The following is a 114,956-nucleotide window of genomic DNA, read 5'->3' as shown; positions in this document are numbered from 1 at the left end:
TGTGGGTTAAGAGGAACAGTGGCTACTGTCTATAGCTGGGAAGATTCTCCATCCATCGTATGTCCAGTGCCTTGGTGAGAGTGTGCTTGCATTTTGATACAGGCATTCATCACAGGTGAGTTTGTGCTTGCTATGAGGAAAACCAGACTCTAATTTGTAGAAGTGCAAATGGGCTAACAGGATAGAAGGCACTTGAACTAAATGAATAATGGGCAGACTTAGCCCTGCTGAAGGGTGAATTACTTGTAAGCCTTTTGATTATCCTCTCTGGTGTACGACTGCAAACATTTTCTCAGGAAAGCTGCTTCAAGCCTTTCAAATGTGGAATGTGAAATATCAGTATTATCTATGAAATATTTAAAAATACATTCAAATGAGATTAAGTGACGCATTTATAACTTCATTGACGTACTGTAATCCTTGAAATGTTGCGTAACTATATGTGTGCATTTCGTGAATCATGTTTTTATTGCTTACTGGTTTTTCAGATGTAGTTATTTAATAGCATTTATGACACGGCTCCGATGCCAGGAACAATTCTAAGTACTTTACCTGTATTAATTGCTTTAATCTACCCAAAAGACCTCAAAAGCAAGTCATACTATTATTACCATCTCACAGGGGTGGATGCTGTGAGGTCCAGTAATTTTCCCTGCGGCTACTATGGAGCGAGGATTTGGACCTCTTGATTTGGCTGTCAGTATTCCTTCTACCTGCTAGCTTGATGGTCTGAGATACTCCCACACTATAGAAATGCTTTTTCTTTTTGCTACTTTAATGAAACAGCTTCCTTTTTCACAGGATCTGCACCATCCTGTGAGTGACAGAAAGAACCTTTACTCATAAAGTAAATATTTTCCTGCAATAAGTTGGCCTTTCACCTACTTGGACTACCCTCATAAGAACATAGTTCAGAACAACTTGCTAAAAATCTAATTTTACATTTATTATCATGACCTTATACCACATGGAAGACGTTTTGGCAGTGTATTTTCAGGCACATTTGTGGGAGATTGGGATCATGAATTCTGCTTCAAGCATTTGCAGTGTAGTGTGTGAATTCACTTTTCACCTGGTGATCACTTAGGTTCCTCTTACACCTCAATCACCAAGCTGGATGTTAATAAATGCGAGATTTTGGAATGGATCCATTGAACAGACCTAACAACCAGAATGATTCCCATTAGAATAATGTATTCTAAAGACAAAAATAGGAAGACACTGCTGGATTTAATGTAGGTCTCACTCTGCTCATTTTTGTTTTGTTTTTTGTTTATTTATTCTTTTTTTTAATATGAAATTTATTGTCAAATTGGTTTCCATACAACACCCAGTGCTCATCCCAACAGGTGCCCTCCTCAATACCCATCACCCACCCTCCCCCCACTCCCTCCCACCCCCCATCAACCCTCAGTTTGTTCTCAGTTTTAAGAGTCTCTTATGTTTTGGCTCCCTCCCTCTCTAACCTTTTTTTTTCCCTTCCCCTCCCCCATGGTCTTCTGTTAAGTTTCTCAGGATCCACGTAAGAGTGAAAACATATGGTATCTGCCTTTCTCTGGAGGACTTATTTCACTTAGCATAACATTTTTGAACACAGAAAGTACCACTGGACGTGATACGGATAGGAGGTGCTCATGTGCCCTCCATGTTCACCTTGGAATGTTCTTTGGATTTCCTGAGACTAAGATCAAGCAGTTTCAGCAGCGTAAAAAGATCTGGACTCTTCAAATACAAAAATATCTTTTTAATAGCATCAGCAGTATCATTTACTTGTCATATATAGATTTTTCCTATATCTTTACTGTCTCAGCTTTTATCATTTGGAATGTTTTTGGAATAAATATTTCTGAGCCATAAAACAATTACAGTGGAGAATAAAAAGTATTTATCTGAAAGTAGTATCACATGAGAAATACAGGAAAAGAAATACCAGTTCAGTTGTAGCCTAAATAATTGTGCTTATAATTGTACTAATTAATATATTAAATAAGAAGGCCTGAAGTGGACCTTGAAGTGAATATATGAAGGTAGAAATGAAAAGAAACAGTTTCACTTTGATTACATATATCGTTACGAATTACCATTAGGAAATGTTCAAGCAACAACAAAGAGAAACGTTTAAATAATTGGTGTAATACATCTATCTTTTGAATAATTGTTTACAATAAAGAAATTGATATATTTTGTTTATTTTTTGTTTTTATTTCTTTTTACATTAAAATTATGATGTATACGTAGGGGTGCCTGGGTGGCTCAGTTGATTAAGTGTTGACTTCAGCTCAGGTCATGATCCCATGGTTCTTGAGTCTGAACCCCGCATCCAGCTCTGTGCTGACAGCTCAGAGCCTGGAGCCTGCTTCGGATTCTGTGTCTCCCTCCGTCTCTGCGCCTTTCCTGCTTGCGCTCTGCCTCTTTGTCTCTCAAAAATAAACATTTTAAAAAAATAAATAAAATAAAATAATTATGCATAAGTAAATTAAGCCATTTTTATTTGATTGTTCATGACAATAAAATCCATAATCAATGGATTGGTTTTGCTAGTGAACAGGTATTTAGATGACTCCCTGAATTTTTCTGCTAATTTTTTCTTGGATCCAAATTAATGGGAAAAAGTAATCTATTAATATTTTATTCTGAATATGAAAAAATAGTAGCATTATAAAATTAAGAACACACTTTTCAAATTCTTTCATATTTCTTTACTTTCTTTACCTCTCCTCTGAGCCTGAGGTAATCATAGAATCCTCATCAATATTGATGTAAGGACCCATTCCATCAAGAACTGAAAATTCCTTCAACTAATGTCATAATCATTTTAATTCCTCCCTTTCTCCTTTTTTGCTTCCTTCCATTTTTTGGGGGGGTGGGAAATCTTAAGATTCAGTAAAGATTTAGATAATCATATTTAATTGCTGTGTTATTATTAAAATATATACTTATAAGTGTTTAAAAATTGAAGTAGAATTACAGAAAATTGGTATTTATCCTAGGCATGCAAGGTTGATTTATCATTTGAAAATAAGTCAATGAGTGACACCTGGGTGGCTCAGTTGGTTGAGCTCCTGATTTGGGCTCAGGTCATGATCTCTTAGTTTGTGAGTTCAAGCTCCACATTGAACCCACTGCTGTCAGCACAGAGCCAGCTTCGGATCCTCTGCCCCCCTTGCTCTCTGCCCCTCCCCCTGCTCATTCTGTCTCTCTCTCCCAAAATATTTAAAAAAATCAATGTAAGTAACCATATACACATAACAAAGAAGAAAAATTATATAATTATTTTAATAGGTGAAGAAAAGTATCTGACAAAATTTAACACTCATTCATGATAAAAACTCAGCAAACTGGGAATAAGAAATTTTATCCTGATAAACAGCATTTACAAAAAAGCCTTCAGTTCATATAACTAATGATGAAAGACTAATATTGAGATGCTTGCCCTCACCACTTTTCTTAAACATTGTACTCTAAGTCCTAGCCATTGGAATATGTCAAGAAAAAGAAAAAGGAAGAAAAGGCATACAAATTGGAAAGGAAAAGTAAAATGTCCATTGTTGTTCATACAATTGTTAATGTAGAAAACTTTAATGAATCTACCAAACAGCTACTAGAACTAGTAAGTAAAGTTAAGAAGGTCACAGATTACAAAGCTGAAATTAGTGAAATTGAAATTAAACATATTAATAGTTCGCTATTGGTGACAACATACACAAATATCTAAATGGATGGAAAGGAGTATCCATAAATAGACCCATCTATGTGATTTTTTTTTTATGTGATTGATTTTTGACAAAGCTGTCAAGGCTATAGAAAGGAGACAGGAAAGTCTTCTAAACGGCATTGAAAATACTGCAAGTTGTTGTGGGGTTTTTTGTTGCTGTTGTTTATTTTTGAGAGAGAGAAAGACAGAGTGTGACAGGGGCAGAGACAGGAGAAGACACAGAATCCAAAGCAGACTCCAGGCTCTGAGCCATCAGCACAGAGCCCTACATGGGGCTCGAACCCACAAACTGCGAGATCATGACCTGAGCCAAAGTCAGACTCTTAACTGAGCCACCCAGGCACCCCTACTGCAAGTTTTATATGTGAAAAAAAATTAGCATCAATTCTTATCTCTCACAGTGTGTAATTAACATGAAATGTACACTATACCTAAATGTAAAACGAAACTAAAATTTCTAGCAGAAAACACAGTCTCTTTGCAACACTTTGCAAACTTTGTGTTTAGTACACAAAGAACACAAACCATAAAAGGAAAAAAAATTGATGATTGAACATTAAAATTCAAATATTGTGCTCTTTGAAAGACACCACTAAACAAATTTTAAAAAGCAACCTACAGAATGGGTGAAAATATTCACATGTATAGGATTTGTATTCAGAATATATAAAGAACTTTTAAAACAACGAGAAGGCAAACTAATAAACATATGGACAAAAATGTTCAGAGAGTCACTTCTTAAAACAAGATAGACAAATTACAAATACACATATGAAAAGATTCCTCATCAGTTGCCTATCAGGGGAATGCCGATGAAAACCACTAAGAAATAAATACCAAACACCCACTAAAACAGCTAAAATACAAACACCGGCCTTATTGAGCATGTGGAGAAACAAAATCATGTGCTAAAGGCAAGAATGCAAAAATGGTACCAGCACTTTGGAAACCAGGCTGTTTCTTTAAAAGTTAAATATACACCTGCCATATGACCTAGCTGTTCCATTCTTTGTTTTTTGTTTTTGTTTTACCCAAGAGAAACAACAGCTTCTGTCCACAAGAAATGTGTATCTGAATTTTCATGACACCTTTGGTTGTGATAGCCAAGAACTAAACACAAATGTCCATTAACAGGTGATACAGGGGCGCCTGGGTGGCGCAGTCGGTTAAGCGTCCGACTTCAGCCAGGTCACGATCTCGCGGTCTGTGAGTTCGAGCCCCGCGTCAGGCTCTGGGCTGATGGCTCAGAGCCTGGAGCCTGTTTCCAATTCTGTGTCTCCCTCTCTCTCTGCCCCTCCCCCGTTCATGCTGTCTCTCTCTGTCCCAAAAATAATAAATAAACGTTGAAAAAAAAATTTTTAAACAGGTGATACAAAACATAGTACATCCATACTTTGGAAGAGAACTTGACAATAAAAAGAAAGCATAAATATATACAACAGTGGATAAACTTCAAATCATTATACTTAGTGAAAGAATCTAGAGGAAAAAAAGAGGACATACTATGTGATCCCATAGTGAAAGAGAGCAAATCAGTATTTGCCTGGGGAAGGGAGTAGAGGGAAAGTGCGAATAGCAATACAGAGAAATATATGGGGGTAGTAGAAATATCCAGTGTGTAGATAATGCTTATGTTTTCATGGGTATCTTCCATGCCCAGAACCAATATATTGTACAATTTAAATATTAATTTCGACAAAGTAATAAAAAATTTTAAGTTAATGCTACATTATTCTATACCTACTCAATCAGGTTCTCGTGTAGGAGTCGTTCATTTCTTCTTTCAACAAATATATATTGATGCCTTCTATTTGCCAGGCACTGTTCTAGATGCCAGGGCTATGGCAGTGGGGAAAGAGGAGGGTGTGAATGTGTCAGAGAAGAAAGAAAAAGGAAAAAATCTGTACCTTAATGTAAATATATTCTAGTGACAAAAAAAAAAAAAACAGATAATAAAGTCAGAGATGTCCCATGGACTGTGAATAAAAATAAAGCCGAACACAGGGATCAGGAATTACTAGGGGTGAAAGGCTGTGGTTACACTTTTAAACTGGGTGATAATTTAAATGTAGTAACCATGGGGGCGCCCCTGGGTGGCTCAGTGGGTTGGGCATCCGAGTTTGGCTCAGGTCATGATCTTACAGCTTGTGAGTTCAAGCCCCACATGGGGCTCTGTGCTGACCGCTCAGAGCCTGGAGCCTGCTTCGGATTCTGTGTCTCCCTCTCTCTCTGCCCCAACCCACTCGCATTCTGTCTCTGTCTCTGTCTCTCTCAAAAATAAACATTTTAAAAAATTAAAAATAAAATAAATAAATGTAGTAACCATGGATTGGTAATTTAAATAGGATAGTAATTTTAAATAAGGCCTCCCTCTTTAAAGATAACATTTAAGCAAAGATAGGAAGAAGGCTAGGAAAGTGACCCGAAAAAGGTATTTGGTGGAAGAAGCGTCTGGGAAGGGGCAAGCCAGGTGCACTAGCTCCAGAGGACAGGCAGACCAGGTGTGTCCCAGAATAGCTGGGACATCAGTGCAGCTGGACTGGCAGGTCAAGAGTGAGTCCTAACATTGTCTCAATCGTTTTCCATGCAATATAGTCTTTCATGTTTCCTTTGTATAAATCATTCCTTTTATTTGAAAAGTAAATTATCCTTCTAGTTCTTTGAATTCTGAGCAGTGGTAAACTAACAGTTTTTAGGAATCTGTATCTTAATTCTTGGTTGTGTTTTCCTAACATACTGAGAAAACCCATGTTTTCTGGAAGGCGCAGTGAAGGGAAAATTGCTCTTGAGAGGTTCAGTTGAGTGGTCTTATTTTGACTTTACACTCTGCCTAGAGGAACTCATGAAGAACTGCTTTTGGAAGTCAGGGGAGGAGAAGAGTGTCCATGAAGCCAGATGATGCGTGTTCACAATCCAATATGCTAACTAGCATGACTCCAAATCATCTTTCTGTTTCATTATTTTTCATCAGTGAATGAGTCATGACACAAATTTCTCTGGAGGATCAAGCACACAGATTGAAGTTGTTGGCTATTAACCTTGCTGCTGCTTTAATTTTTTAAATTTATTTATTTTGAGGGAGAGAAAGAGAGAGAAAGCCCAAGCAGGCCCCACGCTGTCAGTACAGAGTCCAACGCGGGGCTCAAACTCGCGAACCGTGAGATCGTGACCTGAAAGAAAACCAAGAGTCAGACATCTAACCAACTGAGCCACCCAGGTGCCCCTATGATATAGCCTTCGTCAAATTGTAATTGTTCTTGGTATAAAGAGCACTGAATAATCCAAACACCTTACATACAGGCTCTAAAAGGTTTTCCCTTTCCGCATTAAAGACATTGAAGGTCAAAGATGGTCTTCCCCCACCCCACCCCCAATACGGAGCATGCTATAACTAAAAATCCTATAAAGCCATTAGGGAAAGCAAGTTCCTAATGACTTGTCATGAATTATTTAAGACGAACCCAGGGGTGAAAGATTCTGCCTATGTGAAACAGCATTACTGCTACCAGGGAGTAAAGTTGAAAGAACAGTGCCAAGGATTTATTTTGCTTGCAGTGGGAAAGTTGTTTATCTCTAAATTAAAAACTCATCATTATCTTGGCAAAGACTGACTAAGTAACATATGGAATGAGAGCAACTCTGGGAACAAGGCAGCCTTTGCAAATGAACATTTAAAAGGAAGCTCTTTGGTTGTGGTCTTGAATTGGTCCTTTCACCAGTCTGGGACTAAGGAAGTCATTACCTCCTGCCTCAGCATTTTATTATGGGGAAGAAAAAGGTTGTAATAGTCGAGGTGCTTACGTACCATGGAATACTTCAACACGTTAACTGCTAATTTCACACATGTATAATTCAAAATTATTAGAAAATTTCCTTTGCAAAGCCCAGTCTTTAAACAAATCGTAAGTGAAAAAGTTTAGAGAGATGGATAAAAATCACTTGGATAAATCCAAATCACTTCTTTTTTCCTAGTTCCCAATGGATACCATTTCAAATATGATACAAGTTCCATGTTGATACTGATTTACTGTTCTTCATGCACCACACATTCAGCTGCAACACAGAAATAAGTTTGCTTTGAGTACACAAGATTACTGATAAAAATGCATTTTTATTTGAAAAAATGTGCAGAAACAATCACTGAATACAGTTCTCCACCATAGTATTCAAACCCAGACACCACAAAATCATTGGATGCTATGATTTCTGAAGCCACTAGAACTTTGATACAACAAAATTATGATCTAACAGTGTTTGTCAGGCACCACAGTCTACTCAGGGGTGCATAAAGTAAAAACACCGTGTTTAAGGTTTTCATTTACATTCATAGCACTAGACAAAACAGTGGTCTGTGTAGATGACAGACAAAACAATCAAAAGTGCTTAGCCTAACAATGAGAATAATATCACTTAAAGGTAGACTGTCGGAATACAGTGAAGCACTTCAGTGTTATGTTGAACATTATCTATTTTTAATACATTGAGCAAGATAACTTATTTCTCTTAGATAATTTCAGATGCAGTCAGTACCTTTTGCAAGGCTATGGACACAAAAGCCCTATTTGTACAAGGAGGATCTGACCAAGTTGTAATATACTATCTAGAATGTAATTGGACTCCTTGAAAGAAATACAAGATGACATACAAAATGAAATAGAGCTCATAGTTTTTTCAAGAACTTGAGATATATTAAACATTTCCAATCAAATACAATGACTTCAAGTTGCTAACATTTTATGCCTTCCAATACCCACTACTAAAATTGGTGTTTTGTCCCTGCTATGACACTTCTTTTCACAAGTGGTTTAAATTATTACTGTAATTTTTATTACTCTTAGCTTATGATAATAGTGCCTGTTTACGAAAGGGAACATAATTTACAAACCAATTTCTTAGATGTAGTTTCCTTTGATACTGACATGAACTCTATGAGGGACACAGGGTTTATAAGTTCCATATGAGGAGAAGCCACTAAGATATTTAATGGCACACTCATGAGCCCCAAATTGTTCTTTCTGACGAGTCTCCTTTCTACAATACTAGGTTTCCTCTCAAAGAGGATTTAAAAAAATAACCTGGAGAACAGAAAATTATAAGAATACATTTACTAGGGACAGACACTATTTTGATATTCCAACAGATATAAGGACAAGAGCCTTTGGTTAAATAAGGGATCCATTAGGTTAAGGACAGACATGCCCACTTCTACAAAATTTGCTAATGATTCTTAAAGACTAAGTTGAGGGAAATTAGCCATGATTTCCGTGACCTGTTGGAAAGAAAAGGAGCCATTAAACAAGTTTGATCGACTCAAAGATGATTTCTTTGTAAGTCAGCTTCAAAAGCTGACACCCTTTTAAATAACCCCACTATTTTGTTACTGATGTTTTTTGCTTGTTTTTTGTTCTATCTATATATGAAGCTAGAAAATATCTCAACCATACACTGCTGGTAAAAGGAGATGTGCAGAGAAGCATCTTTTTGATTCTACTCCTTGAAAAATTAACCAAAATGCAACTTATGAGAAAATTAAGTTCGCATAGAGCAAACAAAATGTTTCAAAGTTCCCACATTTTGATGCCACTAATGAAACATTTGGCGTTTGAATGTATTTATTAGCTTAGTTCTAAAGGCATAAACTACTTGGTAGATAAAAATGATGGTTAAATATTTGCCATGGATCTAGTTACAAAAACTCTACCTGTTACTAATTCTCCTTTTGTTTTCTACCTAAAAATCAAACTCAAAGTATGGCCTTCTGTGTGTTCCGCAATATTTAAGAACACTATTCAGACATTTAACTCTAACCTCCCTTTACAGCTTTTCCCCAACAATGTCATCACGTTTGGGTCTCCACCTAAGAATTCTAAGGCAACAAATTTATAAAACTCCTTAGATTTCTAACAATGATTTTATCAGTTCTACTTTGAGACAAATATCGTCATGAGTTTATAAAGCATTGAGACAACATTCATCTCAGATAATACTCTATTTCTGCTTTCCATGTCTAAGAGCTCAGCACTCTCCCCGGAAACAAGTTTATATCATATTGGTCGAAGATCAAGAAGAAAATATACTGTTTGGTGAATTCTCTGACAACTTTCTCAAGCATCTTGGCATCTTTAAAGATAACAAAGCTTTCCCTAAAATATTCACAGGCACCAGCCTTCTTTCAATGTTTTAAAGCTTGGTGGTACAGGGTGAAAGACAACTTTTCCATCCCTTTGGCTCACACCAGCTCTCAGATCTCTCTTTTAAAGAGTTCATTCTCTTAGGAAACCAGAAATTTCAATATTATCTCTTTACAGTTTGAGTTGGAGATGATAACCCCAAAATTCTTCATGGATGAGAATTTTCCTTCAGTGTTTTAGTATAATAGACACTGAAGAAAGCATATGTAACCTTTTTAAAAGTGAGCAGAGATACAGAGCAGTGAATAATTTTGTGTCATGGACATAGGTTCCAGGTTCCTACTATACCTAGCTATTCACTATTACACATATTGCTTCTCTTTCTGGCTGATGAGTATGTAGATGAGCTTCATCAAACTTATTGATTTCCACTAGATTCAATTAACACTTTATAGGATATTTTGGCTGTTATTAAATTATTCTTAATGTCGTCATGTAATTCCCTATGGTCAAACTTCTCCCTCTTACAGTGGAGACAAGAAAGATCAGATTAAAACTCTTACCCAGTTCATTTTATTTTATGTGTGCAGGTTGGCAGAGAATAATTTACGCTAGAAGCATAACAAAGACATCCGCTGATACATGGACCGGACTGGCCCATCTGGTTAAGAACAACAGATGAAATGTTTACTTTGCTTTAGAAAATGCTGGTTTTGAATTTTTTTTGCAGTGTATAGCTGATAATATGGAAATGATAGCAAATCACTAGAGCGGTTTCAAGAATTCTAAAACTTACGTAGAGACCCACAAGCTCAATTCCTAGCGTTTCGCATTTTCTCTGCCAATTTATGACTTGTGACACCCGTCATACCAAGACGACATGTTTTCTCAGCTATTTTTTGACACAGTTTTCAAAGGATTTTTCTTTTTGTGTATTAGAAGGTAACCTTGTACCCACTCACAGTTGAATCTCAAGCAATGCCCTTTCCGTGAGAAGCTTAGGAGAAAGAGATGGTGGTAATCATCTCCAGATTCCAGTAACATCCTGTATGCTTTGCTGAAGATACCAGGATATCTTTCACTGTATTAGTGTCTCTGTGAGGCCCTCTTCTTTTATGACATCATAGGAAATGTGAGCTATGTGGTTGGAGACAAATTTGGTCACAGAAGTATTCGAGGCACTGTGTTAGAGCAATGTAAACATCAAACTAGTGTAAGCACTCCAGAAGTGATTTCTATATCAGAAAGAAGTTTCATCTACATTTTAAATATTTCCCCAAAATACAGTATGGGGGTTTACCAAAGCATTTGGGAGATAACAATAACAGGATACATCTGGGCTAAAAATACATGCTGTTTTGGGTTAAAGGAGGTATGCAATTCTTTAAAGCAGTCTGTATACTAACAAGCAATTTCAAACCAATATGAAATTATAAAACAGATTATACATAATTATTAATTCTGAAATAATCAAGTGAAGGAATTTCCAGTAATGGTGACATAGAATTTGGGATCAGATGTCAAACTTGTCAGAGAAAATATTTTTTTAGATCAAGTACTTATTCATAAGTAGGATGCTATTTTAGTTTCCTTGTCTTCTTTAGATTTCCTTCCTCTTGAGAATGCTACCCAATAATTGTTATTTTTATAGGCATAGTTCTATAATTATGGGCATCATCGCCCTCTGCTTCATGCTACGTCTATCAAATAATGATCTTAAAATAGACTCCGAAGAAATTCTTGTGAAATAACTGACAATGACAGAATCTTGGCAAAAATAAGTCAATCATATAACTGGAAAAAGAATAGAAACCAAAAACAAACAGCAAACAAAAACAAAAACAAAAAACCAAATCCAAAATAGAATACCTTTAGGATTTTATAAAGGCTAAACATTCCCTATTACGGAGATGCAGGGGACATCACAGTTCGAATCCAAAGAAGAGTTGATAAAATGACCATAGCAAGTTTGCCAAATTTTGCCACAGCAATGATTATATTGCTTCTTCTCACTTTACTCTCAGTTAAAACATCTTTGAGCTTGGCTAATAGCTTCCTATCCCCATGGCTCAGGCACTGAGGTCACGAAGAGCATCGTAGAGAAAAACACCATTGGAAGGAACACCCAAGCAGGATGGATCTTAGAAGCTGGTCTTATGCTGCAGAAGTCAGAGGAACTGAGCAATTAACACTGAGAATTTTGCAAGAACATCTTAGACAATCCTTTGGATCTGTGTTCCTAAAACTGAGTCAATACCAGATGTAGACCTTAGAGAGAGGCTCAAGGGGAGAATGGGGGACTTGGATTTAGGGTTCCTAATGTTTGTAATTTAAAAATATACAGAGTATGGCAAAATGAAATTTAATTAGCAAATTTTATAGGAAGAGGAACCATCCTATCAAAATTATATACTCAGGATAAAAAGAGAAAACTTGAAGCGTGATGCCTTTGTTATAGGTAAAACTGACAAGTATTTAAATAATCGTTTAATAGGAGTTCCTTAGGCTTACCATAAAGATAAAAAAAAACAATGTAATATCAGTTTAGACACAATACTAAGAATAGGACAATGGAAAATATGTTTGTGATGATTTTTTTTTAAAAAGGCAGTTTTATGTGAAAAAATAAAATGATTAACCAACTTTTTAGAGATAAGATATAGCTCCACTCTTTCCCTACCCCCAAATATACCTCAAAGGTGGGTATTTTGCCTGAGGCAAAATGAAAACAAATGTTAAGTATATTGTTTTATGGCATGAGGTATCATCAATTTTTATGTGATGAATGACATGAAAATTCAGAGCGAGCATAAAACCATCCACCATTCTGACGTTGTTGCTGTACAAAGTGATACACCTGTATTTTTACAACTGATTCAAAGCCAGGGGTGGCTGTGGAGGGTAGAAAAGTGATTCCAAGTTTCCATTGTTTTTGTAAATTAAAAAGAAACGCACAACTATTAGTCACTTTTTGTTTTCATATTGCTGACATATTTTATCTAAAAAAAACAAGTAAGGCTAAATAGTTTTTCTTGACTGCATTTCTAAAGAAATAAAGAAATTTGGCAACCTTTAATTTCTCCTCATGACCATTTGCTAAGAAAAATGAAACGTGAGGCTGAACAATGAACTGATTTCCAAAATTTTGTTTGAAAGGGAAACCTCTGGAGATTCTCTTAATCCCAAGTGATAATGTCAACTTCTAATTGGCTTGGGTGAAATTTGGCTAAATGACTCTTCCAGACATCTGTAACAGACACATTTAATTTCACTTGTCCAAATGCCATGTTATCATATGTTCATTTTTCTTCCAGGGCATTTCTTTTGTACTTTGTCATTCACAGTCCTGTTCTTGTCTATTTGCCATTTATTAAGAATATAAAAAGGACATTAATATACAATCTCCCATATTTTAGCAGAAGTCTGACTTTCACACTCTCATCAACTTATCAGCAATTAAGCCATCCTAGGACAGCTTATTGGGTGTACATAGCCATGTCATTCTTAACGATCGATTTAGATTTCTTTATTGGGTACCCATTTTTAGCTAAATATGTCCCCCCAATGCAAAACTGAAAGGACAAATCTAATTCTATATGAGAAGTAAATCCAATCTTTAAGAAAAAAAATTGCCTTTCTATATTTTCCCTTTACTGGCCTATCCCTTTCCCCCATGTGACATGGTAATTTTTGTTCTGGTTTAAAACTCACAGATAATCATCTTGAATACTTTCTAATCTACTCATCTTCTTTATAAACACACACACACACACACACACACACACACAAATTGAGCATCCCTCATAGTGAGACCACATTAGGAAATCTCTGATCTTGTCTGGAGGGGCCTCAGAGACAACTGGTCAATCCTTTTAACACTGTTGACTATTCTGGTTTCTTAAAATAGATTTTTCAGGCAGAAAAGCAAGATATGCCAGTATGCATGGTCTACTCAACAACAATTTTGTGGTTTGCCGCTGTTTTGGGAAGTAATATTTGAGTGGGGTTTTTGATGATCAGTTCCTATGCAGGGACTAGCAGCCACATTTCTTCTCTGCTGGTTTCTCCCCATCTAGCTTTCCCGAGTTTCCACCGTTGACGGTGTCAGGGACTTGTGTCTTCTCTACACACTGTTCCATTCGCTTCATTATTAAGTCCAGAAGGGTTTCCACGGCTTTCTCCACATTCTGGCCAGTTGCTGCACTTGTTTCAAAATATGGTATGCTTGAATAGAAGAGATGACAAATATTTTTGAGAGGAAGAAATCAGAAAAGACACAACAAGATGTACAAATGAGTCACACATGCAAAAGCATGGCTGGCTGAGAGACTGTGAAATAATCAAGATTTTGCCGGCTGAGTTGGAAAGCATCCTTGTTTTTTCTCAGTGAGTAAAAGCTGGTGGGCTGCTTTTTCCTATGGATATCACCAATTTTATGGACAAGGAAATGGATACAGGAGGTACTCAGGAATTTGAAGCTAATGCATTACCACTGTTTCAAAAAAAAAAAAGAGGGTAGAAATACCTAAACTAGTGGTAAATATTACCATTAAAATATCATTTCCCTTTTAATCAATTATCTGGAAATAGGACTTAGAAATTAAGCGGGCACTGAATAGGATATACATGTAAATAAGTAAGTCTATATTTATTCGGAATCAAAAGTTTCAAGAAGACATATTTTCAAAGCCCTCAAGGAGAATTAATTCTTCAGTAAAAAATTGGCAGAGAAGATGAAACTGTTTTAAATTTGAAGTCTGTGGTGGAACTCAATTTATAATCACAGGGGGGTATTTAACATTTTTGTAATCTGCCATTTAAGCTCAGCTTCAATGAGGATTACATTACGTCCATGTTAGGTATTATTTCTTAGAGTTTTACAACTATTAGTTGAAAGGCAGTAGAATATAGTGTTGAAGATCATGACCTCTGATCTCAGACTGCCTGAGTTGAATTCAAACTCTGCTACTTAGCAGCTACCGGACCGTCCATTGGTTACTTAATCTTTCCATGCCTCAATTCTTTGTATCTAAAATGGGATGACTCCTGATCTCCTACATATGGTAATGAAGGGTTAAATGAGTTAAAGTCTAGGGACAGTTGTTAGCACATAATAATTACCCAGCAAATGTTAGCTGCTATTACTATTAAGTAATTGGTTTGAAAGATCCCATACATTCCCCTGAAAGATCTTTTTCATTCATGTGCCAGTATTGATTCAAGGGGCGTCCTCCTAGTATCAGCCTCATATCCCTGCTCCATTACTAAGCAGCAGTGTGCAAGATTAGATGACATCTCCACGTAAGTGACTCACCCGTATTTGTCAGCCAGGTCCCGGGCTTGCCTTTCATTGACTTCCCTCTGGTCTGGCAGGTCTGCCTTGTTGCCAATTAATACTATATCTGGATTTTCACAATAAGCATTTGCTTGCAGTTGGCCTTAGGAAGAAAGCAGATGGACCCAGCACGTTAGTTATAAACAAGTGATGTCTAATGACTGCTCATACTTCAAATTCCTTTTTTTTTTCATACTTCAAATTCCTAAACTAATTGTTCACCTCCAGCTTGGCTGCCTACTGGTTATATTAGCCAAGTTACTCAACGCTTCTCAACTGCAGCTTCCTCGTTGGTAAAATGAATGAAGATAACGTCTCACAAATCGCAGATTGTGATCATTAATAATAATTTATATGAAGCAACTATATGATCACGTATCAGTGCTCTTCTACATCTGGGGAAATGGACATACCACTTCATACTATTTGTTCCTCAAGTAAAAGTAGAGATAACAGAACAGGATTTTTTTAAGTTTATTTATTTATTTTGAGGGGGGTGGTGGGGAGGGACAGAAAGAGAGGGAGAAAGATAATCCCAAGCAGGCTCCATGCTGACAGTGCAGAACCTGACATGGGGCTCACGCTCACAAACAGAGAGATTATGGCCTGAGCCCAGATGAAGAGTTGGACACTCAGTTGACTGAACCACTCAGGTAAACAGGATTTTTAAATGTGTAAGTTTACTCTTTCCTTTAAGAGACTGCTACATTTCTATCTCCTGAAGTCCAAGGTGATGATCTATAAGAATAGAATGTTTCTGAACCACCACAAGTTCAAGTTCATGGAGAAATAATTTTAAGACAGGTTTTTCTCTTTTCTCTTTTCTCTGTTCAAAAGAGAGAAGAAGAGAAGGAGGGAAGGAAAAAAGGATGGACTGGAGGGTTGGGGGAGGAAGGGAGGGAACAAGGAAGAAAGAAGGAAGGAAATAAGAAATCTATCAACCTATGTTTTTAAAATTACAGGGATTACTTTAATTTCTATCTCAAGAGATGCTGTATGAAACTTTGCCAAGGAAGAAGACAAGGCTTATCCTGTAACACTAATTATTTGGGTGTTAAAAATTAAAGTGTTATGAGACATGCCAATTAATTATCTTAAATCCCAACAGTATCCTTCAGGAATTTTTTTTTTTAAATAAGGAAGAATTTTATCTGCCTTGAAAAGGGATGAATAAGTCATTCTCTGAAAAAAAATCTAATAATCTTATTGTTTATCTCCTCAGAATCTAATAATACCACGAAAATTTGGATAAAGAAATACAATAATAAACAGAAACAGAGACAGATTCTAAGATAAACACTCAACTGGAAAAGCAATTAACGAAGTCAGAATTTGTTGGTATTTTCCCCCATGGTAGCAAGTGCATTATTGAATTTGCATTTAAAGCAGTTACATATATTAATTATAAATCATATATAATAAGAATAAATAGATATTTTTTGAGCATCTATTCTGTACCAAACACTATTCTGGGTTTTGGACTACTGCAATGGAACAGAGCAGACGAAGCACTTTTATAGAGCTCCCATTCTAGTTGAAGAGAGTCAAAATGACAAGTAAAGAAATATATAATATAATGTCAGGTGGTAGAAGTGACAAAAGAAAATAAAATGTACATTGGGGAGATACAAAGTAAGGAGGAGTACTAGTGTAGACGGTGGTCAGGGAAGGCTTCCTCCAAGAGATAAATTAGGTTTGAACAAAACCTTGAAGGTGATGAGAGAGCTAGCACACTCCATAAACAGGAGATGAGAAATCAAGGCAGAAAAAAATCAGAAAGTTAAAAAGCCACAGGTAGGAATGTGCCTTTTGTCCCTGTCAGCAAGAGAGACTTTTGGCTGGAGGCCAATGAGCTGGGGGAGAATGAGAGTAAATTACACAGGAATCCAAGGCCTGATATCCATGGCCTTGCAGGTGAGTGAAGGAGTCTGGATTTTATTCTAAGTGATTTGGGAGGTCCCAGAAAAACTTTGAGCAGGGAAATAACATGATCCAATTTTTTAAAAAATATCACTCTGGCCATAGACGGCCCCGACAAATCTAGAAATGATAAGACTATCACTAGTCCCATAGGACAACATATATATATATATATATATATATAATATATATATACACACACACACACACACATACACACACACACATTAGGATCAAAATTCATGTTTGTAATAAAAATGCAAATGAAATATTCTCTTTAGTGCTATATCAATTTTTAAAAAAGGAAATCAAATGCTATTTTCCTGGGCTGACATATATCAATCTGTCTTTAATAACTGATTAGGCTACTTTTAACTTAATGTTATACCTAACTTTCTATTTTTCTATTCAAAGCTTCCTTACATTTGAACATTTTTTCCAAAAATGTAAAATTCCCATGTGAGATGATTGACACACTGTATCTTATCTTCACATGGCTGGTCTGCTCTGGAGCAGTTTCTCACCAAATTCATCCATTGGTTAATTAATCCATTAGTTAACCCATGCACAAGGGCACACATTTTTAGGTGTCAGTGAACCCTCTCAGAAAACACGGCTGTTTTTCCCTGTCTCCTTTCCAGGTTAGATGTGGTAGCTTACATAGTTGTAAGAAGTCTTTTAAGACTCATTGGATAAGTGGAATTAATAGCCTTTCAATTGCAACTATAATGACCTTGAATATAGGTGGTGATAGAGCTACATAGGCTTCTTCTAAGATACAATTCCAAGTCACCTTAGGTGAGCCACATTAAGGCCATCACTTTGAAGGTAAGACAGGAAATGCTAAACTCATGAATTCTCAAAGTTAATCTGTGGAACCCAATCTGGTTTCATGTCGCGAAGCAAAGAAGCTGGGGCCCAAAGTGGCCAATGCAAGTTAGTTGATCCCACTTACTCATCCAGTTTCTGACATTCAAGAAGCTCTGTTGACTGGTGAGGTCAAACATTAATAAGAATCCCATGGCATCTCTGAAAAATGCAGTTGTGAGGCTCCGGAATCTGCCAAGAAAACACAGTGGATAGTTCTGGAAGTTAGCCCACAAACATATTACGATGACAATACACACAACACTATTTTCCTTTGAAATGTGAAATCTCCATGGCATCCCTTATGGATTCTCCTACAGAAGGAGAAAGTGGGTAGAAAGAATGTTAAAGGGTCAGGGGAAGGCATCTGGTTGTAGACATTTTTTTAGGACCACATCCTGGCTTTATGGTCTAGAACACTTATATACACTGAGTTTGTAACATTCAATCACATACTGACTTACACAGCCCCTTGGACTTGTTGGGCCCCTTGTTGGCTCATGGATATCTTATGGTCCACAGGTAAAATAGAAGCCACTCTCAAATGGGGACTTTAACTTAAACTTTTCAATCTCCCTTGTCTGCGCCTAGAAGAAAGTTTGGCACTCGGTAACCTAAAAATGAATGCCCATGATTACATGCAGGAAACCACAACTTGTTAGCAGCCGGAGATGAGGTTCTTTTGCAGGGAAAAAACAATGTTGGTGAGAAAACTCTTTTAGAAGCATTCTGGGGGCAGAGCTGATTTTGAGTCTGACATCCATGTCTCAGGAAGAAGAGGGAAAAACCACTGAAGGAAGGAGAAAGAGAAAGATGATTAGGGGAAGAAAGGCAAGGTCAGAGGGACATAGTAGGTGGAGACAGAAAGCAAGAACACTCATCTCTAGTAGAGGATTTTGAAGAATATACTCTGTCACGTACAGTATAAAGACTTTTTGCCTCGGCTCCTACCTCCTCCACCCAAAGCCTTCAGTGAAATTGAAGGTGTGCTGAGATACGCTTCAATGTTAAAAATGGGCAAAACCAGAGACCACACAGACGGGGCAGAGAAGGTTTGGGCTATATTGATACAGAATTGAATTTGGAAATAGGGTTTTAGAAAGGCACATAACTTTGAAATACAGAATACCACTTCCTATCCTAAATGTCCTCCTAATTTTTGGACTCCTATGTTAGCCTATTTTTAGATTCTTTGGTTTCCCTGGAGTTCCACTCTCAACCCCTTCCCGCTCTACATACACTCACTGAGTAATCTCATCCATTTCCCTGGCTCAATTACCACCTATGTGTTGAACCCCAAATGAACAGGTCTAGATTTGTCCTGCCCTTCATGCTGCATGCCCAATTACCTGTTGTATGTTTCCAGTTGGAGGAAACTGAGGCAACTCTAACTTCACATGTCTAAACCCAAACTGGCCCCTCCTCCTGATTTCTTCGTCTGTCAATGCATCATGATCCTCGGTGATGCCACAGCTGTTCTTTCTCCTTCACCCACTGTATACAATCACTAAGCATCTCCTGACCTTCTCATTTCTGTCCACCTGCCCTAGTTTTGAACCTATTATCTTTCCCCTGAATAACTTCAACAGCCTTCTTAACAGGCTTCCTGTCTCCAGTTTTGTTTGAGACCCTCCCCTTCACTGATTCCTTCCCCCTGGTTATATAAATCCTCTGCTGAAAACATCTAAACAATGATGCAATGCTCTTAAGATAATGACTGAACTCTTTCATAAGCTGTCAGGCTCTGCATGAACTGATCCTCGCTCATCTACCCTGCTTCATCTCCTGACTACCCACAGGCATACCATCTTCTTTTAGTCGTTAGAAAGTTCACTCTCTCCCCTGGGCTCCCACACACGCTGTTCTTCCTGTGGGTAACCTTGCCTTAATGCTTCCTCGATCTCCCACCTCTTTAACCTGTTAAGACTCCCTCATACATACATTATGTATGAGTGTGTGTATGTGTGTGTGTGTGTGTGTGTGTGTGTATGTATATGCGTGTGTATGTATATATATCTATATATCTATATTTGTATATCTATATATCCATATATATATCAGAAGACGTATCCCTTTTCCAAGCAGCCTTCCTAACACCCACATCTGGCTAATGGGTTTCTCCTGGTGCACCTGCTTATCACCCTTTGTTTTCCTGACACTGCCCTAAGGCTATATTGCAATTGCTCCTTATCTATTCAAATGCTACCCTAGCCTTGTAAGCCCCAACAGGAAAGAAGTTGTATTTCTAACTTGTTATCCATTACATTTTCATGGTCTTGAACATAGTATTTGCTCATGAAATGTTTGTCAAATTAAGAGAAAAGTAAGTAAATAAAGAGAATAGTAAAGGATATAAAATTATTAACGATTTCAATGACTTCAATAGACAACAATCCTTTTAATACCAAAGCAAGGAGAATAGGTATTTTAATGACTTTATTCCCAAATTTGATTTCTTTAGTAAGGCATTAATCATGATAACTATGAAATACCAAAAATTTTACTCAATTTTTTTTCTTGTGGAATTGCTCCTACCAGTTGCTGGAAGCTCAGAGATTATAGAGCTTTTATAAAAGTTTTCTTTCTCTTTGGTGACTAGCTGTATTCATAAAATTGTCTCCTACTCAACCACAATAGTGTGGCTAAGACAACTGCTTTCTGTTCTCTTTGAGAGAGAGAAAGAGAGAGAGAAAGAGTTGTGTATGTGTGTCTCATTTAAGGACAAGACTGTGCCATATCCCCCTCTCATTGCCCATAGCACATGACAAAGTTAATTTTAAAACATGTTTGCTGTACAGATTTCATTGGGACAAACATTTCTGCATCCACAGCAACATGGACAGGACACTGTTATTCTGCCACAGGCTCATATCCTGGACCATTCTGCCCAGCACCGTTGTTATCCACCGCCCCCCCCCCCCCCATTCTTCCCAGGGTTACTCCAGGGGAAAGGTAATTGACTTCCAGTTTTATTCACCAATCTCATTTTGTCCAGTGAGTCAGTAGGGTGGGGAAAGCTAGACCCACATAAAAAAACAAACAAAAGAAACCGATCCCAGAGTCACATTATTACTCTCTCCCTCACTGGGAACTAAGGCTGTGTCCTGTATCCTTGAGGTTTACATAAGGGGTATGATATTTTCCCTTGTTCCCAGGATACCACTTTTATCAATAAGCATTATCTTATATTATACTGCCAGATGTTTTTAGGCACAGGGTTGAGGTGTGAGACACTGTTTATCTTGTTGCGTAGCTACACCTTATATATATACAGAATGCAACATTCAAGGGATGAAAAACCCCAGTGCTACTAAGACTATCCCTGGTATTCCTCCCTTCCCTCATAGAGCAGCTGTCTTAAGGGGGCAGAGGAGAGAAGCCTACCATCATGCGAGGCTGACATATCATGTGTGAGGACATATGGGAACCACATTTTCTCATATTACTTCTTCAAAAATGAATTAAATTGGTCTATAAAACATACATCTTTGTGACAACAAAACTGACATATGAACAGAGATTCTTGTGAGGAACGACTTCAGAAGAACTAGCAGTGTTGAAGAATGTGTGTAAATGGAATTCACAGTCAAAAGAGCTAACAGAGAGGGCCCAGCACCTCTCCTGGCGTTTACACCCACGGAAAGCGAGAACACTTTGGACGCATTTCAAAAACGAAAGTGTTTACAAGCATAAACATTCTAAGACATGTGATGCCGGATTTGGAGGTATGTGCCTTCTAAATATCTTCTCTGACAATCCACAGCCATTTTTTATTTAATCTGATATTGAAAAGCTTCATTAGCTTGTGGTCTTTACCACGTGGAAACCTTGGGTCCCAAAGAAATATATTTTCATCAAATAACGGAACAGTACCTTCAGCTCTAACTAAACAACACTCCTGTCTACTGAGCTTCTCTTGTCTTGGACATTGTACCAGAGAAGATGCTAGAAAACCAAGCATGGTCTCTGCCCCGGTAATGCTGACAATTTTGTTGGGGTAAGAAGGCCACAGGTGAATCAATAAAAGATTTACCTTACTACAAGGTGGTGTATAATTAATTAACTTAATGGACAAAAGGATCAGTGTCATAGGAGTTCATAACAAGAGGGGATTTGTTTCAAGTGAGTGTTTAGAAAGGCTCCCACAAAGGAGGTGGTACATGAGACAGTCCTGGTGAAAAGAGAGGATCAGGGAAGGTGGGAAGGGAGGAAAATATTCTAGCTAGAGAGCAATGGTGTGACCCAAATTTTAGAAAACTAAGCCAGTCAAGTGGTACAGGACAGAGGAGCTGTGCCGAAGAATGGAAAGAAATGAGAAAGGTCTTACCCCCCCTTTCCTTAATTCCCTCTTTAGGTTGCACTTATAATAATGTCAATTGCCCACCTTAATTTAATTAAATGCTAAAGAAGATTTTTTTTCCTATTAGAAAGTACAAAGACAACACAAGGATCTTCAGAGATTTTTGAAGATCTGATTTTTGAAATCATACCAAATACACAATGCTAGCTATGGCCAAGTAACTATAAACAATTTATTCTCATTTCGTGATATAAATGTCTATTTTGAAACCAGGAGAAGAGTTGTAGATCATCTGACTTTCAAGATCACGTATGGCATTCACTTTAAAGTAAGTTTTCTAAGCTGTTTGTAGCTAGAAACAAAGTAATTTACTATTACCGTTCTTGTCCTGCAGTGTCCCACAGCTGAAGATGCACCTTAAATGCTTTCCCTGATGATCCATTGGGTCCCTGTGCATTATAAACCTAAAAGATACAATTTTCATCAGTTGATATTACTTTGGATTTTGTCAACATTCAAATTCTCTGGGTTCACGCAGTATGTTTTTTCTCAATTACTATAATCAAAGTTCAGAGTGCAGAATAAATATTTGCTCTGTTTTTTTCCAGAAGTATCACATAGACTCTCACTTTTAAATGTCAAGTACAAGTATGATTTTCAACACAATTTAGGCATACTGCAAACTTAAATTAGACACCTTCTGTCACTTCCTCATGGAGGCAGCAAACATTAGATTGAGGACCCAAGTTCTAGGTTCAAGTATCAACTCTTCATTTCACTTCTTTGAATCTTATTGTCTTAGGGCAAATTGAGACCCACAATCTCTTCCTACTTTACAGAGTTCCTGCAAACCTAAATAGCAGATGTGAATGCACTTCTAAAACAGTGAAATGCTTTACAAATACCTGAATATCTTTTACTGTGATGTGGACTTTCAAAATGACCTACCCACAAAATAGGCACAGAATTTCTTATTAAGTTTACACAAGATATTTCAAGTCTTCCTTTAGTAGCCATTTTTCCCAAGGCCCTTTTTATTAATGTTTAAATTTTCAAAATTATGGCCTTTTGACTTCTTATTTCAGCAAAGCATAACAACTTTAACACCTAATCAGCTCTCCTAAGTATGTGTTAGTAAAAATGTTTAAAGGGAAAACTTTGTAAGGACTTCTACCTAGATCAGTGGAGGCATTTGGGAGGGGTGAAGCCACAGGAAGGGAGGGGTTAGAAGCAAGGTTAGAAGCCAAGACTACACTAAAATGTATTGACTTTCAGATCAGGCACAAGATTTATAAGGAACCATGAATTTAACTTCTCAACCACTATTTCCTTCCCCCCACCCCAGTTCTCAAAGAAAAGAGTAGACTTGTGACATCAATTGGAAGCCGCAGCCATGTTGGCAATCACAAATACCTTGGGTGGCAGTAAATCTGGCTAAGCTTATGTGTCTATGCTACATGTCTCACATGTCACAATATCTTTATTCCTGTCATTAGTGTCTAGCATAGGAGCAGAAAGCAGTTGTAATTCTCACTTAAACTCCCTTATCTTGTAAAATAGCATGGACTGGTCTCACATTCTGTTCATAATAAGCTAGTGATTGATAGCTGAGTCTACACATAAATACAAATGCAGCAAGAACTTACAAAGCTCATATTCCAGCTATTTGCCAATCATCCTTTTATTAACTTCTCTCTTAAGAGTGGATAAATGAACACCACTGGTTCTTATTGAGAAACGTAACTCAGATCAAGAGTGAATGCTTTGGCAACCTGGATAGTTCGGGTTTTGAAAGATTCCTAGAGAATTCATAGAATTCATATAGACCCATAAAATATTTATTTGTCCTATATACTTTTGGAGACAAGTGATAGTGTCACTCAACATTTTTCTTAGCAAAAATGTGATTTATGGTTGACAAAATTAAAAATATTCTAAATTGAATTAAAGTGACAGGTTATGAATTTCCTGCAAAAAAAGACAGACTCCTTGCAATGCAGTAACCATAGCTCCTTAATTCTATTTAATCTGAGAAGGATCAACAACAAGGTTAACATAACAGTATGGGTCAAGACTCACCACACGTTTTTCCCGGAAGTCTATCCCTACAGTGGTGATAAACTTGGGATTGAATTTATTGTCTGTGTATCGATAAAGAAATGTCGTCTTCCCCACCCCCGAATCTCCAAGGGCCAGGAGTTTGATCAGATAGTCATAGTCCCCATCGGTCATAGTGATGGACTCGGCAGGCCTGCATAGAAGAGGAAAAACAGTAGGTTATGGGAAAAATTGATTCCCCTTTGCCTTCCTTCAAAACACAACATAAATTTACATTGCAAGCTTAAAATAGTTGATTACTTCCATTCTGCCAATTCTGAATGAGCTTGCACAGAGCAGCTTCAGGAGTAAAAGCACACCTACTGCTATCTCACTCAGTGCAAAGCTTTTTACGTCATGTCAGCTAATATGGAACAAAAGGCTATATGATTATGTGACACCCACAGTAGCCACTGCCCCAGTGATAGTACAACTTAAAGAGCCACAGCCCTTGTTTTAAAGCCAGTGCCCTTTGGGACCAGGAGTATGGTGTTAGGAAGAGAAGAAGGTCACAGGAAACAGAAAAGCCTGCCCAAAATGATGCAGGTAGGCTAGGAAGAGATTGAAATTATATATGGGTAGTGGAAGAGAAACGCCTAGGGGAACATTTTGCATCTAATCATGCATAATGAGCTTTCTATTATGTGCATGCAAAATATTCCTTTTTAATTTAAAAAATTTAACAACTGAGATGACAACCTTTAAAAACATTGATTTGAAATCATTTCAAAAGCAGCATCTAACAATCTTCTGTTTTGAAATACCAAAGCCTCTGTTCTCCAATGGCAAATCTGTTGTATTTGGCAAATCTGCTGAATGTTTTCCAGACTTTGAAAAAGGAGAAAATCTAGGAAGAAGAATAGCTGTGGTAATTCTGCTAGTATCTCACATACCTGAAGGAATGTCATTTGCCATTTTTTTCTGTTGCCCTAACCTCCTTTGCCTCAGTCTTAATTTCTTCTGTTACAATGGCTATGGGTGATGCCATGAGTAAATGCCAAGAACACCCGTGCTGGTAATACCTTTGAATTACACTACTACCTACCACATACTTACCGACATTTCCACTCCTGAGGTCAGCAAAACGATTTGGCATTTGGTAAAACTCTGATTCATGAGTTGCAGAAGGGGTTTATTATAGCCCATGTAAAGGAAGGCCTATAAAGATATTCCTAGAAAAGTATCTCTCCTATTATATGAGACAGAAGAATATTTTCCCACCTTTACAGATCCAGAAAACATACTCTTCAGTTATGGGGTGATTAAAATTAACTTCCAACAACAGGTTACCCCATAGACATATCTGAAAATTGCTAGATAATTCTAATCATTTCCTACCTGTAAGAAAATAGTGCACATGTTCATCGATTCAAACAAAACTTTATTTTTTGATGGTGTCACTTTAGTTAGTCATCAAAACTAAAAGGTTTCATGTCTTTGGATAAATAATGATAAAGATGATAATTAGGTACTTAGCAAATCAGTATCGTTACATCATTTGGAAGATCGGCAAATTTTTTACATTAGAATTTTCTAAAATTTGAACCTTACTCCTGCAAAATCCTGCTAAATTTATTATTGATGGATGTTTCTTTAACAAACTGTTTTTGAGTTAAAGTGTTTTGAGAACTGCCAGTACCTACTTCTATGCTAAAGCTCTCCTCCTCTATAATATGCTTTCTTCACTGAATAGGACTCTCACGGTGAATGTTGGCTGATGGTAAATGTTCTCTCTTTTTTGTTGTTGCTTTTGTTTAGTATATATACAAAGTATAATCATGGCTCTGGAAGAAATGCTTAGCTTCCATCAACAGCCAGCCTTCCTTAATAAAAGGATACGGGCATCTCAAGTATTGACATGAAATTCTTCATGGGAAAATGTTTTCAGTGACGGTCTATAAAGCAGGCGTTAGTTCTGAGTTTTGATGGTCCTGAATGTCTTACCAGGACTTTACAGTTGAAGATGTTGCTGTTCCTAGTCTGAGCCAAATGGGTTGCTAGAGGAGATTGCTGCCAGAGTAGTATAATTTCCCCCTATTTGGGAATATCAACGCCACCATCTCTCTGCGTTCTTCTCTTTCTCTCCCAAACTTGCTCATGTGAAACTCCTCTGAAGGATTAAAAAGTCTATCATTTCACCAGTATTACTGGGTGAAACGGTTAATTCTCTTGGGAAAGGTTAAATTTATTCTGAGATATAAGTGACCAATGCTAAATTCTTCCCCGAGCACAAGTCTTGATCAGGGGGAACAAGTTAGAGCTACTGGCTGCCTAAATGCAAGATAAAGTTGGGGGATACTGCAGCTCCTGGAGAAATGAAAATAATAGAGTCAAGAAGATTTAGCAGCATACTTTAAAATTTTGCTTAAAGTTAGCTATGTTTTTTTATAATATTTTCTGTGACACTGTTAGGACAAGCTTCATCTTGAGCAAATCTATCTAAATATATTCAATATACAGTATCAGGCCCAAAGATGAAAACTTCTTCAATGTAATTTATCATCTAGTTTCTGATAAGGCACGTGTATACTTAAAACTTAAAGAAGAAACTACAACATAATTTTACAAGATGGGGAACATGCTTCATTGATAAATGAGTCAAATAGTTGTGCTTTTAGTTCACACAAAATGGTAATCTTCATGGATTGCAGTGGTCTGCAAAGATTTTGTAGAGGAAGATGAACTTGTACTTAATCTTATAACAACGGGAGGACCTAGATATAAGGAAGAAGATACCGGAGCACTGCATGGGAGATGCCTTTCCACCTGTAGAATGGGGCTATCATCAGTAGCCAGCTACATGACCTACCACATATTCCTGATATGCAGTCAATTTGTCTCTGTTGTTGGTACATAAACTCACTTGGGGCAATACTGGAGTTGCCTCTCAGCCAGGTTCTAGTCCAGAGTGAACTGGCTAACCATGGATCAATTTCACTGTGGCCTACACTGGCTGTTTTCTATAAGTGAAGGGTTGTGCATATTTTGTGGCATTTAACAAAAATTCCACCCAAAATGAGTGCAAAGCTTGGCACTATGGAAAACCTTTATTTCGTGTCTCCAGCAGACCAGTTAAAGAAACTGACAAAGTAAACTCGGCATGAGATAGTTTGCCTCTTAAGGTTCTTTCGAAAATGAATTTTATTTCTCGTTTTTATATCACTACTCATATATAGTTTGGTTCCTCTTTTATTACCATGTGATTTTCTGAGTCTTAAAATCATATGACCTCAATATTCTATCCTTGGCATGGCAAATATGACACCACAAAGAAAAATTAAAGCCTTGGCAAGGTTTCCTTTTCCAAGAACTGAGCTAAAAAAACATGATCTGGAAAGGATCAAAAAGCTGACAAGTTTAGCAGTATTTATTCCTGCACAATGATTGATGGTCTTGTCAGTTTTTGGTTCTATGGATCTAAAAGGAAAGAAAAAGCCAGAAGATTGCTGTGCTTCAGGAAACATGTGGACTCTCTACCATTATCACTACATCCCAAGCTATACCACAAGAACCAGGAGGTCTTTTCAGATATAGGAACTGAGGCATCATCCTCAGAGCCCTTCGTGGGATGGTAAGGGGCTGGGAAGAGTAGGAAAAAGAATTCAAAACATTTGTGAGGCTCTGCTTAATGAAGAGTCTCAAAGGAAGAGGGAAACCTACCTAAGTAATCCTGTGGTCTAGTCCTCAGTTTACAGATGAGAAGTCACATGCACAGAAGTTAGATGATTTGTGGGATGACAGTTTCTAAAAAGGAAACCCAAGACTGTTTTTTGTTATAATTTGAAATGAAAAGTGAGTTATATAGGTAGAAAGTAGAAATATTTTCATCCTATGGGGGAAGGGAATTTTCTCTGGTTATTGACAGGAACATGATTTTCAGATTTAGACTATCTCAAATGAGGCTGCCCCTAGTTTCTTTCTCTCTTTCTTCCCCTCCATCCCCCAATATGCATCATTCTTGTTCAACATAAATTCCATTTGCTCAGGAACTTAATATTCTTTGTCCACTACTGGAGCCACAGGGTCCAGTACCATGGTCGGCATGTATTAGGAGCTCAATACATATGTGTTGAGTATCAGAGCCATGCAAATGCCATAATTAATGTAATTAATCTTTGAGCAGTTGGTGGACGTGGTGTCCCTCCAAGTTCAGGACATATTCTCCCTGCTTCCTCAACTGTGAGGTGAATATTTAGATTAAATAATAACTATGGTACCTTCCAGGTCTCACTTCCTGAGCTCATTTTTCTATTTTAACTTGCACAAGAATATAAAAACTTTATCAAAATAGAATATTTATATCTTCAAAGAAGCAGTTTCAAAGAACCCAGGAAAACAGAAAATACACAGGGACTGTAATTTTTGGAAGTGAGATTTGTATTGGCAGAGAACGTCTAAACTTGTCAGTTGAAGACGTCACAGCTCAGAACTAGGCTTCTCTGTGAATGCATCCATTCACCCATCTGACACACTCCCATTGGCACCTCTTATTTTGCATGATAGTCTATGTGGCTCTGAGGGTATACTCTCTTTTCTCTAGAGGGAAGTTTACCAAATTCTACAGAGATGTATGGATGACTATCACACAGACAGACTTACCCATGCAAACTTTGATGTTCTCTGCATGTGTACTGTTCTCTGTACTTCTCCATGTAACAATCTTAAAAATGCCATGACAACCTATGACCCTGTGATTTGAACTTACTAATGAAAACCAACTTAATAGTCTTAAGACACTTTGGAAAGCTTAAAATAGTAGACAAAGTATCAGTGATATCACTTTGTAGGTGCTTTAAATAAAATAATGCTGTCAAACATAAAATGGACAGATGTTTAATATTTCCTCATTCATCTTTATTTGACTGGCTTATATTGGGCTCCAGAAGGAACATCTTGAGATCTGGAATTCTCATAGCAAAAATTTCATTGTGTGAGTGATAGCCCATGGGTGGTTCTCATTGACTGACCTTGAAATTCTGCTTTTCATAACCACACTCCTGTCCTACAGGTTAAATTATAGACGATACTCAAGGACCTATGTATAGCATCTATGCATCAGTAAAACAGAACACATTTTCTGGAGGAAAGAAAGGTAGGGGTAATTTAAAACAAACAAACAAACAGAAAGTTTTCTTTAGTGTATTCTTTAGCATTTTGTTCTTTTAGGAAGGTTTTAATTTTCATTTTGATTCTTCTTAATGACTATTTATAATTAATGGATGTGAGCCTATATGGAAAATTCAAACCCAATTATAAATATAAGTCAATATCAACTTGATCAAACTGCCTTTACTTAAGCTGACAATGTGTTTTTTGGAGCAATCACATTTATTTTAAAAGATAAAAGTATCCATTTTTATGATTAAGGGATTCAGTGAAATAGAGATAAACCAAGAAGCTATTGAACTCTGAAGTTCAGTTTACTTACCCTGAAAATAAGGGATAAAAATTCTAACATAAGTCAGCTTTAACTTGATTTGTCTCTATTGATATATTATTCTCACATTCTTTATTATTCTCATATATTAAACCCACTTCTGAGGCAATAAATATTTTATTTGTCTAAATGGTTTTTTTTTTCTCAAAAGTCACATTTTTTGCCTGTTAGCTTCATTTTGTGGGAACTTTTGAAACTGTGTGGGGTTTTTTTTTTCCTTTTATTTTCTTTACTTCTTATTACAAGAAATTTCAAACATATATACAATTTGAGGGAATAGTAGTATACCCCCATTTATTGATCAGCCAGCTTATAAATTACCAATATTCTTAGGTCTATACCCAAAAGAAATGCAAACAGATATCCACACAAAAACTTGTACACAAATGCTCATAATAGTCCCAAACTGGAAACAACCCAAATGTCCATTAATGGGTGACTACATAAACAAAATGTGGCATGGCCACACAGTGGAATATCACTGAGTCACAGAAAGGATGAAGTATGAACACATGCTATGACATGGATGAACCTTGACAATATGCTAGATAGAAGAAACCAGATGTAAAAGGTCACATAATCCGCGATTCAATACATATGTAATGTCCAGAATAGGCAAACTCATGGAGACAGAATTTCAGTTAGTGTTTGCCAGGGGATAGAGAGGAAGGATGGAGAGTGACTGCTGATGGGAAAGGGATAATGAAAATGTTCTGGATTTAGATAATAGTGGTAGCATATCTTTGTGAATGTGCTAGAAACCACTGAATTGTATATGTTAAAAGGGTAGATTTTATGGTATATGAATTATACTCAGTGGAGTTGTTTTGAAAGCCCAACAAAGTAAGAATGTCGTATTTTAATTTACAAATCTTATTTTAAATTGGGGCGCCTGGGTGGCTCTATTGGTTGAGCATCTGACTCTTGATTTTGGCTCAAGTCGTGATCCCAGGATCTTGGGATCAAGTCCTGCACTGGGCTCTTCCCTGAGCGTGGAGCCTGCTTGCTCTCTCTCTCTCTCTCTCTCTCTCTCTCTCTCTCTCCCCCTCTGCCCCTATACCCTACTTGCGTGCTCTCTCTCAAAAAAAAAATTAAAAAGATTAATTTATTTTAAAATCTATTTATTTATTTACATAACACTTATTTAATTTATTTTTAAAATAATTTTTTTAGCCGAGCTCCACTAGCTGGGTGTTAATTAATCCTTGTTTACAATAAAGTCACTTACTAGTAAGAATCATGTGTATTTGGATAATAACATCCTTCTGAATGGAAAGGGCCTGATATGCACTCTATGAGCCTAATTCTCACGTTTATATTAATTTCTTATTTATAAAAATCTTCCTTATTTGACAGGGTCCTGCTAGCCAATCTACTGAGCAAATGTGCTCACAAATCAGGAATGAGTAATCGAGAATCCCTGGGACACAGCAGGGCAGACTGGTTGTCAGGAGCCTGTGAAACAGCACCGCAACAGAAGTTGGGTGTGCAGAAAACCCAGTGGGTCCCAATGCTGGCTGAGCAACAATATTCCCTGGGGTGTTTACAAGTACAAACTCTTAAGGACTCTCCAGAAAGGCTCAATCGGAATCTCTGTAGGCAGGTCCTGGAACTCAGAATTTACATAATCCATTTCCGTATGACGAGCAGCCAGATTTGGAAACTGTTTTTCTCCCTCTTTTTTCACCTCGAGGTACACCTACAGGAAACTATTCCAGAAGTCTGAGACTCTTAACCTCCTTCAGCAACTCAGTCTAGAGTAGAAAAACCCATTGGTCAAGAAAAGAGTCCCTTTATCTAATTTGATCTTGTTACAGTTGAGAGCAATTTCCTCTTATTGATTGCCATCTGTAAAGCTTGGCACATAGCTAGCGGATTCCTTCTTCTGCTGATACACACTATTACATGCCCTTACCATGCTTTTCTAGCTACATGTCATTTTGTTCCCTCACACACTGTACAAACTGCTCCCCTGACAATTAGGAGGAGTCCTCAAAACATTATTTACTCACTCAAAACACATATACTACATGCACTGAAGACAATGCATAAATGTTTGAATTAAGTAAATTAAGCTTTACAAATGTTTTGGAAGATTTAGTATTTGACCTGAAAAGGTTTTATGTTTGTCTTCATAAGGGAGCCATAGGGCTTACTTTTTATTAGAGAGTCCTACTTTAAAAAAAAATGCTTTTGTGGGTCCTTTCACCCAGGACTTTAGGGGGAAAAAATGTAAATTTCTTAAAATTCAGCAAAGACATTTCATAGAAAGAATCTTTGACCTATATCTCTTCCAGGACTGAGAAAAACCTTCAAGGCAATACAGCACATTAGGAAGTGTACAAACAGAGGTTGACATCTTCCCTGAAGCCATTCAGTGAGACCCAAAAATGGGTTTTCCCAACTTAATGGTTCTCAAACTTGGCTGCCTTTAAAACTCCATGATGACCACACCCTATTTCACGTAAATCTGACTTCTGATGGTGAGACAAAAGCATTAGTATTTTTTTAATGCTCTCCAGATGATTCCAATGTACAGTCAAGTTTGAGAACCACCACACCATCTGTTAGCACTGAGACTCCTCACTGCCAGTGAATGATTCCTAATTTGAACAGCGCGTGTAACCCCTAGTTTCACACTGTAGCTAACAGGAGAGCAGAGTGGACCCCATTCATGAAGACATATCATCTCCTGAGACAGTGGCTGGTTGGGAAGATGGTTCCTTTCCCACCATAGGTGCCTGCCTCAGTGGACCCACCAGCTGCAGCCACGGGACAGTTGCTTTCCCTTATTACAAAAAGGGCACACCATCCTCTATGACAGTAGTCAATCTATCTTTTTTCTTTGTAAAGTTATGTGACATATGGAAAACGTTGAGTGTATATATGTAAATTGAAGCTTCAACCCTTAATGTCTCCACATGGAAAAAAGATATGGGTTTAAGCTAAAGAGATGAGCATTTAATAAGATGTTTTCCTAAGTTTTCAGACACTGGCCTAATAATCTTGCAAAATTGTGATCATTTTCCAGCTGGCTGCTGATTTGATGAAGTCTTGCCAAACTTGTACTGCTTTGCTTCATTATCTGAGAAAGGGCATACTAATCAAAATATCTACCCACAAATTCTGCATCTCTGAAATGTGAGGAAGCCAAGTTAGATAGCATCTATGGGCTCACATATCTATAAAAAAAGAATGAGTTTCATATTAACACAATTTTCTCACTTAAAATCTAATGCTAGGTAACTCAGAACCATGTAGTTCCAAAAGTAAAAAAAAAAAAAAAAGATTAAAAAATCCAAGGCTTCTTTAGGAAAAGAATGTTGGCTGGTTGTTGTTTTAAATTATATTTAACAGGAAGCATTTTTATGAGCTTAATAAATGCTGAAAAAGATTATATCTACAAAGAATGGAATTAGTCCAAAGAAAGTGCTTATTTATGTCAAACGTTCTTTCTGTATTACGTACCTGGTTATGTTAATTGAAATTTCTAGATTAGAATTTTATTTCTGCAATGTGTATAAAACTTCCATGTGTATAAAGCTTCAATGTGTATAAAGTAGAAAATACAGAATGCTATTACATGTGGTTCTTAACCCTTATGTGGTTGGAAAGAAAACAAATCACTTGTAAGTCTTTATATCTGATAAGTTATTTGAAATGAGCTCTACAATAGAAAATCTACGGCTCTAAATTTAAAAGGTATTCAGGGGAGAGTGAAAAGCTCAGATAGCCCCCAAAATAAATAATCCAGTTAAAAATGGGCGAAGGCATGAATAGACATTTTTCCAAAGACATACAGATGTCCAGCAGACACATGAAAAGATGCTCATCATCACTCATCATCAGGGAAATGCAACTGAAAACTACAATGAGATGTCACCTGACACCTGTCAGACTGGCTAAAATTAACACAGGAAACAACAGGTATTGGCAAGGATACAGAGAAAGAGGAACCCTCTTACACTGTTGTTGGGAATGAAAACTGGTGCAGCCATTCTGGAAAACAGTATGCAGTTTCCTCAAAAAGTTAAAAATAGAACCACCCTATGACCCAGAAATTGCATAACTAGGTATTTACCCAGTGGATACAAACATACCAATTCGAAGGGATACATGCACCTCGATTTCTATAGCAGCACTATCTCTGAGAGCCCAGTTATGGAAAAAGCCCAAATGTCCATCGACTGAAGAATGGATAAAGAAGATGTGGTGTGTGTGTGTGTGTGTGTGTGTGTGTGTGTGTGTGTGAATGTGTGTGTGTGTATATATATATATATTATATAATATATATATATTATATAAATTATATCTATAATATATATTACATATATTATATATATTATATATATTATATATATGTAATATATATTATATATATTGTATATATAATATATATTACATATATATTATATATATATTATATATTATATATATTATATGTAATATATTATATATATATTTTATAATATATATATACATATATACCAAGCCATCAGAAAGAATGAAATCTTAACCATTTGCAAAGACACGGATGGAGCTCGAGAGTATTATGCTAAGCAAAATAAGTCAGAGAAAGACAAATACCATACGATTTCACTCATATCTGGAATTTAAGAAACAAAGCAAATAAACAGAGGGGGTGAAAAAGAGGCAAATCAAGAAACAGACTCTTAAGTATAGAGAACAAATGAGGGTTACTAAAGGGGAGGTAGGTGGGGGGATGGGTGAAATAAGTGATGGAGATTAAGGAGGGCATTTGTTGTAATGAGCACTGGGTGCTGTAAGTGATGCACCACTAAATTCCACACCCAAAGCTAATATTATACTCTATGTTAACTGACTGGAATTTAAATAAAAATTTGGAGGAAAAAAAAAGAAAAATTCATAAAGAGATGCAGGAGTGGGGACAGAAATAACCAGGAGGGCTTCGTGGAGGAGAGGAGATGTGGGCTGGACTCTGATGTGGGAAGGGAAGAGACAAAGACTGGGATGAGCAGGGTGCTCACGTCCTGCAGGCAGCAAGTTTACCCCATGCCACTGAATACAGCAAACGTGGCTTAGGTGGAAGCAGAAGAAGCATTCTGGGGGCCTTGGCTGATCAAGTTGGACCCGCAGATCAAGTGTTGACCGTGATGGGATGTAGGACACAGCTGTTGGAGTCCACAGCCCTGTGTTTCGAAGTTCAGTTTCAGCCATTTAGCCACCATGTGGCCGTGAGCAAATTACTTAACCCTGGATTGTTAGGGTCTGTACCTGCAGTTGGTTAAGTATGTAAAAATACCTGGCTTAACGCAGTCAGTCATCACAAATTCCCCTTCTACTCTTGCCAAGAACTAGAGAACCACAAAAAGAAAAAAAGTGCTCTGACCAATGACACAGTATAACACAACCACAACGTAATTCATCAATTCATGTAGGTTACTTTGTAACTTAAAATGAAGTCCCCAAATTTCTCAGAACAAAGGTGGTGTAGAAATCTCAGGAAAAAGGCACAGCTACATTTTAAAGAGCTGGTTTTACTTTTACTTGACAAAGCACAAGATTATTTCAGCTACTTTATCCCCTGCTGGAGCTCTGATTAAAAATACAATATGTCAACAATGACTAATTACGGCTTTAATAAGCCTATTGTTTACTTCTTGGCAGTAGCCTAATCAATTGACCACTGTTTTAAACCCACCTAGCATTTTCCGATATAAAACATTTATAATTTTGTCTTTGACAACTTTCACCCCCAGCTGCTCCCAGTGAGAAAAGTCATCATTAGCACAAAGATGTTTACAGCTATGCCCCCCCCCCCCCCCCCCGTCCCTGCTATCTGCTATTTAGGTGAATATTCAGGCCTCGTCAGAGCAGAGTAACAGGCAACTTAGTGCCTTGATCAGAGCCCAGCAGGACAGAGTAGTTCTCCCTTCGATAATCCTCTTTAACTTTAGGGTTGGTGAACATTTTTTGGATAATAACAATTTGGGGCTGAAAAAAGTCATGAAATATTCAACAGTGTGAGTGGTTTACCAAAATTATACTTATAAAAAGATTGCTACTCAGAATTCTGCATTCTGCGTTTGCCCATTTTTTTTAACCGAGAAAGGGACTTTCATGTGGGAATATCCTCTCTCGCCTGTTCATATCCATAGTGACTGTTCTCACTGAGAAAGAATCATGACCTCAGCAAAGAAATGCCATGAGTTGGAGTTTTTTTTTATAAACTAAGAATTGTTATAAGACAGTTCTTATGAAATTAGCTTTGCCTAAGTTTCCCAGATTTGTTCTAAGATGAGAGGAAACCATGCAGCAAGCTGCAGGAACACAGATTGGGTTATGTGGTCTCTGCAAAATCACCACCCTGGGTGCCCCCCTCCCACCCGCCCCTGCCCAAGGAAAAACATGATCACATTTTCCATTACAGATTGACATTTTACTTTCTGGTATTTTTTAACGAAAGGACAAATATCATAATTCACTACATTAAGTCAAAATACGGAAAGGAAAATGTTAACATTTTAGTGGGAAAAATAATCACAGTAAGCTATCTGTCACCAAGAATACATTTGCTATATCTGACACTTTCCAGTTTATGGAAGGTCTGTGTGTGTCTCAAAGAAATTTGGGGAAATCAATCTACTTCCATAACGTCAAAGAATGCTCCTCCTCTAACATTTCTACCAAATTTTAAAAAGGAAAATCCAAATATCTTTCTTTACTGTCTTGTTTCCTGAGGTTCCAGTAACAAGCAAAGGCTTTCTTTTAGCCAGCTATATTATTACGGCTAAAGTGAAAGTTTTCCTGCTGAACTCTGAGCCTATATGGGTAGGTATTATTATTATTACAATAAGGGAAAAATTATGAAAGCTAAGTGCTTTGCATATTAAATTTCAGAAAGCTTCCAGTTACACTTAATAACAAAATAGAGAAGTTTCAGATTTGTTCTATCTCTATATTTCTGTTGACTTCATTAAGGTGAATATACCACTATATATGACTATTAGGGGGTTTATATTTCAGCATAAAGCTGGCTCTGCTCTTCTCGGATAATGTGACGCAGCAGCTAATCTTCTCACTCATATTTACACAATGACAAACACAGACTAGCATTAAGTCCATTGTCTTTCCCCTAATTAAGCCAAAGGTGGGACTAGAATATTATTCACCTTAAAATCCTTCAACATCATGTGAAAGAGTAGACTTTTCCTAGGGTCTAAAACAGAAACTAGTTTCATAAATCCAACTATAGGTAAGGTTTACTTATTGAAGAATCACAAAGATTAGCAAAAATATACTATATCTCATAGCAGATAGGTTTACATTGTCTTAAGCAAAACAAATGAGTAGGATAAAATACGAGGAATAAGTATAAGAATGTAGGCTGGAACATTTTTCTCCAGCATAACAACACTGACTGGGTTGCATCCGTTATTAATTATAAAGGATCAGCAGGGTCATAATGAGCACAAATGTATGCATGCACACATGCACACGCTTGTGCACGCACGCACGCGCGCACACACACAGAGGCACACAAGCTCATCAAGCGTGAAAAGATCATGAGGCCTGTGCATACCACTCCCTAAAAGTCAGTCTTATATTTAACCTGATCTCGTCAGAAGATACGTCTGCTTTGAATGTTTATGGAGTAAGCCAGAAATATGTACAATTTACAATACAGATTACATAAAATCACATATTTGCATTTTTCAATACCCATAATTCAAAGCAGGAGAGTGAAGTCATCTTTTTTGTTGAGAGTTTGGTGCAATTTATCCAACATGAAAATCTCCTCTGTCTGTAAAGAGCATGCTGAATACTTTGGAAAGGATTCCTAGGTCTCCTCACCTGGAAGTAAGGTGGTACTGATTCCTGGAAGGACAGAAGAGGACAGAGGAGGGAGATCTTTGCACAAGGAGCCAGTGGAATATTAAGGCACAGCCTGTCATCAGTCTTGTTAAATCAACCCTGACAGATTCCCCAGGTGAGGGCTTCATGAGCGCAGGCATTAAATGTGACCCAGGGCGCTTCAAAGAAAAGATCAAAAAATTGCCTGGGGACCTGACATGTCAATGGCCTCTCTGATTCCTGCCTTTGATAAAAACTGGGACAGCAAACACATTTACAGAACCTCTGTATGGAGAACACTAAACCCAGAAGAAAGAAGGAAATAAAGGAAGAAAATGGAAATATATATGAGATGATTTAGATACACTGAAAAAGCAACACTGAGGCATGAGGTGAAAATTTGAGAAAAGAATATGGGTTTTATAGTAAAAAATTGGCTTCACCATATATTTGAAGCACAGCTCCATTTATAAAGCAAGGATACTCATCTCCCCCAGGTGCATGCATTCACTCGCCCAACAAACATTTATTGGGCACCTATCATGTGCTGGGCACACAGAGTTTATTGCAGGAATTAAACGAAACGGCATAAAGGCTCTGCTATGTTACCAAGACAACTATAACGGATCAAGCCACCCCATGTTCTCACCATAGGCCCAGTTGCCACTCCTATTCTGTTAACAGTGGCCCCCTTCACTCTTGAAAGGGTCTCCATTTGAATCAACCGCATGGTCACTACAGCTAATAAGAGTCTCCTAACTTGTCTTCACGCCTCCAGCTTTGCCTTTCCCCCATCCTTCTCCATATAACAAGCAAAATTTCCCTCAAAATTATAGTCAGACAACATCATTTTCCTGCTTCACATTTTCCAATGGGATTCATCAAACTGAAAATAAAACCCAGAGTTCTTTTTCCTGCCTTACAATGCTGTATGACCTGGATGACTGTTCTCTATTCTCTCTTCTTTCAAGGAGCCACATTTCATCCTGTCTTAGGGTCTTTGCACTGGCTGTTTCCTCTGCCTATACCCTTCCCCACCCCTGTCTCACAAACCGATTTCTTACTATCATTCGGTTCTCAGTTTAAATGCTGCTTCTTCAGAGGGATCTTGTAGGGCCCCCAAAACTAAACAAGGCTCCCATTCACTTTCTGTGGCATCACTCTATTTTAATTTTTTTTTCTAGCCCTTCTTCCCAGCTGGTATCTGTCTTCTTGTTTATTATCACTCACTTTCCCATCTAGATTGCAAGCTCTGCGTGGGGAGAATCTGTGCATGCTTTGTTCACTTTGGAGCCTGGCTAAAAATAGGTGTTCAACAAATGTATGCTGGAGACACGAATAAATGCCCTGTTAGATCTAATTTGTGTGGTTCTGTAATAAAGACAGCTGGTCTTGGAGAACTTTGGGTTGTGCAATAAAAACCCTGAACACTCTGTATAAGAAACAGTGTCTTTACCATCAGAGTTACCTTACATGTTGAATCAAAGAAGAAACAAATCTAAAACTCCTAAGTACAAAGCTATAAAATTAAAGAACCCTGTGGGTGAATATATAGTTTCCAACTCTACTAATAGTGATTTTTAAGATAGCAAAGGCCTTAATACCTACCTCTGCTTCCTTGGTTTCAGACCCTGTCCAGTTAAAATACATAAGATTTTGAAGAGATGATAGAAAGGGCTTTATTTAAGTGCTTTAGGGTAAGATTACTGAAGAGGGAACCTCTTTGGGGATCCTGGACCAAGTCCAACATGTGTGTGTGTGTGTGTGTGTGTGTGTGTGTGTGTGTGTGTGTGTGTAGGTTTCCCCATACCAACAAGCAATTCTCTGACACCAGTAGGGTATCTGAGAATTCAACTCGATTCTGACATTATACCTAGATTCCACAGGTAAAGAGCTCAGCCCCACTAGATAGTCCTCTACTTCCAACACCAACTGAAAGCCAAGGTTACCTGTGCTTCTAACTGCCCAGCTACAAACTAGAGGTTCCAATGACCACCCCCTCCCCAGTACAGATGCCAATTGCAAGCTCTCATTGTTACCTGTAGTTCCAGCCAAGTGGCTATAACCCACAATGCCTTCCTTAAGTTTTATTAATTTGCTCAAACAACTCGGAAACTTGTTTACTCACTAGATTACTGATTTATTGCAAAGATTATTGAAGGTTACACATCAATAGTAGGATGAAGAGATACATAGGGCACAGCAGCAAGCAAAGAAGCTTCTGTCCTCATGGAGTTGGGGCCTGACATGGTGGCATGTGGAAATGTTCTGGCTCCCCAACCTGGAAATCCTCTGAACCCCCTCCTTTTTGGGTTTTTATGAAGGCTTCATTACTTAGGCATATTGATTAACTCATTGGCCAGTGGTGATTGATTCAGCCTCCAGCTCTTCTCCCCTACCCTGAAATCAGTAGGGGAGACTGAAAGTTCCAACCTTCTATCTATGGTTTGATCCCCTGGCAATAAACCCTCATCCCTTGACACTTTCCAAAAGTCACTTCATTAACATATACCCAGTTGTAATGGAAGGGAGTTTGTTATGAATACCAAGACCCCCATGTCACCTTGATGGCTCTGAAACTAGGACAGGAACTGAGAAGTAGAGACCAAATATTATGCCAAAAGATGCTCCATTGCTCTTATCCCTCAGGAAAGTCCAAGGGGTTTGGGAGCTGTGAGCTAGGAACTGCAGAGGAAGACCAAATATATCTGAGAAATATATTTTGGTCATCTGAATGATCAGATATATATATTTCTTACAAATCACAATATCACAGAATCTCATGCAAGAAAATTTGGGCTCAGATCCTCATTTCTACAATCTCATATGTAAAGGTTTTTTGTTTGCTTGCTTGCTTGTTTTGAGAGAGAGGCAGAGAGAGAGCGAAAAAGAGATCATGCACACGGGGAGAGGGGCAGAAGAAGAGAGAAAATCTTAAGCAGGCCCCACACCCAGCACTGAGCCAGACTCACAGGGCTCAATCCTACAGACCATGAGATCATTACCTGAGCTCAAATCAAAAGTCAGGGGTTAAGCCACTGAGCCACCACTCACGAGCCCCTGATCTGTAAAGTTCTTAATGATGTAACACATTATTTAAGATCTCACACGTTCATGATACACAATAAAAAATCTGTACTTCAAGAGAAAAAAATCATATTTTAAATCTAAAAAAAAATGGCTACTATTTCAAGAAGCCTGAAGAAAACATCACCATAGAATGCAAATACCTTACACTACATGTCACCTGAAGGAGGAAGTTTGCTACGGAGTAACTGTTTGCTACTGTTTTTACCGTGGACTTGATTCTTAGAGGATATAAACTAATTGCTCAGTAAGAAACTGGAATCTGGAGGCAGGTCTGCCTGTGAACAAATTTCAGCTGTGTTGAATTCTCAGAACCTATATTATAAAGATTTTTAAGGAGGATTACAAAGTCTTTTACTCAATTCACCGGCTTTATTTTTCTGCCTCTACATTTTTTTTTAAAGGTTATGGTTAATCTTCCCTTCTGTGGTACAAAGGCAAACTTCCAGAAAACCTCTTATGTTTTCCCATATATATTTTGTGACAGTTGTTCTGTAACAGTAGCATCTGTAGACAGTGTTTTTGAGGTGTACTGAAAGGCCTTCCTGAACCCCACATCTGCCCAGCCATGAAATCCAGCCCTCATGAAATCCTTAGGAAACAGATACTCCAAAGGATCTAGTGGAAGGATTTAACAACTGTATTAGAGCAAGAAATCACCAAGGAGGTAATATATTAACTAGTTCACTCATTAGTGTTCATTAGGTCGACTCACTAAACTCACTACCTCCCACAGTCACCTAAACTAAGTCTTCCAAGGCATGATTCCCCCCGGCCCCTGCAAAGGCAAGTTTTGATTAGTAGAGGACCTGGTAAAAAGAGACACAGCATATTGTGTTGAATGACTAATGAAAAGGAGGTGAAGGCAGAATAAGGCATATTTGTATTAATGAAATTCCTGAATGGGAAAACAGAGAAGAAATTTAGCAAAATAAGGTCAATGGGCTGATGGCAAGTGGGCAGGGCTGGGGTATAAAGCCATGCTCCTCTCTCTCCTCAGAATCTTATTTCCAGCTGGCCCTAAACATGTCAAACCATTCTAAATATCTATATTGTAACGGTTGAGCTCTTTGGATTCTAAAAGCTATTATAAATAATTAACTTAAGAAAACCACTCTGCCCTTTACCAGTGGCATTTAATTGAACCAATGATAATCTGTACTTTTGCTAATACATTAAGTCTGAAACTACGTATTGAAACAAGAGGCAATAAAATGGTGAGGAGTAAGGGGAAATTCCAAATTATTCAGCCAGAATTTATAATGACACACTTGTATTACTGGATTCTAGATGTAAAAGAAGCAACAGGCAAAAGGCTACCAAAAAATTCAAATGAATGTCTGAAGAAAGATAAAGGGAGGTGAAAACATTAGAATGAGATAATAAAAGAGCTGGGCTGGACAAAGGGGAATTGTAGAAACTCCAACAAGAGTTGTATGTCATTCTGAGGTTATAAAGCTAGTCCTTCAGGGGCGCCTGAGTGGCTCAGTCAGTTAAGCATCAGACTCTTGGTTTCGGCTCAGCTCACATTCTCTTGGTTAGTGAGTTTGAGCCCTGCATTAGGGTCTGTGCTGACAGCATGGAGCCTGCTTGGGATTCTCTCTCTCTCCCTCTCTCTACCCCTCCCCCCACTCATGCTGTCTCTGTCTCCCTCAAAATAAATAAATAAACTTAAAAAAAAAAAAACAAGTAAGTAGGAGCACCTGTGTGGCTCAGTCGGTTGAGCGTCCGACTTTGGCTCAGGTCATGATTTCACAGCTCGTGAGTTCAAGCCCCACATCAGGCTCTGTGCTGACAGCTCAGAGCCTGGAGCCTGCTTCAGATTCTGTGCCTCCCTCTCTCTTCCCCAACCCACTCGCATTCTGTCTCTGTCTCTCTCAAAAAAAATAAACATTAAAAAATTTTTTTTAAAAAACAAGTAAGTAAAGGCTAGTCTGTCCACCTAGAGCAGGCGCATTACCAGTAATGCACAGGAAGGGAACCCACTATGTAGCAAAGGACACATGATCATCATGCTTCTAAAAAAGACAAAATCAAGATATTTCAGATCAATTCATAAAGTTACCAAAATACTAAGAGAATTAATAAGACATTAAAAAGTTGACCTGGTTTCTATTTTCTTCCCTTCTTTTATAGTCTTTGTAGAAAACTTATAATTTCTTTGTTGCTGTCACAGCATTATTCTTTGGATGCTGGGCCAAAACCCAATTCCAAACTACTGGAATCACTCAAATTATGGTTTCATGGATTTCTTCTTCTTCTTCTTCTTCTTCTTCTCCTTCTCCTTCTCCTTCTCCTTCTCCTTCTTCTTCTTCTCCTTCTCCTTCTTCTTCTTCTCCTTCTTCTTCTCCTTCTTCTTCTTCTTCTTCTTCTTCTTCTTCTCCTTCTTCTTCTCCTTCTTCTTCTTCTTTTTCCTCCTCCTCTTCCTCTTCTTCTTCTTGTTCCTCTCCTCCTCCTCCTCCTCCTCCTCCTTCTTCTTTCTCTTCTGTTTTTTTAAGCATTCGCACTTGCCCCGGACTGTCAGGCAGCAAGTGCCCTCTGAACTTCACTGAATCTTAAGGAATTCTCTCTCATCTACTTTTTGCTAAATGTCAAGATTTCAAAGTTGGTTGGTCTTCTAAAGATGCTTCTGGATGAGTTGAAATGATCAAAATTCAGAGAACTTAATACCTCAGTGCAGCTCTGTAGTCTTGGAGTCCATGATAATTGTGCTTGGGTCCAGCTGCACTGATTTCCCTGCACTGCCCAACTACCCAGAACACAGTATATGCTCAGGTGTTTTGTTTTGTTTTTTGATGTTTGTTTATTTATTTTGAGAGACAGAGAGTGCTAGTGGAGGAGAGGGGAAGAGAGAGAAAGAGAATCCCAAGCAGGATGCATGCTCAGCGTGGAGCCTGATGTGGGGCTCGATTCCACAACCCTGGGATCATGAGCAGAAATCAACAAGTGTCTGACACTTAAAGGACAGAGCCACTCAGGGACACCAGCATACACTCAGGTTTAAATTTTTTAAGTTTATTTATTGAGAGAGAGAGAGAGAGAGAGAACACACAAGCAGGGGAGGGGCAGTGAGAAGGAGAGACAGAATCCCAAGCAGCCTCCATCAGCACAGAGCTGGATGCGGGGCTCAAACTCACAAACTGTCAAATCTTGACCTGAACTGAAATCAAGAGTCTGACACTTAACCGACCGTGCCACCCAGGTGCCCCCATGTTCAGTTTTAAAAGAGAATGTCAGGACAGCACAGCAAACATTTGCTGAACGTCAACTACATGCAAGAGACTTTTCTAAGTGCTGTAAACACAGAGACACACACGAGTAGCTAAGCTGGGAACAGAATTTGGTTTCATCTCTCCTCCCTGGATCTGTCCCTCAGAAGATATCATTATCAGGAAAAGATCTTGAAACAGATACTCACATTGTGTCCTCTGTGACAGTAACTAGAATGGTTTTGTGGTCTGTCTCTACATCATGCATTCCATAAAACACATCTACAAAGGGGGAGAAAGAAAATATTTGGGATATGCGGGAGTAGACATCCACCCCTCGTTTTAATTCTAATTCAGTCCTTTCATTTACACATGAAGACATGGGTATGATATACACACACTTCAAGCAGAATAAGATTTCTTAGCAAGAAACACTGCTTCCTTTCCCCCTAAGTCACATAATTATGTCTCTTCAAGTCTTTTTCATAAGCCCTTCATGCTCAGGTGACTCAAGGCAGATGAACCAACAAGCGCAAAATCCAGAACTACCTTGTAAAGGATTCACAGAGATGAAAGAAACTTGAACCCCAAGGAATTTTACCTGTTCAGTTTCTCTCAGCTGGTTCTCTCTAGCAGCCATTTTAGCGGAGATGGTTGTCCGCAGAGAAACAGAAACAGCTGTTCTGAATTGGTTTCCAAATTAAAAATTGGCATTTCTGAATAGTGTTAAGAAAAGTGGAATCTCAAAGTTAGGTCAGATTGAGATGTGACCCTAACAAGACTTTGGGGTCAGACATGGCTCAAATTCCTTTCCTCTAATTACCAGCTGTGTAGTTTGAATAATTATTTAACCTGGCTCTCACATCCCTCCTGTGGAAATGGGGTCATACAGTATGTGTAAAGCACCTGGTTAGCCAATGGGGAGACACTGAGTAGGTGAAAATGATCTCGGTATAAAGCACTATCAGCAACAATTTCTTTGGAATCTTTGCATTTCTTTGTAATTACTGTGGCAATTGCAAACAATAATATTTCTCATTTTGTGACTGCGGTAAAGGACTCTGGAATGCCTTGGGCCCTATGAAAAAGTGAAAATATAGCATAAAATGTAATGTTCTAAAGAGTTTACCATTTAAGAACTGCTTTGTGAATGATCACCAAAATATATTAGGTAAAGACACGTGTATGCAGTATGTATTTATCAAAACTCATTGAACTGTATACTTGAAATGGGTGCATTTTTCACTGTGGGGTAAATTATCCCTCAGTCGAAGACAATCACTGGGGGGGGGGGGGGGGGGGGGGAAGGTGCTGTTGCCTGAGTACAATCCTGAATGATGTTGATGAACTATTCTGGAGTGTGTGATTTGGGGGCAGAGACTTCTAAAACCATCTCAGAGGGTTCTAATGTGAGAAAAAATAAATAAAAAATAAAAAGACAAATAAGCTGCTAAACAGCATGACGAGTAAAGACCGTGCCAGAGTTAGCAAATACAATTCAGGACACTCAGTTAAATTGGAATTTGGAATTAAAAAATAATGTTTTAGTAGTGTAAGTGCATCACAAATACTGTACATTTAACTGGATGTCATGTGTCTCATCCGGCAACTGAACAGTATGATAAATTTGGTGCAAAAAAAAAGGAGAAAGAAGAAAATATGTATCCAAGTGTTTAATTAGACATGTATAAAATGGATTTTGAAGTTTTGCTTCTGGGAGGGGGAACTAGATAGGAGGCAAGGAAGGGAAGGATACTTTTCACTGTACACTTTTTGTGCCTTTTAAATTCTGAACCATATGAAAGTATTACATATTCTTAAAACAAATAGAATTATAAAAATTAAAAATAATTTCTAAGGGGAGCGAAGAATCAATATAGGGAGGCATAACCAATACATATGATACACTTAGAAAACAAAAGTGATAGGAATCTGTCAAAACACTTTATTCTATCAGACTCTGGTTTTTCAGTGTAGGCATAAATAGAATTCATAGTAACAATCACTTGTTGAGTTGCCAGATTATAATTGGAATTAATATTAGCAGCCTCCTGTTGAGTTGCTGTTACGCTAAGCACTTTACATACTTTGGCTAATTTAATCCTCAGAATAACCCTCGGGGGCTTTGCAAAGGAAAAGGCTGAAACTCAGAAAGGTTAATTAATTTGCCCAAATCACACAACGAATGATTGGCAGCCCTGGGGTTTGAATCCAGGTCGGTCAGAATCCACAGCTTGTTGCTTTTAAACACAAGACAATTACTGTACTGTCTTCCAGTGTTGATTCCCAAAGTCAGGAAATTTGCAGTTGGACATGAAAATCAATGCAAAAAGGAAGAGCAATGAATGCACACTTCATATATCAGCGTGAGGCACCAAGCTATGAAACACAACACCCTGGGAACTATTTCCTTTTTTAGGTAAATACACGGTTACACCTCACTTCAGGCAATGCTTGTGGTCCTGGACGGTCGTTTATAAATGAGATTTATGCAAATGCAATCGTATTTAGAGTAAAACTGGAAGTCTGCTTTTTAAACAAAGTGTGTAAAATATGACTGGACTCAATTCCGTTGTTTTGGGGCAGGGCACAAAATCGGATAGCCTAAGAGTTTGCTAATCGTCCTTCAGAGTTGTGGTATTAATATAAAACATGACTGACAGTTTACGTGTGGAGAGGCTACTTCGCTGAATTACAAAGGATTTAGTCAGTTAAATTAACTTTCTAACTTGAGGCTACCGTTAGCTAATTTAGTGTTCAGAAAGCATGAGTATGGGGCGCCTGGGTGGCTCAGTTGGTTGAGCATCCGACTTCAGCTCAGGCCACGACCTCACGGTTCACAAGATCAAGCCCTGTGTCAGGCTCTGTGCTGACGGCTCAGGGCCTAGAGCCTGATTCGGATTCTGAGTCTCCCTCTCTCTCTTTGCCCCTCCCCCACTTGTACTCTATCTCTTTCTCAAAAATAAATAAAAACATTAAAAATTTTTTTTAAAAAATCATGAGTATTTATTATGGAGAAGCAGAACGCCACTTAACTTATCAAACTAGTACTTTTATCATAGCTTATCAGAGACAAGAATATGCTAGAGGACTATTTAGTTTTCTATTGTGAATTGTTTTTACGAAATTTCCCCCAAATCTATTCTGTACACATCTTACGCGTGCCCATGATCTGCCTTGTTTAGATGGCAATGTGTAGGAAGTGGGGGAGGAAAGGGTTTATCTGTTAGAATTGATGATCAAAGGCAAATTAATATTTCAAGAGTCTTTAAAATTAGTAATTTTATAAACAGTTGACCAAAAGCTATCCTTCTTAAGATGAGAGCCACAGACTTGCCAGGATTTCTGTCAGAGGTTGGGATGGGTGTGGTGTAAGGCAGGTAACTGTCCCCTCTAGCCCAAGGGCAACCAGAGCATCGCCCTGAGGTTAAGGCAACAGTTGACTTCCCCATGTTCAAACTTTGTGCTTTCCATATTACATCAACTCTTCTGAGCACCCAGTATTATGATTCTTAATTCAGAAAAAATCAACTCAGGAATGATCATTCAAAGCCGTATCCAGAGATGTTGTTGGCCAGGCAATAACTCCATTTGTCAATGTTGGTTGCCATCTCGGTAGAGCAGTATTTGTGCCATCATCTAATATTCTATTTTCCTCTTTATTCCCTATAAATGGGAGCACTTTCTTTGAAAGAACAAAATGAAAGAATGTGCATAAAATGCTAGATCTACACCATCAACGATTTTATCTAAATAGCTATGAGTAATTGAAGATTTTATATTACTTTCAGTTCCCTGGAAACAGACAGCTTTCCACCTCCTCAACCCTCACCATCCCATACCATACCGTGAAATTTATTTATTTTTTACATTTATACATATTTGATTCAGTACATCTTTTCCAGAATGCATTATATTCTGGTAAGGGACTGCCAGTACTTAATCCGCATAAAACTCGTGTTATTTCCCATAAATCAAATTGTTTCCCCATTTGATTATATTTGTTATATGTAATTGAATCAATGAGTTTTTTTTTTTGTTTACTCTTCTTCATTTTAAAAATAGGGAAATTGAATTGTTTACATCATTTATAAACTATGATGGTTAAAAAAATGTTTTCCTTCAGTTTTCCAAACCTCTTGTTTTTCCCCCCTGTAAGTCAACAGCCTATTCTAACCTAAATGTGTCCTTACCTAGAGTCTGGGGAAACACATGTACGTTTATTTATAAATAAGTTTTATTTTAACATTTCTTTACTCACTATTTGAGCCTATACCTTATAACTCTCTCCAAATTTTATCAGAAAAGTCTTAGCACCAGTGGTAAGATGAATTAGTAAGTAAAAGTGAGCACCGATATTTAAAAAAAGACAGGCTTACAAGGCCAGTTTCAGGTATATATAACCTCGTAATCAACGTGATATTTCTTATTAACATCGTGTTCTTAGCTGGAGTAGTCTAGGATGGGTTGGAGGCCATAGCCTTCAACATTTCCATGTTGACTCTCTAATCCACAGGTAAATAAATACATATTGTTCTCTTTCTACAGTGATTTTAGAAGCACAAAAACAACATCCTGCTCAAACATACCTCTTCCTCCAATTTACTAGGAAACTGGGTAATTCTGCCACTACAATAATTTTATCTGAACTTCTTAAAAAATGTAAATGTCAGCAAAACATGTGTGATAGTACCACATCCCAGTAACACACAGAACTTTAGATCCCCAGGGAAATCCTTCAGAGAACGAGATAGGATTAGTGTCTCAGACTTTTATTGCCAGTATAAAAGCAATCATATAAAATCTATTTCTACATTATTTACAAAACTACAACTAAAAACATTATCCATAATGGGCTTTGTGCAGTAAAGTTACTATTAGAACAATGATAGAAAAAGACATGTGTCTCTCCCAATAAACTGATACACTTTCTTTAATCCAATAAGAAAAGCTATGGTACTCATTATTTGTGTTGGTTTCTGTTACCTCGAAGATCAGAATTCAGTTTTTTTTCCTTAATGTTTAAATGATCAAAGGTGCCCTGCTTAAACTACCTTACCTCTCTCTACTTGTCAACTACAGAACTCTGTTCTTGTCTTTTCTATTCCTTTAGCTACTGCACTAAACTTTACTGCAGTAAACTGTTCCTTTAGTGCACTAAACTATTGCACTCCTTCTGTGGGAGGAAGTAAACCCAGCTGATTCTCGCACTTCATGGTAGTTTTATTCTATAAAGTCACCGTAAATACTGATTTAGTGAACACTGAGCCATTTTTCCCAGGGGAAACACAGGATAAACTTCCTGTGAGCCTCCGGTCCCAATATTTCATCACCTGATCAATTTAAACCTCATTTTATGTGTATTTCTGTTAAGGACGCCTTACTTAATATTACTGTTGATTCATAAACATTGAACTCAGGACCAATAGCACTATAACTCATGCCTGGGTGAAGCTTATCTGATGCATATATTTTCTTCATAAGGCACATTACAGCCTCCCTGCACTTAAGAGCACTAATCACTTCAGTAATATGCTCGGGGCACATTTTAAACAGAAAAACTACTACCTAAAAGCACAAAAATGGGGAAAATATGGCACTAAATAAACTGTGAAAAGGACACTTGTCTACAGTATGAGAAACTGAAAGGTAGGAAACTGAAACAAGAAAGTAGAGTGTCCACTTGTTTGACCTCAGCTGGGAACAAGCACATCAGGAGGCTCAAAATTTTCCCCATGTCTATGCATGCTTGTGAACGACTACAAAAAACACTGGGAGTATTGACATCTTGGAGTTAAAAATAAATTTCAGCCAGCGGGAAAATGCACAGACAACTGGCAAATTGTGAGGATTGGTTATACGACTTCCCCAAATTAACACTATTATATTTTGGCCAATTAGCGCATTAGATACCATTAGAATATCAGATTATGGAGTAGAAAGGAGGGGCCTGAGCGAATGGGGACCAGGGACAGGTACACTTTGATTATCTTGTGGGAATGAGAGAAAGGTTAGAGCAAAGGCAGGAGGAGCAGATCCCAGGGGAGCAGCCAGGGAGCCCCACGAGGGACTCAGGTCCCTGAGACAAGGATAGGAAAAGTATGGTGAGCCTGAAATGAACATAGCATTAACCTATTTCACAACTGTACTTTTTTCCTATCGCAGTGACCCTTTTATTATACCCATAATTGCTTAGCCAGGGGAAGTCATGGGGACTTCTTTTCTCCTCCAATAGATTCCTACCCCAAACTTAGAAAAATGTGTCAGGCCATATGACCAAGTATTGTAACGTGAATATATCTGAGGGAAAAGAGGCGTAATACATAATGTGCTGATTTGGGCCAAATTGTTAGTTAAAGTTGTAATACCTGGTTCTCAGGGGGAGACTCCTCTTTCTAGTTGATATTAAACTCAGAACAGCCACTCCCATCTTCCCCAATGATACCAGTATAAAGACACACACACACATACACACACACTAGGTAAAAACTGGTAGAAAGGCAGGTTGGGAAAGTTCCTTGTGAATTTTGTAGGACTAGCAATAAAGCATATCAGTCTGTCCAATTAGGATGCTGCACACAGTAGGCCCTCCAGGGATCAACTATGTTAGAAGTATCTCTAAATTAAAACTAATTAGCTCACGAAGTGAAAATTCAGTCTGGTTTTCCATCTCTACTTGGCTTATCACCAACAGTAATAAACCCTCTTGGATCTTTCATTCACTGAAAAAATTACTGGGAATATTTGCACCAGCCAGCCCTGTAGATATTTCAACTGCAGCCATCTGTCATGGTTTATGACTAAGTCAGTGTCTTTTTCTATAAGGTTATTTCTTGTGCAAAATATTGATATATATTAAACCTATATTTGTACCTGGGTTTTATTCATGAACTTGGCTTTGTTCTTGCAGTCACACCCTTGTTATTTCAGACCCAGCCCTGATTATTATGACACTGCAGCCATCGCCCAGCTTTCCTTCTAGTTCTGTGGCACTTGCACTTCCTGTCCTTCATTTGGACTGTGGCCCTAAACCTATTTGGATGGGCAATTTACATACAGATTCCAGCATATGAGGGATGGTTGCTCTAATAGTCACAGTTTTAAAAACTATTTTAATCTTGATTATCTGAAAAGGAAGAAACGTGGATAGCTCCAGTTTGGTCAACGTTTATAGACTTTGAAGAAACATTTCAAGGAAGACTTCATCATTTACAACATTTACATTTCAGAAGAACAGAAATAATAGAAATGGAAATAATAGACATGTCGTTACCGTACGGTATTTTAACATGTTGGAATCAAGTACACTGAGCTGAAGCTTAGGATGCGTCTGATTTCCAAATAAGCCATTTTTTTCTGCTTTTTTGCAAGGTAGTTTAACATTGGTCCCCTGGCTCTGCTGATATGTAGCAGGCACACCACTGTGGCTTCAATGTTCCTATTATTCTTCCTGGTCAGCAGGTGTCATGCTAGCTGTTCAATGTGTTCAGCATTATACCTAGTCCCTGGGGAACCAGGAGAGGACACAAGAGAGTGAGTATGACTACATCCCTGATGCTATTTTTAAAACTACTTCACGTGCAAGTCCTCTTATCAGAAGCACATTTTTAATATAAGGTAGCTTAGAGGCACGTGGGTGGCTCAGTCAGTTAATCGTCCTACTCTTAATTTTGACTCAGGTCATGATCTCATGGTTCCTTGAGTTCAAGTCCCGTGTCTTGATATTCTCTCTCTTTCCCTCTCTCTCTTCCTCTCCTCTGCTCACTCTCTCTCTCTCTCAAAAATAAATAAGTAAACTTAAAAAAAATTTAATTAAGGTAATTTAGCACTACTAAAACAAATTTCCTTAAAAAACTAAAATTATAGGTATACTATTACCACAAAGCTTTAATAAATATGAAATACAAAATATTTAAATATATTAAATACTAAATAGGAATATTAAAATATAAAATATTTAAACACTGTACATGGTGCTAATTTATTTTAGTGCCTTTCTGAACCTCAATCACCAGAAAAACCTGTAGCACAAATTCTGGGCAGATTAAGCTACTTGCTGACATAATCCCCAGGGACAAATGGTGTAAGTAAATCTGAGGGACAGTGATTGACTTTATAGAGGTTTACAGTTTCTGTTCATTAAAATATAATACAAAAGCATGAATTGAAGATACTTAACAACAAATATTTTTGCCTGAAACTAGCAAATCTAAGGTAAAATTGTTGCAGCAAACCTCCCAGACTAAGAATATATTTTAAATAGGCATTTTTCTCTTAAAAGCAAAAGATAAAACCTAACAGCGATAAATATCTTAAACTAAAAAAAAAAAAAAATCTTAAACTATATTGTGATCAGTGGTTGGATTTCGGCTTGGACCCATACCATAGGAAAAAGAATTTCTACCTATCCTATTTCTATGTTCCCAATGGTTATTTTCTTTGTCTTTATTGGTATTATCATCTAAGCTTAGATGGATTTGGACTGTCCTCATAAATCACATTATACCTAAAAATTAGTTGAAAGTAGCTATCTAAATTTCCATTCAAACATAAAGTTTTATAGACCTATTTTTCTGAAAAATAGTTCAAAAACTCATGTCATTAAGAAGAGACTGGAAACGAATTCAGTGCACTTGATAAAGTGTTCTAGTAGCTCTGCCAAAAAAAAAAAAAATCCCATAAAATCCTTCTAAAAATTCCTGTAGTTATCTGACCTAGGTTTTTCTTATGGCGGAATAAATAGAAGACTGCTGGCATAATCCTTTCTACGACAAGTGGGTCAACAACTTCCATGTCAGTTTTCTAAATTTCACTGACTTGAAATTATTATTTGGAGATAAGCCAAGTACGGATAGAACACCAGGTCCAAATTTTCCCACGATGAACTAATTAGTTTACTTTAAGGCTATTTCTTATATAGCTGCCTTTTGCTACCAGGCATCTGACCTATCTTGTTGCTTGACCACATTTCCAAATGTGTTAATGTGGCAAATAAGGGACGCTGTTTTGCTTCCTATAATCAATAGGTGTATTTTTATCTCTAAGGAAAGTCAAACTGTTATCTTTGTGGTTCCTGTGAATTGTTTAAATCTTCAATTCTGAACCATTTTATTTTATGTAATAAGTCTGTTTTTCTAGACTGACAGGTTAGAAATTGGACTGAATAGTATACTGGCATCTATTTCTGTGGATAACAACTCAGAGGGCAGTAATGGTTTTAACGGTCACTCTAAAATTACCAAGATGCAATCAACCAAGAGATCTTTGGTATTATGTATCTAAAACGTTGGCCATTTAGTTTGCAGTTGTGGGCCTGGACCCGTTTAGAGATTGTACAGCCGTTCACAAGCCTATCTCTTACACTAGCAGCTGGCTAAGTTTGGCTCATAAAAATGCTATCATTCCTGACAGAAAAATGCTTAGGCTGGTTAATCAATTACAATGACTTTAGTCTGCAGACTAACCACGGTGTCTGCCAGCTTACCACCTGAGTCTACTTACATATATTTGTAATGTTTACCCATGAGACAGGAAACCAAGAACTTACTGTCAAGAATACACAATCGGAGTGTGCAGTCAGTTCAGCATCCGACTCCTAAGCATCTTGGCTCAGGTCATATTCTCAGCTCAGATCGTGATCTCACAGTCAGTCAGTTCAAGCCCTGCATCAGGCTCTGCGATGATGGTGCAGAGCCTGATTGGGATTCTGTCTCTCCTTCTCTCTGTCCTCCCCAACTTGTGCTCTCTCTTTCTCTCAAAAATAAATAAATAAACAAATTTTTAAAGAATACACACTCAAGTGTTATGGTCAGCAATGGTGAGCAGGCTTCAAACTCTATGAAAAGAGTTCCCTTCCTGAGGATTGACTTAGGAGACTCTGTAGAAGGACACCAATGACCATTTCTACAAAAGGACGTTGACTATGTTTTCAGAACTGCCGATCTGAACACTTATCTAACCCAGGGTCTGCCCTTAATAATGGAAGATTCTAGGGGCACTTGGGTGGCTCAGTTGGTTAAGTGTCCAACTTCAGCTCAGGTCATGATATTACGGTTCGTGAGTTCGAGCCCCACATCAGGCTCTGTGCTGACAGCTCAGAGCCTGGAGGCTGCTTTAAATTCTGTGTCTCCCTCTCTCTCTGCCTCTCTCTCTTTCTCCCTTAAAAATACATAAACATTTAAAAAAATGGTAGCTGCTCCAGGATTTCTAGGCCATAGCATCACCATCCACTTGGGCCACATTAGTTTTTATTTATAAAGTTCTTTTTTGCCCCAAATCATTCTCCTACAATACTATTCTTAAGCCTGCAACTTCTAACATTAGGTTTGCCTTTGGATTTTTGCTACATAAAGTAAATATGCTCACTGGGCAGAGTAATTCATTAGCTGTTTTCGGTCATACCTACATTAACAAAAATTCATTCATCAGAAAGACTGGTCAACAAGCCATTAATTTCCCATCTTGGAAGCAACAAACTATCAAAACAGAGAAAAATGGACTCTGAGATAAAGTTCTGACAAGGAATAATTTTCCCTTGACTTGTACTAAAAAGAAAGTTCTTTGCTCCACTTTCAATGAGTGTCAAAGCAAAAAAGACTCAAGCAGACAATTTTACCTCTATGACAAAATAGACTATGTAATAAAATTTTTTGTCCAGATAGGAGTTTAGGGGCCATAGGGAAAACCTGGCTTTATAAAAAGCTTCCTTATTTCCAATTATATAGGAGAAGCTGAGAATATATCATTTCTCTAAAATGTCTGCAAAAAAGAATCTTTCATTTCTTTCTTAATAAAGCTTCAGGACAAAAGCAACTATTCTTAAGAATGTTATGGATTTACCTTAGACACCTTGCTATAGTGTAAATGTACTTCTGGCAACTCAACACTGGAATGATTATGATAAAAATATTTACTCTCCTTTTTAGTTCTAGCCCCAATTCATTTCAGATACAGTTAAACAGGGTAATTTTAAAGTAACAGGAATAAAGTGGTATTTGCCGCTTAAAAAAAAAAAAGATATGGAAGCAACCTCATGTTCATCATAGATGAATGACTAAAGAAGATGAACTGTGTATATATAACAAAATATTACCCCATCATTAAAAAGGATGAAATCTTGCCATTTGAGACAACATGAATGGGCCTGGAGGGTACAATACTAAGTAAAAGAAAGAAGTCAGTCAGAGAAAGACAAATACCATATAATTTCACTCAGATGTGGAATTTAAGAAAAAAAAAAAAACTAATGAACAAAGAAAAAGAAGAGACAAAGAAAACAGATTCTTTTTTTTTTATTTTTTTTTTTAATTTTTTTTTTCAACGTTTATTTATTTTTGGGACAGAGAGAGACAGAGCATGAACGGGGGAGGGGCAGAGAGAGAGGGAGACACAGAATCGGAAACAGGCTCCAGGCTCTGAGCCATCAGCCCAGAGCCCGACGCGGGGGCTCGAACTCACAGACTGCGAGATCATGACCTGGCTGAAGTCGGACGCTTAACCGACTGCACCACCCAGGCGCCCCGAAAACAGATTCTTAAATACGGAGACCGACTAAACTGACAGTTGCTGAGCGGAGGCGGGTGGGGGGGAATGGGTGAAATAGATAAAGGGGATAAAGAATATACTTACCTTGATGAGCTCTGAGTAATGTATAGAACTGTGGGGTCATTATATGATACACCTGAAACTAACAGAACACTGTATATTAAATATATTTGAATAAAAATAAAATTAAAATTGAAAAAAGGTATTATTCAAGAGCCAGTCTACTCTGTAGACTTTTCTTCATGAGTGCTGGATTTGATATATGTTCTTAGCATCTGGGAGCACGAGAGAGTACATCAGGCCAGGAGAAAAACCCTTAATAGATAAAAAAAAAATTCACTTCTGCCTTTATAATACCCTTTTCCATGGCACCCTGTGGTTTGGAGACCTCACTGTCACCCACATCGAGTTCAATTTTGTCTCTAAATCGTTCATTCCTTGGGCTAATTTTGGCAATTGTGTTAAAAGGAACCAGACTCATAAAGATTATGGCTAGGATGGGAGACATGTTCGTTTACTTTAACCTTCTTTTGTCTTTTTCATATCTTGGCATCTATACTGTCTAAATGCCTGAAATCTTCACAGGACATATGTAAAACAATTATCCCAAGCAGAAAGCAGTAGTAAGAAAAAAGTAGAATTTGCAAAACTGTGCCCATTAAAATGAAAATGATCAAGCTTTTGATATTCTTACACAGTGACCCAGATTTGAAAACTGGTGCATTCAATGAAGGCATTCCTTAGATGGTAATATTTCAAACTGAAAATGATGGTGGTTGTTGTCAGTCTTTAATCAAGGACTCATTATCAACGCAATTTTTCACCCTCGACGACGGTATCAGAGTTATAATTGATAGTGATCTGCAAAGTGATCTTCATTGTGAGTTACAGCTTTTACGAAAAACACATTTTTCCAGAACTTGGTGTCGGAAATGATTTATCTGTAACAAAGAACGCTTTACATACCTGAAATCCAGAAGGTATGGAGATAACACCTCAACTGGACAAGGGAGCATGAAGAATGCTGTCATACTGATTGCTTAATACTCAGAAATACTTGAAATGGAGAGAGGCAGTCATACGGTAGTACAAAGAATGTTTTTAAATGTAATAAAAATATTCCCAGACTTTTTCAAACAGTGAACCGGAAACCCTATTATCATGAGGTTGGAGATGGATGGGAAAAGGGAGGTAGGAGAGAAAGAATAACTCTCCCTAAAACTTGGTCAATCATTTGCCATGTATTTACATTTGACAATATTTTGCATACTGTTGCAAATTGCAAGAGTAATCCTAACTAGAGAATTATTCTTTTACAACATCAGGATGCATTTTATGTTTTGGTAGGTAGATCTCGAGATTAAATGTGTCATAAGTTCAGTCACAGCCGAGCTAAAAGAAAGCTACCGAAAAAAATGAAGAAATGGGAAACAATTTGTTTTAAAATTGCTATTGGCTGGCTATCAGTTATTACAGCATGATGTTAATGAGCCAAAATCAATAGATTCAATCCCTTTAGAGATCTGTTAAGTCTTCCATTCTCTCTACTAGAACACATTCCTAACGAGACAGGAGTCATTTTTCACAAGGTGGGGCCGGGAGAGAATACAGAACGGAATTACAGAAAAAGGAAGTGTTACTTGAAGCGATTGCCTGACAAAAAGGGATAATGATGCCATCTTCATAAACTAATAGCTAAAGGCAAATTTAATATATTCTTCTGGTTTAACAATGATAAAAATGATGATAAATATATATAATTAGATGAAATCTTACATTTCCCTTAAGTCTTTTCAGAACACACATACCTTTATTAGTCAAAGCTGATGAGTGCTTATGGAAACAGAAGAAAATCATGCGTCCTATGTTATAGCTACTACTTCTCCCTGAGGGACCAGGGCACCTGGTCCTGTGGATTAGCAACATTTTCCAGCCGCTGTCAGCAGCCTGACCTCTCCCAGGAGGTTCAGATTCTGGAAGCCATTTCCTTGAACATATCAAACTGAACGACCACAGCTACCCCAAGTGTAGTATGTCTTTCTCCCCCAACCTGCTTCATCTTTTTTATACTTAATTTCAGTTTGGGGGACCACTATTCATTCTTCTCTTACCTCAAAACCAGAATTGAGACTTTATAAAAATTTCTCTTCTCTCTCAATGTCTGGTCAGTGCGACTCTTGTTAATTACTTCTCTAACCTGACGTCTCTTCTCCAACCTTACAATTACTGAGCGAACTTCAGTCTTTATTTCCCACTTCTAACTGATCTCTCTACGGTTTTAACCCTCTTAAATTTACCTTCCTATTTATTATCACAATATTGCATTGAAACCACTAGCTTAAACCTTACCTGGCTACACTAAACTTGTCGTTCATGAATCTCTCTAACATACTAGATTCTAAGTCCTTCAAGAATAGGAATTATCTTATTCATCTTTTACAACCAAAATACCAAATATGCTGCTGACACATAATAGCTACTTTGTGACTTCTTTCAATAAAAAAATTCAGATATATAAAAATTATGCCAGAGATTAAATTGTTATTATCAGTTTTAACATGGTGAGCAGATCTTTTATTGAAACAAATACCACTGTCAACTTTGACTTAACTAATGGCATTTTCTCCAAAGTTTATGCTATCCAGGTACAGAACGTCAATAAGTCTTCGTGTTCTCATTTCCATCTTCTGGATCAAGTTATCATGCACAATAACATGTTTACTCTAAAATAATAACAGTAATAATAAAATAAAAAATAAAAAAGACTAATTAGAAAGGAGTTCTCAACTATTTCTTTAATCCTTCTATTCCAATTTCTACACTTTTAAAAAACATAGTTCCTGAAAAATAAGACAGATAAAAATGCTTCTGCTCGTTATAAAATATTATGATGCAAACATGGCTTCTTGCTTTAAGGATATAGTCAATATTTATGAATTCAAATTGTTTCTTTTCTCTTTTGTATTAGTTCTCCATCCTTAAGATGCCAAGACTATCCTTGTGTGTGGATATTTACTATACTGATTTTAAGAATCAACATTCTTAAATGTTGATACAACTTTAGACTGATTACAGCAGACTTCAAGGTTTTAGTCACTAAAATCATCCTAATTCAACACTTTCCAAGAACTGATAGGAAACTAGCTTCTGGTTTCCTGGGCCTCATGCATGTGTTTATTTTAAATGTCAAAGTGTACTTTGAAAGAGTGAAAAACCATAAGGAGTGAGAACCATGAAGACCACACTTGGTTAGAAACACTGCTGCGAATTAGAAAGGAGAACATTATGATTCAAGGAAATTCATCTTTGCACCAACTCAGTTATTATCATATAGTTGTTTTACAGGAAAAAAACACAACACAGAATTCAAAGAATTCCTCCCAGTTTGCACAGGAAACAGATGCACACCAGGCCCTCTCCAAGTCTTGAGAGGAGACCAAGTCCAGGGGTTGGTATAGTTTTCCCCATCAGAGGACAACACACAGGTCCTTATCCTCCATTTTTCATCTCACCCTCACTTTTATCTAGGGATGCTCTCATCCCCCAGAAAAAGGTATTAGATATGGGGCGCCTGGGTGGTTCAGTTGGTTAAGCGTCCGACTCTTAGCTTCATCTCAGGTCATGATATCATGGTTCATGGGTTTGAGCACTGCATAGGGCTCCCTCTCTCTCAAAATAATAAATAAACTAGAAAAAGGGATTAAATAAAGGATAAGATACAAGGGGTAATAAATGTCATTTGGCTCAACTTCCCAGTATAGGCCATCTCTGCAACAAATAATTCTTAAAGTGGCACATTCTCTGGTCTTCTTTGGTTTTATCCAGTCTCTGCAATGACTTCCCAAGTGGTCTCTCCAGCCTCACCTTGTGCCCCTCTCCACCCCCTGCCTTCCATTTAAACCCTCTATCAGCTTACTGAATGCACCAAACTCTTACCCAGGTCAAGAACTCAGCAGGTGCTTTTGCTCTATCTGGATTGTTCTCTCTTAACTGTCCATCTGACTGGCATCCAGACATCCTTCAGTTTCAACTGAAACACAATTTCTTCAAACCAGTTTTCTTGACCAATCCCAGCATTATTCTCTCCCATTTAAAGAAGTTACTTGTGATCACAATAACTTCTCGACACCCTTTGACTTTAACTCTCTTTTGGTGTTGTCAATTCCTTCCCATTTTGGAACACTATTTTCTTTTATGTAGAAAGAAGAGGGAAGCACAATAGAAACTGAGTGATTCTACTTTCACTCACATCCACTAACTTCCTTATTCACTGCTTTGCTCTAAATTACGCTAGAATCTTTGGCTCTCCTCAGCGTTTTCCCAGGCTTCAGCCCACTCTGTTTTTATTCTTCTTCTTACTATGTTTACAGCTCATGCAACACCTTTGTGAGCATTTCTAATTATATGTTCCTTTGTTCATCTGTTCTATGAGCCAGTTTTCAAAATTGATTTGGCTAGAGACTCATAAGTTTCCCTAGTGGTCTCTCTTTAGGGATTAAGTGAAATGCTCTTTCCAGCATTTGTTAAAGTTAGTTTATACGAATGTCTTATTTTTAAGAACTCTGTCTTTTGTCAAAGTTACCAGTGATTCCAAATTGCCACAGGCAATTATCACTCTCTGCTCCTCATCACAACCTGCATTTTAGCAACATCTGACACAAGTGACCATTCCCTTTTTTTGGAAACACTTCCTGGTTTGGGTTCCATGATGATACTCTTTTCTGGGGGAGGAGGGAGTTTGTTACTGGCTCCTTCAAGATCCCTCAGTGTGAGAATGAGCCAGAGCACAGCCCTTAGGTGATATGCTCAAGACCAGGGCTCTAACCAGCATCCAAAGATTCTTTGTTGCCAAATGTCTATGTTCAGCTGTGACTTCCTCCAAGTGCTCCAAATTCTATGTCCAAAAGCCCAATCTGACATTGCCACATGGGTGCCTCAAACATACCTCAAAAGGCTAAAAAGGAATTCTGCATTTCCCTTCGGGTTTTGTTATTTCACTTAGTATTATCCACCTTAGGAAACATCCTCACCATCTCTCCAGTGTCTGGTGATCATTTTGGTCCTTCCTTTTCTTCATCCCATCCCTTATCCAATTTGTCAGCAAGGCCTGTTAGCTCTGCGTTCAAACAGTTCCTGAATCTATTTCTCTCCAGGACCACTGTTCCAACTCTGATCTATGCCACTGTCATCTGCTGGAATAGCCTCCTGGCTGGTCTCTCTTCTCCTCTGCTGGCCCTACAGTGTCTTCTCTTCAAGGAGGCCAGGGCGATCTTTTAGAAAGATGGCCTCCTGTGAGGTGCTTCCTTTGAATCGTACAGCATTCTCCTACCCCTCCAGGTCATTCTCATTATTTGATACTAAAATTTTTTAAACAGTACTGAAAGTTGTATAATTGATAATTTGTATATTGACTTACATGTCTGTCTCTCTAAGCAAGAATGTAATTTCCATGATATTAACCTCTATTATCCACCGACTTAGAAGAATATACTAAGGCTCAGAGTATGCTAAGTATCTGTTGAATGCATTTTCAATAGACAATGTCTAAATCATGGTGTCTTCTCACCTCATCCAGAATACAAATCAAAACTTAACATGTCTCTTAGGACTCTCAAAGCCCTCTGTGACCTGGCCCTGTGATCGCCGCTCCCCCATCTCTTGCTACCCGCCCCCCTCCTCCAGGTGTGCAGGCTTCTTTGGTTCCTGGAAGATGCCACACAAACCCCTGCTAGTTATCCTTTCTGTCTGGAGAACTCTTCCTGCTCACAACCACATGGCTCACCTGCTGACTGCCTTCAGGCCAATATTCAAAGATCATCTTCTCAGGAAGGCTGTCCCTGGGCATCTGATCTAAAGTTTCGACGCTCACTGGGCCATGCCACTGACACTTTCTGCATGCCTCCTCTGCTTTATATATTTTCTCCTAGCACTTATCTCTAATAGATTATCTCCTAGCACTATCTCTAATAGCACTTATCTCTAATAGAGTCAACATAGTATTCGATATAATATACTATATCTTATATTACAGGTGTGTATCGTGTTTACTCTCTATTTCCCCAGTGAAAGGCAAGCTCTGTGGGGCCAAAGATGCTTTTGTCTGCTTTGTCCAACCCCGTCCACACAGAGCCCAGACTAGTGCTAGACATCAAGAAATATGTGTTGAATAAATGAATAAGAAACTTCCATCCCTTTTCTTAAAACACTGAGCAGTTTTTTTAGTTAGAAAAGACAACTAATTAAAGATTTGCTTGATTATGTGTTAAACAGAGCTTTAATCTCATTATTGGTAACCTAGACAAGTTTCCTTCATTCTATGAGAGAAGGTTAATATTTGGAGAACATGAATAATGATTGTGTGAAACAAATTAAGTAATACTCTCAACTCCATTTATGAGTTTTACAATAGGCTTTTATTATGCTTAGTAATGTGGCTACTTCCTACTACCATATAATGAACTTCATCTCTAGCTACACCTAATAATGAGTAAAAAATCATTCTTCTTTAGGGGCGCCTGAGTGGCTCAGTCAGGTAAGCATCGGACATCAGCTCAGGTCATGATCTCATGGTTTTTGGGTTTGAGCCCCGCATCCGGCTCTGTGCCCACAGCTCAGAGCCTGGAGCCTGCTTTAGATTCTGTGTCTCCCTCTCCCTCTGCCCCTCCCCTGCTTGCGTTCTGTCTCTCTCTCTCTCAAAAATAAATAAACATTAATTTTTTTTTTTAAAAAAAAGCATTCTCCTTTAGCCACGAACTCTACAAAGTGACATTCTCTTCATGGGAAACACCTGGTTTGTCCTGTCTACTGTAATCGTTTTCCTTCATCTCGATATTACAATTACTTGCTTAACAGCTGAATAATTGGTTAACCGACCCTGATGAATCAACTCAAGAAGCTGGATTGATTGTGAGCTGAGCTTTATGTGAAAAGTTGGTCTATGTTTCATTCTATACTACTAATTTGAAAGACCAAAAACCTAACATGAAACTTCCCAGAGTCAGGAGGGTGGGAAAAGAGCAGATTTCTGCTCTAAACCACCTGGAGTTTGGCATAAATTCCACTTTTCCAGAAAAAAAAAAAAAACAGTTAAATAAATGAAAAGCAATTCAGAAACCAGCAGATCATGTTAGAATAAAGCCCGTGCGCCAAGGAGCTGAGACCAATTTACGAGGGTTACCTTCCCTATCAGGTCAAATATGCCTATTCCAGAAATGGTCGGTGAGAGTTGTCATTTGCTTACATTTGACAGATTCCCTTTATCCCTTCTTGGCAACTATCAGAACAGGCTCATCCAGTTTCATCTGAAATGTTTTGTCTTCCTTTCGAAAGTACTGATGGTAACATTTTATGGCAGGCCATAGTCAGTTCTTAAGCAGAAAAGTCTTATTAATATTAAGCTACCTGTCAAGATCACTCTTTTTTGGTCATCCATAAGAATCTCCTCTTGCCGTAAAGAAGGGCTGATCCCATCCGGGTAGAGGATTGTGCTGAGAAACTATGAAAAATAACTATTTAGGCGGAACGGCACAAGCCAAGCATGACTCTCACTTCATACTACAATGTAGACTTTATAATAACTTGAGAATTCACCAGGCTATAATGCTGAAGTCCATCTTTTCTGTTAACTTCTCAAATTCAGCACTATACAGCCATGCATATAAATATATCTACTTATTTATAATATCACTGAATATGCACGACTGTAACTATTAAGAACGGCACACATTTAAAAAAATAGAACTAAATAAAAATTCATAGCTACTGTTACCTTAGATAATAATTTTGTTGCTAATGACCTTGGAACGACATTTATTAATTTGGGCTTAATTTAATAATGTATCATTTAAATCACCTGGAACCTTATACTCTTAATTTTAGCTCTTGAAATAAAAAGCCAGTAAACATGTTCCAGGTGTGGTGACTTTAACCAAACACAGCTTTTCCCCAGGAATGCAGCCTCCAGCTTTCGCTAGTCACCTGCTCCAACAGCTTTCGAACGATCAAATAATGTTGTGTTGGGTGGGAAACTCTTGGAAGCCAAGGTCCTGTGACCACTTGAACAAGCACACACGCCCTAGTAGCTGCCACGCTTGGATCAGGTTTGGAAATAAGTGAGCCAAAACCTGGAAGACAGAAATTGCTTTTGATTTCTCTGCGGCCACCTACACCTGAGGAAGTGCAAGGAAATGTCCTATCACTTACCTGGCTTGCCTCACTAAATGACTTCCCCTTCAATGAAACTCTAAGCATATTATGGTTATGATTACGATTACGATTATGATTATGCTGGCTGGTTTCGAGCTACAAATGGAAAGAAAATGGCATTGCTGTGCCCGGGGTTTTTTTGCGGAGGGGATGCTGTTTGTTCACTCCTAGCCAGCTGTCGGATACGGGAACAGCCAGGGTCAGCCCGCTCGAGTGTCCCCGAGACCCCGGGTCCCCGCGGCGGCCGCAGACCCGCGCGCTGGCGCCCGGCCCCGGCGCGCGCAGGGCGCATACCCTGCAGGCTCGGCTCGCCCCTCTCGGGGCCTGCCGCCTCCCGTCCACGTCTCACTTCCTTTTCCCCGGCCCGCCGCCGCCGAGAACAGCCGGACTGGGTGGGATCGCATTCCTGCAAGAACAGCACGGCTCGCCCAACTCACCAGCCGGCGAAGTTTCCTCGCGAAGAGGGCCGGGTGTCGGGTTTCAGAAATCTCCTTGCCCTTCCCCAAGCCCGTGAGCCCCGGGGCTTGTCCACGCCAGCGGCCGCTCGGGATCCGCTCTACCGGGCGCCACTCATGGGGACGGCTCCCCGCTTTCCAGCCTGTGGCTCGGGATGGGTCCCCGGCCCCTGCCCGTCGGGACTGCCGGTGGCAGGACTGGTAGCACCACCCCTGGGTCGGCCGAGCCGCGGGGATCTGCAAGGTCTGGGCGAGAAGAAGGCGTGTCTCCCGGTCCTAACGCGGATGTGCCGGGAGCTCACCTAGGGCAGATCTTGCCGGTGACTCAAAGGCGCTGGGCTTCTGGATACGTTCCCCACACTGCCAGGCTGGAGGCCCTCGCAGCGAGCTCATTTTTATTCCTCTGCGTTCCCGTGTTTTCTCTGATAATCTCTCATTCAAAGCGCCCAGGGCACTGTGAGAACTGCTTCCAACGCATCGCATTTTCTCCTCCCGGGGGAAGTCTCATGAGCTGCGGGGAGAGCACGGAATTGCGGGTGGAGAACAGAGAAGGGCCCCGGGAAATAAAAGGGGACTTAATGAAATCAGTGTTTTAAAAGCTAGAACCTGTTCATGTGAAGGCATTAATCAGTACGCACCATCCTCCTAACGTCACTTCAGAGATCAGGAGGGTAGTAAATTATAGAGGTCATGTCTATGAGGTCAAAGGAAATCAAGAGCATACCCATTCACTGAACCAATATGGGTTAAGTACCTACTCTGTGGCAGACCCTGCTCTAGAGACTTCCAGCTCCTTCTGTCCACAACAAAGTTCCTGGCTGGCTCTCCTGAGGTCACATTTGAGGCAGACTCCGACATCCCTAGGTAACCCACTGGTGGTAAGAGGGAGAAACCAAGGTTGTATACATATCATAGCAGCTCAGTTAATCCTCTGTGAAGAAACCAAGGTTGTATACATATAATAGCACCTCAATTAGTCCTCTGTGAAGAAAATTTCAAAGTTCCGAACCATTGTTCGTAAACAATGAGATGCTATTTAAATTTTAATTGTTTGACCCAGTTCTGGCAGGGTGCTTTAAGGGACGGTGTGGGAGGCACAGCCATTACCAGCTGGGGAGCATCTTGCTGAGAAGTACTGTGGGTGGAGGTGAAGGAAGAGGCCAAACCAAAACCAAATGCAAGTCCAGACTCTTTTTATTTTTTTAATATTTATTTATTTTGAGAGAGCACAAGCAGGGGAGGGACAGAGAGAGGGAGAGAGGAGGAGAGAGAGAGAGAATCCCAAGCAGGCTCCACACTGTCAGCCCGGAACCCGATGCAGGGCACGAACTCAGAGAACCTGAGCCGAAACCAAGAGTCAGACACTTAACCGACTGAGCCACACAGGCGCCCCAGAGTCAGACTCTTGATCTGGGCTCAGGTCATGGCCTCACAGTTTGGTTGGTAAGATTGAGCCCCCATATTGAGCTCACTGATAGCTCAGAGGCTGCTTGGGATCCTCTCTTTTCCCTTCCTGTGCACACATGTGTATGTGGTCTCTGTCTCGCTCTCAAAATAAATAAACTGAAAAAAAAGAGAGAGAGAGGACAATGGGAGAAATTAGAGGGTCGCACAAGATTCTATCTATTCAATTAGGAAAACGTGGAAGTCCTATTTCCTGTGCCTCAATGTTCTTATCCTGAAAATGGGGATAATAAAATGCCTGACTAGTGTTATTGTGAGTAAATGAGATCATATCAGCAAAGCACATACAATAGTGTCTGGCAAGATAAATTTTATATACATGTTGTCCGTACGTGCTATTTTGTAGCACTCATTTACTCCATTCTCCCAAAGGCCTGATTAATAAAAATTATTCTGATCTACTAAGAGGAAGTATAGGAGGTTTGGGTTGTACATTTTCAAAATATGTATGCTGGGAATATTTATGGGAAATCTGTTTTCCATCCATCAGCAATCTGAGTATATAACAAGTATGTGTCCCTGGGCCTGGAGAGAGATAAAAGAAAGAACTTTACTCTGAATTTATTCCGTTGTATGCAGCATATTAATTTAAAGTGATTCTAAATAAATAAATAATTCTCTGTACTAATCAGTGAAAAATATGAATTCTTCACCCAGTTTATGTATTCACTTACATTAATCCTAATAGTTATTATTTCCCATATGGAGTTTATAAAAGCCTTGCCCAGAGATTATCTCATTTGACTTGCACAACACTGCTTTGTTGCTTTCACAACACAACATGTATTATTTTTATTTTTCCCATGTTAAAAAGGAAGAAAATGAGGGCTGAGAAAGTCCCAACAATGTGCCCAGAATCATGAAGATCCATAAAGGTAGGACTCAGGTTTGCTGGGGTGCCTGGGTGGCTCAGTCGGTTAAGTGTCCAACTTTGGTTCAGGTCATGATCTCCCGGTTCGTGAGTTCAAGCCCCACATCAGGCTGTCTGCGGACAGCATAGAGCCTCCTTCGGATCCTCTGTCCTTCTCTCTCTCTGCACCTCCCCCGCTCTCAAAAAATAAATAAACATTAAAAAAATAAGAAGAAGAAAGAACTCAGGTTTGCAGATCCCAAAGGCAGGGTTCACGGTGGTCACCACACAGTGCTGCCTCCCTAGTATTTCTAGAAAAAGTTCCTGCTGTGAGAAAGTCTAATAGACATTTATCCTCTGCTTTTCTTGTCACCCTTCCCCAGATAAGCGTGCCAGCTGCCTGATGGGTCCACTTTTGCAGGGACAGCCCTCCTGGAGTAGCTTGCCGCTTAAGTCCTGTCTTTGGGCTCTGAGGCTCAGAGGCATTAGTGTTAACGTAGTGATTCTACTCAGCCACTTGAGAGTGGTGGAACTTTTCCTTTCCTGTGGGAAGACAGGTTCCAAGGAGGAGACGGTGGTGGGAAAACAAAAGAAATGATTCTGGACCATCTCATGAAGGCCACTTTGACTAGAGGTAGAGCAGAATAAAAGACCGTGCAAAACCAGTGAAAACAAAGTGACAGCATTATGTGTCATAATCAAAAATAACTGCCGGGGTGGGTGGGTGGCTCAGTCGGTTAAGCATCTCACTTCAGCTCAGGTCATGATCTTGCAGTTAATGAACTCGAGCCCCATATCCAGCTCTGTGCTGTCAGTTCAGAGCCTGGAGCCTGCTTCAGATTCTGGGTCTCCCTCTCTCTCTGCCCCTTCATCTCTCCCTCTGTCTCAAAAATAAATAAACATTTAAAAAAAATAATTGCCTTCCTGTACCTTGAGTTTATGTACCACAAATTAAATAGACATAAATTGTCAATAGGTTTATCAATCAATAAATACAGCCCTAAGGCAAACAGATACATAATGTACATGTACATTTCTAGTTAGAAATGGCAGGGGTGCCTGGGTTGCTCATTCGGTTAAGCATCCAACTCTGGATTTCTGTTCAGGTCATGATGTCACAGGTCATGAATTCAAGCCCTGCATCGGGCTCTGTGCTGACAGTGCAGAGCCCGCTTGGGATCCCCTCTCTCTCTGCCCCTCCCCCTGCTTGCTCGCATGTGGTCTGTCTCTCTAAATAAATAAATAAACTAAAAAAAAATTTTTTTTTAATTACAAACGGAGGGCATCTGGATGGCTTAGTCAGTTAAGGGTCTGACTCTTGATTTCCATCCAGGTCCTGATCTACAGTTGTAAGATCGAGCCCCACATTGAGCTCCACATTGTGGAGCCTGCTTGGGATTATCTCACTCCCTCTACCGCACGTGCTCTCTCTCCTGCTCTCTAAAAAATAAAAAATAAAATTTTTTTAATGGCAAATTGATCACATGTGTTTCATCCCGTCTTCCCCAAACTCCTCTAACATGAGAATAAATGGATTTTTAAATGTTATGGAGTCATAAAGACAAATACAAGGGAGAGAAGACCTCAAAAGACAAAATAAACTGCAGTAGATGGTTGAAAGAACCTAAATCAGATGCAGACTCGTAACTGACCTGGAAGAGAAGAGTTTACACACTGCTTGCCTGGAGGAGAGATTATGGATAAGAAACAAGACAATTTTCTGTGCGTTAGCCTGGGCGACTCAGGCCTAAGAGGCAGAAATACCACCATAGAGGGAGGCCAGGTGGTAGGGTGAACACAGGGGTTTGCTTAGACGTCTGTATACCGAATGCTTGGACCCAAAGCTTCCTTCCCCACTGCCGTGCAATCAACCAACCATAAGTTCCTCCATCTGTTCAACCCAGCCTCCAGGAGATGAGAAGTTTGTTTTCTGGAGAAAGTAAACCAGAGTAATTTGTGGTTTATCAGATGAACACGTATTTTCACTCTGCTCCTATAGAAGATGAATTAAAAAGAAATTTACATGCAAGACAGGAAAAAACTCTCAAAATTGAAAATACACTCAAAAAGTTTTTGAATTTGACAGACAGGTTATAAGATTATGTTGAAAAATCTTCAGGAAAACAGAACAAAAAGCCTAGGGAAATAGAACAATTGGAGAAAGGGGAAATTTTTCTGACTAATGGGAATCCCAGAGAGTTCCAGAAAAGAGTTCTTTGTACCCAGAAAGAGTATTTGAAACATTGTTGATAAATGTGTGTGCAGTGGAGACTGGAAGTGTTCATCTGATTCCTTGTCCTCTTTTTGCTGAGCACCCAACTAGATTTCACTTCCTAGCCCTTTTCAGGGAGAGAGGCATGTAATTGAGTTCTAGCCAATGGTATGCGGGCAGCTGTGATGTATGCTACTTCTAGGCCATTCCCAGGATTGGCCTATGAGACCCTCCATGCCTTCCCTTTTTCCTTATTAGTATCCAGACACAACGCTCAGTAAAGAACTCTGCAGCCTTAGAAGACAGAGCCCTGAGGGGCGCCTGGGTGGCGCAGTCGGTTAAGCGTCCGACTTCAGCCAGGTCACGATCTCGTGGTCCGTGAGTTCGAGCCCCGCGTTGGGCTCTGGGCTGATGGCTCAGAGCCTGGAGCCTGTTTCCGATTCTGTGTCTCCCTCTCTTTCTGCCCCTCCCCCGTTCATGCTCTGTCTCTCTCTGTCCCAAAAATAAATAAACGTTGAAAAAAAAAAAAAAAGAAGACAGAGCCCTGAGATGTAAGGAAAGTATGGCTCTGAATGATCCATACTGTGCCATCCCTGATGGCACAGAAGCCCCAGCCAGCTACCACACACATTGGACGTGACAGGGGCGAGAAATACACTTACACCATATAAAGCCACTGAGATTTTTGGACTTATTTGCAACAACAGTTAGACTATTCTGACTGTTACTGTTTGAAAGACCATTCGTGAATAACTTAAAATAGATACAAAGTTTACAAAACAGATTGGAAAAAGAATATAACTAACTCCAGGGGGAGAAACGGCTCTGAGAGGAAAGATACATAATGATAATATACCACTTTGTCCCAACTTAGATATGATCAGAATCATGGGAACAGTGACAAGAGAGTAACCATGAACCACAATGTGAATAATAATTAACAATTAAATTTTGGGGTGCCTGGGTGGCTCAGTTGGTTAAACATCTGACTTCAGCTCAGGTCATGATCTCATGGTTCATTTGTGCCCCATATTGGGCTCTGCATTGAGTGTGGAGCCTGCTTGGGATTCCCTCTCCCCCCCCCACACCACCCTTTCCCCACTTGTTCTCTCTCTCTCAAAATAAATATAGAAACTTTAGAAAAGAAACGTTAAATCTTTCTTGAATTTCTTTGCCTGCCTTTTAACCAATTATCAGGTAATTTTCCAAGCATCCAAACTAACATTGATTGATGTAAATTCAGGTAAATAATGTCTTTTCTCCCAAAATATGTGTACAAAGTGGAGATAAGGAAAGGCGGTCTATGTACATGTGTAAGGCAATTAAATCCTCAACTATGATAATGGTCAATAAATAGTGTGCAAAATTGCTAAGGAAAGAAATAGAATAAGCAAACCATTTAGAAATATATAAGTACAATGAAAATTAATAAAAGTCAAATTTTTACTATGGGGATTGAGACCGGGACTTAGGAGGAGATCTGTGCTAGTTTATAAGGATTTTAACACCACTTTTTAGAAACTATGAGATGTATTACCTCAATAAAAATAAAATTAGTATTAAAGTAGTCTTAAAATATAGAGAGGGAAACAATATTTTAATAGAGAAAACATTACAATTTAGTGAAGTGTTTGTATATATTTTTGCACAATAACCCAGTAGTAGTGGAGAGAGTGAATTTGGGGTGCAGCCTGGTAATGGAGGTGAGAGGCCTGCTCACTTATTTATTCATTCAGCAAACATTTATTCCATAAGGTATGCCTGGTACTGTGCCAGGCAGGGGGGATAAAGTGGAGTCCACAAAAGAAAAAGATAAGGTGCTCTATGAGAAAATGGTTTTAAAGCTGTAAACACCAAACATATGTGGTTTCATCTCTCTTATCCTTGGTGACATGAGCCACTGATTTAACTTTCTGGGCAACAGACTGCCTCCCCATCCTTCCAAACACTCTTACAAATTGCCATGTTGTCTATCAACTTGAACCTCACACTGATGAGATCAGAGGTTTCCTAACTCACCCTTCTCCCGGCACGACAGGGAAGGCTTTGCCAAGGAGTCATGCACGGGTCTGCCTTCAACCTCCGCTGATGTTTTAGTTCGTTTAAGTCTGTCTAATCACAAATAAAAATCAACCCCTCCCCAGTTTGAGGAAATTCCGCAGCATGACTAAAAGTCACAAGACTGGACACCCAGGTCATGCCAGTTTTTCCAACTACTTTTAAACATGTAAGTTCGAGAAATATATATGCTTAAGTGACTTTCTACTCACAAAATACTCTAAACATGTAACACGTCAAGACCCATTTTAGGCATCAAAGTGGACTTGTTCACATAATTGTGCATAGAGCATCTGCTCTTTATGGTGTTTTCTTTTTTTATTTTTATTTTTTACATTTATTTACTTTTGAGAGACACAGAGAGACAGCGCAAGCAAGGGAGGGGCAGAGAGAGAAGGAGACACAGAATCAGAGGCAGGCTCCAGGCTCTGAGCCGTCAGCACAGAGCCCGATGCGGGGCTTAAACCCACGAGCCGTGAGCTCATGACCTGAGCCGAAGTCGGACGCCCAACCGACTGAGCCACCCAGGTGCCCCTCTTTATGGTGTGTTCTTAACCTCTGACTTCTAACTTCATTTTGCATCAATTTCTTAGAATGTGAAATGAACATACACTGGGACCTTATGTGGAAATTACTGTAACTCCATCTAATTCTTTCTTTCTATGCTAAAGGAATATTTTATGGGAAAAGACCAAATGGTTTCATGTGTAATGTTTTCATCTAGCCTTTATGCAAGCCCTGACTTGCACAGAAGCCACAGTAGGCTGAGTAAGCCACGTTTCTATATATAAATAGTATTGAACCCCTTTATAAACAAAAAAAAAATGTTGTAAGTATAATTATGAACATAATTACAAAATTTAATTTAATTCGTTTAATTCGTTTATCAAATTAAGGACAAATAAATCAATTTTAATAAAACTAAACAGATAGGAAAGAATATAACAACACATATCCATGCGCATAAATATAGTCATATATCAACACGTGCAATCGTGCAAATGTAAGTATAGTCTTATACAAGCACATGTAAAGTATATACATATATTTGCTTAATGCTAGCTTTATAATGAGCCACAAAATAAAATGCTATATGTGCCTACTATGTAAGTGTAAACAAAGATGTGCTTATTTCTTCATTTTCCCAGAACATGTTACCAAAAAACAGTGTTCTTGTTCACAACTTCTGCTGCTTTTTACCTGCAAACACTTCAAATTGTGATCCCGTACACTCAGGAGTAATTAATTATTTCTTAAATTTTTTTAACCAATGTTCAGGTAATTTTCCCAAGCTTCTAGACTAACATTGATTGATGTAATTTCAGGCAAATACGTGTTTCCTCCTAAAAGGCTTTTTTGAGCAAAGTACTTTCCTAAATGTTCCATTAAAAGAGACCTATAATGACACCAATGTAAGATAAACATATGTTTTCCAAGGCATAATTTGGGAAATGATGTTCCCTTATGCTTGATCATATATATTAAAAGATAATTCCCCAAAAACAACAATTAGTAAATGAAGATTTGGTCTTTGCAAAGAATCCCCTGCTAAGTGATTACTTTTCAAAAGTATGTTTTCAAGACTATCTTAAGAGGGGCGCCTGGGTGGCACAGTCGGTTAAGCGTCCGACTTCAGCCAGGTCACGATCTCGCGGTCCGTGAGTTCGAGCCCCGCGTCGGGCTCTGGGCTGATGGCTCAGAGCCTGGAGCCTGTTTCCGATTCTGTGTCTCCCTCTCTCTCTGCCCCTCCCCCGTTCATGCTCTGTCTCTCTCTGTCCCAAAAATAAATAAACGTTGAAAAAAAAAAATTAAAAAAAAAAAAAAGACTATCTTAAGAAATAATCTTACATTATAATTAAATGAAACATGATCTATTTTTATCAATATGGTAAAGTTTCTAAGACCATAACAAATTTTTATTATATTCATAATATATATTTAAATGTTCTATTTCCAAAATGACTTGAAAATGCTAAGTACCACAGCTATACAATACCTCCTGAAATATGCATCACTGCCACAAACACTAAGTTGTTCCAGTTCTGTGGAATTTTGAGCTACGAATTTCTTTTTTTAATTTTTTTAATGTTTATTTATTTTTGACACATAGAGAGAGACAGGGCATGAGTGGAGGAAGAGTAGAGAGAGAGGGAGACACAGAACCCGAAGCAGGCTCCAGGTTCTGAGCTGCCAGCACAGAGCCCGATGTGGAGCTCGAACTCACGGACCACTAGATCATGACCCGAGCTGAAGTCAGATGCTTAACCGACTGAGCCACCCAGGTGCCCCTTGAGCTAAGGATTTCATTACTACTGCAGATTGAGAGAATGGAAGAAACTCTGTGTATACTTCATATAAAATACAGGCTTTGTTAGAAATATTTAGCCTATCTTAAATAAACTATACACAATTATTTTTACAGTCATGTATTTGGTATGTCTTGAGAGATAAGATGTTTTAAAGGAACCGATAGGGGGCACCTGGGTGGCTCAGTCGGTTAAGCGTCTACAACTCTTGATTTCCGCTCAGGTCAGATCTCACAATTTGTGGGTTCGAGCCCTGCATCTGGCAATGTGCTGGCAGTGCAGAGCCTGCTTGAGATTCTCTCTCTCCTTGTTTCTCTGTCCCTCACCTACTCTCCCTTTCTTTCTCAAAAATAAATAAATAAACATTAAAAAAAATAAAGGAACCAATAAATAAATAAATACACAATCAGAATGAAGATACAAAATTAATAAGAACTCATTTTCTTGCATTTCTCCACTTATAAATGGTGGAAATATTTAGTCAACTTCTTGATAGAAGGCATTCAAACCAGTGCATGTCTTGGTGAGAGTCCAAAAAAGTCAAAGGGGTCAGATACTCATGACAGGATATAGGGTCTGTGTGCAACAGCCTAGAGTGGTTCTAATGGTAACATTCTAATCACATGACTGAATGTGGATAGGCTGGTAACTCTAGTCCTAAACCAGCTTGCCCTACAGTGGGCAACAAAATATCAAACCGAAGAAAAGCAATCTTACAAGTAAAAGAAATGGGGAACTTGCTAATTTATAGAAGCAAAAAACTGAGAAAATATGTATAGGAATGGACTCTAAGGGTGATGGCACCACAGAAGAAGCAGCACAATTTTAGAACAGGATAAATCGATGAATATGAATGCCCAGGATAAAATGTAGTAATTTGATTGAGAGGGCTTATAATTGTTTTCTCAGTTTGATGAAATTCAAACCTAGAGTAAGCCCTATCTTAATTCAAAGAACCACCCTTGCTCGCTAGGAAGGAAACTGCAACATTACGAATACGTTCAGAAATGGTTTTTTCCTACATTTTCCCAAAAGATCAGGTAGTTATTTTCCATGATAATTGGCACTGGGGAATAGGAACCTTTCTGGAATAGAGCATTGACTCTGAGGTGTCACTAATGACTGAAAAACAAAAAGTCAGTGCATGTCAAAGATTAGAGTCCAGGTATGGCTTAATCACATTCTACTTCACAGTAGGCTCAATAGGAATCTCAAATCCGTCCTGTGTTTATTTTGCCAATTTTCCCTTAACCTCTAGATTAAAGGTCAATGTGATGAAAGGTTAATTTCTGAATTCCTGATGCTGAAACTGCACAACACAAACCTAGAGAATACATCCAAAGAGATAGTTGTTCTTGGAACAAATTGCAGATATTAGTGTCACTTTGCTATTATGGATTTGAATGATGTAAATAAAGAAGATAATTCGTATCGCATTTCCACCTGATTCTCTACATTGACCTATGTAGAGGGTAAATGGATCTTCTATAATGACAATGAACATGTATACGCTTAATCAGATGGTGACCTCCATTTTGCTTAATGCAACTGATCAAAGGGGTACAGACTCTAATATACTCGGTATACTTGGCAGGTGGCTCTAAGTCATTTATATACTGAATTGCCTGCAAGGATCCCCATTTGATTCAGTTTTAGACAAAGTGCTTCTGCTTCTTGTCCTGTCTGCCCAGTGGATTTATATGGTAAAAGATTTATCTGGAGAAGAATAGGGTGCTCTTAGACTCTTTGGCATTTCTGAGCACAGGGATCATTTTGGAAGTCTCTATGTATAAAATTATACAAGTGGGGCTTTCCCCATGTTCTGGATAGAGTAAGATGAGCAAGAATTCTAAATCAAAAGGCTTAGGTTTTACTTCAAGATCTGCCAAAAGACATTTGTAATGGAGGTGTGTTGGATCTTACATGTTGAATACACAGCGTCTTAAAATAATTTCTTTTGCGTATGACAATTTCACACATCTGATATCCCTATAGGTGTCCAAAGAATGAATGTTTGCTGAATGTGTCAATAAATAAAGGAATCTGTTCACTCCCTTGACATCCTTAGCAAGGAACTTTTCAATGAAAGGGATAGGAGTCTCTTATCCATTCTGTGCTGTATACTTCAGCAAATCCGATTTTTCATAATTGAAATGTTAAAAGTTGGAAAAAAAATATTTGTGAAAATGACTCAAAGCACTATATACCAGATTCTCAAAGTAAATGTGCTTTGCAATAAAATTGCCAGTAGCAAATTATGGAAACTCCTTGAGGCATAATGCTATACATGTGTGTATTTTTCCTCAACGAAAATTACAATGAGAAACTTTGACTCTCTCACGGTAGTTACTATAACCTTATGTCACAATTCAAGGTAAACATATTGGCAACTCTCTCTCCTACTATTAAACGAAATAAATAATGCACAGAAATGCCTTGTCTATTGCGGAGCACCCTCAGCCTTGCCTCAACTCATGAGTGGCAACACCGGATTTGTAACAATCAGAAAATACACTGCCCAAACTTGCACGTAGGGATCTAAGATCTTTTAATAACAAGCAGATGGGATATAGAAAGGAGTAAAGAAAAGCCTTCCAAGGCCATTCTCATCACAGAGACAGACAAGGGCCACAGAGGCTTAGAGGAAGGAGCCACCACTGACAGCAACATGAGAACGAGGTATTAGCATATTCCTATGCCATGACATCTGGTTTCTTCTCCGAATTATGCCAATTAAAGGCATAATTGCAGAGAATGACAGAGGACCTAGACTTCTTTACTCATTCTATTCCCCATGCTGAGACTTAGAATTATCATTTGCAGCAAGAAGATGGTAAATAAATATGTCATATTTTTTAGTTGTATTTGCCATTATTTCATATGAGTTTATTGTGTGTATGTATATATGTATACATATCTGTATGGATGTATATGCAACTTTCCCTTATACCAAAGGTTAAACTCTTCTTTGTTTTATTTTTAAACCACTAGAAATAAGAAAGTTAATAACAAAAGTAATTCCTAAAATGTCTTTGTCACTTAATTCAGAATCACAGAAACTCAAATTTTAAAAGCAGTCATCTAGGTCAGAATTTCCCAAACTCTCTTCCAAGGAACACTACATCTAGAGATATTAACTATGTGTGCATAAGAAAGGTTCCATGGTCAGACTACTTTGGGACATGTTGCTTCTGATACCACCTCTTAAAATTCACAATGAGTGAGGCCCCTGGATGGTTTACCTGGTGAACCATGCAACTCTTGATCTCAGAGTCATGAGTTTAAGCCCCACGTTAGGTATGGAGCCTACTTAAAAAAAAAAAAAAAAAAAAAAAAAAAAAGTTCACAAAGTGAGTGCTAACATACTGAAGTCTCTGTAGTAATGCAACTTCTTCAGTCTAATTTAGCCTGTCTTATCCAAAGTAATTTGGCAATAAAATTTCTTTACTCATAAAACTCCTATTGAACATCTCATAGAAGTATTATTGCCAGAACATCTGCAAGTTTTCAACTAGTTTAATTCACTCATTCTGTAGATGAGGAAATGTAATTGAGTATGACAAAACAGTGAACTCCACAACTCCTATCTTCAATTTGTTTCTGTTTGCCAACCATTGATCAAAATGTTATCCTAGATCCCAAAGTCCTGTAGAGTACATGTTTACTTCCTCTTCATCCCAAATCTCAAAAACACAGCAATGAAGGAATTAGAATGGCATTAATTCGTAAAGACAACAGCAAGACAAAGGTACAGCAGTTATTCTGACATTGACAAACAGATGGAAATGTGCCTTAGCAGGGTGGAGGAAACACCCACTAAGACCCTGAAATGGGTGGGGGTGGAAGGGTGCCTGGGTGCCTGAGTTAATTAAGCGTATGACTTTGGCTCAGGTCACGATCTCATTGTTTGTGAGTTGGAGCCCCTCATTGGGTTCTGTGCTGAGTTGTGCACAGCCTGCCTGGGATTCTCTCTCTCTCCCTCTCTCTCTGCCCTTCCCCCACTTGCGCATGCACTCATGCTCTCTCTTTCTCTCAAAATAAATAAATAAACTTAAAAAAATAAAAAAGAAAAGACCATGCATGGGGACACGGAGAAGAGTGGCCCATTCTCTGGAGACACGAAGTACTACAAAAGAGCAGGGGGTGGCTACGAAGCTGAAATATAAGGATTGAATAAACTCTCCATGTAGAGTACCTCCTCTCCCACCAAACTTTAGGAAATAACTATTTCTTTTTTTTTATTTTAAAAAAATTTTTTTTTCAATGTTTATTTATTTTTGGGACAGAGAGAGACAGAGCATGAACGGGGGAGGGGCAGAGAGAGAGGGAGACACAGAATCGGAAACAGGCTCCAGGCTCCGAGCCATCAGCCCAGAGCCTGACGCGGGGCTCGAACTCACGGACCGCGAGATCGTGACCTGGCTGAAGTCGGACGCTTAACCGACTGCGCCACCCAGGCACCCCAGGAAATAACTATTTCTAAGTGACTCAGTGGGTAATGAAGCACAGAAAGGCTCATGGAAAAGTAATAAAACAATTTAGATTCTTCTGATGATTCATTTTTTTTCATAGGAAATGCATTAATTTCAGCTAATACTTATTGAGCACTGACTATATGAAAACAATGGATTAGACCCTGGGGATACAAAGATTACTTAACAGCAAAATTTAAGGAAAGCCATGATTCCTGGTCTTAAGGGATTAACAACTACAGTCAAAGGGCTCACAAGGTTTTTCTGATTTTTAAACCATTCATTGAAGAGGTATTGAGTGAGCGCTAACAAACTTTATGAGGTCTTATGTTTAAATTTCAGAACCAATTCCATAACCTCTCCAATCCCTCATTTCCTCTTTTATATAAAAAGGCTATGGGGTGCCTGGGTAGTTCAGTCAGTTAAGCATCTGACTTTGGCTCAGGTCATGATCTCACTGTCTGGGAGTTCGAGCCCCACATTGGGCTCTGTGCTGACAGCTCAGAGCCTGGAGCCTGCTTCGGATTCTGTGTCTCCCTCTCTCTCTGCCCCACCCCCCACTCGTGCTCTGTCTCCCTCTGTCTCAAAAATAAACATTAAAAAAAAATTTTTTTTTAAAAAGGCTAATAATAACAGTAACCACTTTATAGAGTTGCATACATGAAAAAACCTTTGATAGATATTTCTGGTAAATATATATGTAAGAAAGCACAGTATTCCCTAGAATTAAGTATTGTTTAACCAAATTTATTGGGAACCTACTAAGTGAGAGACCTGAGATTTTACAATGGAACCTAAAAGCTTCACTTTACCAAAAGTGAACAGGGTATCTGGAAGGGATTATACCTGGGCAGGAGGAAGCCTTCGAGATGATAGATGTGGTCACTGTCTTAACTGCGGGGATGGTTTCATCAGTATATTCACATGTCAAAACATATCATACTGTGCACTTTAATTACATGTGGCTTATTTTATGTCAATTAAAATTCAATAAAGCCATCTAAAAAAGGAACATAAAAATCACACTGGACATATTTATCAATCCTTTAAAGACATGCACCTGTTGTCTTATTTAACTCCTCCCCCTCCAAATCTAACCACTCAATATGGGGTACACTGTGGGCACTTGATCTTCAATTCAGTTTGGGAAGTAAAGACCTGTATTATTAATCATGAATTAATATATTTTAAAAACATAATTTACTAGTATATTGGCTGTATTTGAACAGGTTGACATATGGCATTATTTGTGGATGACTGGTGGAGATTTGTTTTGTTTGCTTGTTTGTTTGTGTTTTGAGAGAAAGAGAGCAGGGGCAGGGCAGAGAGAGAGGGAGAGAGAGAATCCCGAGCAGGCTCCTCACTGTCAGCACAGAGCCCGATGTGGGGTTCAAACTCACAAACCATGAGGTCATGACCTGAGCCAAAATCAAGAGTCAGATGCTTAGCTGACAGAGCCACCCAGGCACCCACCGTGTTCCCAAATATCCAGGTCTCTACTTCTGCGTCAATGAAAGTTTGCACTTTCTCGTCCTCTGAAGTTGCTTTGGTTAGATGACTGGTTTTGGCAAATGAAATATAAACATAAGTGATGTGTGTCACTTCCAGAGTGAAACATTTCTGAGCTGGTACATGCTCACCTCAGTGCTCTTGGAACTATGGGTCAAAATGGAGACGTCTGAGACTTTAGGAGGCTAGAACCCTAGGCCCCCACACAGACGACAGCTGCCCTGCAGGGTCACCTAGACTATAGGTGACCAGGAAATAAGCTACTTAGATAAGATTTCTTGTTGCCATAGCGTTACTGAGCTCATCCAAATGTGTACAGAAGATGAACAGTACCTTATGTAGTAAACAGTGAACAAAATTTTTGTAATTTAAATATTAAATTTAAATATAAAATGGCATAATATGTAACCAATTTTGTTCGTTATCATAAGATACTATCTTAATTATAATGGAAACTCCTCCGACCTTTGGCTAATTTTTTTTTTAATCACTGCTTAGCACTGCTTAACTAGTGCAAAAGATACAAACAGACTGGGGTCAAGAAAAATATCTCAAAGACCAAGATCAAGTACCATGTATTCCTGTATTCAGAGACAGTTGATACACCCCTGAGATAAGAAAGTAATAAAGCAAATTTTAAGGTCTCATTTATCTTCTGAACATCTTTCCCCTTGGGTAAGATATGGGTGGTTTTTTGCCAGCATGGAGCTATCCGATTTTCAGAACTCACCTGTGAGTACAGGTGTACATGGACTTGGTCAGTTCCCCACTGAATGTTCAGGAGCAAAACTATTAAAACATACTAACAAGCATTACAGGCGGTACTTAAACCCAGCAAAGATACCACTACTGACACACATTCACCATCAATGAGACAGCTTGTTTCCATAGCTGCTGTCAAACGATGCATGTATTGATTGAGTTAAGCAATTAGCTGGTCTTGTCAAAGGTCAGGGGCTTCGAGGGGGTAAGTCAGGTTGTTGCGGTCACCCCTATAAAGCTTCAGGTTCTTGAGGGGGTTATGTTCGTAGGCAAAAGGTGAGGACTTCTACAAAACTTGGCCAACAGCCCTGCCTCTTGCCAACTCCTACAAGAAAAGTTTAGCTCTCAGGAAATGCCTAGCCTCAAATTCAGTAGCCATAAAAACATTCAGAGCCTTTTTTTCTAAATACTTGGACTGCCCGTGATGGGTGATATCTCAAAGCAGGAAAAGAAAAGCTAAACTAAAACTAAATGTCAGTTAATTTAACCAAACCCCATAAAAGGGTCCAACATTTCAGAATGGGCTCAGTATCTTCTCATCAATCTAACTGGCTCAAACCTACTCATGTTTGCTTTTAAGAGATTTAGAATATTTCTGATATTGAGCACGTTGGTATTGATATAATTCTTTAATTTTTCAGAAGTTATTTTTACTGATTGTTAACAGTTTAAACATGCTGTTAATGAGTCATGTTTCCTATCCAACTAACCATCCCAGCTTAACAGTAGCTAACAGAATATCCTGAATGCTAATCTAACTAGGCCATTACACTTCTGAAAGATGCTGTAAAATTACATTTATATAGTCCTCAGACATGTGATTCCATATGTTATCTCCTTGGATAAGTTTGAAACTTCAAAGTTTTTGATTAATATACTGAGGCATTACATTTTAACAATTCTTCCTTTGATTTGTTCTTGTCAACATTCGTTCCCATTTTTAACCCATCTTTGCCCTTAAGGTTTTTTTCTATATTTTAAAAAGAATAATGTGGAGACAGCAAAATTCCCATTTTTAGTGTCTAATTCTGCAAGTTTGGTAGATGCATAAAGTCATTAATCAGTATCATGATCAAATTAGAGAACAGTTCCTGGGGCACCTGGGTGGCTCAGTCGGTTGAGCATCTGACTTCGGCTCAGGTCATGATCTCATGGCTCATGGGTTCAAGCCCCGTGTGGGGTTCTGTGCTGACAGCTCAGAACCTGGAGCCTGCTTCAAATTCTGTGTCTCCCTCTCTCTCTGCCCCTCCCCCACTCATGCTCTGTCTGTCTCTCAAGAATGAATAAACATTTTTAAAAATGTAAATTAGAGAACAGTTCCATCATCTCAAAAAATTCCTCCACTTCCCCCCTCCCCTGCCCTGAGTCCAACCTCCCAGAAACTACTGATCTGTTTTCTGTTTTTCTAGGGTTTTTTTTTCTAGTTTTGCCTTTTCAAGAATGGCAAATAAATGGAATCATACAGTGTCTAAACTTTCCAGTATAGTTTCTTTCAGTTATAGCTTAATGTAGAAGTAAGTGAGGGTTTTCTAACATGTCCTGCCCTTTCTCAAAATTGGGTTTATTAATTCCTATAGCACTAAATATACATTTCTGCCTCACTTCCATAATCTAACATTTCATATTTAGTAATTTCGAATGTAAGTTCTTCATACCAATCAAATCAATTTCCTCAAAGTCTGTTAGAGAAAATTCCTTTCCACTTCAATGCCTTTGTTCAAATTGCTTTCCCCTCCTGAAATACCAAACCTGTCACTTTGTTTGACTAATTCAAATCCTTCACATATTCCTATAACCTCAGATCAAGTCCTGCCTTCTCAAATAGTTTTCTCTGGAAAGTATATCTAACAATATACCTTATGTTGGATTGATCTCATTGAATTTATTGGGCATATAATACCTGAATTGTTTCAGGTGTATTCGTGTTTCCTCACCTTCCAGATTGTAAGGTCCTCGAAAGCAAGATAAGGTCCTAGCATGAGAAGGGTTATATATAGATATTCACAGAGGTAACTTGGGAATTCCTATAAACAGGTACTGGGAGAAGAGTATGGGACTTGTATGCCCTCATAAACTTGATTATTGGTGTGCAGGTAGAGTGAGATATTCAACCAACTCCTTGATGAGCTGAAAAATAAAGATGCTTGGGTTTTGTCGTTGTTGTAATAGAGTGTATGTGTAATTGGCATGGCCTCAGGGAACTCACAGAGATTGGTTTCACCACTGTTCGTGGGTTCATTGATTGCAAGAGCCATCCTGGTGACTTCTTGTTTTCCCTAGAGTTAGCGACTGGAAGGAGAATGCCAAGTTCCTAACTGAGGAGTAGATGAAAGCAAAAAAGTTGTTAAATGAATACCATTTCTTGAGGTAATGACTGCAAAATGGAACTCGGAATTTCCTTTGAGACACATGAGATTCAAGAGCCTGATCTAGCTAACCTGAGAAAAAGTCACAGATCGGTATTAGTTGTCAATGGTTCCTCAGACTCCAGGGATATTCACAGTTGCTTCATAGTGGCTAAGGGCCAAGGGTATTCAAAATGAAGTACGTTGACATGGCTATGTGAGAGTCACACATTTCTTATTTTAAGAATTTTCCATCTGCAGGTACTTTGCATTAGTAATCAGCAGTCTTATCATTAAGCCACCATTAAGGAACCACAGATTCTTAAATATTTTAACGCCTTGTATTTCAGCAGAAAAATTGTTTTCTAGAAACAGAAACAACCAGTGGTGCTTTATGCTATTTTATTAAGTAAGCAGTTTTAGAAACAGTTAAGGTAAACAGACTTTGACTATTTTTCACAATACACTGAATAAGCAGAGACTGTCAGATAGTGATAACAGTATACCCCATCAGCCACTGCTTTGGTCCCTCATAACTTTCCCCTCTTTGATAGAAGTCTCAGAGATGTGTTTATACTTCCTCAGGTCTGTGCGGATAAATGCAACCTTGTCTCTAACACATTGTCTCCATGCTTAGGCCACATTGGAAGTGAGAAACATTTCAAGTGACTGATGAAAAGAAAGTATGCTTTTTTCACATCTGAATTATTTAAACCTAACAAAAAAGAAAGAGCTTAAACTAAAGAACCATTATTATGATAATTTTCATTGTGATAATTCCTATAATAATAGCTTTTAAGTTAGGCAAACATTTAAGCTTTTGGAAATATGCACGGGAAAGAAATGGTATCTAGGAGTGTCGGGAAGTGTTTTTCATTTATCCTTTGGATACTTATACTTGTATACACTTGATATCAAAGTGAATATCAAAGCAAGGAGATAAAAAGAGAATCAAAGTCTTATAAGACCCCCACAGGGTAACACACAATAGCCTCCATGTTATACCTAGCTTCATCTCCCTAAGAGGTGGGTTCTGAGTTAAGCAGATGATTCAGATACCAGCACAGTTTCTAGTCATTGACCTAAGGCTAAGTACCTTGCTTATCTGTGACGGCCGTCAACCTATTTCAAAAACTGACTCTCCACAGAGCACAGAATGTAGGCATCAGAAACAAGAGGAATCAGCAGTAAAGTGTCTCATATTTCTCAAGGAAACCCCACAACCTGGAAGCAAATCAAGTGAAATCAATACAACATTCACTTTCATTACAATGAGTCACAACCAAGCAGTGAAATCAGAGGTTCATAATAGAACAATTTGGGGAAAATGAGCGCGTGGTTTCCTAGGAAATGGGTCTGTCCCAACTTATGAGTAATATAAGGTCTGGGGACCTTATTATATTTTCCAGTAAAGAAAAAAGTAAACAGTTTTCTGAAGCATTACTACTTACTACTCAACATGAAATCCAGGCTCTTGAAACCTGATCTTTGATTTAGGAGCTTAAGTTTCAAACAACTTAAGGATACCTGCTCGGTGATTATTGAGTTAGGTTTGAGATTGCTTTCAACTCTATTAATATTTTCTAAGAATTGTCTGCCCTTCATTTTCAGGGCATGATAACACACTGTCTCTAAAGTTACAAATTGCCTATGCTGGGATCCTCAAGTCAACACTACTGGATTGCCATTTTTTCAAAAGGGGAAGACTTCAACAACCTCGGGATAAAGACAAACCAGCTCATGGATTCTCCATGTAAACGGAGCAAATCATTACCATTTATGGTTGTGACAATTGCATTTGTGCTTTGGAGACAGAACGAACATAGTACCCTGACAATTTTAAATAAAAAGACATAAATTGCTACAAGTACAGGAGGAGACAAGTATAAAGTTTTGAACATTACACACTCATTGATGGAAAAAATGAACCAGAAGAAAAAAGGACCTAGAGTTACAAATGTTTCTATGATATTTTCTCACAGCCTTTTCAGGACTGAAGGCCATGGTGACCTCCAGGTTTACCTGAGCTTTTTGTTTTGGTACCTCTCAGAGACTTGATGAGACTCCCCCTTCTCTGCCCGTGACATCACTCAGAAGAAAATGTGTGAGACGCCCGCAGAGTGCCTTGTGCACTTGGTAAGTCTTCACCATCCACTAGCTGAGATTTGAAGGAAGGCACTCTTGGTTTAAGTGAGGCTGCCAGAACCACCCCCTGCCCTTCCTCACCAACCAAGCTCCACTGCATCTATCCGAACACCAGAAATCCCAACCTTTCAGAACCTTTCAGAACTACTGATTTCCCTCATCCCTAAATGAATCCCAAACCTTCCTGATCACCATCTTAGTGAATAGCTCTATCAACCACATAGTTGAACTCCAAAACCCAGGAGACACCCTTGATTCTTCTGTCTTGCTCAGCTCCCAGTCTAATTCCAACATTCACTTCTATTTCTCTTCTCCTCCCAATGCATCACCTCTTCTTTGAACCACTTAACGTTATTTCCTAACTGGTCTCACTGCTGGCATTCTTGTCACCCTATGCAGAGCTACCAGGGACATCTTTTCAAAATAATGTAAGCCAGGTTCCTCTGCTTAAAAACCTCTAATGTCTACTTATCACAGTAAGGGAACAAAATCCACACTCCTTTCAGTGTTCACAAGGACTTGTGTGACTTTTTACATCCCACTCTTGCATCCATACTGGCTCTTTGTTTTTTCTCTGATGGCCAAGCTCCATGGTCCTTCCACCTTGGATATGCTTCATCCTGAACTTTGCATAGCTTGCTACTTCCCATCATTAGACCTCTGCTCAAAAGCCATCCATTGTGAGGACCTCCAATTGCCTTATCTGAAGTAGCCTCCTTCCCCAGTTTCTGTACTTCTCTACCGCTTTCTTTATTTTCATCATAAGCATCATCACTATGTAAAGTTGTTACTTAATTATTTTCTTGCTTGCTCTGTGTTTCTTTCCCCTTGTAGATATAAGTTCATAAAATAAGGAACACTGTATTTTTTATTGATGTATTTCAGCTACAGTGTCAAGCATAACATACACACTCAATAAATATTAACTTAATAAATAAATGAAAAAGTGAATAAATGAGTGCCCCCCTAAATCAAAATGTTTATGTAAGCCAGTGAGGAATTAGTAAAGCTACCACTTCTCACATGATTGCTCACCACCAACAACTCCTTTCCAAATCTGCAAATTCTCAATCAACATAGAATTTAGATGGGAATGACACTGAATGATGTGTAGCCCTTGGACTATTCCTCTTGCTAGGTTTAGGATCTTCATGAAAGTTTTGCAGAATCGTACTAGTCCAACCAGATTTTATAATCTTCAGAGGAGGCATCCCACTGTCCCCCACCAGTCAGGGAATTTCTCCTGGCAAATTGAGCCTATATATTTAAACTTCTTTTGCCCCATATTCCATTGAAATAACTAAAGAATTTAAAAGTAAGAAAATATCTATAGCAGCTTAGAATAAACAGAAAAGGGTAAAATAGCTCAATAAGAAACTTGAAAAATGTCAAGAGAATATTAAAATAATGGATTTGGCCCAAGAGAAAATTTGATCCACGCTGACCAGTTTATACAACCAGTCAAGAAAAGAAAGGACACACCTGGAACATACATGAAGAGGTTTCCTTCAAGTCAAGTCTTGAATTACCACATACCAGATGCAAGAGCAGGCACTGAGACCCTGGGTAAAGGCCAGCAGAAAGCCTAAGGGAACAATGACAATGCCTGTAGCACCAGCTAACTTCAGTCTGCCAAAGCAGAGAAACAAAGGAAGAAACTTAGCCCAGGAGTAAAACCTTAGTGTTCTACCTCTCTGGGAATATCTTCCCTACCACTTACCAGTAAGTATTGCCAAAGGGAAAGCACACTGTTCCAATGATATGGCTGGAAAAGGCAATGATAGGCTGCTGTGAACAGTGCTAGGGCTTGGCTTACCTTCACCTTCAATAACTGACCCCTGGCTTTACTCATTATGGTCATGCAGCTGACAGAAATGGAGGCTTCGCTGTTGAGGAAATACAGCGATCAGTGTCTTAGTGGGAAGACAGAGGGGCCAGGACACCCAATTATGGACGGCTCTTGGCATATGTATTCTGAAGGATAGTCTACTAACTTTCCATCTCCTTGTGCCCGCAGGTCCCAGATTCAAGCTGACTCTTCATTCTCTGCAGCCATTCTCTACACTCAGTAAAAGGGGGGATCATTTCAGTAGGGATGGAGTAAAGTGACCATTTGCTGCCTGAACCCATATCTTCAACATGTTTTAAACAGTCTAGATTAGAGGTCCTAAACTCAGGCTGTGGTTCTCACATAGGGCCTATGTTTGATCTTTTCTATGTGAGTGATCCTAGAGTGATGGCATGAAACTTTGAAAAACTGTACAATTTGATCTTTGCTTTCATCTCCACTCCTCTTGGTGAATTTAACTTTTTTTTTAATTTACAAGACTTGGAGATACATTACATTACTCTCTGATACCATGAGTGAAGACAATGGTCATAAATAATATTAATTAGGATTCAAACAACTAGTAACTCTTTGATAATAAGTTTGGATCATAGAATATGATCTAACATATAACTGAAGGTTAGCAACTTAGAAGTTTCAAAACTTACCAGGTCTATCCTTTTCAAAGCAAGTAGTGCTTTGAAATGTTGCCACTCTTGGCCATGCTTTTTCCTATTTGCTTTGAAGGTCTAACACATAGAGGAACTTCACAAGTGTAGGTTGACTTAGAATGTGACTTTCTTCTTCTGTGACACTTATCTGGAGGGACTCATTGTTCTCCTACAACAGGGATGGCATCAGGATGGAGTGGAGACAGAGTGAGCCTACATGCCCCATGACCTCAGTTCTCATCTAGGCTCTGCTATCACTAGTTCTTTGATCCCAGCATCTTCATGCTTCCGTTTCATTGTCGGAAAAATGAACAGCTCTGCAACATGATAGTTAAGGTCCCTTCAAGCCCTAACCCTCCATGATTCTACGAGCAGATCTAGGAATATGCTTTAATCCTGGATTTCTTAGGTTTTTCTCTCAACGCCTCTCGGCCTTTGAGGAGAGGTGTCCCTAGGTTCACCTGCTCTGTGGTGGATAGTCAGGCTTCCCAGGAGATGAATTGCTGAACAATAAGGAGGAGAAATGAGCTCTCAGTATGAAGCATTAAAGGGAAAGAGAAGAGACAGAAGAGAGAAATGGGAAGATAAGTCAATTAGGTTACAGAATAGGCCAGTGATTTTCACATTAGAGCCACCTACAGAGTTTTGAACAAAATACTAAGCCTCATTGCAATCAATTAAATCAGAATCTTTCAGACTAGGACTGGATATTTAAAGAAGAACTAAAATAATAAAACTCCTGGTACTTCTTTTGCATAGACAGAATTGAGAATCACAAGACAAGATGATGGTGAAAGTATCATTTGAGAAAGAGAGGAAATAAATACATTCAGAAATATCCTTATGCAGATGGAAATTATTTTTTTTTAAATCTACAAACCTAAAAAATGTTAACTGTTCTCGGTTTATAAAGAAACCACACATCACTCCTTTTAATGAGTCTGTTGGGCAGCCAGAGTGGAGAGCCACCAGAGCATATTTTAATATGTGCTCCTTATTATATCATTGGAAACTTAGGTCATTGGGAAATAGGGACAGAGAGTTGTTATTTAATCTGTCACCATAAATGAGAAAGGCTATAATTTAGACTCAACTATTCTGAATAAAGAAGAAATGAGTGAAAGTTTTTGCATTTTTTGAAAAGCTGTGGATCCCTATAACTCATTATGAATTCTTAAAGGCCTGCACACGTACACACTCAAATGCGTGATTGCCTTTCTGTATACACAATTCATGTGCACTACGTGGATAGGGTTGGGAATGTATTTTCTTGATGTCAATAGAGTTCAATGTTAGACACATCAGAAATGAACAGGATAGATAAAACTCTACCTCCTTATTTCTGACATGGAGCAAAGACTGTAACGTTTCCTCTTAACCTCTAATGTTTTAGAACATTATCTGTCTCTGTGTCTACTCAGAGCCAACTTCTTTGTGATGCAGCTGCTATTACAACCACCACACGGTTATTCTGTATTTCAGTTCTACTGGAAGGACTCAGATCTACTAAGGACTTCCTTCATGAGTACAGTTTGTCTAAACTGTTGGTGTAACCTGGAAGAGTATATGAAGATAACTTATTCTCACAGAGTTCTAATCGCTGATTATTTAAAATAACTGAAAAAAAGATTAGACCTCAAACTTACTACATTTCATCTATCATTAGATCAATCAATCTCCATATTTTTTCCTTTAGAAGTACGGCCACATTTGGATAGTGATGATGATGATGATGATGATGATGATGATATGAACAGTAATAAAGCAACAATTTAATTAACAATTTTGAATTTAGGACCAGATTTGGAAGCATTAGTCTCAGAACAAGGGATCTTGAAGCTGTACTTCAATTTTACTGACTCAGGCCTGTAATGAGCAAGTGACAGCATGGCCAGCATCACAAATTCTGCAACATTAGCCTGAAGTGGAAAATTAAAAATCACTCTAAAGCTCAACTTCCCCTCTGATAGAAGAATGGGAAATTTGGGAAGCTGGTGACAGTCTCAGCCTGCCATGCCGCCATTAGGAGCCAAGGGCCTCATTTTGAAATAATTGCCTATAGTCTCTGCAGAGAATAGCCAAAAAAGCAACAAACACGTGTAGTGGTGCACCGTGAAAATTAGAGCAAAATCTCAGGTGGAGTGCATTCCTGTGATGCATTATATAGGATGAATCTGTAACTGTTCTTTACCTGCATGGACTATTCCAGTGTGCCATCTTCTGAATTTCTTTATATACCTCCTTAAAACATAATTAAAAAATACTACAAATAGCTATTATGCAATAAGAAATATTACAGCCATCTCTAGGTAGCGTTTTAAGACTGTGGGCACATTACACAAAAACATCTCCAAGAAAAGTTGAATTTTTCTCTTTGTTGAAAAATACACCTGTAAGAATATATGCTAATTACCCGGCTCTGTGATAATCTAGCTGTTCATTTTCCCCTTCTATATGTTAACATGAAAGACAATCTTAATGTGCTTGTCTTCTAGCATCATGTGTGATTAAATCACTGATAGTCTTTATATAGTCAACATCCAAAATAAATGCAGACATAGTAATGGCAGTGGCCAATGAAGATCATTCAGAATAATTGAGAAGGAATAATTTGTCACAGATATGCTTATCTTAGAGACTGCCTTTCAACACCATAGCCAAGTTTCACTCTGGTTTATATACGTACCTGTCTTGATTTTTTCTTTTAAATAAGCCATACTTCATACTTAGTTTAATGTAGTTCATTCATGGAGATAAGCCTTTATAATACCAACAAATAGTGTATTTCTTTAACAAAGTGAAGATATATTTAAATACTGTCTTTCCTTTCCTGACAAACATGAAATGACCAGATGTCAGTGGTTCATTTCTCTACTTCATTACTTTTCCTTCAATAAGAAGTTGATCTCGTGGTAAGCTATGTCTAAAAAGAGCTATGAAATCCATCACTTTGAATGAATTGATGGGTCAATTAAAACAACTAGACAATTTAGTCGAAGAACAATTTACAGCAATAGATCTCAAATTTAATCAAAATGGTCCACTGCTTGAATGTAAAACCAAATCTTAGTAAACGTAAAATAGACTGGGGTGGGATTGGAATGTCAACATGAAAAAATCCTAGTAACAGATTGTATCGTTGTATTTAATTTCAATTCTGCTAATGAAATAGGAAGCAAGCAGAAGGTAATTTGAATTTAAACATGGCCAGTCCTTCTGATATGTTAATTACAATACAGAAACTATTTGATCTAAAAATCCGTGCAAAAGATATGAAAAACCACTTGTAGTGTTTTGTTTTGTTTTTAAATTCAAATGTAAAACTTTACTATAGCATCCTACTAAGTTCAAATCTAAAACATCATTCCTTGGTAGAAAACAGAAAAAGAGTTTCAAGATAAGATATCTGAAAACTATATCTGTGCAATAATATAATCAGATGAATATTTATACATAGCACAATGAAATTACTGTGACTTTTCAAATATCCATCATTTATAAATTATTGAGGCAATAATATCTAAATGGCATTCTGTATTTTACTTACCTATAATTTAAAAAATAATTGCTATATTTTTCAATATAGAATATGTATATGTGCTATATTTTTAAATATAGAAAAATATTGATGGGTTTCACTGAAAGCATACCAAAATATGCCCAAATTAATGATATTGATACATTAACATGAAATAAAGTAATTGGTATGAATATAAACATAAAATGTTTCAAAGTTGATGTGCTCTTCTAGTTCATAATAGTATTTTATTTTTTTTTAATGTTTATTTATTTTTGAGAGAGAAGGCAGAAGGACACAGAGAATCCCAAGAAGGCTCCATGCTGTTGGCACAGACACGGATATGGGGCTCAAACTCACTAACCATGAGATCATGACCTGAGCTGAAATACAGTCAGACGCTTAACCAACTGAGCCACCCAGGCCCCCCCATAATATTATTTTAAAGATGCTACAGATATCACCACAAATAGGAGTTGAAAATTTTCTTATAGTTCTAGTCCAGATGGTCTATATTTCTTTAACCTCAAAGTTGGAATTAAAATCAACATTTTTTTTTTTGTCAACTGACTAAAATTTCCCTATTGGCACGATAATCATGGCCAATATCTAAAATAAAAAATGTTAGGAAAAAAGTCACAATTACTTAGAAACATGAACTAAACCAAAGTTGTAGATTTCATACTTTGCAGTTTCAGTGACCTCTTGTAGGTACTCTGAAAAACTAGGACACACTCTTTCAGGGACCTTTCCTGTGTTACTAAGTTCTTTGGGATGTAAACTCAAGCAAAGGGGCAAGAAGCTGATCAACTCTATGTTTTATTCCCTGATACATAGGGGATAAAACAGAGGCCACTACTGAAAAATAGCTCCTTTCCAGATGACACCATTGGGAGATACCATTGAGTGACTGAACTCTTGAATGCGAATTTCCTTGTGCAGTTTATTCCTTTTATTTAGTCTCCATTTGCTGTTAATTCCAAGAGGGGGAAAAAACCAATTGGGATAGGATTTTTTTTTGAATCGTGAGGATGCTAAAGATCAGAGCTGGAAAGAGAAGAAACTGTGGACAGCTGCCAGAATAGTAAGGAACATCTAAGAGTCAGGGTAGGAGGCCAGAAGAAAAAAATGTGTTGTGTTTTCTGGGGTTTTTTCCTTCGTAATTTTGTTTTAAGGATAAGAAAGATAGACTGAGGTAAAATTATCAGATTCTGAAGGGCCATGGTTATAATCTCAATGCTCTTAAAAAATCAGCTGAACCACCACATTTTAACACTATGAAGAATCAGCAATGATGCATACAAGGAGAACTATTTGGAGAGTTTAAAAGTCTCTCTCAATCTGCATTTCTTCCACTTAACCCAGGAAGAGATATACCAAATATACAGGTGTGCACAGCTGGTTCTAGGCACTCAAAGTTGGCCTCTTATGAATTCTAGCATAGTGACTTCTGGGTGAAAATTGGGGACCGTTTAGACTAATATCTTTTTAGTTCAACATTGCTTGAATGGAATCTTTCAACTAGAACTTTAGACCAATTAAATAGATTTTTAAAGAATCAATGTGGATAGGTTATATGGCACAAGTTAAGAAGACTTAACTCAGGCATGTAGATATAGGGGTAAAGCCATTACTTAGTTATGAACCTGATTTTCATCAACTCATTAGGGAGTGACAAGTTGTTAGCAATTTTTTAGCCAATTGATATTTTCTTCTGGAATCTTATACTGATCTTTATAGACTTTTCTACCTTTTATTGTATCTCTTTAAGTTTAATCTGCTACTGCTATTTCTTAGATTTTACCTTCTTTTTATCCTACCTCTGTCTCCATGTATGTGTGTGTACGTGTGTGTGTGTGTGTGCGTGCGCGCGCAAGTCAAAATTTCTGTCTGCTAAGCAAGAGATAATGCTTTTTCTCTGAACAGGAAGCAATGTGATCCTCACTGTTTCTTCTCACCAAGGAGTTACTTAGAAGTACCCATATGGTAGTAAGGTGAATGTCTGTTGCTTTTGTTTACTCAGAGTTCCCTCCCCTTCTGAAAATAACAACCCTGCAGTTATATTTGGAGAATCACCCTTTGCCCACTCTTAGAGCACGCACCTCTTGTGGAAAGAGAACCTTACGCAGAATCAAGAATGGGCACATGATCCAGTGCCAAAGGATTATAGGAAATTAGAGTCAGCTCTAGAATAATGTTGTGTTAGTAAGTGATAAACCTGGAACAGCTAGCAACCACTTTGCCCCGCCCCCGCAAGCCAGAAAACTGCTCATCAATAGAGCCAACCTAGGAGAACTGAGCAGATATGGAGAGCGACTGAGTAAGCCCTAATGACAATCTCAGATGGTGAATCCATCCTCTTTGCAACTCACTCTGTTCCCAAATCTTTCAGAACTCTTGCTTTTGTGAGAAATGCAAGACTATTAAAGCAATATTTTGATGTTATCTAAAGAAGGCAACTCTTGTTTTCACTTTCAGATTGTAAAGTTAATGGGAAGATTTTTTTCTGGGGTGTCCTAACACAGGACTAGAGAACTTTTACCTCTTTCCTTCTCTTTTTCTATTAAGAATTTATTTTACATACCTCCTACTCCATCTTCAATTTTGGAACCAAGTCCTTGGGCTTCACTATTGAACATATTCATTGTATCTTAAAATATTAAATTGCCATGGACATGATAAATTAAGCAAAGTAAATAAACGAGTCAATTTCTAATTAATCAATGTATATGAGCACAACAGAATTGTACTAATCTCTGCTCATACAGAGAGATGTGCTTAAATACCATTATTCAGCATACAAACAGCTTGAAATAAATCATAAGACCACTTTGTCATAGTTTAATAACTTCATTTAATTTACTTATGAACACACTTCCTCCACTTGTAGTGGTCAAACTTCAAATATAGTAAAACCTTGGTTTGCAAGCATAATTCGTTCAGAAACATACTTGTAATCCAAAGCATTTGTATATCAAAGCGAATTTCAAGCACCATTGGCTCAGTTGTAATCATGTGACATTTGGCATCACATACTACTCGTGTTGCAAGGCATCGTGTGTTTATCGAGTTAAAATTATTAGAAATGCTTGCTCGCCTTGTGGAAGAATGCTTGCAGAACAAGGGGCTCATAATCTAAGGTTTTTCTGTACTTCACTTCTAGATAAATATATTTCAAGAATGTTAAAAAAATTAATTGAAATATTCAGATTTAAATCTTTCAAACTTTTATTACGTTAATATTTCAAATGGCATTGGTCTATAGAATAACTTAAAGACTATTCTCACACGCTTTCATGGCATATGTTAAAGATGCGATATGTGTTTCTAGGTGTTTTTTAATCAAGTTTTGAAAGACATTATCTAATATCAGCTAGTATTTCTTTTTCTTTTTTTTTTGTTTTTATTTATTTATTTTGAGAGAGAACATGTGAGCCGGGATGGGACGGAGAGAGAAGGAATTCCAAGCTGGCTCCTCATTGTCACCTCAGAACTTGACATGGTGCTCAATCCCATGAACAGTGACATCACGACATGAGCTGAAATCAAGAGTTGGATGCTCGACCAACTGAGCCACCTAGGCACCCCTAATATAACCTGGTATTTCAATGGTGTTTCATCTGGGATATTCTTCAGATAGATATATCATATTGCTGACTTGTATACAAAACCAAGTAATGTGTTAGAGCATCACCAGGGATTCAGGCAGAAATGAAGGTTGGGTCCTGGCTGCTCTCAGTAGACTTCTGTTATTACTAAGCTGAGATTTATACAAAGAAAGACAAGTGAGAACAGGTTTGGGGAGGGAGGAAATGTTGTCAAAGGCATGTTGCTGTTGATACTATTTTTTTTGCAAGAACTTTGAATTGGTTGGAGTAATTCTGAAAAGACTCAAAGAAAGAAATTTTGTCTTTTTTGTAAAGTAGAGAGAAAAGATCATGTCGTCTGAGGAAGGAAGAACTATTTTGCAGAAGACAAAATGATGTAAAAGTGGAGGAAGATAAGTGGGAAATATAAAGGGAGAAGAGAGTAGAAGAAGAAGAGAAGGAAGAAAAAAAAAAGAAGAGAAGGAAGAGGCAGATGAGCCACACAAACACACACAAATGTAGAAAGAGAATGTGTTTTTGGAAAATGTCAGTCCAATTGGCATAGGTTATACCCATTACGGATAACTGATCCAGTACTCTGGTTTCTGGGAACTGGCCCCCTGCCTTCTTTCTTTCTCATATTTTCATGGGTAAGCATATTTAGATAATGTGACTCTGCCTTTGGTCACAAAAGCCTGGTTCAGGGCTAGGCACAAGATCAAGATGGACCAATGGGCTTCTCCCCAAGAGTATGTATAATTCAGAGAGTTTAAACAGAGTCTGGCTGTTCTCTTGAGGAGTACAGGTGTAGGCTTGGAAGGTGTTGTTGGCATCCATTTTCCATCATGGAGACTTGAAGTGGGAAAATTTGGTTTCAAGAGAAAAGGAAGAAGAAAACCCAGGTCCAGAGGGAAGCAAGGCAATGAGAGATGGAGAGAGCAGGCATACTTGCTTCCAGGAGGTTTTTGTAGTCCAGCTTCCTTGATTTCCATTAGACACCCTTGTATCGTCACAATACATTACCTTTCCCTCACCGTGAGCTACAGTCAGTTACAACCATATGTAATAAAAAATTTTAATCTAAGAACCTGGTGTAAGAACTAAAGATCTAAAAGTACAATAATCACTGTGTGTATATATGCATATGTAAATATGTAAATTTCTATTTATATATCTCCACCAGCTCCACAATTAACATTTTATTTTTTTTTTTTTTTTTTTTTTTTTAAACATTTTATTTTATTTTTGGGACAGAGAGAGACAGAGCATGAACGGGGGACGGGCAGAGAGAGAGGGAGACACAGAATCGGAAACAGGCTCCAGGCTCTGAGCCATCAGCCCAGAGCCTGACGCGGGGCTCGAACTCACAGACCGCGAGATCGTGACCTGGCTGAAGTCGGACGCTTAACCGACTGCGCCACCCAGGCGCCCCACAATTAACATTTTAAAGCTGAAAGCAAAATATTTACTAATTCAGCCACCCCATTCAAAATACATTTTAAAAATGGATATCAGAGTTGCAAAATCACAGTAGGGGAGATGATAAAACACATTCTTGAAACTCTGAAGGAATTGTGATAATGATAGTCATCAGCTTGGTGTGCTCCCAGAAGCAATTTAAAATGTTATCCTAAGAATCTTGTCAATGTTATCCTAAGAAATCCACAATGACCCTATCATTGTGTCAGCTGCACATTTAGTTCTGGTTTTCATACAGGATTCTGATACTTTCTACTTACCTCAACAATGGAACCACATTAAGTACCGCACGGCATGTTTCCAGTTTTAAAAAATATGCTTCCCTAACTATTATTTACTGATTTGTTTCTATGGTTTTCTGAAGTTGCATAAGAGTCAACATCACTACTATTCAGAAAGTAGGGCATGTATTAACAGTCTATATTTTACAATCAAATTTAAAGAATCATTGGAGATTTAATAATAATTTTGAAAATTAAATTGGAATTTATGTGACCATCAATGATAAATATATGTCAGAATAGCCATGACATTATGCCTTAGTGTTGTTTTATATAAGAGAAGAAGGAAAGGACAAGGTAGGAAGAGAAGTTTCTTAGAGCATTTAAAACACACTAAATTGCTGTTGCAAAAAGCATCTTATATCTCTTAGCAGGGAGGATGAAGAAAGGCTGTACACGCCATTGCTTGTGAGTCTGTACATTTAGACTAAATTTGTATTTGCTCTATCAGTATGGTAAATGAGTGAAGAAAAAATGTCAATGCACAAATGGATTTTTTCTTTCTTTTTTTTTGAGTTAGTGTGTATAAGGGCTGAAAGATCTATGTTCATTATAGTGAAGATGTTTTAATGTCTACAATTTTTCTAAAAAGGATGTTGAAGAAAGTTGTTGAAAGACTTTTAAAAAATAAGAGAAACTAATGAGCATTCAATTCTGATGCATCAGGAAGTGGGGAAACAGTGAGGATTTTGAGCAGGGGCAGCTGGGGTTCAGGCTAAATAACCATTTTGGAGAAAGGTGATGAATAGGGCTTTCAGGGTGTTTGGTTCTAGGTGGTGGCAGGATGCCCACGTGCAAACTCTAGAAGCACCTAGAAAAAAAGCAATGGCAATGATAGCATTTGTGAGGTATTTAGAGACAGAGCGTATGACTTATTGGCCAGAGGGAAATTGCCACACCTTTCAACATTGATCAGAAAGTTTTTGAGAGAAAAACTACACACAAGTTTATGATGCTGAAAAGTTGTAAATTGCCATAGCAAACTGGCGGGAGAGGGACCTTGCCTGTACACTGACTTTTGGGGTAAGCTGACTCTTTTTAAAAGTTTTCCTTGTCTGACACAGTCTTGTTATTTTATATATTTTTGCCAGACTCAATAATAGAAGTGAGAGCTAGGCTGGGAGCAATAGAGAAGGGGGCGGGGGAGGAAGGGGAACAAATATCGCTCTATTACAGCCAAAGAAGTACATTCAGACCAAATAGTCAATTCTTAATTACATTTATGAGGAATCTTGTTCTTTTTATTATATCATGAAGGAAATAAGGAAATACAGTTTGCAATTTAAATCAATCTTTAAGGAGGCAAAAGGGAAAATTAAGACAAATAGCAAACAAACTAAAGGTAATACTTCATGTTGAATGTAGTCACCCTAAAGAGCGAGAGCTAAGAACACAAATAATATACTTCTTGTACACAAACCACATCAGTATATCTTTTCTCTGATTACTTAAACAATAGGTAAGCTATCTCCATGCTGCTTACGAAATTTCTCCTATATCCTTCCAGTTTTTATTGGAAGACTTTCCACTGACTTTTAAGTGTAGCTAAAGCACAATCAGACTGTGCAGGCATGCTGGGTTGCTGAAATACTGCCCTCATTTCTCACTTTGTAAAAATCAGTTTTCACAGCAATGCATTTCTATAACACTTCCTCATTTGCTGCCAGCCCCCAGCCCCATCCCCAGCTGGTCGGCAACTATTTTGAACACCATTTCTCTTCTTTCTCCTGATTCACCGTCTATCATTCTTGCCTCCTTTACATCTACGGACCAAAGCTCAAATTCCTCATTGCTGTAACGACTCCTTCACCATATGAAAAATACTGTGAATGGAAGCAATGCTCTCACTTCTTCCAAAATGTATGAAAAAAGACCTCCCCAAAACACTTCTCCCTCCAAAGTGAATAAAGAATGCTTCTAAATACCCCATTTGTATATGTAAATCTATGTTAGGGTAATCAGTTTCATTCATTCCTCAAATATGCCATGTATGTGGACCGCCTGGGTGGCTCAGTCAGTTGAGCGTCTGACTCGATTTCAGCTCAGGTCATGATCTCACGATTCATGAGATGAAGCCCCACATTGAGCTCTCTCTATGCTGACAGCTTGGATCCTGCATGGAATTCTCTCTCTCCTTCTCTCCCTCTCTGCCTCTCCCCTTCTTGTGCTCTCTCTCCCCAAATAAATAAATAAACTTAAAAAAAAAATAGACTTGTGTGACTAATTGGGAGCTGGAGTTATTCTAGGCACTGTGGACACAAATGAGTAAGACTCCAGAGCTTTCGCAGTCCCAGACAGGAATATAAATCAACAATTGCAGACCTATATTGAAGACGTCTACATAGAAATCTGCACAGAGCATCATGGCAACACTCACTGGAATGTTTCCTCCAGGAGTGTAAGGAAGTCATCTGTTTTGCTCATTGCTGGTCTTACAATCTCCCAAAAGGAACAATGACACCTCTCTTCTGAGTTGTCCTTCCTGTGATTCACTCAACCACAGGAGATGGAGGTTTCAGGAAACTCAGGATTGAAAGCAGCCATTTGAGCTTTATCAACTCCTATTGTCTAAAAATTGCAGGGCCCAGTAATTCTCACATAGGACCCAGGCTGCCCCTGCTTTCTGAAGGGGAGACCTGATTTTATGAATGTTCCAGGCCACTGAGAATGGCCAGTTCACTTGCTCTTTGGGGTGAAATACAAGGTGTGTGGAGAGTAGTGGGTGAGGGGCTCTGCCAGTAGCCAGGAATGGCTTGTCTGAGAAGGAAACCATTCCAAGATGGAGACGGGTCCTAACCTTCTTTCCTCAAAGCTGAGATTATGAGCAACTTTCTTTCCTCATTGGAAACACTGTAGGGCCATTTTCTTTTTTTTTTTTTTTAAATGCTCCAGTCAGGTAATTTCAGTTTGCAAATAAACAGGATTTATACCAAGAGATTTGCAAATACTACCTGTTCTGTCTTTGTGCCACATACAGCCTATTTTCTGATGAAAGGGCGCCTAAATCTTGGAGTAACTTCCTTAAGCGCTATGATCACAGTATATTAACTCCAGTATTGTTTCCACAAGAAGCCATCTGTGGAAATGCTGGAAGGTCATAGCATTTTCCTACAGTTACCTTACAATATCACCATGCTCCTCAGTATTTGGCATTCTGCCAAGTATGTGATGATGAGGGACAACACTGCTCATATGGGGGTTCATATGAGGGTGGGGGAGGAGGTTGGGAACACTGGGAACTGGCTGGGTCACAAAGAGGGGGGCAGTATGGGCCTTCAGGAAAGAGACAGCATGATCAAAGGCGGAGTGGAGGCAGCATGGCTAACACAAAGCAGCTACATCAGGGGGTGGCAGGAGATGAAGATAAAGAAATAGACGAGGGCTAGACTTCAGGGGACACCGTGTCAGATTCAATTCACCAGAACAGTTATTCTGGGGTCAGACTCCATGTGGCCGACATATATTAGTGGCATCCCAAAGGCCAGGATACAAAACTTGGCAGTTGAAAGAGATGGGGAGAGTTTCTGGATGCTGGAAGGACCATATCATTGCCTGGGGCAGCAGCTTGTTGGAGACAAATCCCTAGATACTCTTTCCTTGGCAATGTGATGCCAGGATGACAAACATTAGGCCAAGAAATTCAGCCTGTTCTCTGGAAGAGTTATGGATGGAATATTGTTAATTTGGCATTAATTCCAGACTCAAGGAAAAGGTCTAAAGTGCAGCTGCTATGTTCCATCATTTAGCTAATGGGAGCTTGAAAATTTGCCAGACGTCATTTCTGGGCTTTACATGATTTCATAGCTGCCTTTTGTTGACACTGTGATCATTGCCTCCTCTAGGCCAGAGCTATATAAAAGGGGAATGACAGACACATTCCCAGGTTGAGGCTGGGTGAAAAGCTGAACCACCTGCTCCAAGGTCAGGTCGTTGGAAGAAGCAACGGGAAGGACAAAGGCCAAGTTCCTTCCAGGATGCAAGAGCAACAACTGACAGCCTGAAAGGCACATAGGTGCCTTTTGTATTTATTTCTTCAACCACTGGGCAGATATTTGGTATGGGCCTAGTGTCTCTAAGCACAGCGCTAGGCTCTGGGGATGCAGTATACAAAACACAAAGAGCCACTGATGGAGGGAGGGGAGGCTGACAACATACAAACGAATATAAAACTGTCAGATGGAAGTAGGTTCAATCAGAAAAATAATAAAGCAGGCTAGTGAGATAGAGAATGACAACAAAAGATGCCATTTTAGAGTCGTGAGCAATTATTGAACAGCATTTCTCTGCTGTAAATTAGAACTGAATAGTCTCAATCTCTCTAGGCTGTAACAAGAATTAAATGCAATGTAGTTACAAAAGACTCTGGAATATAGCAAGTAGCCAATAATCAGTAGCTTATGTTACGATGGGGGGGGGGGGGGGTAAGACCATTATAGAAATTAAGTTCTATTAGAATTTGGAATGCTGTCAACTTTCCTGGTTCAATTTTGGTTTCATTCCTCAAAATCCATATAGGCTTTGCCACTTACTTTTCTCTCCAGGTCTGTTTTCTCGTCTGTAAAATGGAATAATAGAAGTCCCTTCTTGTTAACCCTTGGAAGACTTAATGAGACAATACATACAAAGTTCTTAGCTCTGAGCCAGTCACATAAAATAGATGTTCAGTATAAGTTATCTATTAATATGGCAACCTCGTCAGTGAAGTTTTTCCCAGCATGAAAATCAGCCTTCTGAGGTTATAATTATTTCTGAACAGTAATACATGACTGTTTTTTCTTGTAGCATTCACTTTTTAGGGGGGAAAGTAAAGTTTTGGTTGAAAGCACAGATAGGTGGAGATACCATGTGTATATTTTAGCTATTCACACACAATTTCTTAAAGATATTTCTGGTTAGCATTGGAAGGCAATGATATGTTAGACAAAAATAGATATATTTCCTACTATTCAGAAGTCCAATTAATTGGCACTTTCTGGTCTTAGGAAGTAGCATCTATCTTGCATCATGTGTCTGTATCCCCTGCTAGAATGTGCATTCTTATGTAAGAAAATCTTCCTCATTGATTCTTCCTTATTCACCTAAGTTAGAGCCTGGCAGAGTTAAGTCCTTGGAAGATAAGGTTAATTTGTCTTGAGCAGCATGATGGAAAGGAATACATAAACAATAGCCACAGTGATAGAACAGAGGCCATTATACTAGGCCACACTTGTATGGAATGGAACCTGGGCTCACCATCATGGCCATACCCCCTTCTCTTTCCTCTTCAGAGCCTCCATGGTATGTTTCCTTTGGGGAAAATCAGGCCCAAGTCATCTCCCCTTTTGGGTCCCCACCCCACCTCCCCTGCCTCTTTAGCTACTTCTCTAGCGCAGCCTGCCATGGAGACTGAGCTTCAATTTAGAAAGTCCACCCAGGAACATTTGAGGATGGGCATTGCTACACTGAATCATGGCCTTCGGGAGAGGGAAGTATTGATCCCTCTGCTTGCTTAACTCACAAAAACATTCATTTTCTTTTGTGGTTTAGAGAATGAAGTTTCAAAGCCAATGTCTACTCAATCCAATTAAATTCAGGACAAAATATGACATGATCTTTGGCAAGTGAACCAAATAGGATTGGTGAAGATAAAGAAGGAGATATAGGCATGACAATTGGGCCACAGATTTTTTTTTTTAATTCTGAAAATACATTGGATTTGCAGTCACACATAAAAAAGTAATCAAGTACAAAATGCATGAAAAGAGCAAGGAATCAAATTATGAAGAAAACCAGTATTATTCTGCCAGACAGCAAAGGGAAAGTTGTATGAAGAAATGAGCAAACAAACGAAAGCAGTGAGAAGCAAATGTAATAAAGCACATACAGTGGGATAGCATCTAGCCTGGTGATCGTATATAGTATATCTCTAACAACAGTGTGTTAAATAGGTTAATGAGTAAGAAGCATCGCTCGTTAAATATGCAACAAATTCATTATAAAATATATCTTAAGTATTGCTTTGCAATAACTAGGAAAGGGACTGGGTGTAGAGTAAGGATTTTAACTGTCCTTTAGTGTAATTAGTTCAATGCAAAATATCTCTTATTCTCACACTGGGTGTCTATTTGAAATTTGGAGGCACACAACTTTTAAAATGAAAGATCTCACATTTTGATTCAAATTGCTGCATGGAAATGTGGGAGCAATCAATACGGATAAGCCTAGAGGCCAATGCAGAATTAAGGATGAGACACCAAAACATTCTCTTTTCTCCAGCAGAGGAAGGAGAGCCCTTATTCCCAGGCTTCATTTGCACATGCTGTTATTCACAGATGAATAAAGCGTGCCACTTTGTTAGTCACCCCCTGGGTCCAGAGCACGTAAGCACAGAGAGGAAATAGGCCAAGAACCATTGGCATCCAACCCATGATACATTATGCTACTAAATATCTGGCATGGCAATTGGCTAAACCTCATCAGCCAGCTTCCAAATGTCATTTAACAAACCAGTCCCCATCCAGGACCTCTATGTGACTATACTGATAATATTATCATTGGAGGTGAAGAGACACATTCCTTAAAGAAACTCATCATTAGAAACAAACATGGCAGATTATCAAAAGCAAAAGCAACATGAAGAAATTAAAGAGGAGATTTTAAATAAACCAGGGTGTGGGTTTGCATGTGTGTTAAGTGCAAATGTGGGCCTTTATTTCACCAAGTAATAGAGATGATATATTTTTCTCTTAATTGCCTAAATTCATGACTAGACCTCCCCAACACCATAAATAAAGCAAATATTTATTCTTGCCAGCAGCCTTCAGATCACAGTGTCCAAGACTGCTTGGGTTTTCATGCTTCCTTCTAACTATTTTGGGAAAACTGAGTGAAGATTTCTCCTCAGTCTGGCTCCTGTACAAAAAGAAATATCCTTTGTAACTATGCCAAGCATGAAGTCAAATATGATGTTTCAAATTGAGAGTGGAAGAGTTCCTTTAATGAACTTTTATCTTATTTTGCATGGTCTTATTGGGCAATATCACCCCTAAACACACACACACACACACACACACACACACACACACACACTCCTCAACTATTAGCTTCACCCCTATCATACTCCTCTTCTATTTGTAACCCAGATCTCTCACCTCAGCTCTAAATTCATATCTATTATTAGGCACTTCAAAATGAAATGTGTCCAAGATTGAGCTCATCGCCTCTCTACTGTTAGAAATGTTTCCTTACTCTGACTTCTCTTTATGAGTGGTACACACATGAATCTAGTCTCAACCCAGTCAAGATTCTGAGTCATTGAATACTCCTATGTCTCCTTAAATTTCTGAATCAGTTCCATTGAAAAATAATGTTGAATTTTACCTGCAGAAAACTTTTTTCAGTACCCAATTGACCAACCAGACTGTCACTGCCTTAGCCTGGACTCAGCATTTTCTGGATGGTGGCAACCACTACACAATGGTCCCCTTCTCCGGTCTAACTGCAGTCTGAACTGTCCTTCATTCTGCACTAAACCTTTAAAATATCCATCTGAGGGGCACCTGGGTGGCTCAGTCGGTTAAGCATCTGACTTTGGACTTTGGCTTAGGTCATGATCTCACAGTTTGTGAGTTTGAGCCCCACACTGGGCTCTGTACTGGTAGCACAAGGCCTGCTTGTGATTCTCTCTCATCCTCTCTCTCTGCCCCTCCTCCACTTGTTCTCTCTCTCTCTCTCTCTCTCAAAAATAAACATTAAAAAATATATATCCATATGATCATGTCCAGCAATTGCTGAAGATCCTTCCATTTAACAGAAAAGGGACAGAACTTAAATGAGGAAAACTATATTCTCTGCCCCAAAATTAACATATAAATTATAATGCAATTCTCATTAGAACCCCAATAAGATTATTTGAATTGGATCAAATGATGCCAATATTTATATGGAATAATAAATGCTAGAGAAAACTTTGGAAAAGAGTGTCAAGGGAAGGATAAGCCTTACCAAATCAAATAGTAGAAAGTACCATGTGGCTACTATGAAAACACGTGGTATTGGTATAGGGATAGAAAAATAGATTAAGGAAACAGAAAATCCAAAAATAGATCCCAGAATATAGGATAACTTAGGATATGATAAAGGTATTTTATTTCAAGGCAGTGAGGGAAACAGTAATTTATTTAATACATAGTGTTGGCCCAATGAGGATTAACTAGAAAGAAATGAAATTTGACCACTAACACACATTGTATACAAAAATAAATACCACATGGATTAAAGACTTAACTGTAATATATAAAACCACAAAATCGTCCAAGAATGTCCCAGTGAATGCATATGTAACGTAGGAGAAACAAAGACCCTCTTAACCACAACTAGAAATCCAACGCTATAAATTAAAAGATACTACATAAAAGTTAAATCCTTTGTGTGGCAAAACATACTACTAACAAAGTCACTAGACAAACAATAGATTTTGAATAAATATTATTATTGCAGAGGAGAGACAAAGAACTCTCAAAAATTAATAGAAAAAAAAAGGAGAGAGAATAGAAAGAAGTTACTTTCAAAAAGGCAAACCTAAAAGGTAGATGAATATAAGAGTTAGTGCTCTTATGTAGTAATGTGATGCAGTTGGGTACATAATGGATTGTCAAAGCAAAAAAGAACTCTATTGCCCAGTGCTGGAAGAGTTGTGGAGCAAAGTACTCTCATATGCTGTCAGCAGACATGTGTGTTGTTACAGTCTTCGGGGAATGTAATCTGGCAGTTTATTAAAACTAGGTCTTTACTCTAGAAAAAGAAACACCAGTTTGTAAGGATATATATGCATATGTATGGGGGTATCTATCCTAGAAACAAAGAAAAACATACAAATAGATGAAGAGGCAAACTATTAAATAACTTGGGAATGTGGTGCCTTGACATTTTATGAAGACATAAAAATGTAAGCTTACTTGAAAGAATTTTAAAGAGGCATTAAGAAAAGCAAGATGCAGAAAAATGTATACGATATGAGCAAATTTTTATAAAACAGTGGCAGCCCCATCTATGTACATCTGTGTGTTTTTACAAATTTGTATATGACTGTATGAACCATGAGAAAAACCAAAAAGGTTAGATTAGATTGTCGATGCTGATTGTCCCAAGTGCACAGTTTGGTGATGAGAATGTAAGAGGAAAGGAAAAATCAAATACAGAAAGACTGTATGTGTTCACTTGCAGCATAGATGAAAATTATGCGTATTTTGAATGCAGGAAAGAGAATTTAAAGTTTTCGATGGCTCTTTATTGGTTCCGGCAGTTTTTTTTTAAGTTTATTTATTTGTTTTGAGAGAGACAGAGACAGCACAAGTGGGAGAGGGGTACAAAGAGAAACCCAAGCAGGCTCTGTGCTGCCAGCGCAGAGCCCCAGGTGGGGCTGGAAACCACAAAGCTGCAAGAACATGACCTGAGCAGAAACCAAGAGTTGGACACTCAACCGACTGAGTCACCCAGGCACCACAAGGCAATTTTTTTTAAAAATTGTTTGCCATTCAAGGCTCTTCACTATTTCACCATTGCCTATTATTCCAGCGTCATATCTCTATATTTTCACAAACACCTTCATGCTCTCTCCATAGGGTACATTTTTCCATTCCTATATATGCTCCATTCTCTAACCCTATCTTTTCTTTGTATTTTCTTTTAAAAGGATTTCTTCTTTAATTCCCCATTGAATTTCTACTTATCCTTCAATATGAGCTCATGTCACCTCCTCCAGGATGTCCATCCACTCCCTCTATACCTTCCTTGTCTTCACTCTGCAGGCCACTACTCAATAGTATGATGATTACTATTTACCTGTCTTACATCTCTATCAGCCTGGGGATTCTCAGAAGAAAGGATTATCTCTTAGTTAACATTATATTCCTGATCATCATTTCATCTTCCCACCAGCTCCCTCAACATAGGCATTCTCTGAAATGATTCTAGCAAAATATTCCCTTACAATCTGATTACTCTATTGGAGATAAGGCTGAACTTGCTGTGTCCACACAATAAGTAAAGTTCAATCAGACAATAATAGCAACATTCTACATGCACAGGGTGGTACTTGTGGTTATTTTATGTGCTCTTAGGTGATCTGTGGGAAACAAATTTGCAAAAGAACCAAGGTCTGACTTCAGCTGTTTTGAGGATTGACTACATGAAATGAAATAAATGTATATTAAATAAAGCAAAAACAGGAAGATAAACAATATTCATGGACTTTGTAGTATTCTGGGTCAGTGTCTAAAATATAGAAGCAAAGTGATTGCCTAAATGTGTTTGTGGACTCCTTGATACAAATATTTTTAGATGTATGTTGTTTTCAAGAAAGACCATTAGTCAGTCACCATCTACTTTCAGAAATTCTTTCAGAAATACAAGGAGCTAAATGACTATTGCAATTAAATGCCCTTATGGTTGTTATCTTTCCAGGGCACCATACTATGAATTCTAACCATTTAGCTGTTGGAACAGCTGGGCAACTCCTGAAAAATCAATACTACGTACTGCACATCAGTGTGAGCCACTGAGTAAACCTTGGTTATGTGTGGAGTTATTTACTCTTCCAGGCTATTTACCCATGTGAAAACCTGCCTGGGGAGTATTAGAGCAAACATTTCAGAGAGGAAATGAAGAAAGTAGTTTAGTGTTTCATTTCCTTTAAGCAATATGTTAAAAGTACAGGATAAAAGAAAAAATCTCTGGTTTCCAGTGGGGAAAACCTTGCCATAGGCTAAAGTTTTCCCACTTTCTCTGAGTCTAGCATCCAACTTTGTATTCATTCACAAATTAAGTGAATTGGACGTGTGTCAGCTGTGGCCAAATGCTTCTTTTCTTGTCATTTGGCACAATTAAAGGAAGAGCCAAAAATGAACTACTAACAACCTTCTGAAGAAGCCATTAGAAAAGTCACATCATGATGCATTAGACATGATTTAGCTCCGTGATTTACATTGAAAATTCCCTAGGCAGTCATTGCTTCTTTACTTCAGAATGCATAACTGGAATGACATTTCAAAACCAACAAACTGAGTACTTTATCTCTGGGAAACCAGCACACAAACTACCAGCGAGGGTGTGAAACATAAGCCAGTCACCTGCACGTTACCTTACATAGATCTCTAGTACTTCATGCACTTTGTGATGCCTTTTGGAATATTTCATGGATTTGTATGCACAGGTAATACACAAATGAAATATAAAGAGCATGCTTTACACCAACATAGACATTTAGGTCTAGGAGGTATTTTAGCACTTATTTAATCTAATCAATTCATTTTATAAATGGGGGTGAAATGAGACCTGAACACATTAAATTACCTACTGAAATCATAAGGCAGTTGAGGGCAAAGTCAGGAATGAAACCCTAGTGTCCTAAATCCTAATCTGGTGCTCTTTGCATATGCCTACCTGCTTCTACTTAACCCATTAAACACCCTCTCTAAGCTAAATGTATAAAGTCATCACTCCTCTTTTATTCATCAGTAATGACCACATTTATAATGTTCCATGCTTGCTTTGCTTTATATTTCTTTTTATTACTTTCTGCTTTTGATACTCCCTGGAAATTACATCATGTAGATTATAAAATGGTGCAATGGAATAAAGCCACGTGTTACTTTGTGCAGCTATTACAAATCTGGAGCTGAACTCTGGTCATTCTTAGATGTACTGAGGTCTAAAATTGGCAATTCCAGAGGTATGATTGTTGAACACTAATTCTAAAAATGAGCCACAACAAAAACATTTGAGTTTTATCATAAATGAATTTCAAAGAGTACAGTTCCCACCAGAAGAACTCAATGTCTATTACTAGTACGTTAAAGGATCTGAGAAGTCCTGCTGTAAATAAATGAGTTTAACTTTACTTAACCCATTATTTATCAAACATATTTGAATATGGAAGCTCTTTCCATGTGTGTACCTAACACAAGTTTCTGTCAGAACTAATCTTCCACAGAACAAACATTAGTAAGTTGCCTTATCACAGTGAGCAACGGGGTGTAGAGTAATATTTCATCTTTTGATATTTCATTTTATTGGAAAGTGTCAACAAATGTTCCTGCAGGTAGCCCATTATATGGCAGAAGTAGGTAAACAGAGAGGCAGGGAGAAGGTATAGGAAGCTAACAATGACTCTAGACCTCTTGAGTCTATAATCTCATTGTGTATACATAAGACAAACATACAAATAAGCAAAATCATAAGGCGGTGAATAGTTCAGCATCCAGTATCTCCATAAAGCACAGATGAAGGTGTTAGGATTTTAGACTTGGAACACAACTGGGTCAAAGTACATTTTAAATTAGACCCTGATATATACATATGTATATATGTACACACACACATACACAGAAAGGAGAGTGCTTTCCACTAAAGTGATCAATACATGTTTGCTTAACAAATGAAGGACTTTCTGGACTGGGGAGCAGCATGAGCAATACCTTAAATTCAAATGGAATGTAAAATGTTAGTCATGAAGAAGCATCTACGTTGCCTGGAGTGGGCCAGAGGTGGGCACTGTGCTGAAGCAGAAAGGAAATTGAGACTGGAGTGGCAGAATACCAGCAGAATTGAAAAATCTTTATTCTCATGAGAATTCAAGAGTCTTCCTGAAGTTGCATGGCTTTCCTTATTCATCATTAGCATCTTGCGCACAGCCTGGGCATGAAATACGCATTTAAAAGATGTTGGTTCGTTAAAAGAACAGACGAATGTGCACGAGGGAAAGAAGTACAACAGAAAACACCTGAAGGATCTGTCTTTGGAAAGTAAGATGACATAAGCAGCTGCTTTTGAAAATAAATCTGATTGGTGACGTTTGGGGTAAGTGGGGGTAGTGAGATACCACAGACAGTCTATGTCGGTTAGAGGACAAAGGTAGGAGTTTTAGGACAAACTTCTACCCTAGAATGGACAAATTTGAAATGCACTTGGAAGGAAGAATCAATAAGCCTGAAGAGCAACTAAATAAACAAAGAACAGAGACAGTAGAAAATAGCAGCCAACTTTAAACCTAAGAGATTGACAGTGTCATTAATAGACAAAGGAAAATTCCAAAGAGGAATAGACCTTGTAGAAGAATTAAGTGCTGAGGCATTATGGCAAAAGTCCAGCAGGAGATGTCCCATCACTATGACAGTGACATAGGAGAACAGAACTGCTTGCAACACACTCATCCAACTTAGCTCATTTTCCAGTGAGGTGTGGATATGATTCTTACCACCCCTATTTTGCAGATGAGAAAAATGAGTAGCAGAAACATCAGATTTTGTTCTAAAAACATACTCTCAGCAGGGAGTATAGCCAAGACGTTAATCCCTATTTCCTGATTTTATGTTCCATGTTCTTTTACACCATTACATTTCAGGATATAGAATTGAAAGAAACTGTCCAGACAGAGATAAAGATTTAAAATTTGCTCCCATAGATATGGGCATTGGAATAGCAAAATAGCATTTACTCTGTGAGAACTGAGTTCTATTGGATAAACTTTAACTGGGTGCCTTGAATATGCATGGCTCTGTGACCTCAATGAGGGAATGGAAAGATGACAAGCATAGGTTCAAGAATCTACATCTAGGAAAGGTGAAGAAGTGAGAGGAACCAATAAACAAGCCAAATTAAGTAGAAACCAAGTTACCTACTGTTTCATGATACCTACTACATGCAAAGACAGGGCATAGTTACCAAAGAAGAAGGTACAAACAAGAAAGTACCATGTTTCAGATGTCAGTACTGGCAAAGAGGATGGTTTAATTAGAGGTGACAAGTGCCACAACCAGGGAGTGAGAACTCAGAAAATGTTCCCTTCTCAACAATTCTTCCCTTTGGGCAAACAAAGAATGGAAAACATGCTCAACTAATACCTCTTATTCGTCCATGTTTTCAGTTTTTACTAGGACCAGACTCTTCCTGGAGTCCTGGATTGAGTGTGGGGCTTTAGTACTTAAAACGGATGGGGCCGAGGGAGAAGAAACAAATGATGCATAGGGATTTAAGGGCAAAAGACTGAATCATAAAATGTTTCAAATATATTTGAATGACAGACTCCTCCTATTCCCTTTTCTCCCTCTGCCAAACACAATTAGAGGAATCAAATAAAAATATTATGATATGCAGGGTATTCCAGCTTATCACTTGCCTCCCAGCATTCTCTCCCACAAAAGCCAGACACACTGCACATTTGTGATCATTTGTGACCATCACACAATGATCAGTGTATCATTACACCATGTATTACAGTATTATATGCTCTTGGGAGTGCATTCTAGTGCATTACGATAATCTCCATCAACCAAAATCAGGCATACCTTCATAGTTTTGTTCAAATACTACCTTCCCCAGGACACCTTCCCTGAACACCTTTGCCTAAAATGATCTCTGCCTTTCTGAGCTCTTTAGCTCTTTGTGTTTAGAAAAAAACTGACACTCACAGGTCTGTACTGTGACTTTTCAAAAAAATATCATCCATAAAAATATGAATTATGAAAACAATTTAAATGCCCCAAATAATGGCAGATAAATATTTGAACCATGGTACTTTCACTTCAGAGCTTTTCCCTTACTCTCATTTATTCTTTTTTGTATATATTATTTACCCTTTTAAGTTTTAAGTTCCATGATGGCAAGGGCCAAGTTTGATGGATCATAATATTCATCATAGCATTGAGCATTGAGACTTAATAAATATTTGATTAATTAATTAATTAATCAGAAAAATAAATGTGAAGTAAGATAACCTTTAGTTTAAGCATTTATTCTTCTACGCCTGGACATGCTATGACACACTATTATAGGTGTTGGGGACATGGGTGTGAGAGAAACAGTAAAAATCCCCACCCACACCGCCTACAGACTAGAAGAAGGAGCCATAAAATATGCAAATAAAGGAGTGAAATATTTGCCAAAGAGTGATAAGTGCTAGGAAGAATAATAAAGGAAGGAGGATGGATAAGCAGTGAACAGGGGGAAGAGGGAGATGCATAATTTTAATTTTTGTTAAGATTTTCTTTCTCCTCTGGGTCTTTATTTTTTTAATTTTAATTCCAGTCAACATGAAGAGTCATATTAGTTTCAGGTGTACAATACAGTGATTCAACAATTCTGTACACTACTCAGTGCTCATCATAAGTGTACCCTTAATCCCATTTACCTATTTCACCCATCTCCTCTCTGGTAACCATCTATTTGTTCTCGAAGGTAAGAGTCTGTTTTTTGGTTTGTCTCTCTTTTCCTCTGCTTGTTTGTTTTGTTTCTTAAATCCCATATATGAGTGAAATCATAAGGTACTTGTCTTTCTGATTTATTTCATTTAGCAATATACTTTCTAGCTGTATCCATGTTGTTGCAAATGGCAAGATTTCATTCCTTTCACAGTTAATATTCCATTACACACACACACACACACACACACACACACACACACACACGCTACCTCTTCTTTATCCATTCATCTATCAATGGATATGTGGGCTGCTTCCATAATTTTGCAAATAATACTGCAATAAACATAGGGGTGGGTATATCTTTCCAAATTAGTGTTTTCTTATTCTTTCCAGTAGTGGAATTACTGGATCATATGGTAATTCTTTTTAATTTTTTGAGAAACCTGCATACTGTTTCCCAGAGTGGCTGCACTAGTTTTCAGAGTGCTTGCACTAACAGTGCATGAGTGTTCCTTTTTCTCCATATGCTTGACAACACTTGTTGTTTGTTTGTTTGTTTTTTTTATTTTAGCCATTCTGACAGGTATGAGTGATATCTCATTGTGGTTACAACTGATACTTCCTTTTCGATGAATGATGTTAAGTATCTTTGCATGTGTCTGTTGGCTATCTGTATGTTTTCTTTGGAGAAATGTCTATTCATGTCTTCTGCCCATTTTTAATTGGATTATGTGTTTTTTTGGTACTGAGTTGTACAAGTTCTTTATATATTTTGGATACTAATCCTTTATTGGATGGATATGTCATTTGCAAATATCTTTTCCCATTCAGTAGGTTGTCCTTTAATTTTGTTGACTGTTTCCTTTGCTGTTCAGAAGCTTTTTATTTTGATGTAGTCTCAAAAATTTTTGCTTTTGTATCCCTTGCCTCAGGAAACATATCTTTAAAAAAAATTGCTATGGCCAATGTTAGAGAAATTATTGCCTGTGATCTCTTCTAGGATCTTTATGGTTTTAGGTCTCATAGTAGATCCTTGGGAAATGAGCAATTTTAAATAAGACAATCAAGGAAGACCTCAACAATAAAGTAATCTTTGACTCAAGTATTTAAGGAAATCACTGGATAAGCCATGCACATATCTGAGGGAAGACTATTCCCAAGAAACAGAACAGCCAAGTGTAAAGGCTCCAAACAGAACTGCCCTTTGGTTGTTAAAGGATGAGCAAAGAGACCAATGAGGCTAAAGCTGAGTGAGCAACAGTAGAAGGGAATAATGATAGACTGTAAGGGAGTATATTAGTTTCCCAGGGCAGCCATAACCAATTATCACAAACTGGGTGGCTTAAAACAACAGAGATTTATCAGAAGTCCAAAATCAAGATGTCACCATCCCATGGCTCTCTCCTAGCTTCTGGTGATCAGTGGCTAAATCCTTGGCACTCCTTAGCTTGTAGACACATGGTGCCAATGTCTACATTCATCTTCACATTTCCTTCTCTGCGTTTCTGTCTTCTCCTTTGGATTGGATCTAGGATTCACCCTAATCCAGTAGAATCTCATCTCAAACCTTACCTTAATTAATTCTGTGAAGACCTTAAAGGTCACCTTCTGAGGTTCTAGGTGGACATAAATTGGTGGAGACAATATTTAACCTATCGTGGGAAGCAAGCAAGAAGTACCAAGAGCAGGTGGGAGGCCATTCAGGTGTCAATAATCCATTTGTAGGATCATGTGGCTTGAGTTGGTGAATGGAGGTGGTAAGAAGATATATTTTTAATATAGCCAATGGGATTTATTGACACATAGAATTATGATTTACTGGGTTTTTCTTCTTCACTGATTTGTAAATAAGAGAAACATTGATGCTTGGATTGAAAGAGTTATGTGGCAGCCCAGTAGTTATTGCCTGTTTAAGTCTGCTGTAAATAGTGGATAAACCCAAATTATGGTTTACAAACAATTGTATGTAGGCAGAGGAAGTTTTCCAGATTTAGTATTCAGTGTTTCTTATTTCGTGTTTCTTATTAAGTATGTTTATGACAATATATTTTGTTGCAATTCAAATAAAACAAAATTTTAAAGATAAACACAGTTGACTCTTAAGGAACACAGGGATTAGGGGTGCTGATCCCTATCCAGTTGAAAATCCAGATATAACTATTGACTCCCCCCAAAATTATTAATAGCCTACTGTTGACCAGAAGTCCTTATTGATTACATAAACAGTTGACTAACATTATTTTCCATGTTATATGTATTATATACTGTATTCTTACAATAAAGCAAGCTAGAGGAAAGAAAATATTATTTAAAAAATCATAAGGAAGAGATCATAAGGAAGGATGCATCTACAGTACTGTATTTATTGAAAAAGGATCCATGTACAAGTGGACTGCACACAGTTCAAACAACATGGGTTTGAACTGACAAAGATTAACCTTAAATTGTTCTAAGGACAGGAAATACAGTCACATGGCAGGGATAGATAAATGTATTACATTTCTTATGCAAACCCTAGAACCAAAACAACTCTATATTCTGATTCACTGCATCTATTTGCATGGAAATATTTCTCTTTAGGGAAGAAAACTGATCCCACCCATCTAAGAAAGCAGGCTTGTAACTAAAAGAGCCTTAGGAGTTGGGCTTAGCTGGAAAAATAATAATGAGAATCAATATGAACTTCTAAGTGCTTTGGTAACAGTTACAGCTGAAATCTTGATTTACTTCCCAAGCTATAACCTCAGGGAGATAGGACATGCAGGAAGAATGAAGGAAATGAAATACTATAAATTATCCCCATTGTGGTATCAGATCCTCAAGCAAATTTCTCAGTATTCAGTACAAAATAAAGACCAAGCAAGTCCCTTATTTAACAATTGCCTCTCTATGGACCTTTCCTATTGATTCAACAATGGTCTCTTGTTATTTATTATCTAAGGAATATTCTTCCATTTTTTAAGATTGGCATTCAAAGACCTCTTATCTAACTTTCAGACTTTGTCCTCTTTTCAAAAGAGAACTCAGGGGGCTCCAGTTAAAGACATTCAATGTCCCTCCAAACATGGCATCCTCTTAATACTTCACTACAGGCATTACAGTATGGATATCACTTCCTTTCACTTTTTTTAATTTTTAATTTTTAATTTTTTAATTTTTAATTTTAATTTAATTTTTACAGTATGGATATCACTTCCTTTCACTGGTCTGAAAGCAGCTTGCAAGTAGCTAATTGGAAACATTATTATAAGTATTTTTCTTTTAATTGAAGTATAATTGATTATGACAATATATTAATTTCAGGTGTATAACATAATGATTCAATATTTGTATATGTTGTGAAGCAATCACCGTAAGTCTAGTTACAATCCATTTCCTTACATAGAACATTTTTTTTCCTTGTAACGAGAATGTTTAAGATACTATCTTGGCAACTTTCAAATATGCACTACAATATTATTAACTGTTGTCACCATGCAGTACATTACAACCACATGACTTACTAATTTTATAATTTGAATTTGTACCTCTTGACCCCATTCAGCCATTTTTCTAGCTCCCCTAACCACATCCCCTCTGCAACCACCATTCTGTTCTTGGTATCTGTGAGTTTTGCTCTGTTTGTTCATTTATCTTGTTTTTTAGATTCCACATGTAAGTGAAATCATGGTATTTGTCTCCTCTGTATAATTTATTTCACTTAGCATAATACCCTCAAGTTTGACCCATGTTGTTGCAAATGGCAAGATTTTGTTATTTTTTATGGCTGAGTAGAATTCCATTATATATATATTATATAATATATATATAATGGGCATTTGAGTTATTCCCATATTTTGGCTATTGTAAATAATGGTGCAATGAACATAGGGGTGTATATATATTTTTGAATTCGTGTTTTCATTTTTCTTCAGATAAATACCCAGAAGTGGAATTTCTGGATCATATGGTAGTTCTATTTTTAATTTTGTGAGAAACCTCCATATTGTTTTCTATAGTGGCTACACCAATTTACATTTCCACCAAGAGTACACAAGGATTCTTTTTCTTGATAGCCTTGCCAATACTTATTATTTGTTATCTTTTTGATAATAGCCATTCTAATGGGTATGAGGTGATGCTTCATTGTGGTTTTTCATTTGCACTCCCTGAT

At 38.2% G+C, this 114,956-nt stretch overlaps 1 protein-coding gene across 4 annotated transcripts; it reads right to left on the bottom strand.

The window, feature by feature from the left end:
* Nucleotides 1–7,806: 7,806 nt before the first annotated feature.
* On the bottom strand, nucleotides 7,807–64,424 carry RAB27B (RAB27B, member RAS oncogene family). Of its 4 annotated transcripts, none has more exons than XM_047828617.1 (7): nucleotides 64,121–64,424; nucleotides 44,144–44,216; nucleotides 24,348–24,519; nucleotides 22,647–22,732; nucleotides 18,057–18,160; nucleotides 15,161–15,284; nucleotides 7,807–14,070 (listed from the first exon to the last, which is right to left on the bottom strand). In XM_047828617.1, exons 2-7 carry the CDS (start codon nucleotides 44,200–44,202, stop codon nucleotides 13,881–13,883), a joined length of 735 nt encoding a protein of 244 aa, XP_047684573.1. In that variant the 5' UTR covers nucleotides 44,203–44,216; nucleotides 64,121–64,424; the 3' UTR covers nucleotides 7,807–13,880. The 4 variants fall into 4 exon arrangements, with proteins under 4 accessions (XP_047684573.1, XP_047684575.1, XP_047684574.1 ...); XM_047828619.1 differs by lacking the exon at nucleotides 44,144–44,216 and adding an exon at nucleotides 28,026–28,109; XM_047828618.1 differs by lacking the exon at nucleotides 44,144–44,216 and having other exon boundaries at nucleotides 64,121–64,423.
* Nucleotides 64,425–114,956: the final 50,532 nt, after the last annotated feature.

The sequence above is a fragment of the Prionailurus viverrinus genome, chromosome D3 (genome assembly GCF_022837055.1).
Source record: "Prionailurus viverrinus isolate Anna chromosome D3, UM_Priviv_1.0, whole genome shotgun sequence".
Classification (NCBI taxonomy): domain Eukaryota; kingdom Metazoa; phylum Chordata; class Mammalia; order Carnivora; family Felidae; genus Prionailurus; species Prionailurus viverrinus.
This window is presented reverse-complemented; position numbering and strand designations above follow the sequence as displayed.

Coding starts and splice junctions, on each gene's coding strand:
- RAB27B (XM_047828617.1), bottom strand. CDS start 44,202: ATGCATGATGTAGAGACAGACCACAAAACCATTCTAGTTACTGTCACA. Junction 18,161..22,646: donor GACACTGCAGGACAAGAACG/GTAATAGTAAAT, acceptor TTTTCTTGGCAG/ATTCCGGAGCCTCACAACTG. Junction 15,285..18,056: donor GAATGTCAGAAACTGGATGA/GTAAGTGGGATC, acceptor TTTCTTCCTAAG/GCCAACTGCAAGCAAATGCT.